Genomic DNA, 134,586 nt, shown 5'->3' on the forward strand with positions numbered 1-134,586 from the left:
TGAGCGTTAGTTTGTCACTTTTGACACCCGTCCAGTGGCCGAATATCTAGAGCTGATTCCCAAACCTCTCCTTGGGTACCACCAGTCATATCCAGGTATTTGATGTGTTCCACCTCAGGCTCACTGTGGTGGGGTGGTATGGTTCCGGGCCAGATAAACTGCTCCATCTCCGCCTGCAGATGGTGCCCTAACCACACCACCCCTCCACACTCGCCTGATGCACCTAATGGGGGGCTTGGTTAGTTGCATGTGATGGAGCACATCAGATACCTGGATCTGGCTGGGAGTGCCTAAGGGTAGGTTTGTGAGCCACTGATCTTAATCCACCACTCATAATCCAAAGATCCTGCGTTTGAATCCAACCGTGGCTCCCTGTGAAAAGTCTCTTTAAGGTGTGAAATATCTCTTTTAATGACCTTTTAAGGTGTGAGACCATAAATATGTAATTGGAATGTTCTTAACTGAACATTCCAATGATGATGTAACAATCACTACTGGTAACTGAACGTAATGGAGTTCTAAAACACCGACTTACAACTTTTCAAAAAACGCTCCAAAATATATATATATATATATATATATATATATATATATATAAAAAACCTACTCTTCAAACGGATAACGGCTGTGTGATGTTTCGTGGTTAAGCGGGAGCTAGGATTGTGAGGTTGCAGGTTCAAATCCCACTGTGGTCATGCCCTGGAGAGCAGTGCTTTTACCCCTGAAGCTCAGGTCATACATTTGCGCCCCCATAGAGCCGCCTCGGTGGGGTGCCCCCACAGCCCTGGCCCTCTCTTCCTGCGGCGAGCTGCTCATGTGCGGCTTCACCTCCGGCCGAGTCCAGGTGTGGAACCGCGACTCTGTGCTGTGCTCCAAAAAGGTATCCTGCGCGTGTTCTCTATCATTTCACCTTTGCGTTCTACATCTAATCTATGGTCTCAGCAAATAACTATTGCTTATAATTAATACTACCCATAGTGCAGTACTACAGAAAAACAGTAATAAACCTTATGTGTAAAGTGATTACAGCCCCGCTCTAGCTGTTGAATGAGGTGCGCTTTGTTAGGGTTGGAGTGAAAACCTACAGGACAGTAGATCTCCAGGAACAGGGTTGGGCAGCCCTGCTCTAGCTGTTGAATGAGGTGCGCTTTGTTAGGTTTGGAATGAAAGCCTACAGGACGGTAGATCTCCAGGACGGGCAGCCCTGTTTTAAGCTGATGGCTGCAGTGATTACAGCGAGTCTTTTCCCTGACGGCTGTGGTTTCAGGTTTCTGACTCTGAGGTCACTGCACTGGCCTGCATGCCGGACAACCAGTTTGCTGTGGCCTGTGCAGACTGCTCTGTGTCGGTGTGGAGACTGGATTGGAACCCGCAGCACCCCACTGCACAGTGAGTTCACGGCTTTTTACCATTTAACTTCTCACCGTGCCCCCCTTCCCACATGGTGTCTTCACAACCTCTAGCCTCTCGTCCCACCATGCAGCTCAGTCTTTAACCTCTGATCGTTGAAACTCCCCGTGTTCTGGCTGCTCAAAGTTTTGAGCTACATGGTGGAGTGTCTGCTTTAACCTTTAACCTGTGACCTTTAACCTCCCTGTGTTCAGCTGCGCAAAGTTTTGAACTACATGGTGGAGTACCCATTTTAACCTTTAACCTGTGACCTTTAACCTCCCTGTGTTCAGCTGCGCAAGGTGTCGAGCTACACGGTGGAGTCTCCGCATTAACCTTTAACCTGTGACCTTCAACCTCCCTGTGTTCAGGCTGCGCAAGGTGTCGCGCCACACGCTGAAGTGTCCGGTGAAGTTCCTGTGCTTCTGCACCATCCTGCTGGGCGTGTGTGAGAACGGGCTGATCCTAAACGTCACCAAGCCGGGGAATAAGTCCTCTGACAAGATACGCTGGTAATCTGCTGCCACACACACACATCCTTCCTCTCCTCCGCCACCTGGCTACAGAGCCCAGGAAGTGGGTGTGGCCAGGCAGACGGGCGTGTGCGTGAGTCCATACAGACGCAGCGGTGTGTTGTTTCCATGGCAGCTGGACCCACGAGGTGCGCGTCCTCGGCCTGAAGCCCAATGATGACATCAGCACCTGGCTGCTGGGGGAGAAAGACGGGAAGATCCAGCTGTCCTTCGCCGTGAGCCTCTCGTCTTCCTCACAGTCTTCCTCCTCGCCTCCTTTTGCTTGTGCTCTCTGTGAACGCATGCCTGCGCTCTCTAATTGTGTGTCTCTGCTCTCTGTGATTGGCAGGTCCTACCTGTTTTCTCTGATTGGCTGGTCCAACCTGTTTTCTCTGATTGGCTGGTCCAACCTGTGCTCTGATCTCTTGATCTTACATGTACTCTCTGTAATTGGCTGATCCTACCAGTGATCTCTGCAATTGATCCTATCTGTGCTGTCTGATTGGCTGATCTTACCTGGGCTCTCTGCAATTGGCTGATCCTACTTGCGCTCTATGTGATTGGCTGGTCCTGCCTGTACTCTCTGTGTTTGACTTACCTGTACTCTGTGTGATTGGCTGATTCTACCTATGCTCTCGGATTGGGTGATCACACATGTGCTCTCTGCAATTGACTGATCCTCCCTGTGCTCTCTCTGATTGGCTGGTCTTACCTGTGCTCTCTGTGATCTTGTCTTTTGCCCCAGTTTTCGATGGGTTCCAGCACCTCGTTAAGAACCTCATTTGGCAACAGTGAGCTGAGTGCAGAAGAGAACGGAAGCCCATCTGGGACACACAAGAAAAATGTGATCTCAGCCATCACTATCGACAGAGGTACCGCCAGCATTACACCACCATCACTACAGAGATACCGCAAACATTACACCACCATCACTACAGAGATACCGCCAACATTACACCACCATTACTACAGAGATACCGCCAACATTACACCACCATTACTACAGAGACACCGCCAACATTACACCACCATCACTACAGAGACACCGCCAACATTACACCATCATCACTACAGAGATACCGCCAACATTACACCACCATCACTACAGAGACACCGCCAGCATTACACCACCATCACTACAGAGATACCGTCATAAAACAGACAACACTTCTTCTTTAGCCGTGACGATATCCATTGCAATAGTATGACCACAAAATTCTCTCTGTGACTTATTCTGAAACCTCCCATCTTCGTCCCCGTCTTCCGCTTCCTCTGTTTCGCTGTAGACTTTGTGGTGTGCGGGGACAACAAAGGGAACATTTGGTTCAACCAGCCGCCGAACCCATGTTCCTGGAGCAATAAGAGACCGGTGAGGAATTCTACGTTTTTCAACCATTCTGCTATTTAAATCAATCGGACCAATCGGTGAATCGGTCTACTGGTGACGGTTAACGAACCAATCGGTCAGTCAGCCAGTTACACAACTGCCCAATCGTTTGGCTCCTCAGTCAGAGGATCAAGTGCATTCTCTGAATGACGGCTGCAGATGATTTCGATGTTCACTCTCAGAAATAAAGGTACGGTGAAGGTCCATTTTTGTTTTATGGGTAACAAATTTCCCAAGTATGGTGATATTCTATTTGGGTACTAATAAGTACCTTTTACAAGCAAAAAAAAAAATGGGTGCAAATGAATTGTTTTGCTGCTTAGTGGTACTTTTTATGTTCCTACAAGGGTACCACCCCAGTCACGAGCGTTTGTATCTTTCCAACCGCTCTTTCGTACATTTTTTTTCCTGAGAATGTTGATGATGCTGATGTGGTTCCGTAGGCGCACAGCGAGCGGGTCACCGTCTTGAGGTTGACGGAAAGCACCATCATCTCGGCCTCCAACGACCGCACTGTCAAACTGTGGGACCGTCAGAGCAAGAGACAGGTGCGCTGGTCTGACTTTATGCTTCCTCTGCATTCTTTACCTTTCCATATTTTATTGCGTCTCAACAGAGAACCTACCCCGTATGTAAATGGTAAATGGACTGCATTTATATAGCGCTTTTATCCAAAGCGCTTTGCAATTGATGCCTCGCATTCACCAGAGCAATTAGGGGTCAGGTGTCTTGCTCAGGGAAACTTCGACATGCCCAGGGCGGGGGATCGAACCGGCAACCCTCCGACTGCCAGACAACCGCTCTTACCTCCTGAGCTACGTCGCCCCTATGTGTTACTACCTTGTGCGGCAGTGTAGTGTAACGGCTAAGAAGTTGGTCTCGTATTGTAGCCTAAAGGTCGCAGATTCGATTCCCCAGTAGGAGAAACTGCCGTTGTACCCTTGAGAAAGGTACTTAGCCTGCATTGCTTCAGTATATATCCAGTTGTGTAAATGGATGCAATGTAATGTAGTGTAATTCTTCGGTACCATTCAGTGTTTGCTGTGACCTGTGCACTGGCTTCAACTGAAGCTGAGGAGTTTTTTTTTTTGTTTTTGTTGTTTTTTTTTTTACCTCAGTTTTTAAAATTTGGTTTTAGTTTATTTCGTACATGCGGAGGACAGCGGCAGGTGCAGTGTGATGTTCCATCGTTCCGTCTTTTCCCGCTTCCTTCATTCACTTCCTGCTCTAAACCTCTCTCCTCTCTCCCCGTCTTTCCCTGCCCCCCCCTCTACAGGTGGGGGTGTTTGTGTGCGGGGGTCCTGTTGTCACTCTGGAGGTGAACCCCCTGCACCCCACTCAGCTGGTGTGTGGAGACAGGCTGGGAGGCCTCTACTTCCTGTCCTGGATGGACTGAGTGACCGCATAGTGCGAGGACTCACTCATACGCACACACACACTCACACACACATGCACACGCACGCACACACGCACACACACACTCACACACACATGCACACGCACGCACACACGCACACACACACTCACACACACATGCACACGCACGCACACACACACACGCACACACACACTCACACACACATGCACACGCACACACACACACACGCACACACACACTCACACACACATGCACACGCACGCACACACGCACACACACACTCACACACACATGCACACGCACGCACACACGCACACACACACTCACACACACATGCACACGCACGCACACACGCACACACACACTCACACACACATGCACACGCACGCACACACACACACGCACACACACACTCACACACACATGCACACGCACACACACACACACACGCACACACACACTCACACACACATGCACACGCACGCACACACACACACACACTCACACTCACATGCACATGCACGCACACACACACACACACTCACACTCACATGCACATGCACGCACACACACACACACACTCACACTCACATGCACATGCACGCACACACACACGCACACACACACTCACACGCACACACACACTCACACACACATGCACACGCACGCACACACACACACACACTCACACTCACATGCACATGCACGCACACACACACGCACACACACACACACACGCACGCACACACACACACACACATGCACACGCACGCACACACACACACGCACACACACACTCACACACACATGCACACGCACACACACACACACACGCACACACACACTCACACACACATGCACACGCACGCACACACAGACGCACATACACACACGCTCACACGTGTACTCACTCACACACTCTCTCACACACACACACACACACACCTGTACACGTACTCACTCACTCACTCAATCACACACACTCACTCAAACACTCAGTCACACACTCAGTCATGCACTCACACACACACTTACTCACACACACACACACACACACACACACCATTTGCACTCTCTCTATTAATCAATTAATATCCATTTATGAAGACACTAAATTACGCACTTATATACCAAAGAATCATGGATATACTAAAATATGTCAAGGTTTGTTTTCATGCATAATTCGATTTTTCTATTCTATATCTCCTAGTTTAAAGTGTAGTTTAACAAACAGAGAATTATGGGTTTTTATTTTTCCTAAGAATTAAGTAATCAAAATGTGGTGTTTACATAATGTAGTCCTGAATATAGAGAAAGTGGTGTTCCAGTGGGCATAAAATAAGAAATGAAGATAACTATGATATATTGAAAGGCAAAGAGAGGGAATGTGCAGTGATTCTGCTCTGTATGGATTAAGTAAACGACGGAAAATAAAGTGTTTGTAACGGGAGTCGACTGTGGGTGTCATACTAAATGAATGCAGTGAGCTTGTCAGTGGCTGTAAAGACCATGAATGAAACCCCCGAAAGAGAAGTGCTCTCCTTCAAAACGAATCACTCGTCCTTTTTCCCCGCTGCGCCCTACAGATCTCCACCAGCACAGTCTGGGTTCGATTCCCGACTTGGGGAGCCAACCCCCCCCCCCCCCCCCCCCCCGCGCTGGGACAGTGCCTCAACAGAGGCGCTACAGTCGGATAAGCCGAAACGAGAATAGGAAAGCGCTACGGGAAGTGAATAAACTGACGTCGTCGTTAATGTCTGGCGACAATGGCTGGCCACGAAATCGACATATTTCCGCCTGCGACCGCCATTTTACGTTCAGCCGTTCCTTTGCAGGCTGGGTTTGGTTTTGTCACGCGCAGGGTCAACCACACGGACACATCAGCCATGTAAACTTCATTTTTTTTTTTGCGTTGCGATTTTACAGTTAGGAGTAATGGACTGCATTTATATAGCGCTTTTATCCAAAGCGCTTTACAATTGATGCCTCTCATTCACCAGAGCAGTTAGGGGTTAGGTGTCTTGCTCAAGGACACTTCGACACGCCCAGGGTGGGGTTTGAACCGGCAACCCTCCGACTGCCAGACAATCAGTTTTACCTCCTGAGCTATGTCGCCCCCGAATGACTCTGGGCTCCTGTCTTCCGGTCAGAGCTGCTGGTTGGCTCCGCTGCCACTGGCTTTCACCGACGGCACCCGATGAGGTCATGCACCTGTTCGAATTTCAGCCAGTAGAACACACGTGTTGTTCAACTCACACAGCGCACAGTTCATTGAGCTCGATGAGCAGTGCATGTCAACTTTTAAGCCGTTGTGTGTGCGCGCGCGTGTGTGTGTGTGCGTGGGGGGGGAAGTATGCGTGTTTGTATGTGGATACGTGTGTGTGTAGGAGAGGAAGCGTGAGACCGTTTCATTTTTAAAAAAATATAAATATTTAGGCGTTGTCTGAAAAAGTGGGGTTTTAGGTGTTTGCAGAAAAGAGCTTGTGAAACTGCTTTCCTGGTAACTGCTTTGGAGATGAATTGCGGTAATTTTGAATATATCATGTAAATACGAGAATGTCTTTTCCTTTGAAGTGGCCACAGCACCAATTTTCTAGCAAATCTCTGGTTCTGGTTCTCATCTGAAATGTTCCAAGCGCCACCTTGTGGATATATATCTCCTCTACAGTTGAAATGTATATGAGAAATGCTCCCTGCACCCTGAAAAAATCTTCTGGGGGTGGGGGTGGGGGTGGGGGTGGTGGGGGGGGGAAGCACAAAAAATCTTGACTGAATCAGACACCTATTACAGTTATAAAAGTAAATCAATGTGGTTCCAAAATAGGGAGCGATGTAAAGCTACGAGGAAAATCCTGCCAAAGAATTTTTAAGAAAAATTACCTGATTTATCTACCTGGTAGAAAAACATGGAAGTGATGTCAAGTCACTATAAATAAATTGAATATTAACTGCAGTGTTTAGTGAGATTACATGGAGCGCTCATGTCATGATCATGCAGGGGAAGAAGAAGAAACAAGCCAATAAAATAACTGAACAACACTTAATCAGCCAAAATATTGCATTAAAGACTAATTTAAGATGGGTACTCCAATAATAAATTAGTCACTGAAAGCCCATTCAGTACCAACGGAAGCTTATGGTGGTGTATCACCACTTCCTGTCAATAAGTGGAGGGGGCTGTTCTGCAATGTGCATGGCAATCAAAGAAACGCTTAGAATAGAATATGGAAAATAGATTTTAAAAATCTTTATTTATTTGCTCCATTTCTGTTCTATCCATCTTGTTCTCTCTTCCCCTCTCTGTCCTCCTCCTCTCCCCCTCCCCCTTCATTCATGTTTTCTCTCCCACTCCCTCTTCTTCTCAACCTTTCTATATATCCCTCTTTTTCCATCCTTCCCCCCCCTCTCTCCTGTCTCTCCCTTCTTCCCCCTCTCTCTCAAACCAGGCTTTCTCTCTACATCCTCCTGCTCTCTCTCTCTCTCTCTCTCCCCCCTCGCGCTCTCTCCTTCTCTCCTTCTCCCCCTCTCTCTTTGTGTTACGTTCTGATCTCTCTCTGAGTGTTCCCTCTGTAGGATTATAAATAGAACCCCCTCCCCCCCCACTCCCTCCCCACTGCACTCTCCTCCTTTACTCCCCCACACTGTAGCACTTAGCACTCTGTCTCTCTGTCTCTCTCTCTCTCTCTCTCTCTCTCACACACACACACACACACACACACACACACACATGCAGACACGCACACACATGCCATTAAGAGAATCATGCATGCACGCATACCCTTATTGCAGTCACGGACCTGGATTTATACGCGTATCACGGCTCATAGTCATCTTGGCTCCTCGGTTGCTTTGCTGTAATGGACATTTTAGAATTGAAAGTCAAATTATGTTTAGTTACCTCACAGGCTTGGCTATGCTGTCAAAGCCTCGCAGTTATGAGCATTTCCTCGTTAAGCACTGAGTGGGCGGAGTCTCACTGGTATTTCCTCATTAAGCACTGAGTGGGCGGAGTCTCACTGGTATTTCCTCGTTAAGCACTGAGTGGGCGGAGTCTCACTGGCATTTCCTCATTAAGCACTGAGTGGGCGGAGTCTTATTGGCATTGTCTCATTAAACACTGGCATTGGCTCAGTAACCACTCAGTGGGCGGAACCTCACTGGAGTAGCCTCATTAAGCACTGAGTGGGAGGAGTCTCACTGGCATTGCCTCATTAAACACTGAGTGGGAGGAGTCTCACTGGCATTGCCTCATTAAACACTGAGTGGGCGGAGTCTCACTGGCATTTCCTCATTAAGCACTGAGTGGGCGGAGTTTCACTGGCATTGCCTCATTAAACACTGAGTGGGCGGAGTCTCACTGGCATTATCTCATTAAACACTGAGTGGGCGGAGTCTCACTGGCATTGCCTCATTAAACACTGAGTGGGCGGAGTCTCACTGGCATTGCCTCATTAAACACTGAGTGGGCGGAGTCTTATTGGCATTGCCTCATTAAACACTGAGTGGGCGGAGTCTTATTGGCATTGCCTCATTAAGCACTGAGTGGGCGGAGTCTCACTGGCATTGCCTCATTAAACACTGAGTGGGCGGAGTCTTATTGGCATTGTCTCATTAAACACTGAGTGGGTGGAGTCTTATTGGCATTGCCTCATTAAACACTGAGTGGGCGGAGTCTTATTGGCATTGTCTCATTAAGCACTGAGTGGGTGGAGTCTTATTGGAATAGCCTCATCCTTCACTGCAGTGACCACCAGCTGCTTCCCTCTGTTCCTCACAGTCATACAGCAGGCCTCCAGATACAGGTTCCTCTCTGGCCTGCCCGCAGCTGTGAATGTTTAATGGGAGAGGCTTTGCCAATATCCATACCCACCAGGCCTTCACCTGCACACCCCCCCACCTCCAGAACCCCCACCAGCTTCACTTTGAAGGAGAGGATGACTTATGCCCCCCCCCCCCCCCCCAAATAATCTATCTACTCTAATAATGGTAGGTAAGGAATGTACTTGTTTCCATACACCAATGAAATTAACTTTCCTGCTCCAATAAAGGTAAGTAAGAAATGCATCTGCTCCAGTAAAGGTTTGGCAATAATTTACCTTCTCTATTAATGGTAAGGAATTTACCTGCTCCGATAAAGGTAAGTACAAATTACAGCAGAACAGAAAGGTGAGAAGTGAGCCTGGGCAGGTGCACGTCCCGGCCTGCCTGACCACCCGGACAAGAACAATAGGCTCTGACCTTTGACCTCTGACCCACGATGCCTGAGAGCATTGCCGCTATTTTCTGCCGGATCCTGCTGATGCTCTGCTCCAGTGATGGTGGAAATTGTGCTCAGGCTGCTCTGGGTATGGTGGTGTTCAGGTGAAGGGTAGTGCTTAGGCTCATGTGTATGTCGCACAGGTTCCAGCTAGGGTTCAAAGTGTGTGTGTGTGTGTGTGTGTGTGTGTGTGTGTGTGTGTGTGTGTGTGTGTGTGTGTGTGTGTGTGTGTGTGTGTGTGTGTGTGTGTGTGTGTGTGTGTGTGTGTGTGTGTGTGTGTGTGTGTGTGTGTGTGTGTGTGTGTGTGTGTGTGTGTGTGCGTGCGCGAGACCTAGTGTGTGGGGCGACATAGCTCAGGAGGTAAGAGCGATTGTCTGGCAGTCGGAGGGTTGCCGGTTCAAACCCCACCCTGGGCATGTCAAAGTGTCCTTGAGCAAGACACCTAACCCCTAACTGCTCTGGCGAATGAGAGGCATCAATTGTAAAGCGCTTTGGATAAAAGCGCTATATAAATGTAGTCCATTTACCATCTTCAGCTTATGGTTAGTTTCAGGCTTGTCTGTCTTTTGCTCTGTTTACGGACATTACATGAATGTTGCTTAGTATACTTAGAGTTTAGTAGAGTGTGTGTGGGGGACAGTGTTTTGTAGACTGTGTGGGGGACAGTGTTTAGTAGACTGTGTGTGGGGGACAGTGTTTAGTAGACTGTGTGTGGGCCAGTGTTTAGTAGAGTGTGTGTGGGGGACAGTGTTTAGTAGACTGTGTGTGGGGGACAGTGTTTAGTAGAGTGTGTGTGGGGGACAGTGTTTAGTAGACTGTGTGTGGGGGACAGTGTTTAGTAGAGTGTGTGTGGGGTAGTGCTCAGTAGTGCGTGTGTGTGGGGCAGTGTTTAGTAGACTGTGTGTGGGGGACAGTGTTTTGTAGACTGTGTGTGCGGCAGTGTTTAGTAGAGTGTGTGGGGGACAGTGTTTAGTAGAGTGTGTGTGGGGCAGTGTTTAGTAGAGTGTGTGTGGGGCAGTGTTTAGTAGAGTGTGTGTGGGGTAGTGTTTAGTAGTGTGTGTGTGGGGCAGTGTTTAGTAGAGTGTGTGTGTGGGGTAGTGCTCAGTAGTGCGTGTGTGGGGGACAGTGTTTTGTAGACTGTGTGTGGGGCAGCGTTTAGTAGACTGTGTGTGGGTCAGTGTTTAGTAGAGTGTGTGTGTGGGACAGTGTTTAGTAGAGTGTGTGTGTGGGACAGTGTTTAGTAGAGTGTGTGTGGGGGACAGTGTTTAGTAGAGTGTGTGTGGGGGACAGTGTTTTGTAGACTGTGTGTGGGGCAGTGTTTTGTAGACTGTGTGTGTGGGGCAGTGTTTAGTAGAGTGTGTGTGGGGGACAGTGTTTTGTAGACTGTGTGTGGGGCAGTGTTTAGTAGAGTGTGTGTGGGGCAGTGTTTAGTAGAGTGTGTGTGGGGTAGTGCTCAGTAGAGCGAATGTTTAAGAGAGTTACTGTATGTAGGCCATTCCCTAAACGGGCTGTTGGCTCCAGAGGTCTGGGGAAGCGCTTAATGGGACACGTCCTGCGAGAGCAGGACTGGAACAGAGATCCACAGGGAACAGATGCACGTCACGGGCAGCTCTGAGTGTGTGTGTGTGTGTGTGTGTGTGTGTGTGTGTGTGTGTGAGAGCATGTGAGTGTGTGTGTGTGTGTGAGCATATGTGTGTGTGTTTGTGTGAATGGGAGCGCATGTGTGTGAATATGTGTAATGTGTAATTTGCCCCTGGCCAGTGTAACACTTAAAGCTTCTTATGCATGGATGGGCAATGCTTTTAAAATGTTATTTGCCCACAGATACAGTATGCTACCCAGATATTTGCTCCTAGCTACAGAACACTACACTACACTACACACACAAACACACACATATATATGTATATACACCAAGTTTGAATCTGTCCCATTCAAAATGACAGTTGAAATTTAAAAATGTGTCTGGAGTAAAGTTAGACTGACTTCCACGGTCCTAAAATGGATGTGGAGTAGGAGGGGTGAATCATGGGTAAAAACTGCCTCAGCCCACTCCAGGACCGTGTGCCTGTGTGCTTCGCTTCGGCTCGGTTAAAGGAAAAGTAACATATTTTTGGGTTGGAGGTACGATGCTTGTTTGCCTTCGCCGTGAGGGTCGGTGTTACATTACAGGGTGACATAGCTCAGGAGGTAAGACCGATTGTCTGGCAGTCGGAGGGTTGCCGGTTCAAACCCCGCCCTGGGCATGTCGAAGTGTCCTTGAGCAAGACACCTAACCCCTAACTGCTCTGGCGAATGAGAGGCATCAATTGTAAAGCGCGTTGGATAAAAGCGCTATATAAATGCAGTCCATTTACCATTTAGCAGACGCTCTTATCCAGAGCGACTTACATAGCATTTACACTGCATCCGTTTATACAGCTGGATATATGCTGGAGCAATGCAGGTTAAGTACCTCGCTCGAGGATACAACGGCAGTGCCCAACCTGGGAATCAAACCTGTGACCTTCAAGTTACAAGGCCAGCTCCTTACCTGTTGTACCACACTGCCGCCCGGTGTGCTGCACGTGCTCCCTGTGGCTCTGAGTGACGAGCAGTACCCCTCTCAGTTCCTTCTGAGACACAGATTTCAGTTCAGTGTGGCGCAAAATAAAGTCACGTCCTTATGAAAACATGAAAACAAAAGTACACGCACACGCCAAAAAACAAAAAAGCCGTATACATTATGTAGGATATCTATATTGTGTTTTACTGTATTCGATTTCCGGCCTTCTTGTTCTTTTCCAAGAAGTGATGCGCTCCGGGTTGCAGAGTCTAGTTTTTGGAAAGGGCAGGCGTGTGATTGGCTATTGCTTGGACCAGGGTGGCTGTTCTCATTGTGTTATTGGCTATAGCTTTGCCCAGGAAGGGACAAGCTCAGTCCGTGGTGGGGGGCCAGGTGTATGTGTGTGAGGGGGGGGGCGGTTTAGGTGGTTGTTCTCATTGTGTGATTGGCTGAAGCATGGCTCGGGGAGGGGGCGGGGGGGGAAGGAATCCCAGGCTGATAGGCTGCAGAGTGAAAGGAGGGCAGCAACATTGACACTGGACTGGAGGCACACGTGACCTTGAGGTGGGAAAGTCCAGGTTCAGGGAGTAAAAGTCCTCTTCAGGATTTTGTTCCAGTCCAGTCGATTTGCCAATTAACGCAATTCTTCAGCCGGGAGGTAGAACTAATTAGTGAAACCAGCTGGGCTGAATTCATGTCTGGATGAAACACATGGCAGGGCTTTTACTTTCTGAACCCCTGGACTTTCCCACCTCTGGTTGCAAGTCACCAGTTTAACGGGGCATCTCCCAGTAATGTTACTGGGCAGCCACACTCCACACTGGGGGATGGGGGGGGGGGGGGGGGGTTATAAAATGCTTGGGGATAAAATGAGGTAGAAAAGTGAGGAAGGTGAGGAAGACCACCCTTTAGATATGCCGGTACTGAACACTTGTCGAGAGAAAGAAAGGGTGTTCACACACTGATCAACAAGATAGGCTTAATTAAAATTGTGCATATTCCTCATTTATTCTTGCAGGAAGGTTGAAAGACGTACCCCTGCATTCAAAAAGTATTTTTAAAATGCCGTTGCTTAGGCTACGACAACTTAAGTCTACACTTTTAAAAACAGGGCACGGCTTGCACAGGCAGCACTTGCAGGGGATGTGATGCGGAGATGTCCGCTCGACTGCCTTTAAATTACAGAGCACTGCGACACGTTTCACCTTCCACATCTCTATTTATGCAATCATGAACGAGGATATTCGCAGTTTGACTTCGGTCTGTTCTTTTGAGCAGTGCGCGGACGGTGGCGTTCTTTTCGCTTGACTAGTATAACGAAAACGAGAGGCTCCCCCCCCCCCCCCCCCCTTCGATTTGCTTACAAAAGTCGTTGAGGCTCTGAAGACACAGTTCTGGCACTTTCTGACAGAATAGCCCGGCATCTTCAGCAGGCCCAAAAGCCTATGTCAGAGTTTTTTTTTTTGACTTTAGTTTGCGTTTGACTCTGCGTTCAACACCATGAAGACACACATTCTCCGGGAGTGTTTGTTTGATTTAGAGGTGAACGGCGGTGTTATTCTTTGGATTAAAGAGTTCCTCTTTGGTCACCCCCCCCAAAGGGTTTCCATAAATGGAATTGTGTCAAATCGGTTTTAAATAACGGTGCACCTCAAGGTTGTATTATATCTCCTCTACTTTTTTCTATATATACAAATAATTTTAGCATCTTAGAGACTGATTTTTATTTGTTTAAATACACAAATGATATATGACTGTACTTGGTCTTCTTGTTGAACAGAACGCCCTCATAAAAACACAGTATTTTAATTATGTTGGTGTCCGCTAAGTGCTTTGGAAATTAATGTGGGTAAAACCAAAGAGATTGTTTTTATAAATAGAAGGCATGTTCTACACTGGCTGACATAACCAGTAATAAAAGGGGGAAACTGTTGATAGGGTAACAAGTCTCAAGTACCTTGGATCAATTTTCAACGATTATCTATGTTTTGACAAGAAACTGTGCTTTTATGTACAAGAAGTGTCTGCAGTGGTTTCACCTCATAAGGACACTGCGTGATTTTGAGGTTAACCAAAATATTGCAGAGATGGCATGTAAACAAGTCTTATTGGAAGTGTCTTGTACTGCAGTATGACTGTTTGGTTATATCAACGGTAAGAGTAAGGCTAAACTTATGAGAGTGGTGAATATAGGTGGCAAAGCTGGTGGGGAAAACTCAAGACACAGCTCACAGATTTGTATATGGCTCAGATCCACAGGAAAAGCACAAGGAATTGTGGATGACATACAGTATCTCATCCCCTTTTCACAGTTTGTGTAACTTCCCCTGAGGTCAGATGTCAAGAGCCACTAAGAATCTCTATAAGAGGTTGTTTGCACCAAATGTAGTGAGCAGTCTTAACTCCTAAACTTGTGATACAATGCACTGCTTGGTTACACCTTTGCAAATCTCATTGGACAGTCTTTAATGAGTACTTATGCATAAATGGCCTACGTGTTCTATGTTTGTAATGTGATTTAGTGTGTTTTATATGTCATGTGTAGCCAAAGCTAAATCTCCATGTGTGTGGGCAATAAAGTTTTTTCTAAATCTAAAACTAGACAGAAAATGAAAGGACAACAGATTTGGTTTAACTGTTTGGCAGCAGTTTAATTTATGCAGTAAAATTAGACAGAACACACTCTACCCAATGATATTAGCACCTCTACTGCCCCGAGACTGTGTATGGAAACCAAATGCTTTTCCCGTTAAACAAAGTGCATAAAATCACACTGACTGTCACAAGCACTAAACAAAATAGTAACCTAAACTAGAGACAGAGAAACGAAATAAATACACACATAATTCAATGATAAATAATACATAAATTATATACCAACACATAAAATAAAATGAAAAAAATAAAAGAGAGTTGGAGGGTGGGTAAAGTTTCCATACGCAGAGTGTAAGCGTTTCTCTGAGATGTGTTTAAGAAACCACGGGGCTTTCCTCATTCCTCATTCTGACAGTAAAACCTGGTGAGACCTGCATGTTGTACCGGTGTGGACTATCTTGTGAGACGTGTATGTTGTAGTGGTGTGGACATCCCGGTAGGAACTACATGTTGTATTGGTGTGGACACCCTGGTGAGACCTGTATCTTGTACTGGTGTGGGCCATCTTGTGAGACCTCCATGTTGTACTGGTGTGGGCTATCTTGTGAGACCTGTATGTTGTAGTGCTGTGGACATCCTGGTAAGAACTACATGTTGTATTGGTGTGGACACCCTGGTGAGACCTGCATCTTGTACTGCTGTGGACATCCCGGTAGGAACTACATGTTGTATTGGTGTGGACCATCTTGTGAGATCTGCATGTTGTACTGGTGTGGACCCTATGTGAGACGTGCAGGTTGAACTGGTGTGGATACCCTGGTGAGACCAGTATCTTGTACTGGTGATGACCATCTTGTGAGACCTGCATGTTGTATCGGTGTGGACTATCTTGTGAGACCTGCATGTTGTATTTGTGTGTACACCCTGATGAGACCTGTATGTTGTACTGTTGTAGAAAAATCTGGACAACCGTAGGCTGCTCCTCCAGGGGCAAACTGTACCTCACTGTATCTCAGCTTCACCTCTCAGTTCGGAAACATACTTTCTGATTTTCACTCATTGCTGCATTTTTCTTATATAGAATGGCTGTTGCATTACAATGATTTTCTAAAAGCGTAAAGTAGAAATTTCAGGGAGACGAGCATCGTCAGGCTAATCTCCCTCTGCCATAAAACAGTTTTGTTTCAGTCTCTTTCTCCCTTTCTGTACTTTAAATCCTCTGCTGAGAACTGTGTGTTTGAGGCCTGAGTAGAAAGGTGTGCGCATTCAATGTGAAAAGGCTTTGTTGCTCTCTATCTTTCTTTCTTTCTCTCTCTCTTTCTGTCTGCCTCCCTCTCTCCTTCTCTATAGTAAATCACTCCAGTTTGGGATTTTATGAGTTCAGGATTAAACCCTTTAAGGTGTTAGGGTAAGATCACACATACATGATTAGAATGTTCTTAACTGAACATTCTAATGCTGATGTAACAATCAGTACTGGTAACTGAAAGCACATAGAACACTGACTTGGAATTCTGAAAAAAAAGAAACATTCCAAAAAACCTACTCATTAATGGTTGCACAAACTCTGTGTTCCTGTACATAGTGCCTGGCCTGTGTGCTCTGTGATTGGCTGATTGGTTTGTCATTTATATCAGTGCCAGGACACTGATTGGTGGTTCTGGCCCAAATGGCTCTGCCATGAAACACCAGCACGCACCAGAACAACACCAAAAACCCCAACCCACAACCGCACACCTGCCACCCACCGAAACCCTCTATGGGAGATTCACCTGAGTCCAACAGAGAGAGAGAGAGAGTGAGAGAGAGAAAAGAGGCAGGGGGAGGGAGAGAAAGAGACCGGGAGAGGGAGAGGGAGAGAGACTGGGGAGGGAGGGAGAGAGAGAGAGACAGGAGAAGGGAGAGTGAGAGACAGGGGGAGGGAGAGAAAGAGACAGGGGGAGGGAGAGAGAGAGACAGGAGAGAGAGACAGCAGGGGAGATGGTGAGAGAGAGAGAGAGCGAGGGAGAGATGGTGAGGGAGAGTGAGAGACAGGGGGAGGGAGAGAGAGATGGGCGGGAGAGAGAGAGAGAGGGAGCAGGGGAGAGATGGAGAGAGAGAGAGAGAGAGAGAGAGAGAGAGCGTGCTACATGCGGAGCAGTGTGCTATCGTGGATAAGCCGTCTGAGTGGAGTGCTCATGTCTTCAGTGCTCGGGCCTGTGTGCTACCTGCTCCCTGCTAGGGCCCTGACTAACGAGTGTGGAAAAAAGGAGCGAGGGAGGAGGGAGGAGGGAGGAGGGAGGTGGTGACAGGGTACTTTTCATGCTTAGTTATTATAAACTCCTCATCCTTCTTTTTCCTATCATTCTCTCCTTCCCCTCTCTCCACCCCCCCCTCTGTCCTTCTCTTCCCTCCTCTCTCCTTCCCCTCTCTCTTCCCTCCCCTCTCTCTCTTTTCGTCTCTCCCTCCCCACCCACCCCCCCCTCCCTCTCTCTATCACAATTTTCTGAGGATGTTGTTTTTTGTGAGTGTGTGTGTGTGTATGTTCTCTTTTCGCGCTTCTTATTTCTTCTTCTTCTGGAAGCGTCTGAACTGGTTCTGTATAGCCAGAGCAGCCTTCTCCGTCTCGGGGGCCTCCAGGTCGATATCAACCTCCTCCTCCTGCTCCTCTGGCTTCCCCGTCCCGCCCGGAACCTTCTCTGTGTTTGGGGGGGGGGGGGGGGGGGCGAGACAGAGAAAGTGAGCTGTGATTTTTCAATGTTTTTTCCTGTTAAAACTAAAATAAAATCTAAATTAAAAATTTACACTGAATGCCGTGAGCATGTGTACCAGGATTAATAATTAAATAGTAGATTAATATTGATGGAGAGGGGGCGGAAGAGAGGAAGATTTTATCAGAGTTGATGGTGGAAGAGGGGTTCCTCTATACTGCACCATATTGGAGTAATTAAGCCCAGCACTACAATCTTAGAGCTGCTCCAAACTTGAATAACCAAACTCAGTACAACCATCTTATTGCTGCTCCAAACTAGAGTAACCAAACTCAGTATGACCATCTTATTGCTGCTCCAAACTAGAGTAACCAAACTCAGTACGACCATCTTAGAGCTGCTCCAAACTAGAGTAACCAAACTCAGTACGACCATCTAAAGAGTTTCCCCAAGCTAGAATAACCAAACTGAATACGACCATCTTAGAGCTGCTCCAAACTAGAGTAACCAAACTCAGTACGACCATCTAAAGAGTTACTCCAAACTAGAGTAACCAAACTCAGTATGACCATCTTATTGCTGCTCCAAACTAGAGTAACCAAACTCAGCACGACCATCTTAGAGCTGCTCCAAACTAGCGTAACCAAACTCAGCACGACCATCTTAGAGCTGCTCCAAACTAGCGTAACCAAACTCAGCACGACCATCTTATTGCTGCTCCAAACTAGAGAGACCAAGCTCAACATGACCATCTTATTGCTGCTCCAAACTAGAATAACCAAACTCAATACGACCATCTTAGAGTTACTCCAAACTAGAGTAACCAAACTCAGTACTACCATCTGAAGAGTTACTCCAAACTAGAGTAACCAAACTCAGCACGACCATCTTAGAGCTGCTCCAAACTAGCGTAACCAAACTCAGCACGACCATCTTATTGCTGCTCCAAACTAGAGAGACCAAGCTCAACATGACCATCTTATTGCTGCTCCAAACTAGAATAACCAAACTCAATACGACCATCTTAGAGTTACTCCAAACTAGAGTAACCAAACTCAGTACTACCATCTGAAGAGTTACTCCAAACTAGAGTAACCAAACTCAGTACTACCATCTTAGAGCTGCTCCAAACTAGCGTAACCAAACTCAGCACGACCATCTTATTGCTGCTCCAAACTAGAATAACCAAACTCATCACAACCATGACACTGTGTAGAGGTATGGGGAAACACATACAAAACCAGCACTAATCCAATTTTCATCCTACAGAAGAGCGCTATAAGAATTGTAAATCGAACGGATTATTACGAACCAACCAATGCACTATTTATTAACTTACATGCTTTAAAATTTTGTGATCTAATTGATCTTAAAACTGCACAGATAATGTACAAAGCACAAAATAATTTGCTTCCTATCTGTATTAAGAGGTTGTTTGAAATTAGAGAGAGCCAGTATGAAATTAGGGGAATAGGTATGTTTAAAAAAATCAAGGGTAAGGACAAATATAAAGATTAGATGTGTAACTGTCAAAGGGGTTAATTTGTGGAATAGTTGTGACAAGGAATTATTTTATTTATTTATTTTTTTATATAACCTTTATTTAACCAGGTTAGTCTCATTGAGATTAGAAATCTCTTTTTCAAGAGAGACCTGGCCAAGAAAGCAGCAGTCGATTACAGACACAACAAAATTTCAACATTTAACATACTATAAAAGCAGACAAACAGCAATGTTCAAAGTTTCACATTCTGGTTAACATGAGTAATCTTTAGTGCAACTAAGGGTCAAAACAATTACAAGTTTCACTTTCCTCCATAACCTTAAGCCTTTTTAAAAAATCATTCAATGATAAAAGCTCCTGTAAATTAAGTTCTTTCTGGAGCTCATTCCAGTTCACTTTGCAAATTTAAAAAAATGTTTAAAAATAATGTGGTAAACAAATATAAAACGGAGTTATGATCTTTATTGTGTATGAAACGTTCGGAACTTTTGTTTTTGTTTCTGTTCTGTTTTGTTTTTGTATAGCCTAAATCTAGTAGTGAAAGGGATGTATATTAGAATATGTTATGTAAAAAGGGGAGGTATAATAAGCTAAAGCTTCAGCCTACACCTTTTCTGTCAATATTTTTTGTTTTCCTTTTAATTTAATGCCTTATTGTTATTTATTTATTTCTATGTGCATTCTTTTTGGAAAATTGTTAATAAGGCCCGAAAAATAAATTACTACTACTTACTACTACTACTACTGCCATCTTATTGCTGCCCCAAACTAGAATAACCAAACTCAACATGACCATCATTTTGCTGCTCCAAACTAGAGTAACCAAACTCAGTACCACCATCTAAAGAGTTTCTCCAAACTAGAGTAACCAAGCTCACTACTACCATCTTAGAGCTGCTCCAAGCTAGAGTAACCAAACTCAGTACCACCATCTAAGAGCTGCTCCAAACTAGAGTAACCAAACTCAATACGACCATCTAAAGAGTTACTCCAAACTAGAGTAACCAAACTTTGCACTACCATCTTAGAGTTACTCCAAACTATAATAACCAAACTTAGTATTTCCATCTTAGAGCTGTTGTTTAGGACAGAGTCAGAAATGACCACACTCCCATTTGAACATAGAATAGGCACAGTGCAAACAGGTAAATATGTAAAGGACTGTCTCTCCTTGTGAGTTATGGTTATTCTGAAGAGAGAGGGAGGGGAGGGTGGGGGGGTGGGGGGGGGGGCAGGGAGGAAGGGAGGTAAGGAGGGAGATGTTCAGAGAGGCAGGAGAAAAAGAGAATTATTTATAGTCCTAATTATGGAGAGAGAGAAAGGGAGAGAGACAGTGAGTGCAAAAAAAGACAGTGAGAGAGAGAAAGAGGAAGAGAGAGATAGAAAGAGGAAGAGGGAGAGTGAGTGGGAGAGAAAGCAAAGAGGGAAAGAGGGAGTGAGAGAGAGAGGGAGAGGGGGAGAGAGTCAGAGCAAAAAAGAAAGGGTGAGTGGGAGAGCAAGAGGGAGAGCGAGAGAAAAAGAGGGAGAGAAAGAGAGAGAGTGAGATAAAGAGGGTGAGAGAGTGAGTGGGAGAGAAAGAGGGAGAGCGAGAGAAAAAGAGGGAGAGAAAGAGAGAGAGAGGAGAGAGAGCGAGTGAGAGGGAGAGGGAGAGGGAGAGGGGGGATCTGACCTTTGTTTTCAGCTACAGGCTCAGGGCTGCTGTTGGGGTTTCCTGTGGTTCTCTGTAAGGGCGAGACACAGAAGCTGCTATTATAACAGTTACCACACACACACATCACATAAACATAATCACCATCGTACATTACAGAAATAAAGTTATAAAATAGAAATAGTTAGTTAGAAACACAAACATATATCCGCAAAAAACAACACTTGTACACATACTGGAAAACTACACATTCTCATATATTACAGAAATATAAAAATACATAGTTTATTTCAGAAATATAACAGTTACAGAAACGACTTTCTGTTCCCATTGGGTTTGTCACAGCGATATCAGCTATGCTGACCTGGCACACCATCATCAGCTGCCGTAAGTATTCATGAATTTAAACGCATTAATTATGACAGGTGGAGGGAGAGACATTATTTACAGAAGACCCTACATGGGGAAAAACCGAAACATCTGCTGTAGGGTGAGCAAGGGTGTGTGTGTGCGTGTGTGTGTCCGTGCGTGCGTGTGTGTGTGTGTGTGTGTGTGTGCGTGCATGCGTGTGTGTGTCTGTGGGTGCCTGCGTGTGTGCGTGTGTGTGATATTATCGTTTTTAATTTGGGTTGCGGTAGAAATCAGATGTTTGCCAGCTGAAGCTGTAATCCCTGATCATTACTGCATGTCTAATCTGCTTTCTCCCTCGCTCTCCCTCTCTCAATCTGGCTAAAAATGCCTGACACGTGTGACCTGTGACCCACTTCTTTCTCTGCTTTATCGGTTAACGTCTCTCCCTTTCTCATTCTCTCTCTCTCTCTCTCTCTCTCTCTCCCCCCTTCCTCTTTCTGAATCCCTCACTCAATAGAGCTGATGCGATATGGCTTTGATACAGGAAGAGGTCTGGTCCATTCTGTCTCCGAGATGAAAGAACAGATGCTCTCTCCCATCTAATACAGTGGTGCCCTTCGGCTAAGAGCATAATACATATCCCAGTCCCTACACACACACACACACACACTCACAAACACCCCAATCCCTACACACAGACACACACACCCCAAACCCTACATACAAACACACATACTCACACAAACACCCCAATCCCTACACACACACAGAAACACACACACACGCATGCACACGCACACACACACACTCACAAACACCCTAATCCCTACACACACACTCACATACACACACCCACACACACACACACGCACCCCAATCCCTAAAGACACACAGGCACACACACACACATACACACTCACACACACCCCAATCACTTCACTAACACTATACAGACACTCAGTTTACACACTCTACACACACATGGTATGCTTCTGTATGCAGCCACTCTAACCTGTATACACAATACAAAAGCAGGATACGTGTACAGACTGTACGCTACAAACGCACACTGCTACACGCACGCGCAAGATCAGAAAGAGAGAGAGAGAGAGAGAGAGAGTGGCACGGGAGAAAAGAAAAAAGAGGGAACGGGAAGGAGGACAGAGAAAAGACAGAGAGGATGAAGCCCACGCACATCCACAGTAATTATAGGCTGCCACTATATCCGAACCCCCCCCCCCAAAGAATTACCCACCCCGTTCCCTTGCTCTCCTTTTCTGTGCTTTCCTCCTCTCCCTTTCTCTCTCTCTCTCTCTCTCTCTCTCACTCACTCACTCCCTCGCTCTCACTGCGCATCATTGCCTATAATTATACCATGTGTCCCAAAATGCTCAAGCTTCTCACGCCAGCAGAGTATTAAAAACTAATCCGGTGTAATGTACTACCCCAGTTACTGTGCCACATGACCCCAGTGTACCGCGCTGCATTCTCCAGTAACTGCACTGTAATGCACTGTACTGTCCAGCAATGCCACTGCATTCTTCAGTAACTGCACTATAACGCACTGTACTGCCCAGTAATGCCACTGTATTCTCCAGTAACTGCACTGTACTGCTCTGTCCAATAATGACACTGTTCTCCAGTAACTCCATGGTAATGCACTGTACTGCCCAGTAATGCCACTGTATTCTCCAGTAACTGCACTGTACTGCACTGTCCAATAATGACACTGTTCTCCAGTAACTGCACTATAACGCACTGTACTGCCCAGTAACGCCACTGTATTCTCCAGTAACTGCACTATAACGCACTGTACTGCCCAGTAATGCCACTGTATTCTCCAGTAACTGCACTGTACTGCTCTGTCCAATAATGACACTGTTCTCCAGTAACTCCATGGGAATGCACTGCACTGTCCAGCAATGCCACTGTATTCTCCAGTAACTGCACTGTACTGCACAGTCCAATAATGACACTGTTCTCCAGTAACTCCATGGGAATGCACTGCACTGTCCAGCAATGCCACTGTATTCTCCAGTAACTGCACTGTACTGCACAGTCCAATAATGACACTGTTCTCCAGTAACTGCACTATAACGCACTGTACTGCCCAGTAACGCCACTGTATTCTCCAGTAACTGCACTGTACTGCACTGTACCACACTGCACTGTATTGCCCCAGAAGCTGCACTCACTACACTGCCCATTAGCCACACTGTACTGCCATCCCTATTCTTTCCCACCCCTATGGGATGCCATGTTCATTGATTTCTCTCTTTCTCCGGCTGCGAGCGAGCCTTTCAAATGCAAATTGCTGCAGCTCCTTGTACTAATCCTGTTTATATCGAGAGAATGGCTTCACCTCCTCCCCCACCCCCCTCCCCCCTCCCTACCCCTCTCTCTCTTTCTCTCCCTCTCTCATCCCGTTTCACAGTGAGCTCCATGTCTCTCCTTCTCTTTCCTCCTCCGGTCCGCTCTCTTCTAACTGCTGTCTCTCTTTCTTCCATAATCCCTCTCTTTCCGCTGCTCCTGTACAGTACTGACACTTCATTTTCTTACCCTGTCACCAGAAGGACCATGGCGGAAATAGACAGTTTTACGGCAGTTTGGTGGTATTTTAATTATCAAATTAATCAAATACAAATTGCACAGCCAATGAAATGACACTGGTATAAACCAAACTTATGGATATTTTATGTTGGTATACATACACATACAAAGCATACATATTCATATACGCTACACAGGCGAGCACACATCTCATTTTTTAACCACTGTCTCTCAGACTAAGGCAGGATAAGAAATATGTTGAAATATGCCATATTTATCCAGTTTTAATTCTCTCCCAGTAGGATAATAATATGGGATTTGTTATGTTTGGAAGGAGGGTAAATCTTAAAATCAAGAGTGTATAGTCTATATATGTATCTCCGTGTTTTCAGTCTTAAATGTATTTACATAGCTGTATTTCGGTTGGAATGGTTGTAATATGGGGGTGGCGGAGTAGGTATATGTTGGAGTAGGTTAGGGACGGAGAGACTGCCTGACATGTTGGAGTCGATCAGTGACTATGAGACTTGCTTGCTGGAGTCAATCAGTGACTATGAGATTCACTTGTATAATGGAGTTGGTCAGTGACTATGAGACTCACTTGCGTATTGGAGTCGGTCAGTAACTCTGAGACTCACTTGAGTATTGGAGTCGATCAGTGACTATGAGAATCACTTGAGTATTGGAGTCAATCAGTGACTATGAGAATCACTTGAGTATTGGGAGTTAGTCAGTAACTCTGAGACTCACTTGCGTATTGGGAGTTAGTCAGTAACTCTGAGTCTCACTTGCGTATTGGGAGTTAGTCAGTAACTCTGAGACTCACTTGCATATTGGGAGTTAGTCAGTAACTCTGATAATCACTTACATGTTGGAGTTGGTCAGTAACTCTGAGACTCACTTGCGTATTGGGAGTTAGTCAGTAACTCTGAGACTCACTTGCATGTTGGAGTTGGTCAGTAACTCTGAGACTCACTTGCGTATTCGGAGTTGGTCAGTAACTCTGAGACTCACTTACGTATTGGGAGTTAGTCAGCAACTCTGAGACTCACTTGCATGTTGGAGTTGGTCAGTAACTCTGAGACTCACTTGAGTATTGGAGCCGGTCAGTGACTGAGACTCGCTCTCGTATTGGAGCCGGTCAGTTACTGAGACTCACTTGCTTATTGGAGCCGGTCAGTGACTGAGACTCGCTCTCGTATTGGAGCCGGTCAGTGACTGAGACTCACTTGCGTGTTGGAGCCAGTCAGTGACTGAGACTCACTTGAGTATTGGAGCCGGTCAGTGACTGAGACTCGCTCTCGTATTGGAGCCGGTCAGTTACTGAGACTCACTTGCTTATTGGAGCCGGTCAGTGACTGAGACTCGCTCTCGTATTGGAGCCGGTCAGTGACTGAGACTCACTTGCGTGTTGGAGCCAGTCAGTGACTGAGACTCACTTGCGTATTGGAGCCGGTCAGTGACTGAGACTAGCTCTCGTATTGGAGCCCTTCAGTGACTGAGACTCACTTGCGTGTTGGAGCCGGTCAGTGACTGAGACTGCCTTGTTTGCAGCTTGCTCACACGTGGCTCTCCTTGCGCTTGGCAGGAAGGCCGACCACATGGCATAATTAAGATCTGCTAATTAGCCCGGCTAAGACTGGGCCTGTTGTTTGGGGGCAAGACCCCTTTACTGCCTTATTAATTAAGGACACCGCCAATCTCAGACAGAAGGAAGGGAAGTATGTGCATATCATAGCTGCCAATGGTGAAAGCGTATGTGTGTGGTTATATATATATATATATATGTCTTTGAATGCGTGTGTTCTCTGTGTGTGTGTGTGTGGGTTCCTGTGTGTGTGTGTGTGTAAAATAGGGAACAGCTTGTTTTAAAGTGAGAGAATATGCCAAATGAATATCTGTGCACATCTACTCTACATCTCTGTCAAACTCAGTTTATGTAACGCAGGTTACTTCAGGTCCCCCACTCAGCCAACTATGAGAACACGGTGTCTGTGATCCACAAAAAAAAAAACACATTAAAAGACACTAAACAGTGGAAGACTAAAATAATATAAATGATTAATTCCTCTTACCAAAAATAAACATGGAAAACAAATGGAGCAATTGAAGAACAATACCTGTAAAACTGATGATAAATTAACCTATAGCCTATAAATAAGTTAACACTCTGTTAATGAATCTTTAAATACATTTTCATCTGTGATCATTTTTTCTGCAGCAAATCTCTCTCTCTCTCTCTCTCTCTCTCTCTGTCGAATTCCTCTTAATTAGATATATGCGAAAAGGCAGATTTGGCGTTCGCTCAGTCTACCACGCGCTGTGCAGATGTTTTGCTCGCGGATACGCGCACACTTGTATTAATACAGTGGACTTCACGTTCTCGCGCTGTTGCCAAGGAGAGAACGACCTTAGAATTTCTCAAAGTAACGAAAGATCGCTGGTATAATAGATAACTATGACTGCCCTTCATGCGTGTATAAGTTAATTGAATTAAATCATGGCTGCAGACGAGGATGCGAAATAAAAACAATCCCCTCCCCCCAAAAATGCATACACATACCAGCAAATACTTTATTAACATCAGGTAGCAGAAGTAGCAGCCGGAGTAAAAAGACCAAGAGCTGCAATGCGAAAGAGCGCGCATACAGTATGTTCTCAGACTCTTTCAATCCAAGCGCATTGTTGGCAGTGAGTCTGATAGGATTCTGGGAAATGTACCGGAGCGATTAGGTTTACCAGTGGTTTAAAAAGCACACGGTAGGCTATGATCTCCCCGTGCCAATATGATGATGGCAATACGTGCAGTGGTGTGTATCTAAAATATGACTAGCCTACATTTTCTACTGAAGTCACATTATATTGTATCACATAACGTCCCATAATAAATAAAAAAACACTTATTTTAAATTGCACATCAACAATTATAAACAAGTGATGCACTATTTACATCCGAATTTTAACATTGCGCTATGCGGTTCGCCTGAATAATAAAATTAACTATCCTAATTTGCAACGGAAAACTTTATTCGCGACAGAATCCTTAAGCGTATTCAAAACAACAAAATAATTTGCAGCTCCGCGAATCGCATTTTATATGCGGTTTATTAAGCAAAACCGGTAGCCTCGGCACCGTACTGTGCGCTTCTGCACCTTCCAATTATCCAGTGTTAGGGCCCCCACCTCCCTCCATGCGCGCGCGTCGGTGATAACTGCCCGAGATTGCCGCAAGTTGTATAACCTGTCAGTGCGCGAGAGTGGCAGAAACCGTCGCTGTGCAGTAGTGGTCGCGAGGTTTTGGGATGCAGCCAACGCTAGGCTGCAAGGCGACAGCGGGGAGTGCCAGATGTCAGGGAGAACTTGTCATTTATGTCTCAATTCCGCATCACCGACGAGGAAGCGATATAGACTCCTCGCTCGGGGACCCATTGAACCCAGGCGGATAAGGTAAAAGTGGTGTGGTTACCAGACGCGATTATGCATAGACCAATCAATAACACTTTGCCGCAAACAACCCCTTTGACACGACACTATGTGTAACTTGTAATGTCAGTATTGTAAGATCTGTATTTCCATCAAGCACTGCGTTGTAATATTCAGTAGGCTAACGCTTTTATGTGTTATCCCCTGGGCTCAAAATAGACTACATGCTATCTTGTATGTAATGTATCATTTGAACCCAAACACAAAACCGATCCAATGCGTATCCTGCATTTATGACAGGAGTGACACCTAGCAATCGCAGCATAACGGAGATTAATTGATTACCACTATGCTAGAAAGACGCCGTAGCCTACTAAGAACTAAAATCCAACCCGTGTCCCGTTCAACACGTGGAACAACTATGTAGAGTGGGACAGTTCATGTGCATTATCCATGTCTTTCAGTTAGCGTGAACACGGCTTACCTCACTCATTTTGTAACCGTAGTGCTGCAATCGAGTTTCGCTGCCGTCGCGCCTCGCGCTTCCAGTCTGCACCTATTGGAGAAGCACTTGCCGGGGAGGCGAGCAAGAGGTTTCTAAATGCTGATAAACCCGAAAAACCAAATCCGGACACCTTTTTTTAAAATCGCCGCTGAAAGAGCAAGTTCACGCTAATCTGTAACGTTTCGCTCTAGCTGGAACGCTTACCGACAGCTTCTGGCCACGGCTGAAGTGCGACACGGAATAGTGCGTGTGTGCGGGGGGGAAAAATGAAGTAGAAATCCTAAAGACAGCTCTCTCTCTTCTTCCAGCCCACCTCCCCCTCTCTCTCTCTAGTGTGCCTTGTCAAATGGTAATAAGCGCATACACTGCGCAGCCGCTTCTTCTGGCGTACACTGGCTGCCTGTTGGGACAGCTACGTTTAAGAGCGAGTCGCTAACTAACCCCATCATTATGAGCTATAAATTAGCCGTATAAATAAATTCCTTAACAAATATGCGAATAAATCAATTAACGAATTTTATGTACTAACCATAGACATGTACTAGCCCACTATTAGTTGTGGGGTGCTCAGTAATACTTATAATATGCGAACAAAAACAACAACAACAACAACAACAACAATACTCATAATAAGACTACTATTACTACTACTACTACTAATCATAATAATAATAATACTCATAATAATACTGCTACTACTGCTACTACTAATAATAATAATAATAACAATACTCAAAATAAGAATAGTACTACTAATACTACTACTAATATTATTATGAATAATAATAATAATAATAATAATAATAATAATAATGATAATAATTCCACATTTGAACGTGCAGATTACACTTCACTGTCCACGCAGTGACTGCTTAATTCACAGAGACAGCAATGGCAGTATGTCAGTAGGAGGCCAATATCACAGGCCGTCGGTGAAGCTGACGGCACTGCCCTCTGAGAGAAATAAAAAAACTTCCCCATGTTCCAGAGTGCGGAACCGGGGGGAGGGTATCATTTATCTAAAAGAACAAATAATAACAATGGATTTAACTTGCCATACATAAACATCATGCAGTACTGTGCGAACTGGACTTAATGTGTTCATGGCTATGAATAACTGTAACAACAAAATGAGTTTTGTACCTTATCGAACCTGTTTTTCGAAGTTGTTCCAATGACCTTCGGTGTGCACTTATTGTACCTCGCTTTGGATAAAAGCGTCTGCCAAATAAATGTAATGTAGCCTAATGCAATGGCTGCAATCAATGTTCGCAGGCCAACCAAGTTGTCACTTGGTTTTGTCACGTTTCAGGAATTGTGTAAAATTTGCATGAAACTAATATAATTGCATTATATTAATCTCTACCGTCAGCACTTGCATTTGCATTGCAGTTGTATTGGCAATGTCTCCAATGCTGTAAATGTACAGACATTGGTGACATTTTTGTTAAATATAAGCTGTTTAAGCAAGGACTCCTTAACAGTTGATGAAACACCCTGATATCAGATCATACATATTGCCAATACATATTTTATTAATATATTCATAATGTGGTATAAAAAGGCAAGCATTTAAAAACACATAGCCTAATTTATGTATAACCTACATGAATGAAAGGGTTAAGACTAAGTAACCTAATTAATGCTGTGCTGATGTCATTGCAGCTACATCCCACGCAGGTAGATAACCAATTAAATCTTTAAATTAAAGCCACTCCAGGTTCCACCTTCCGGATACGCTCAAAATCAAAGTGCAAAAACCCACGGTAACGGCAAAAACGGCGTCTCCGCAGAACCTGCGTCCACCAGGTTCCGGTTCAGGTGTCATTTGGACGTACCGAGCTCTTATTGGATACAACGCTATCACCTGATTGTGTACTTCGGCATGTAGTCTTGCACACGCGTGCAAATTAATTGGTACGCTAGTCAACTTCAGTTGTATTCGGCCTTAGTTTCTGATCCAGTGTTTGGTATAACCCCAGTGCATCGCTGCACTGTCATCTGGGCACGAGTGTTTGTGCGTGTGTGTGTGTTTGCCTGCTTGTGTGTGTGTGTGTGTTGCACTAGCGTTTCTGCACTTGTGTGTGTGTGTGCGCGTGCATGTGTCTGTGTGTGTGCGCGTGTGTCTGTGTGTGTGTGTGTGCGCGCGCGTGCATGTGTGTGTGCATGTGCATGTATATGTGTGTGTGCGCATGCATGTGTGTGTGTGTGTGTGTGTTGCACTAGCGTTTCTGCGCTTGTGTGTGTTGTCTGCGCGTGCATGTGTCTGTGTGTGTGCGTGTGTGTGCGCGTGCATGTGTGTGTGTGTGCGCGTGTGCATGTGTGTGTTTATGTGTGAGAGAGCACAGGCACAGTTAATTCACTTTCAGATTCATACAGTGTCTGCACTTTACACCATATTCACTCCTGTATCGGGCTCGGTCCAGTTCAGCCAGGGTGCTTGTCCTGGCCTGGTCGCCCAGTTCTGTGGGATAGGCTGATCGAGGCGCTAAGGTGCTCCAGGTGCGACGGTACACCTGTCTGCCTTCTGATGATTCACTGTGCCCAAATTTTCAGCATGACGGTCATTTTCAGTGATTGAATATTTTTCTGGATTTCTTCCGATCTGTGCTTTGCTACAGTGACCGCTCATTTAGAAAGTGACTTGGTCTTGAATCTATTTAAAATTTGATACTATTTTTTTCCCTCACTAATTTAGGTTGGAAGGAATTTAAAACTTTTTCAATTAATTAATCCCTGTATTTTATTTTCAGTATTCTCTCACCCAATCTTTACTGCTTTCCCTTTATCTCTTCCTTCATCTCTCTCCCTTCTTCCACCTCTTCTCTCTCTCATCTTCCCTCTCTCTTTCCTTCCCTCCCTCCCCCCTCCCCCTTTCTCTCACTCCTACCCTCCCCCCTCTCCTACATTTTTTCTCTCTCTCCTATCCTCCTTCCCCCTCCCTTCATCTCTCTCACCAATACTCCCCCTCCCTATCTCTCTTACCCTCCATTCCTCTCTATTTTTCTCTCTCTTTTATTCTTTAATTGCCATTTTTGGTTTTGTTATGTGTTTTGTGTATTGTGTTTCATATGAAAAAAATTTTATTTTTATTTTTTTAAAGCTGATTGATGCCCTGGGCGGCTAAAATAAAGGAGTACCAAAGGTCTCTCGCCCTCTCTCTCCCTCTCTTTCCCTCTCTTTCTCGCTCCCTTTCTCTGTCTCTCAGCTCTGGCCCTGGAGTCTGACTCCCTCTGCTCCATCCTTACTGCTGGGGATGACGCCGTGGTCTTGGGCATCGACCTGCATCTGGACCGGCCCGCCACCTGAGTCCACAGCTCTCTGCTGCGCCCTGCTGGTCAGACCGAAGCAGCACACCCCCCCAGCCCTGTCCCCAAGACTAGCATTACTTTCATTCAGCAGATGCTAATTATCCGCTTTGCAAGAGAACGCAAGCGCATTCATCCGATCTATATGGGCAACTATAACTATGCTAATCAAGAACCAAAACACTAAACACTGAATGCAGAAATATTACATCCATAACAAGTCCCATGAAGAAAAACATGGGGTCATAAAGATGTTGCACCCAACCAGAGCCAGTCTCCCCCAATAGTGCAGATCAGAGAAGTCTCTCTCTCTGTTTCTCTCTATCTCTCTCTCTCTCTCTCTCTCTCTCTCTCAGTAAGCTGGTGGTGATGAAGAAGAGGCAGAAGAAATGAGGCAGGGAGATCAGTACGGCACCCAGGTACTCTGGTAGGACACTCGGGGCACAGAAGAACACAGAGGGTAAGATCAGTGCCGGTGTCAATATGTCTCTCAGTCAAAGGCTGGCTACCTCCCTGTTAGCCTTCTGTGTTTGGCTGTGAATGCTACAGTTAGCCAGAGTGCCCTCCCCGCAACAAGTTAACCCACAACAGCACTGCAGAGTATAAATTCGCCTTAAAGGACCATGACAGACTTTTACTGTACTACAAGTTTCCTGCTAGCAATCACGTTGGGATTGAGAAATCATGGATGTTTGAATTTTGTACGTAAAACTTCTTTTCTCCATGGACTAATTTTCTGGCGGAGAAACATTCTGTTGTTGTGGTGTCTTCAGGAGATGTATTATGACTGACAGTTACACAGTCCTGTATTTACATTTTCATGTTCTTAACCTGCTCAACCAATCAAGGATTACTTCCAAGTGAGGATTGATGCTGTTCCCTAGCAACACAATTCCAGATTGAGGGGAAAACAATGGTTTCCCTATCAATCCACACTTTAAAATGCATTGTTACACAACATTAACTAACTTTGACAAAACGTTGACAATGATGGATTACCTATCTCAAACAACTGTCAAGTCTCTGCAAGTTGATTTTCATACAGTAGGGAAATGAATGTAAACCAATGGCTGCCTGGAAGGTAGGAAAAACTTGAATTCAAAAATCTAAAAAGCTGTTGGTTTGGTTGGTTGGTTTTTGCAGCAATGTAAAGTACACACAATTTGTAGTGAATGGGCTTTAACATCCCAAAATACCGGTATGGTGCTTTAAACCTGCTTTTTCACAGCATGGTACCGGCTCAACTCGACTCGACTCTACTCGCTTTTGGTACCAGGTACTTCGTTTTCCACTGCAGATAGTACCCCTGTCAATGTAGCTTGTCTTCAATAGTGACGCCGCTTGAAACTGCCGTTTCTGACCAATCAATGATCTGCAGTGTTTTCACGTCACCTTTTGGTATCGCCTCAGCTCGCTTGGAACCTCGCCGGAGGTGATACCAAAAAAAGTACCAGGTACTGTCCACAACTTTTACCCGATGGAAAACCAAAAAAGTCGAGTAGAGTCGAGTTGAGTCGAGCCGGTACCCTGTGGTGGAAAAGCAACTTAAGTGTCCTGAGGCTGCTGTACACTTTGGGGACACAGGGACCTGGAGGAGGAGTTCCAGTGGCAGACAGGCTTGGGCTCAACCTCCATGGTCTTGAGCTCTGGGTCTTGTTAAAGTTTCTCTGCCTGTACGTTCAGAGCAAGCGGCCAAACCTGGGCTCCATTTTTGAAGCTCACTTCCTGGTCTTGTTGAGAGACGGTGCTCACTAGTGCCAATGCGCTTGGCTCCAGTATAGGCGTATTTGCCACCCGTTTCAATAGTAAAAATATGGTCAAAATACGAAGTCAAATTTCTTTTCCCCCACTAGAAAATGTAGTCACAATTGGTGTGTTTTATCTTTGTCTAATGTCTCCCCATGTGCTGAAGTTATTGTGTTATTCTGACAAGATTGTAATATTTTGTGGACAAATCAGGGACAGTTTGTGTCACTGACGAGTCACCGTATCTCACGCACTGTATCTCATGGACGAACAGACTTCACGCCCATATAAGGTTCCCCCTTTTCCCTAATGGCTCCAATTTTGGTCCAACATGGCGGCGCCCACAATCTTCCCTTCTCAGGCTTCAAAACGATTTTCACCAAGCCCATGGAGAGTCAGCGGGCGTTGACACAGTGACTTGGTCCATATTTTTTTCTACTATCTATGTTTCGGAGCCAGCAAGCTGAGCTCAGGCTGCTGTACACTGCTCCCTGAGCCCTAACCATGACTGTGCCACCGTATATATATGTATACCGTACATACTACAGTATATATATAGTTTGATTTTGCAGCACTACTGCTAAGTCCTGACGTACAGAGATCTGCCCGCTTTTTGCTGATGCAGTGTTTCTTTAATGTAGGGCATTTGTCTGTGACACAGGACTGCTGGCCAGGCACTGCTCTGCTGCGTGTAACAAAACACTACATTGCACGGTGACCCACTTCTTTTCTCGAACAGGATAGATTCTCTGGGACACTCCTCAGGACTTCCCCTTTTGTGCTCTATTCTGGCTTTGGTGGAAGTGGTGAAGGTGCTAAAGGGACAGTTAATTTCAAACCCCTCCTCTGGCTGGACCGTGGGCTCTGATTGGCCAGCTGAAGAGGAGATTGATACTTTTGTGTCGCCTTGGTTGGCAGCTGCTGCTGCAGCCGTTGCCGGTCCATGGCCAACTGTCGTTTCAATTTTGCTGTCATCATCGTTTTAAAGCATGAATAAGGATTGTCAGATTAATAATAATAAATAAAAAAAGGAGTAAATCGATGAAAGTAAGAAATGTTTGCTATCCAGAAGCTTACTGGCCTCATCTCCCAGCCCCATTTCCAGCTTTTCTGTCTAACTGTCTGGGGACCTGAAAACATTAGAACACAGAATGCCAATAACAGACTCCAAAGGCAATCAAAAGGCTAGAATCAAAGCTAGATACTGAAAGCTCTCTGATACCTGCACTAAGGAAGCAATTGAACACACCCAACGAATCAGAAACACCTGTGAAGTAATTTGAATGAAAATTTGAATGAATGAAATAATGAAATCTGAGACTGTGCACTTAAACCACGTGTGAATTGTTTGATTACAAATCTAAAATTGCGGAGTACAGAGCCAGACCAATAAAAAACGATGTTAGAAGGACTCCAAGGATCCTGACTGACAGGGGCCCTCAAAAAGCATTAGATAGTTATGTTGCATGTATAGGTGTGTATAGGTATGGGGGATGCCGCCCCACCAAGCAGTGACTTGACGGGTCCATAAATAGCAATCGCGACAGAACCGGAAATAGAGGGTCGCCCGATGGTGCAGCGGGACGCAGACCAATGAACTACATAAGAACATATACAGTTCGATGACGCAGACGGGGCACTTACACCAGTCTCGGAAATGCTAACGAACCTGAAGGGAATGACGACACGACTTGTGGAGGCCCGCTTCAGCGCCTCGTTGGATCGATTGTAGACGTGTTATCAAACAGTACTTTGTGTTAAAAAAAACTAAACTTGGTGTTAGGGGAAGAATATTTTTTGATCATACTGTGCAGTAACGGGTTAACTCCGCAGTGCATTACAACATTTTCCCTCTCTGTGAAGAGACTAAGGTCGGAATAACAGTAACCGATAGGTTTTGGAGAAAGGGGACGAGCAGGGTGCGCGCGTTTGAGGGTATTGAAAATACAAAACACATCGACAGCTACCTTGTTCCGAAATAAAAGAAAACATAAATGGAGTTGAACACATCAAAATAAATTATTGCGTTTTTGTACAGGTTATGGTTTAAAACACCAACTGTTTCTAAGTTAAACATCAACTCCGTCATTTTGACGGTGATCTCAGATTCCTCTTCTATTACTTTAACCAATCACTGCCGCAGGACGAGCAATCGTTGTGATTTTAACCAATAGTGTTTCGACTATCAATATTTGGGCGGTTCTTCGTCTGACCGTCTGTTCTATCGACCCGTTAGCTGCAAGGTCTTTTTGAAACGATTGTGTCACAAAAGTAGATGGACACATGTTTTAGCCACTCAGTGGCCAGAATGGCTCACGCAGTTGTAAAGGCAACCAGTTATATACCGGAATGAAGTACAAAGGCGGAACAAGGCGGAGTACCCTGTATTTGATGTGTTCACATCGTGCGCCATTTCGAGTGAGCAGATGAACGTCTCGCGAGCGGGAGGTTGTATGTGAAACAGAAGAAATAAAACACAACAAAATAATTGATAGAACCCGCCGAATTTTAATCATTTTAAACTTTAAACTCTTGGTGAGTATTTTGATTCGGAACAATTTTTCATTTTTTTTATTTTTCTGACTTTGCAGTGTCTGGGATTTTTATTTTTAATGTATTTTTTCTGACAAACTGGTAGACTTGGTTTATTGTGTCGTACATTTTGTGCAGCAGTACCAGCTAGCTTGTGTTAGCTAGCCAGCTAACTAGACTTTTTTGTTTTGTTTTTCAAAATGCATTTTTTTCATAAATCAGGATTTTTCCAGCTGTATTAGCTAGTGCTGTCCACAGTGGTTTGTGTCAGAACATATTTTTAAAACGGAAAATGCTGAAGATTGTTTATGATCTAAATGGACCGACGCTCCTTTTGCGGTGGTGGAGTCTTTTTCTCTGTTGGGATTCATAATTTGTTTGAGCTGATTTCGACCTGGTTTGCATTCGGTCAGTTGTCCAGATTTTTCAAAAGAGTTGCTTTTATTTTATTTTTTTGGTTGACCTTTTCATTTTTGCCTTTGGGTTGTTTGTGCACTACGCAGTCATGCAGTAGGACTGGTAACGATTTTTCTTTTTTTTTCTTTCTTTTTTTGAGGGAAGACATTTTTCGTCAAGAACGGTCGGGCAGTTTTTAAAGAGACATTTAAAATTGTTTTCCGTCATGATGGACAGGGTTTGCGGTTTTAGATTTGCATTTTTAAACTTTGAAGTTCTTTATGTAAATACCAGCAATATCTAAACATTTTACGCATTGTATTTTTTTATTAAAGTACTTCTAAATAATGGTTGCGGGAATGTTTGTCTATTCACTCCCCACAGATCCTCTTGTCCCAGTTTTAAAGCACGTGAACGTTATAGTGGCGGGAGTACCCCTCCGCAATGCATCAAGTGACGCTGCGACCTGCGGGTTAAATTTAGCCAGCAACGTTGATAAAGTATTTGTCTTAACTACATCGTTATCAGGGGGGCAGCAGTAAAATGCTCTAATCCGTGCTCATCTTTCAGAAGGGAATGGCAATGCTAGTCAGGCTGTAGACTGGCGCTTCCTCCATCTTGAATCAGAAAGCACACACTCGGATCGGTAGGGCTTTGGCTGTCCCCGTGTGCTTGGAGGCCGCCGATCTTGGAGCTCCGGGTCGTCGTGCTTTGTGTGTGCGCGCGCGCGCGCGCTCGCACAGACTAGGACCTCTACAACGCGGTGTCGTATTTAGCATTTCTTTTTATTGATGTACAGTGCTATTGCTGGTGGCAGTGGAGGGAATCAGTTTGCTGTTCAGATGGAATTAAAAAAAAAAAATTAAAAAAAAAAACACTCAATGGGAAATGGGGCCAAATTTTTATCATTATATTTATTTTTTTGGTGTGTGGGGGGCTGGGTAGTACATGCTTCAATAACCGTCTTTAGAACTTGATCCGAACAGCCACACTGCTTCACACTTCCTGTTTAGTGGTTGAATATGGACTGCTGTGTTGTGCTTTTAGGGTGTTTGCAGGAAGGAGGGGTTGGTACCTTGTGGCTCTACACAGGTTTGCCCTGAGGCCCACAACCCTGCCTGTGCATCATCAAGATTCATCAAACACCGAATAAAGTGAATTGGCTATGTGTACAGAATCCAATATATTGGTCCAAATTCCCAGTAAAGGGTTCTAGCTTTTATTTATTCTTTATATTATTTTTTTGTTCCTGCCCCACGTTGGGTCTCACTGTGAACACTTTACAATCCCTTTTCTAATTAAACCTGTTTTGTTGTCCTTTTTTATTTTTATATTTCAGTTTTTGCGGAGGCTTTTTTGATCAGCGGCGACCCGTAAGTGTTTTTTTTTTTTTAAAGTTTATTTTTAGACATTTTTACCTCCACTGTCATACCAAACTACACTTTTATCCTTTTTAAATCTTCTGAGCTTGACCATATTTTTGAAAGTAGTGTTGACTCCTCCCTACCACACCCCCCACTCAGTAATTTCCTAAGCTGAAGGTCTCTCTTCCTGTTATGAAATAAACACCTTTATAGCATAACATTCACAGTGTCTACTCTACAGGCTTGATTGACACTTCCCCCCTCTCTTTGGAAATGATCATTAAAATAAATTTGGAGCATGCTGTAGATTTTAGATCTAGTGTTTTAGTACGAACGATTCCCTAGATTTGTTGAACCACGGATATACGTGTCTATTTTGAATAGTTTTTTTTTTTTTGCTTTTTTTGAGCAGTGTCACTGAATATTTGCATTTATACAATAAGTTTGTCTATTGGCTCATACATACATAGACCCAAACGTGCATACACTTGCACGCACAAACTACCATGGAAAGCATGCTTCCAATGGGATGCATGGTCACTCTCGCTCTAAAACGTTCTCAGGAGTGCACTGGACTGGAGGACCTGCTGTGGCTGGATATGTCCCCCAGTGCACTGCTGGGGAGTGACCTGACCCCTCTCTTTCTCGCCTAAAATTTTCACCTGCTCTAGTCTTAACTGTCCTGGAGCAAAGTCATGCAGCAGAGTAGGAATGAGCTGTGGGGTGTGGTACCGGTTTGGACTGTGCAGAGTCCCTGGATCACTTGCACAGTGTGCTCAAAGTGAGTGCAGAGGGGAGGGTTTATAAGGGTGCACCAGGAGTTAGGAGGGGAGGGTTTTTAAGGGCACACCAGGAGTCAGGAGGGGAGCGTTTTTAAGGGCGCACCAGGAGTCAGAAGGGGAGCGTTTTTAAGGGCGCACCAGGAGTCAGAAGGGGAGCGTTTGTAAGGGTGCACCAGGAGTTAGGAGGGGAGGGTTTTTAAGGGCGCACCAGGAGTCAGGAGGGGTGGGTTTTTAAGGGCGCACCAGGAGTCAGGAGGGGTGGGTTTGTAAGGAGACACCGTGTCCGGAACGGCTTACTTGCCTGCTATTGAGTATACAAGTCCTATTCAACTGGTATGCCGAGTAGTAGGCAAGTAAGCTGTTTTGGGCGTGGCCCTAGAGTGGAGATAGAGGGGTATTTAAGGGTGCATGAAAAGTGACAAGAGGAGGGTCATAAAGGACACAATTATTGCTGTTAAGTGCAGATGTTATCCATACTGATTCACCATGCACATTAATTTGTGACAGTGGTCTTTTTGGTGGAAATTGGGGTGTGCAAATTGGTTGGGACCTTGCGCACACTGGTTAAAGGGGGGTAGTTCATTTTCTGGAGTTTTTCTTATTTCTGTTTTTGTGCGTTTTTTATTTTTTTATTTAATAACTGGCCAAGACCGTGTTTGTGTGTGATGGTTATTTTGGATGCTGACGAAAGTTTTTTTTTTTTGACCGACTTTGGCTTTACAATGGTGGGTAACGGGGGCATTCAAACAAGAAAATACCTTTCCAGGTACCTTTCAACTCCAAAGCAACTTGCATAGAGGAGTTACGGTTACTGACGCTGTGCATGTGAACAGAGTGATTTCGTTCATTCAGTCATAAACATAAAAATCCGTTTTTGTTCTCTGGCAGTACGTTCTGCTGCAGTTCTCGAGCAGTGCAGTTTTTCATTCCCTGGGTCCTGTGTGGTGATGTTGATTCTGGACGCCACTCCAAAGTCTCCTTGACTGGAGGGAGGTTGTGTGCCCACAGTAAATGGAGCCCAACCAAATAGGCCTATATGGTTAAACATAATTTTTGTTGGTGCCCAATGCGTGGCACAATCCATTTAGAGGCATTTAGCAGACGCTCTTATCCAGAGCGACTTACACAACTTTTTACATAGCATTTTACATTGTATCCATTTATACAGCTGGATATATACTGAAGCAATGCAGGTTAAGTACCTTGCTCAAGGGTACAACGGCAGTGTCCTTACCCGGGAATCGAACCTGCGGCCTTTCGGTTACAAGCCCAGTTCCTTACCCACTGTGCTACACTCTGTCCTGAGGGGTCCTGCTACAATCCATAGGGGGTGGCTGACTTCAGAGTATCATCCCCATCTCCCAGGGGTTCGATCTCTGCTGTAGCGCTGTCTGAGATCTCATCCCTTCTCGATTACCCTCTTTCCCCCAGTCTGAATAAAGCAAAGCAATAGATGTATGTAATGTGTGTTAGCAGTTTCCATTCATGGTTCTAAGCCCAAAGTACTTCACAACAGAGCGTTTGCATTCGCCATATAGAAATGGAGTAAGAATAGAATTAGATATAGGATGGAATAAAGAGAAGGATAAAATAAAAATAAAGAAACCTGGTGATAAACGGCAATGAACATCATAGAAAACCTGTGTGTGTGAGCGAGTTTGTTTGTGTGTGCACAAGAGTGGGGGGGGGGGGGGGGGGGGCACTCTGCTCTTTAAAAAAAAAAAAAAAAAAAAAAGGTTCATATAAATATATATTTATCATGATGTAATACACAACTTTCTGCTTTGGACTGTTTGGAGTTGCAAAATATCTGATCCCCACCATTGTAAAGCAAGCAGGTTAAGTTTTGCAAGCATCTAAAGCATCCCTTATTGCACACAAACTGTATGGTACAATCTAATCTAACTTAATACTTAAATAAAAATTCAAATGATGAACCTGAAGTTTTTAGGGAGTGGTATAATGAACACGGTGTTCTGCTGCCTCCTCGTGTGTGATAAAATAAGTGTTCTAATGAGTTTCTCAGCCCATTTACAGATGTGCGTATTAAAGTGTTGAGGTCTGAGATTAAAAACGTGATCGGAATGTTCTTAACTAACTGAACATTCCAATGCTGATGTAATGAGTCACTGCTGGTCATTAAAAGCAACGGAGTTCTAGAACACTGACTTAGAATTTTATAAATAAAATAGAATTTTAGAAAGAAATTAAATAAAAAAAAAAAAAAAAAAAAACCTACTCTTCCAAGGATTAACTGAGAGGGCTATGAGCAGTTTTAAGTTGATCAGTGAAGTCGGTACCAGCTTGCACACCCATAAACCAGTTTTTTTTAAATTTTTTTATTTTTATTCCTTGTTCTCTCGCCCGACCAGTGCCTTATTACTGAAAGATCTGCTTGATCTGAAATCGGGTTCTTGGTCAGCAGCTTTCATTTTCTCCGATTACCTTCTTCCTGTCTGCCCCTTGGTCAGAATCTCCTTCCTGTTCTCCTTCCCTGGGAATGTGCTTCCCACTGTGGTCAGGACAGCAGGACCCCCCCCCCCCACCCATCTTCTATTGCAGACTTAATACTTTCCACTTCAGTCCTGTTTACTTGACCAACTTTACACTTACAGATTATAAATGGGCCTTCTGGGCCATCTTTTTGTATTTCTGAGACTGCCACTTTCGTTTCGTAAGTTACACTTAGTGTTGTCTAATTGACCGTGATGTGACCAACACACGCGTGCTTCTTTCTTGCTGGTAATTATCAGCTATAAGCTGGGAATTATGCTTCAGTTAATGTGTCTTGGAAAGCTGATGTAGAAAATAATTATGTTCTGATGAGATGGCCACTTATTTTTAAAAATTTGTTTATACTTTAAAAGCTCATGAAGTGATTTACACGTGAAATTGGCGTATTTGGACATCACTTTAATAGTTAGGAACATTTTCGTTTCTAAATGACCCCCCACCCATTCCAGTAGGGCACATCTGATAGCCTTGATATGTAAAAATAAATAAGGGTGACAGTCCGGTGTTCTTTTAGTGAATGCATTGCACCACTGTGAGGATATCATTTATATACACACACACACACGCACACACACACACACACACACATTCTGATGTCCTGGTAAGGCAGCGTCCTTGGTACACCTTACTGGAGACTTGCCGTGCATTTGGGGTTTGGTTCTAGCTTTCATCTCAAACCCACCAGTGGCTGCAGGAATAGTTCACTAGCTAGCTTTAGGCACACACAATATTGATGCGATTGCATGCTAGAAGAGTCAATATTTGTCAAAGATTTCCATGACGAGCTCTCGTATGTTTTTATATGCATGTTTTTATTGGAAGGGTGCATTGTAGGAATCCAGTAGGACGACATGTGCAAAGGAATTCTCTTGCATGACACAAACTGGGTAGATGGCCTTTTTTTGAACTGGCTCTCATGATCGTTACACTTTATTCCAGCGTTCAAAAATACTAATGCATTCACGTTGTTTGGCCTGAACGCGTGTCCATTCAGTTCCCAGATGGACTACAATCTGACTACAATTCGTGGACACTTTCTTCCCCCATACATTTAAACGTTCATTATTGTGTGTGTATCTCTTTAAATTTCCTCCACCATCTGTCCAAAATTAAGATTCCATTGAATGTTAACTTTTTTACAGGAGGTCAACATCCAGATCCAAAAACATGCAGATTAGGGTAAATTTGATGGGTGTTAACAGGGTGTTTCTGTAAACAAGCTCAGTCAGCCTACCCTGTATAAATAAAGGTTAATGCATAAGATGTCTGCTATAAATTCAGATATTCAGTAAACATGCTTGTGCGGTCGTGCCAATAGAAATGGTGTGTCGTGCATTATGAGGTCCTTAATGCTAAAGTGTGGTCACCTGGCCATTGAGACTAAACCGTATGTGGGAAATGAAGAATACAAGGACAGAGCAATGATAATCAGCCAAACAAATTAAATTTATTAAATTATGGACCTTTCCGTATACTTTAATTGCTATGAGATTGGGGGGAGGGGGGGGGGGTTGTGTGTAGCTAAGCAGGGTTACTCCGGGACCAGGGTTGAGATCCACTGCTGTAGAGCTGCCCCTTCAGACTGACCAATCAAAATCTGCCCGATACATCATCTCTCAGGTTTACTCTGCTGTTATTGGCTGGCTGACCAGGAAACCCTGCCTCTTGACCTGTACTCTGTGTCTAATAGGACAGCTGACCGGACAGTTGAAGGCTATTCCTGGCCCCCATTGCTTTTTTCTTTTCTCTTTTGCACACCCACTTTCGTCCAAAATGCACACTTCGCTGATTCAGCCCTCCTGCAATTGGTCAGAGTCTGACACTATCGGGATTTAGTCAGAGCCTTATTGGAGGACTTATGGATGACTCTGAGACTGGGGTAAAGGCTTATCTTTTCCAAATTCTAAAATTATTATCCCCTCCCCCCCCCCCCCCAAAAAAAAAAAAAAGTTCATTTTGTTCTACCTAAGGGCGAGGGGTAAGCACCTTTTCTGGAATGGTGCCTATTATTCATTGAAATTTTCAGGTATCTGGAGAGAGTTGTTACCTTCACCTGCGCTGTTCCCAGGTTTACACTAGTCTCAGACTGACCAATTGTGTTAGTGTTTTGGGCAAAAGTGGGTGGCCAAAAAAAAAAACAAAAAAAAACACCTGGTGCTCACTTTCCTAAATGCATGCTTGCACACCCCATGTAATAGCATACACAGTAGTGCACACATGCTTTTAGTGTTTAATCTGAAGCATTACTGAACATTGTCGGTGTGCATGTTGGCAGAAGTGCCTTCCGATCTGCTTGCACACCCCATGTAATAGCACACACGGTAGTGCGCGCACACACACATACTTTTAGTATTTAATCAGAAGCGTTACCGAGTATCAGCGCTGAATGTTTTCGGTGTGCATCTGCTTGCACCCCCACAGTTGTGTCTCCAGCGTTCCTGCCCGGCTGCAGCCGCTGCAGAGAGCGCGCCTGGAGCACGTCTTCCAGGTCGTGGTTTCTGCAAAAAAAAAAAAAAAAAAAAAAAAAGGTTTGGCCCGATTGACACTGCGGCTGTTTCCACGGCACCAGTGAGAAGAGGGAGGAGCCTTGGCTCCAGTGCAGTGCAAGGGCTGTGGTCGCGTTTCTCGCGCCCTTGTCAAATGCCCTTGCTGGGGGGCTGCTGGGTGGGATTTGGTAAATGAGCCCCCGCAGTCTCGGGTTGAATTCGTACCGTGCCAGCTCCGTAGCTATGGGGGGGTTCTGTCACTTGGGGGGGGTTCCCGTTTCATTGCTTATAGCGACCCCTTCCCTGTTGATTGGGAACCCGTGGACTGCGTATTAAAATAGCACGTGAAAGGTCTTCCTCCGACTCCACTCTGTGAGCTCAGCCGAAGTGTGATGTGTTAAGAAGTGGATTGCGATCTCTGTTTTTGGGGAGAACCGCGGATGTCCCCACACCCCTAAAATTAGCAGTGGAACACTGGCTGGGGTAATACAGACATTTGGACGGTCCAAATTTGGGTGGGAATTGGACATGCTCAGCCCCAAGTTGGGTGACAAATTTAGGTTAAATACAGAAGTAAAATGCTTTGCTGGGAACATTTAAGCTGCTGGCTGAGTACTGTTTTGGATCAAAATAAAAAGAGAATCTATAAAACTACGTGTAGTATATCATTTCTAAGCACAAACTGGAGGTATGACAGTTTATTTTTGGATATTCCTTTCACTTGTATAAAAACCCATTTAACATACTGCACATTTACTTTATGTTAAGTACATAATAAACATGGTCTTTAACTGGCCAAAACCACATGCACCATTTAATAATTATAATCTTGCTCATTAAAATGGGCTTAATGTTTATTTTTCTTTGTATTTTGTGTGTAGTACAGCTATTAAATGCAGATTTAGACTGTATGGGGTTTTTATGTTTATAAGTTTAAAAAAAGCGGGGTGGCATTGGCATTGATTTTGGACCCCCTACAGCGCCTGTGGACCCATGGTTGGGAAACCTGAAAAATAGAATTTGGTAGGAAATCCTGAAACTGCTCAGCCAACACTGTGGAACCCTGGTTCAGATTCACTTGGGTGCTGGAGCTGTTCCACCAAGCTGGGTCAGCATAGGAGAGCTTTGAGCGTGGAGAGGAGATTCTCCATAGCTGAAACAAATGGGGCAAACCGTAGTTCTAGGACTTGGCTCTCAGGAAATGGACTGGAATTCGGTTAATTATTTAGGGGGAAATGCCCATAATGCTTTGTGGGTGATAAAAAAAAAAAAAAGTAATACATTTGTTTATTGTAAAGTGATTGAATTTAAATAGAGTTGACCAGCACTGTATCTTACTGTCACCTTCTTGGCCTCCCCCTTTCATGGATCGGTGCGGCAATGTGGTCTTAAGCCTAGGAATGAGCCACAGTAAACAGAACTTACCTATGAACTGCATGTGCCATCATCCAGTTTGCAGGAAGCCGCTAGAATCCTCCTCTTTCAGAGGAAGTGAGACTAAAAAAACTCTGCGAATGCTGTTGTAGGTGCATTGTGGGAGATGGAGTCCTTACGCAAAAGGTTTAAAGAGACAGACGCAGTATGGCCCATTAATAATGTTGCCTGATATCTGAGTAGCAATTAGATTATGGCTGGGGTGCTGAGGGTGGGTGTGGGGCTAGTTAGGGGGTGATGCATCTTGTCTAAATTATTATCTGTGTTGTTTTCTGCATTTCCTGTTTTTTAACATTCTAATTTCAGATTTTTTTCTTCAGTGTCTCTTCTTACATTTTTTCTTTTTTCTTTTTCACATTTTAAAGTTCAACATGAACCTTTTTTGAGTGCAGACACACCCCCTCCCCCCTCCCCTGCCCCACCCCTCCCGAATGAAAAGAGTAGCTATAGCCACTACCGCCAGCCCTGTGTGTGATCTTTGGGGTGCAAAGAGAGAGCAGCCAGTTATCACACACACTTAATTTTATCAGTAGAGGAGTCCTGTCCTGTCCTTTAATCTCTATCCACATTTTTGGGGACCCCCTGCTCCTCTGACCCCATCTGCTACTGGCCAATGAAACGGCCCTCATTTTTTTTTGGATTTTAAAAATGTTTATTTTCTATCCTCCCTCCGCCCCCGGAAGTTGTTTGTTGAGAGGAAGAGGGATGCTGGGCTTTGGAGTCTTTTTTTTTTTTTTTTTTTTCTTTTTTTTCTTTCCAGCTTGGGAATGGTTTAAATTTTTTCATGTGGTGGGGGCAGGGGGGGGGGGGGGGGGTGGTGTAAGGGAAAGGGAAGACTTGCAAGGTCACATGTTTAGCTGACAGGCTACTCTGTTTAAAAAAATTGTTCTTATTTCCCTTTCTCAGGAGAACAGCAGAAAAGAGGGGGGAAAAAGTGATCTAACTCCCTGAAGAGACCGTAAAGAGAGAGGGAGGGAGGGAGGGAAGGAAGGAGGGAGGGAGGGGCGTTCTGAGCCTAATGTAGCAGCGCACAGTGATGACTGGCAGAAATTCACAGCTGGAAACCGGCAGTTGGCCATTTGGTTGAGGCTGAGCCAACAAGTTCCACTTTGATCCGATAATGGCAGCTACCGTAACACGTAGGGTGTGAGCGTGAGAGACAGATTGGAGAGAGAGAGAGAGAGAGAGACAGATTGGAGACAGAGACAGATGGAGGGAGCGAGTGAGCGATATCTGACTATGTTCGGCCAATAACTGTGTTCGCTCGCTATATTTGGCTCAGAACGTGGGGGGGGGTGGGGGGGGGGGTTTAGCGGGGTGAACTCCTACAAGAATGTGCTCCCCGTGTGGTTTTTTCTGAGGTGTGTTCTCTGTCGCCTCAGTTTAACTCGGTGGGCAAAGAGCTGCGTTGGGAGAAGTTAAGAGAAAACGGACTGGGGGCTGCTGGGAGTTGTAGTGTCACTGTGAGGGACGCCTGCTCGCACACACTCGGCCCGCCCACAGTGAAAGAGCAGACACACAGACAGACGACCGCCCAGACACTATGGAGTGAGTGATGATTGAATAACCCCACCGCTGTTGATGTATGCAGGCTGTACTGTGCCATTGTGTCCCCCTCAGCTGTTTGGTGTGTCCGGCAGAGTATCCGTTGCCCACGCTGCGATGCCCCGCGGTGCCCCGACCCGCCCCGACCCGCTCTGCCCTGTCCCGCCCTTCCTGTGTCTGCTGTATGTTTCCTACACTGTGGCCCCCAAAACTGGACATGTTCCCCCAAGACCGGGCCTACTCCCCAAAACCAGGCCTGATCCCCAAAGCCTGGCTTACTCTCCAAAACCGGCCTACTCCCCAAAAACCGGGCCTGCTCCCCAAAACCGGGCCTACTCTCCAAAACCGGACGTACTCCCCAAAACCAGGCCTACTTCCCAAACTGATCCCCAAAGCCGGGCTTACTCTCCAAAACCAGCCTACTTCCCAAAACCAGACCTGCTCCCCCAAAACTGGATTTGCTTCCCCAAAACTGGATCTGCTCCCCAAAACCGTGCCTACTCTCCAAAACCAGACCTACTCCCCAAAACCAGGCCTACTTCCCAAACTGATCCCCAAAGCCGGGCTTACTCTCCAAAACCAGCCTACTTCCCAAAACCAGTCCTGCTCCCCAAAAAACAGGCCTGCTCCTCCAAAACCGGGCCTGCTCCCCCAACACCAGGCCTGCTCCCCCAAAACCAGGCCTGCTCCCCCAAAACCAGGCCTGCTCCCCCAAAACCAGGCCTGCTCCCCAAAAACCGGACCTGCTCCCCCAAAACCAGGCCTGCTCCCCCAAAACCAGCCCTACTCCCCCTAAACCAGGCCTAATCCCCAATCCCGGGCTTACTCTCCAAAACTGGCCTACTGTGGAGTATAACTGGAGTTATTTTTTAATTTTATTTTTACATTGTATTTATTTATTTGTTTATTTTCATTTTGTTCTTTTAGTTCTGGTCTATTATTTTGAATGATGTTTTATATTTTTGGAGATGTTTCTCACAGCCTGCCTACTTTACAATGGCTGGTATATGCACCCACACACACACCCACCCACACACACACACACAGAAAGTGACCAATCTGTTTAATCTTAAACTGTGCAATGACCTTAATATCAGAGTTCTGACTGTGCAGTGATTGTAACTGTGCAGTTGCCCTAATGGCGTTTAATCTCCCTTATGCCTGTTAGCAGCCATCGTAAAGATGCCGTCTAGGTCAGCTGGGCACGTAGACACGCTTACACCCCTGGGCACACCTGTGCACACTCGCACGCGTACGCACGCCCAAACTCAGGTCAACGCTCATGCGTGCACCCTCGTGTGCACGTGTACTCCTTCACATGAAGGTTGCAGTGTGTCTGCGCACACGCACACGGGCAATTGTATCTAATGCGCAGGTGAGGCCAGGTGAGGATGCTACAGAAGGATGGTCATGTGACCATACCCATATTGTCTGATCCTCTTTAAAAAGCCAGGTGCTGAAACACATCTGGCTCTATGTAGAACGGCTGCTTTTAGAGATGACCGCTCCCTGTACCTGTTATTTCTACTGTGTATCTTTTATAAATGTATCTTCTGTGTGGATCACTTATTCGCTGTCTCTCTCTCTGTCTCTCTCTCTCTCTCTCTGTCTGTCTCTTTTTCTCTCTCTTTGGCTCTCTGTCTCTCCCTCTCTCTTTGTCTATCTCTGTCTCTCTCTCCCCATCTCCCCTGTTCTCCCCTCCACCCCCCATCTCCCCTGTTCTCCCCCCCCACCCCCCATCTCCCTACTCTCTCTTCCCCACCCCCACCCCTCATTGCCCCTAGTCGTTCCCCCACCACCAGCAGCCTGATGGCGAGCAACGTGACCAACAAGACCGACCCGCGCTCGCTGAACTCGCGGGTCTTCATCGGGAACCTCAACACGCTGCTGGTGACCAAGGCCGACGTGGAGGCCATCTTCAGCAAGTACGGCAAGATCGTGGGCTGCTCCGTGCACAAGGGCTTCGCCTTCGTGCAGTACGCCAACGAGAGGAACGCCCGCTCCGCCGTGGCGGGGGAGGACGGGCGCATGATCGTGGGACAGGTGTTGGGTAAGCGTTCAGAGACTGGATAGAGCAGGTGTTGGGTAAATGCTACTGTAAGACTGGTTAGAGCAGGTGTTGGGTAAGTGTTAAGACTGGATAGAGCAGGTGTTGAGTAAATGCTACTGTAAGACTGGTTAGAGAAGGTGTTGGGTAAGTGTTAAGACTGGATAGAGCAGGTGTTGGGTAAGTGGTAGAGATGGAAAGCAGTGTTGGGTAAGTGTCGAGACTAGATAGAGCAGGTGTTGGGTAAGTGTTAAGACTGGATAGAGCAGGTGTTGGGTAAGTGTTGAGACTGGATAGAGCAGGTGTTGGGTAAGTGGTAGAGATGGAAACAGTGTTGGGTAAGTGCCAAGACTAGATAGAGCAGGTGTTGGGTAAGTGTTAAGACTGGATAGAACAGGTGTTGGGTAAGTGCCGAGACTAGATAGAGCAGGTGTTCGGTAAGTGTTAAGACTGGATAGAGCAGGTGTTGGGTAAGTGCTACTGTAAGACTGGATAGAACAGGTGTTGGGTAAGTGCTACTGTAAGACTGATAGAGCAGGTGTTGGGTATAAATGCTAAGACTGGATAGAGCAGGTGTTGGGTAGGTGCTACTGTAAGACTGGATAGAGCAGGTGTTGGGTAAGTGGTAGAAATGGAGAACAGTGTTGGGTAAGTAGTAGAGATGGGGAACAGTGTTGGATAAGTGTTAGAGATGGGGGAACAGCATTGGGTAAGCAGTAGAGATGGAGAACAGTGTTGGATAAGTGTTAGAGATGGGGAACAGTGTTGGGTAAGTGGTAGAGATGTGAAACAGGACTGGGTAAGTATTAGAGATGTGAAACAGGGTTGGGTAAGTGTTAGAGATGGGGGAACAGTTGGGTAAGTGTTAGGGATTGGGGAACAGCATTGGGTAAGCAGTAGAGATGGGGAACAGTGTTGGATAAGTGTTAGAGATGGGGGAACAGTGTTGGGTAAGTGTTAGGGATTGGGGAACAGCATTGGGTAAGCAGTAGAAATGGGGAACAGTGTTGGGCAAGTGGTTGTGATGGGGATACAGTGTAAGTGGTAGAGATGGGGAACAGTGTTGGATAAGTGTTAGAGATGGGGGAACAGTGTTGGGTAAGTGTTAGGGATTGGGGAACAGTGTAAGCAGTAGAGTTGAGGGAACAGTGTTGGGTAAGTGGTAGAGATGTGAAACAGGGCTGGGTAAGTGTTAGAGATGGGGTAACTGTTGGGTAAGTGTTAGGGATTGGGGAACAGCATTGGGTAAGCAGTAGAGATGGGGGAACAGTGTTGGGTAAGCAGTAGAGATGGGGAACAGTGTAAACAGTAGAGATGGGGGAACAGTGTTGGGTAAGCAGTAGAGATGGGGAACAATGTAAGCAGTAGAGATGGGGGAACAGTGTTGGGTAAGCAGTAGAGATGGGGGAACAGTGTTGGGTAAGCAGTAGAGATGGGGAACAGTGTAAGCAGTAGAGATGGGGGAACAGTGTTGGGTAAGCAGTAGAGATGGGGAACAGTGTAAGCAGTAGAGTTGAGGGAACAGTGTTGGGTAAGTGGTAGAGATGTGAAACAGGGCTGGGTAAGTGTTAGAGATGGGGTAACTGTTGGGTAAGTGTTAGGGATTGGGGAACAGCATTGGGTAAGCAGTAGAGATGGGGGAACAGTGTTGGGTAAGCAGTAGAGATGGGGAACAGTGTAAGCAGTAGAGATGGGGGAACAGTGTTGGGTAAGCAGTAGAGATGGGGGAACAGTGTTGGTGGTAGAGCTTGGTGCTCAGTCTCTTGTTTCTTTCTCAGATATTAACCTGGCTGGTGAACCGAAGCCTCACAGGTCAAAGACCACCAAGCGCTCTGCGGGGGACATGTACAGGTAGGTGAAACGCACCTGTCCGTGTGTTCACCTGCTCCACAGGCGTTTTGCTCTCCCGAGATTTCGGGCTGAGTCCTGGTGGCCTGTCGGGCAAATCTGGAGCAGGATGCCCTGACTCTTTGAGTCCCTCATCTCCCCCATACTCCATACCGGGTGTCTTGCCGAGATGGCTGATTGCTAGACTCTTTGCAAAATGAGGATGGGGTTAATCCTTTTCAGCAATCAAAGGGGTACAAGGAACTTTTATTTTCCAGGCCGTTTACACTGCAGGGAACTGCAGTTTGACACGAGAAGTTATCAGTTTAACTAAAGCAAAAAATGCATTTCTCTGGCCATTTCTCACCTGGCTGTTACTGTGTGTGTCCCTCTTTTTTTTTTTTTTTTTGTTAAAACTCAAAACTTTCTCTCTCTCCCCCCTCTGCAGTAGCTCCTCGTTCGATCTGGACTATGACTTCCAGCGGGATTACTATGACCGGTAGGTTTGCTGCTAGCATTTTTTCCCCTCTTTATTTTTCTTTTTGATCTTCTGTGTTGGTGGGAATGTGTTTGAATATGAGGTGGAGCCAGGAAGTGACATTACATTACATTACAGTCATTTTGCAGATGCTTTTATCCAGAGCAACTTACACAACTTTTACACAGCATTTACACTGCAATGCAGGTTAAGTACCTTGCTCTAGGGTACAATGGCAGTGTCCTAACTGTGACCTTTAGGTTACGAGACCAGCTCCTCACCCGTTGTGCTACACTGCTGCCCTATCAATACATCAGTACCAGGTATACAAAGAATTGAATTGAGGCAAGAAGAACTGAATTATAAGTGTGATTATGGTAATACCATGTCCAAAGAAAAATCCCCAGGAAACCCCAGGACTGACCCCTTGAGGATTTAGGACTGTGCTGGGTGTAGCTCCCTGTGCTGATTCTTGGGTTAAATTTTGTGTTTTTTTTTTTTTGTGCAGGATGTACTCGTACCCGTCGCGCGTGCCCCCGCCCCCCCCTCCCCTCTCTCGGGCAGTCATCCCCTCCAAGCGTCCGCGCGTCAGTGTGAGCGGGGGCGGCAGCCGCCGCACCAAGACCAGCTTCTCCTCCTCCAAGAGCAGCCAGAGAACCTCCTCCTCGCGCACAAGTCAGTGGCTACTCCCATCTTACTCCCATTTACTCGCCCTAACCCTAACCTCCTCCTTGCGCACAAATCAGTTTCTACTCCCAGCTTACTCTGATTACTCAGTTTACTCAGATTACTCTGTCTGCATACAGTTTACTCACAGATTACTCCGTTTACTGTCTGTGTGCAGCTTACTCACAACTTACTCACAGTTTACTCCCTCTCTATATAGAGCTCACTCTAGACTGCTCTCTGTCTCTACACCCCGCTCCTGCAGTGAAGGCTGATGACCTGCAGACCATTAAGAAGGAGCTGACGCAGATCAAGCACAAGGTGGACTACCTGCTGGAGAGCCTGGACCGCATGGAGAAGGACCACAGCAAGAAGTCAGGTAGGGTTCAGACCGTGCGTCTGCATACCAAGGCCGCACACACTCGCCGCTGTATAACCAGAAGCACAAGCGCTACTGTGAGCTAAACTGACGCTGAGTTCAGTGTTAATGGCCATGTTAAGGACTATGTTAACTTTGTGTGTGTGTGTGTGTGTGTGTGTCCCTCTCTAGGAGGGGAAGCCTGTGTTAAGATAAAGCCTGGTTATGATAATGTCTGTGTTGTGTTGTGATAAAGCCTGTGTTGTGTTGTGATATAGCCCGTGATAAGGGTGGTATGTGTGCGTCCCTCTCTTGGAGGGTAAGCCTGTCTTGCGATACAACCTGCGCTATTATAAAAGCTGTGTTGTTTTACTGTGATAAAGCCTGTGTTAATGGCAGTATGTGTGTGTCCCTGTGTCCCTCTGTTAGAGGGGAAGAGCGTGAAGCCCGAGCCAGGGGAGGTCTCCTCTCTCCAACACTCCAGCAGCAAGAAGGAGGAGAGCGTTAAGAGGGAGAGAGAGAGGGAGAGCCAGGAGCTGAACGACTCCGAGGAGGAGGGGGACCTGCTGGAGGAAGAAGAAGAGGAGGTGAGAGAGACCGAGGAGGAGGTGAGAGGAGGAGTAGGGGGACGATAGTTAAAACTCACAGAATTGTTCTCTTGGGGAAATGCAGTCATCGAGGGTATGTGTGTGTGTGAGAGAGAGAGAGAGAGAGAGAGAGAGAGATGGATCTCATCTGGCTGCCTCCTCTTCCTCAGGTGAAGAGTCGAGGGCGGGAGGATGACAACGAGGATGAGGAGGAGGAGGGAGAGCAAGAGGAAGGAGAGGATGATGGTGACAGCGTCAATGGAGATGAGGACTCGTAGATAAACACACGTACATGCCCACACACACACACACACACACACACACACACGCACGTATGCACAAACACTGAAAGGCCATTACTGCTCTTTCCCTTATCCGACCAGTCACCACTGTACCCCCTCCCAGCTTTTATTCTCAATGTTTAACAACCCCCTCCACCCAACACAGACTCACAGACACACACACACACACACACACACACACACAAATACACACACACACTCGTTTGCAAAGGAGTGTTTTGTTGTTTTATTTTTTATAGCTTGTTCTATTTAGTGTAATGCATTGAGACTGGATCTTACACAGGAGTAGTTATTACTGTAGGTGACAGGGTGTGAGGTGTGGTAGTGCTGTTTCTGGACCAGCAGGTGGCAGTGTGCTGATGTATATAGAGCAGTCAGACGGGAAACGCATCTGAAAGTGCAGACCTTTTGTTTTGGGGAAACGAATTAAACTGAACTTTAACAAAATGTCCCTTGATACTTTAATATGGCAAATTACCTGTTATGTCTCTTGTTTTGTTTTTGTTTTTTTTTTTGTCCATTTGTCGTTTCAACTGTTTAAAAGAAACAATTTCAATAAAATATTAAAATGAAAGAAAGTTGATGTCTTATTTCTGGACTTGAATGGGGGGGGGGGGGGGGGTGTGTAAGCTGTTTTACTGGATTGCACCTGTTTGCGGTGCGTAACCCTCAACAGCCCAAAAGTGCAGATGCAGTTTAGGTTGCTATGCTGGCGTGGCAAAAAGCCCTCTGAAGATTATATTTACTGTGAGTGTGAGTGTGTGTGTGTGTCTGTGCCAAAAGTATTTGGACAGTGACACGATTTTTGTTCTGTGTTGCCTGCCTGTCAGGACGGCATGAGACGTAACCATCTCCCGTTGTCTTGCGTTCGTTTAGAACGATGGAATAATTCAGACTCCGAGAAGCTAGGCTGGTTTGGCATTGCATCTCTCCCATGTTAAGTTCAGGGACAGGGCGCCCACGAAAGTGTCAGAATTTGGGCGATTGTCGTCCACCTACGCCAGGGCATTGAGATTGGTTTTTTTGAAACGGCGAGGTTCAAAAATCACTGTTATTGGGGAGCTGAGCCGACGCAATAAAAGGGTAACGATCATTTTTTGAAGGTCAGGAATGACAACAGACTTGAGTTAAATGTCATACAAAAATGAGGCATCGTTTATTGTGAGAACAAGGGTGATGATGAGCGTTTAATTAAAACAGTGTGCACGGCCATTATGTGGGATACTGTCATACAAAGACCACTGCGTTAGGGCTTGCCACAGTTCGGCCAAATGGCTTCATTTGTAACAAAAATACACATCAGACCTGGGTCAAACACGACATTCGTTTTGGATTCAAATACTTTTCTGTGCTCTGTTGATCTTGCCTGGTGTCACTGAGCCTGCCAGCATGACCAGAAGGTGGGGTTTTCATTGGTACCAATACACCAGACAAGATCGGTAATGCGTAGAAAAGTATTTGAATCCAAAACAAAAACGTATTTGACCTGCATACACACACACACACACAGATGCGATACGTGCACATTCAAAAATAAACACACAGTAAAAGAGGTAAATTAAAAGCTATAAATATTAGGAATTGGAGTTTCATTTGGCTTAGTACTGACAGACTTCTTTCCCCAAATTAGCATAATAGTACAGGCGGGGATGGTGGGGGTTGTTTCATTCAGCTTCTCAAACCAGACGGGAGATCAGTGCGCTGAGCAGGACCATCAAAACTGAGGAGTGAGAGAAAACAGAGAAAGATTATTAAACCATCTGTATTGGTTTATCATTTACTATCTTAAGCCAGGAATTGTGTGTTTTTACTGATATTAAAGAATCCTGAATTTGAATCCAAAAGAGAGAAAAAAAATGGGGGGGAGGGGTTCCTATTCGCTAACTAATATCATCAGGATTCTGACAAATACCATGATCTGACACTCAATGGCACTCCGCAGCTTAAGTGCAGTGCAACAGATGCTTCATTTCCAGTGAGTAAGGAACTGGGCTTGTAACCGAAAGGTCATAGGTTTGATTCCTGGGTAGGACACCGCCGTTGTACCCTTGAGCAAGGTACTTAACCTGCATTGCTTCAGTATATATCGAGCTGTATCCATTTATATCCAGCTGGGGATATAAATGGATACAATGTAAAATGCTACGTAAAAATTGTGTCAGTCGCTCTGGATTAGAGCGTCTGCTAAATGCCTGTAATGTGATGTCATTTCCTGAAGGGGTCGGGGCAAATACTCTGATGGTGATAAATGGCTAGGGCTATGGGGTTAGGGGTTAAGTTTAGGTGCTTTAACTTAAACACACTTAATTTCCTTATTTCTTTTTTTTTTTTTTTTTATCGCTGGTGCGGTCAGGTGGCAGTTAACGGGCGATTTCGTACCCAGGGAAACGGGGTGCAGGGAGGTTCCCCCGTTGCCTCCCGCTGCGGTCTGGTTGCTGTTGGTGTTGGTCAGGTCCAGGCTGGTGTTGCTCCTCAGGCTAAAGGTGGGTTCCCCCAGGACTCCTGCAGCGAAAGAAAAAATAAATAACCCTTTTAGAGTCCTGAGGAAATGCAACACAGAGCAAGAGTAACAGGCAACGAGGGACTGTCCCACACAGTTATGTCTACCTGTGCTGTGTGTGGGTGTACTGCTGGACTAGGATTTGGTCAGTAGTTTGGTTGAGTTAGAGAGCAGGTCGATGTTTTGGCTGGTCAGGAGAGCGGGTCAGTGGTTTGGCTGATCAGGAGAGCGGGTCAGTGGTTTAGCCGGTCAGGAGAGTGGGTCAGTGGTTTGGCTGGTCAGGAGAGTGGATCAGTGGTTTGGCTGGTCAGGAGAGCGGGTCAGTGGTTTGGCTGGTCAGGAGAGCGGGTCAGTGGTTTGGCTGGTCAGGAGAGTGGGTCAGTGGTTTGGCTGGTCAGGAGAGTGGATCAGTGGTTTGGGTGGTCAGGAGAGCGGGTCAGTGGTTTGGCTGGTCAGGAGAATGGGTCAGTGATTTGGCTGGTCAGGAGAGTGGGTCAGTGGTTTGGCTGGTCAGGAGAGCGGGTCAGTGGTTTAGCCGGTCAGGAGAGCGGGTCAGTGGTTTGGCTGGTCAGGAGAACGGGTCAGTGGTTTGGCTGGTCTGGAGAGTGGGTCGGTGGTTTGGGTAAAGAGACTGGGTAAGTTATGAGGTTTTGGTGCTCACCGTTAATGAAGGTCCCACTGCCAGCGGAGATGAAGTAGGCGGTGTCGGCGCCTCTAGTGGCTGTGGCGTTCAGTCCCAGAGCGGTGAAGGTGCATTGGATCACACTGCCATTGAGTGAGGCCAGGACATCGCTGACTGCTCCGGTCTGAAACACGCAAAGGAAATGCCCAGGACGTCAACAATATGCAGGCACAAAGGCTAACCCTGCGTTCACACAGCGAACAACTTGGTCGATGGGTCGCTCAAGCATACTAGGCTGAGGGAGGGGCGGGAGCTTCCCGTTGTGTCCTCTCAGTGGTCTCGTGCAGCTTCGTGTTTATTGAAGAGAAATAATGGCGTCATCAAAGTTGTATATTTGCTATATAACCACATATCATCTCCGTTAATTCCTAGTTATGTCAGGACAATGATAAATATTATTTGTTACAGCTATGTTGTTGGCCATATATCTCTCTATCCTACTCACTATCTCACTAGCTAGCAAGCTAGCGATCTCTCCATATTTCTCTCTCACTAGCTAGCTAGCAAGCAAGTCGAATATCCCGTCCAAGCGTCATTTTTTAGATGCTTGTCCAGGTACTCTTTTTTAAAAAAAAAAAAACGTTGTATAACACCGGGTATGATTGTAAGTTTTCGTTCCTTAATTTTTCCTCCCTGAGCGGAACAATAATTCACAAAATGGCATCATATTGGTTGGAGAAATCTGAACCCCAAAGCTCTGATTGGCTGTTGATGGGCATTGCCCTCGAAAAGTTAAACCATGGCCAACGTTTTTCGGGCAACTTTGGTTGCTCAGGTGCCCAGTTGCTTGGGTTGCTGGACGTCGCTCAGCTACATGGAGAAGGAGTGGACTTCCGGCAACTGGTCACCCGAGTTGCTCGCCGTGTGGAAAGCGGGGGAAGTCTCACTTACAAACATCACGATGTGGATCACATCATTTAGTTGATCAGACTTAATGCTGAGGCTGATGTGTTTGGTCTGGCTGGCTGTGTGCTGATACTCACCCTGTTGTTTGTGATCAATTTTTTGTTGTTGAGGTTTGCGGTGAAGAAGCGGGGGGTGCTGTTTTGCTGAGCGCAGACGAAGGCCTGGTTGTTCCCTGCCTGCAAAAGCAAAAAAAAGGGATTTTCACACATTTTTACAAACACAAGAGTCCTAACAGCTACAACCTGTGTGTACATGTGTGTGTGAGAGTTTAACACACTACACTCTTCAGCCTGTATTTTACTTTCTGCATTTTGTGTGTGTGTGTGTTTGTGCTTGTGGGGGGGGGGGGGAGGGAGGGAGGGAGGGGCAGTTTGGGGGGGAGCTCTGTTTATTGGGAGTGATTGAGTGAGTGTGAGAACTGTGTCTGTTTATCGGAGGGGGATGGGGGGGGGGGGTACAGTGCGAGCCCCGTAGTGCGTACCTCATTCTTTTGGCTGGACAGGATGAGGACGATGTAGCCGGTGGAGAGCCCTCGCAGCTCGAAGGCCACGTTGGTGCCGGCGTTGGCGCTCCTGTTGAGGGCGGTGGCGGAGACGAACAGGCAGTTTCCGTTCCCGCTGGGGTCGCACTGCGTCGGAACCTCCTGACAAAGCTTCGTCCGGCCACAGGACGCACGACGGATGGCGTTCTGAGGGAGGGAGGGGAGTAGTACAATGGGTAAGGAACTGGTCTTGTAACCAAAAGGTCACAGGTTCGATTCCCGGGTCGAACGCTGCCGTTGTACCCTCGAGAAAGGTACTCAACCTGCGTTGCTTCAGTCAATATCCTGCTGCATAAACGGATGTCATGTAAACGCTATGTAATTAAAGTTGTGTAAGTCGCTCTGGATAAGAACGTCTGATAAATGTCTGTCAGTGACAGTCGTCCCTTTAAACTTCACCGCCATCACGTTGGCTTATTTTAATTTTATTCTTTTTTTTTTTTTACAAAGAAAATGAAACGACGTTGAGAAGGCCGTGCAGAGGCGTTTTTTCCCCCCCCGGCTGGCTGACAGAGACAGCGGAAAAAGGTGCATGGAGGCGAGGCTTACTTTAAGAGAGCCCACGGGGATGGTGGCGGAGGTTGTGTTGGCGACGGAGGTTGTGTTGGCGACGGAGGTTGCGTTGGCGACGGAGGTTGCGTTGGTGACGGAGGTTGCGTTGGCGACGGAGGTTGCGTTGGCGACGGAGGTTGCGTTGCCCGCGGCCGGAGTTCGAGGTGGGAGGCTGGTCAGATCCACACTGCCGTTGCTCGTAAAGGTAATTGTGGGATTCCCCAGGGCTCCTGCGATGAAAGAACAAGTAGCCGTTTAAAACCCCCTGAGGAAATACAACATAGAACCGGAGCAACGTGGATACAACATGGAAACCGGGACATTCCCAGAGTTATCTGTGCTGTGTGTGGGTGTGTTGCTGGACTAGGATTTGGTCGGTGTTTGCTTGGTAAGGAGAATGGGTCTTTGGCTGCTCAGGAGAGTGGGTCAGTGGTTTGGCTGCTCAGGATAACGAGTCGGTGGTTTGGGTGGTCAGGAAAAAGTGGGTCAGTTCTGAGGTTTTGGTGCTCACCATTGACGAAGCTCCCTCTGCCAGCGAAGACGTAGAAGGTGGTGTCACTGCTGGCCCTGCTGGCCGTGGCGTTCAGTCCCAGAGCGGTGAAGGTGCATTGGATCACGTTGGCATTGAGTGAGGCCAGAACATCGCTGACCACTCCAGTCTGAAACACGCAAAGGAAATGCCCAGGACGTCAACAATATGCAGGCACAAAGGCTAAGTCTCTCTTACAAACATCATATGTGCATCAAATCATAAGTTAATTCTAAGACTGATGTGTTTGGTCAGGCTCTGTGTTGATGCTGACCATGTTGGTCAGGCGCTGTGTTGATACTAACTGTCTTGGTCAGGCTCTGTGCTGATACTGACTGTTGGTCAGGCTCTGAACTGATACTGATTGTGTTGGTCAGGCTCTGAACTGATACTGATTGTGTTGGTCAGGCTCTGAACTGATACTGATTGTGTTGGTCAGGCTCTGTGCTGATACTGACTGTTGGTCAGGCTCTGAACTGATACTGATTGTGTTGGTCAGGCTCTGAACTGATACTGATTGTGTTGGTCAGGCGCTGTGTTGATACTAACTGTCTTGGTCAGGCTCTGTGCTGATACCGACTGTTGGTCAGGCTCTGAACTGATACTGATTGTGTTGGTCAGGCTCTGTGCTGATACCCACCTTGTTGGTCACGGTTAGCGTTGCATTGTTGAAGGTCGCGGTGAAGAAGCGGAGGGTGTTGTTGTCCTGAGCGCAGACAAAGGCCTCATCATTCCCCCCCTGTACAGGCAAAAAGGGATTTTCACATATTTTACAAACCCAAGTGTGTGTTTGTGTGTATGTGAGTGGATGTATATTTATATACTTGTGTGTGTTTGTGTGTGTGTGAGTGGATGTATATTTATTCACTTGTGTGTGTTTGTGTGTGTGTGATGGATGTATATTTATACACTTGTGTGTGTTTGTGTGTGTGATGGATGTATATTTATACACTTGTGTGTGTTTGTGTGTGTGTGATGGATGTATATTTATACACTTGTGTGTGTTTGTGTGTGTGTGAGTGGATGTATATTTATACACTTGTGTGTGTTTGTGTGTGTGTGATGGATGTATATTTATACACTTGTGTGTGTTTGTGTGTGTGTGATGGATGTATATTTATACACTTGTGTGTGTGTGTGTGTCCGAGAGAGAGCTTGGGGGTTAGGGTTGAAGCTCTGTTTATTGGGAGTGATTGAGTATGTGTGAGAACTGTGTCTGGTTATTGGGCGTGGGGGGGGGGGGGGGGGGGGGTACAGTGTGAGCCCCGTAGCGCGTACCAGATCTTTATTGGGGGACAGGACGAGGACGATGTAGCCTTCGGAGTCGCCGCGCAGCTCGAAGGCCACGTTGGGGCGGCTGCCCATCACGGGGGTGGCGGCGGTGGCGGAGGTGAACAGACAGGTGCTGTTGCCATGGGGATCGCAGCCTGCTGGAGCATCCCCGCAAAACTTCATGCGGCCACAGGGCTCGCGACGAATGGGTGTCTGTCAGCGAGACATCATCTATTTTACAAACTTCATCGCTAAATCACGCCAACTTATTTAAAAAAAAACCAAAAAAAAAAAAACTAAACGACATTAAGAAGGCCGCGCAGAGCCGGGAGGAAGGCGCACGGAGCGCGAGGCTTACTTTAAGATCGCCCACGGGGACGGTCGAGGTGATGCCTTCGGCCGCCAGGACGCAACATCCTATCACCAGAGCGACGGCACAAACCAGCCTGTTGTCCATTTCCTGCCGCAAAAGAGGAGATCCGTGAGCAGAGGAGAATCATGAGAAAGGTGGCAGAGTGTGATTCCTACTGGTCGGAGATGAACGGGTCCTGTAAGGTGAGTGGAGCCCCACCCCCCCCCCCCCTCCCCCCCTCCCCCCCTCCCCCCCAGCCAGGTACTGACATCATTTCCTGAACACACCTGTCGAGCTGACGTCTCATTTTTGAATTCAGTCACAAATCTGGGAGCGTGAAAGTATGTGTAAAAATAAGGGCGTGTACATTTTTATGGTGTCATTGCTTAGACCTCAGGGTGGTGTTTAATAGCTGCTTCCGTGCTTGTGACCCGAAAAAAAAAAAAAAACCCTGATAGGCACGTCAGAGAGAGGAAGGACAATGAGTGCCTCTCCTTTGGGTGAGGATCCTGGCCACCTACTCTTCCAAGGCGTTGACCGCGAAGAACAGGTTGGTCTTGATCAGCCGACACGGGACAACGTGACGCACCAGCTCACTCTCGAGCTGATGACTCACAGCAGACACTCGATTGGTTGGAATCCACAAACGCATCGGAATAATAATGGCTACACAGCTCAGGAGGTAAGACCCGATTGTCTGGCAGTCGGAGGGTTGCTGGTTCAAACCCCGCCCTGGGTGTGTCGAAGTGTCCTTGAGCAAGACGCCTAACCCCTAACTGCTCTGGCGAATGAGAGGCATCAATTGTAAAGCGCTTTGGATAAAAGCGCTATATAAATGCAGTCCATTTACCGTTCACCAATACCTTATTAACCAGAAGGGCCCCGTTTGCAAAAATGTTCTCGGATCTAAACTTAAATGTAATCTTAAGATCATCTCCAAAGATCTAGATCTCATTTTAACTTCGTAGGGACTGCAAGCAGTACCAACTAGCGGTATCACCCAACATGATTATTTTATATTTTTGAGGAGTTTTTTTTCGCTAAATTTGATTATCATTTAAAAGTTATTCCTAAACCGTGAACACACCCCACTGCAGGGATTCGCACGCAGTGGTCAAACATGCCGTACCTTCACGTAACCAGCAGGTAATTCACTCGCGGCTTGCGTAAATACAATCATGTCCAAGTGGGATTTTATAAGTACTTCATCGTGGTTTTCTGTGTAAGCTACTGTTTAAGATACAGTTTGTCCATAAGACCTCTTTATGAATGAGGCCCCGGGAGTCTAAGGAATATGTTTCTTCTATTTTCACAGCAATGTCTTTGTAAGTAATTATCCTGTACCTTCTGCGGCTTATCAAAACTGAATCCACACACGCACACACACACACACACGTACAGACACACACACACACACACACACACACGCACACACACTCATTCACACAACACCTATACATACACATGTATAATGCCACCCAACTGCACTGTGACACAAACACACTCTAGGAAACCTCTTTCTTAAAGTTTCCCCTTTAACCTCCCCTATTAACTGTACATTTAAAAATAACGGCACTACTCTATCTACTACTGATACATACTGTATGACTGAATGCAAAAATTAATTATTTTATTAAAATTTTAAATTTAAAATTTTTAAATTTTAAATTTTAAATTTTTTATTCCCCCCTCTTTTCTCCCAAATTTGCTATTTTGGAAAGCCCAGTCATGTGTGTATGTGTGTGTGTGTGTGTGTATTTGTGTGTCAGCGCATTTATTTGCTGTCAATTGGGGACAAGCCACTGGTTCACAGTGAGACGCTGTGACCTCGGCTGATTGAAGCCCTACCATCCCTGGGTGAAGCTGGAGTGAACGGCCTGTTGCTCCGTGAGGCTGTTAGCCACTGTTAGCGCCAGTACAGTTTGGATCCAACACAACATCGCCATTCACCAGTACAGTTTGGATCCAACACAACATCGCCATTCACCAGGACAGTGCCTCACCTCTGTGATCGGTTTGGGTCAAATTGACCCGCTTTGAACTTTCAGTAAAAGAGGAATTTCCTAACCACCAGTGTGTAAATTTGGTTCTTGTTTTGTGTTTTTGTTCGCTCTTTATTATATATATATATATATATATATATATTTGCTTTATGTCTTTTTTGCCGACGTGGTTTCTTTTAATATAATAAAATAAAGGAAGAGGAAAAATAATTGAGATTTTCCGTTTGAAATGATAAATATCAATCTACGTCACGAAAACCTTGTTTCACTTAAAATTTTCTCAGGTAAACACGATTTATTTCCCGCGTGCCTTCCTTTGAGTGGATTTATGTAAACCATTAACCTGTCCTGGGTATATTTAACCCAAGCTTACTGTTTCACACGTGCCAATAAGTAATCAAAATATAAGCATTAACAGATAGAGCCAGCCAACGTAATGCCGCTAGATGAAATCACCAAATCAAGAGAAGGGTTAGCCTACCTGGGTGGAATTTTTCTTGCTTGTGAGATTGTGGTAAATCCCTGTGTCGTGAAGATGCCGTTCTCTGTGCTGATGCTCCTCTGTCTCTGGCTTATAACAGTCATTCTCAGGAGGGAGGGACTGGACTACCTGCATGGGGGTGTGGGCTAGCTCTCAGGTTTTTTTTTTTTTTTTGGGCAGGATACAGTACATACGACCTCATGAAACTACAAGGAAATAATAGAACAGGGTGTCAGAACGCATCAAACTGGAATAACTGGACCTTCATTAGTCATTTCTGTTTATCAAAAATTAATGGTGGTAGTAAAACAGCTTTCACTTATGACAGAAACTGCTTTATCCACTGAACCTCACCTGTTCAACATACCTATCCACTGAACCTCACCTGTTTGGCACACCTGTCCACTGGAGAATGTGCGTCATCTGTTACGCAAGTCACCTGATAGTTCAGACATAGCTTGTGACCCCTGTCAGAAAGCAAGAAGGAACACACTAGAAATATGAGAGTTACGTTAATATGGTAAATGGACTGCATTTATTTAGCGCTTTTATCCAAAGTGCTTTACAATTGATGCCTCTCATTCGCCAGAGCAGTTAGGGGTTAGGGGTTAGATGTCTTGCTCAAAGACACTTCCACATGCCCAGGGCGGGGTTTGAACCAGCAACCCTCCGACTGCCAGACAATCAGTCTTACCTCCTGAGCTATGTCGCCCCTAAATAATAATATAAATATTATTATTATTGTTATGAATAATAATAATAATAATAATAATAATAATAATAATAATAATAATAATAGTGACAACATTATTATTCTATGAAAGGTAAATAATTGTCTGTTTAATCATATATTTATAAATTGCATAGCCATGTACATACTGTTCATACTGTACATGCTTAAATATTTAGGACAAGGACAAGTCACGTTGTTAGATTAAATATTTAAATGAATATGTGAGCACATTTTTTTGGTTTGGCGCTGAAAGGATCTGCTTCAGGTATTTAGTGCACGCACCAGACTGCTCTACCCCAATTAGCAGGGAGTGCTATATATCTTCCCTACTAAACAGGAACCCCAGCCCCCCCAGTAATTAGAACCAGATCCAAACAACAGGTGGTAGCTGGGATGGTGGAGGGTGAGTGTAGGTCTGTATAGTAGCACGTGAAGTTTAGTTTAGTTTACAGGCATTGAGCAGACGCTCTTATCCAGAGCAACTTATATTGTATTCAATTAAGGGGGTTTGGTGTCAATTATACATTACATTATACAGCTGAATGTACTGGACCAATGCCGGTTAAGTACCTTGCTCAAGCATACAACGACAGTGTCCTACCCGGGAATTGAACCTGCGATCTTCAGGTTACAAGACCAGCTCCTTAGCCATTATGCTACACTGCCGCCTACCTGCAAAGGTAATAAGCAGCTCCGGAGAGATCTGACTGTTGGTTTAAAAATGGTAAATGGACTGCATTTATACAGCGCTTTTATCCAAAGCGCTTTACAATTGATGCCTCTCATTCCCCAGAGCAGTTAGGGGTTAGGTGTCTTGCTCAAGGACACTTTGACACGCCCAGGGCGGGGTTTGAACCGGCAACCCTCCGACTGCCGGACAATTGGTCTTACCTCCTGAGCTATGTCGCCCCTAAAAAGGCACTCAATTGATCTGATGTGTGCATGTGATTAGACGGGCATGAGAAAAAGGTGTCGTGTGTAATGTGATTGGTTGATTATGGAGTATTTGATTGCTGAGGCCAACCAAGGTGTTTTCCTGACCCAACTTGCTTTGCGCATTCCATTCGGTTTTTTATTTATTAAAAATTTATTTATAAAGGATGGGCATATAACACCATGTGAATGCCTCACACCTCAAGTAACCTAACCTGAATGTCAGCATATATACCATACAATAAAGTGTATGTAATAATATGCACCTACTGGAGCTCCATTCAGAGTATTCTGCAGATAATTATGTTATGTAGCTTAATGGATTGATAATGTGGTAATGTGTACTTGATGAGTTCAGTGAGTGTGTGTTTATTAGGCAAGTTTGCATATCTCTCTTTTCTGCTTTCAACAGACAAGCTATAAATAATTTCTATTGAAACGGCCAGTTCAGAAAGAACAGTGCACACTCAAGTTAGCTCTTTGTGACCACAGGTCAGGATATTGAAAATACAGTAATTTTCTAATGGACTGCATTTATATAGCGCTTTTATCCAAAGCGCTTTACAATTGATGCCTCTCATTCGCCAGAGCAGTTAGGGGTTAGAGGTTAGGTGTCTTGCTCAAGGACACTTCGACATGCCCAGGGCAGGGTTTGAACCGGCAACCCTCCAACTGCCAGACAATCGGTCTTACCTCCTGAGCTATGTTGCCCCTTTCTGAGAAGTCGGTGTGCATAATTATTAAGCAGATTTTACGTTGTCAGGTTTTAGAGGCCCCCTTCTTCAAACAGTGGCTTAAGAACCCAGCGGCCGCCCCCCCCCTCCCCCACTTGTTACATGTTGCCCCATCCCAGCACTTCTTGGAAATTTGTATTTGTCCTAATACTGTAGCTTATTCTTCTGCCTACTTGGCTTTGCAGAGGTTAGGACCGAATAGCGTTCACTGTGTGAACTAAACTGTGTGTTCTTGGCTAGAAATAGCTGTACAAAATAAGTATTATACCTTACTGAACCTGTGTTTAGCAGTCGTCTATGACCATGAAATGCACTTTTTGTACGTCGCTTTGGATAAAAGCGTCTGCCAAATAAACGCACCAGACTGCTCTACCCCAATTAGCAGGGAGTGCTATATATCTTCCCTACTAAACAGGAACCCCAGCCCCCCCCCAGTACTTAGAACCAGATCCAAACAACAGGTGGTAGCTGGGATGGTGGAGGGTGAGTGTAGTTCTGTATAGTAGCACGTGAAGTTTAGTTTAGTTTACAGGCATTGAGCAGACGCTCTTATCCAGAGCAACTTACATTGTATTCAATTAAGGGGGTTAGGTGTCAATTATACATTACATTATACAGCTGAATGTACTGGACCAATGCCGGTTAAGTACCTTGCTCAAGCATACAACGGCAGTGTCCTACCCGGGAATTGAACCTGCGATCTTCAGGTTACAAGACCAGCTCCTTAGCCATTATGCTACACTGCCGCCTACCTGCAAAGGTAATAAGCAGCTCCGGAGAGATCTGACTGTTGGTTTAAAAATGGTAAATGGACTGCATTTATACAGCGCTTTTATCCAAAGCGCTTTACAATTGATGCCTCTCATTCCCCAGAGCAGTTAGGGGTTAGGTGTCTTGCTCAAGGACACTTTGACACGCCCAGGGCGGGGTTTGAACCGGCAACCCTCCGACTGCCGGACAATTGGTCTTACCTCCTGAGCTATGTCGCCCCTAAAAAGGCACTCAATTGATCTGATGTGTGCATGTGATTAGACGGGCATGAGAAAAAGGTGTCGTGTGCAATGTGATTGGTTGATTATGGAGTATTTGATTGCTGAGGCCAACCAAGGTGTTTTCCTGACCCAACTTGCTTTGCGCATTCCATTCGGTTTTTTATTTATTAAAAATTTATTTATAAAGGATGGGCATATAACACCATGTGAATGCCTCACACCTCAAGTAACCTAACCTGAATGTCAGCATATATACCATACAATAAAGTGTATGTAATAATATGCACCTACTGGAGCTCCATTCAGAGTATTCTGCAGATAATTATGTTATGTAGCTTAATGGATTGATAATGTGGTAATGTGTACTTGATGAGTTCAGTGAGTGTGTGTTTATTAGGCAAGTTTGCATATCTCTCTTTTCTGCTTTCAACAGACAAGCTATAAATAATTTCTATTGAAACGGCCAGTTCAGAAAGAACAGTGCACACTCAAGTTAGCTCTTTGTGACCACAGGTCAGGATATTGAAAATACAGTAATTTTCTAATGGACTGCATTTATATAGCGCTTTTATCCAAAGCGCTTTACAATTGATGCCTCTCAGTCACCAGAGCAGTTAGGGGTTAGGGGTTAGGTGTCTTGCTCAAGGACACTTCGACATGCCCAGGGCGGGGTTTGAACTGGCAACCCTCCGACTGCCAGACAATCGGTCTTACCTCCTGAGCTATGTCGCCCCTTTCTGAGAAGTCGGTGTGCATAATTATTAAGCAAATTTTACGTTGTCAGGTTTTAGAGGCCCCCTTCTTCAAACAGTGGCTTAAGAACCCAGTGGCCGCCCCTCCCCCCCCCCCTCCCCCACTTGTTACATGTTGCCCCATCCCAGCACTTCTTGGAAATTTGTATTTGTCCTAATACTGTAGCTTATTCTTCTGCCTACTTGGCTTTGCAGAGGTTAGGTCCGAATAGCATTCACTGTGTGAACTAAACTGTGTGTTCTTGGCTAGAAATAGCTGTACAAAATAAGTATTATACCTTACTGAACCTGTGTTTAGCAGTCGTCTATGACCATGAAATGCACTTTTTGTACGTCGCTTTGGATAAAAGCATCTGCCAAATAAATGTAATGTAATGTAATGACAATGCTGCATCACATGCATCCAAGAGTTCCATGGATTGGCTTGCCAAGAAAGGTTTCTTCTCATCGTCCTCCTGAGGTCTCTTCCCATCTGCCACAGGGAGTTTTTCCTTGCCGCTGTTGCTTTAGGCTTTACTACTGTGGGGGTTTAGGCCAGGGCTGTCTTTGAAGTGTATTATGACAATTACTGTGAAATATACTATATAAATACAATTTGATTAATTAATTGATTGATTGATTGACAGGTGACAAAATCATGACCTGGCCCCCTTTGCTCTCCTGACTTAAACCCCATTGAGAACTACTGGGCTCTACTGAAGTGTGTATTTAATGTGTGTATAATGTATATGGATGAATCATATATGCAATAACTTATGGATAATTGTGTCTGTATTTGTGTATCGTACCCAGGGGTGTAGCACAAAATTCTGGGCCCTATACATAAGCAGTCTCTGTGGGCCCCCTTCCTCTCTTGATCCATGTCTCTCATGCATCATTCCAGGCTTTTCGATGGCCCTCCCCCCATTCGGGCCCTGGGTAGTGATCGTACCCTTTGGAGGGTAGTTTTTTTTTGGAATGGTACCTTTTAAACCACTTTTCTAGAACTCCACTACTTTCAATTACCAGCAGTGTTTTAAAAAAAAAAATTTTTTTTACATCAGATTTGATTTAATCATGGCATTCCTGCCGTTTGATTGGCCACAGATGTGATCTGTCCCGTCCTATCAAAGGTGGAAAAATTCAGCCTTGTTCCTGAACGGGGAGCTCTGTAGGTTTTCTGCATGTGTGAATTCCTGCCTGTTGGAGTCACAAGTAAAAGACCAAATTCCGTAAGTTGATCTCCATACCTGTTCTGGTGCGATTATTTCGTTTCGGCATCAAGCATCCAAGTTCCTGAAAATGTCACCTGATTTCACACAAACACACAGCACTTCCTGCATTTTCTGCTTCTTCCTCTATTTGTTTCTGTTGTTATTTTTGTAAAAAAATAAAATAAAATATTTTAAAAAACCCTGGGGGGCCTCGTGAAGAATCACGCATCTCACACAACCATGTGAGCAGAAAAACGTGGGTTTATTTATTTATTTATTTATTTATTTATTTATTTATTTATTTATCCTTTATTTATCCAGGGGTCCCCATTGAGACAAAATGTGTTTTTTCTACACAACCTTGACCTATTATATCTTTCTGAAATATGGCTTAAGGTGGATAAGAATTTTTGCTGTAAATGAGTTTTCATGTTTGGTCACATAGTCACTCTTTGGGGAGGTCATGTTTCCATAATCTATAATTACACTTTTTACTCCACCCAAACACCTAAATATAAATCGAACTTTAATAAAAAAGAAGTATTAGTCATGAGTGTTGACTGCTCTTTTTCCACTTCTTGGCCTATTGAACTTGTATAGGGCCAAAATACTTTTGATTTAGACGCTTCAACAAGCTCCATGTCAACAGATATGGCAGATAGACAGGTACTGCTATGTGCAAAATGCTTGCCATTGTGCTCTAAAAAAAAAAACATTTCTGAGAAGAGGCTTGGCATTTGGACTATTGCCCTGAGCATACACAAGCTCTTAAACAAAAGTCTCATCAGTATCAGTTGGAATGGGAATGTAGACAATCTGACTTTTCCTTTTCCTTATAGGCTGCAGTATAGTATAATGGGAAAGGAGCTGGTCGTGTAACCTAAAAGTCATAGGTTCGGTTCCCAGGTCAGACACTGCCATTGTAACCTTGAGCAAGGTCCTTAACCTGCACGGTATGTAAAAAAAACAAATTGTGGAAGTCACTCTGGATAAGAGCATCTGCTGAATGCCTGTAATGTAATGCATTGAAGAAAATAAGAGTAATTATAGATTTCTTACTTTAGTAATAAATTATTTGTTTTTGTTCTCTCCTCAGACTTGTTGTACTTTCATAATCTTCCTGATTGACTTAAGTGCTTTGATACAATAGACCAATAGTAAATAATGAATTGTCTGGGTGCTCAAGGGTAAGCTGTCGAGTACCACAAGGATCTGTATTGGGCCCCTTTCTCTTTTCTCTGTATGTGCTACTTTTGGGGGACATTGTTAGCAGATGTGATGTTACTGCCATGCAGATGACAAACTTCTTTATATATCAGTTAAACATCTTTATATAGCTCAGGAGGAGAGCGGTTGTCTGGCAGTCGGAGGGTTGCCAGTTCGATTCCCCGCCCTGGGCCTGTCAAAGTGTCCCTGAGCAAGACACCTAACCCCTAATTGCTCCCAACGAGCTGATTGGTACCTTGCATGGCAGTCTTTCACCTTTGGTGTGTGAGTGTGTGTGTGAATGGGTGAATGAGAGGCATCAATTGTAAAGCGCTTTGGATAAAAGTGCTATATAAATGCAGTCCATTTACCATTTATATATCAGTTAAGCACAGTGAAGTAGCCCAGCTTGTCAAACAACATGTCTTTCTTAAAGATAATGGTCTGGATGACCCAAATGTCCTTTTACTGATTACTGGAATATATCAGGAAGTTAGTAGCATGCCCTTTTAAAAATAAATTCTTCCTTTTTTTTTGTTTTCATTTAGATGACTTGATTGTCACAGCTAATGTGATTGGCATGGATATTGACTCCATTCTCATCTTTCGGAGTCCCCAATAATAGTAGCACAAAAGTGGCACATTTTTACCTTTTCAATATAAATTGAGGAAGACATCGTCCTTTGTGTGCTGCAAAAAAAGAAGTTGTTTCATGCTTTATTAAAAGCATGAAACAAGCTTGACAACTGAAATGTTTTACTATCTGGTTTCACCAATTTGACCTTGAAAAGTCTTCAACTGGTTCAAAACTCAGCTGCTATAGTGTTTACAAGAGCCAATATATTAGGTTAGTATTATATTAGTCTGGTGGTTGTGCCTGGTTGCCTGTTAAATTCAGAATTGGTTACAAGGTCCTTCTCCTAACATGTAAGGCATTTAACTGGTGTTGCTCCACAGTATCTTAGTGAATGGTTTATCCTTCATTCTCCACCGTGATTATTTTGTTCACAAGCTGCTGGCTATTTGAACGTTTCCAAGAACAGCTAAAATTAGTTTTAGCTCCCTTTGCACATTCAGTCTTCAGACATGCTCCAACTGTGGGCTCAAAACCGATCTTTTCTGTTATACACAGTTACATTTTTGGTAAAGTGATAAAGGGTGGAACTGGAGTATTGAGCTATCGGGTGAGTTGACCTGATGGTGCTGTTGCCTTTCACTGAATATGATCTGCTCTGGATTGCTGCTCAGTGCCATGTCAGAGTGTTGCCTGTTCAGGATCACCCATGGTTATGTGCATCCCCCTTTCTGCAAATATTTTAGATATACTGACATTGTGTAGTATCCTGGGGCTTTTCCATATCACACTCAGGCCTCTAGACGTGCAACATTAATCCAAGTAGGTTTTTCTTTTCTCTAAAATTTTAAGTCTGTGTTCTAGAACTCCACTGCTCTTTCCGTTACCGGTAGCGATTGTTACAAAAGTGTTAGAATGTTCAGGTTAAGAACATTCTAATGATATGTGTGATTTTGCACCCTTTAACAACACTGTAATCATCTGGCTCCCTGGCGGTTTCTGCCCCCTTTCTCAAACCCTGAATTCACAGACTAATCCAACTCCATCCCTCTCCTGGCTCAAGCCCAAATACATCACCCCAACCCATCCTGATCTGTATATTAATACATTTCTTTAGTTTGGAGTTTCCATCTTTCCAGCTAGTTTAATACCTCAAGTTATTCGTCCATACACTCGTTGGCTCCGATAAATTTACTATTACGTATCTATTAGTAATTAGCTTATCTTTAACTATGACATCGGCTCGGCCAGTGAAGGATGGGCTCCCCCTCTATATCTCTATATCTGGGGTCCCCCTGAGAGCTCTTCCCACTGTGGAAGATGTGTTGGCAGAGGGAACACAGGTGGCATTCCCCTCACTTGTGACAAGCACTTCCTGATCGTCGACACCACGACTAGCATTGAGTTATGCTAAAGCAGCACTTATCGTTGAGGACAATCAGTTCCTGTCTGTCTCCTACAATGACGACAATCATAATAACCTTAATGCACAAACAAGATATTGACTGTCTGCTCTTCCTGTTGGAAATGCTTTTGATTCCAAACATGTTTAGCAAGCACTTCCTTGTTGCCAGAGGAATTGTTCTTCTGAGACTCCCTTCACAAGGGTCTCTACAGCAGGTCTGTCAAAAAGCAGGGGTTCTACAGCAGGTCTGTCAACAACAGAGGTTCTACATTTGGCGGTCTCCCATTTTAAGCCATGAAGATCCACTAGTTTATTTGCTTGTCAACCTAAAATACATTTGTAAGGATTTCCCCCACCCAAGTCTGATATCTGCCTCCTTATCCCACACCCATGAGACCACCTCATATCTCTCCAAACCAGAGGGAGCCTAGGTTTCAGGTGTCTCTTAGACTCTACAGACGTTTTTTACTGGCTTCTGTGGTTTCCTTTCAATCAGCAGCCATTTTAGGCCTTGGAAACAAGGTGTGAAGACTTTTTAGCCAAACAATCACATGAATTATGCACTTAATTGCAGGAAAACATAAAAAATCAATCAGCAGATATATCAGCCCTCAGCGATTTATGTTTGAAATACCTGCTCTACATTATTCTTTCATTTTTACAGGCTAAGACTTGTCTCCTCCTAGTGGTGGAAACAGTAATTATGCATCATAACTGCTCACACTCACTAGATCTGCAAACCCTCATGTTTAGACCATGACCCCTGGTAATCACCTAATCATGGTCTTTAGTAAAGAGCTTGAGCAGTTGCATCAGATGGTTTTGTGCAGGAAAGACAACAAAGACCTGAAATTATTTTTTAAAAGATATCTTTATTGCTAATTACAAACCAGCTACAATGACAAACAGTAAATACAACCAAAAAGTCTATGATAACCACAAAGGCTAGGATCAGACAAGCTACCAAGCTAGCTAGTTTGTCTGATCTTCATTGATTTGACTTAAAGTTTTAGTTGGTTATCCTAAAAAAATATATAATAAAAGTGTCATTAAAAAATGAAATACAGTGTTTTGGAAATTAGTATTAAGAAAATATTTCACAAAAGAATTAAATACATTTATAAAATAATTTGGTCCTCTATACACAAGTTTGGTTCTGTAGTGTTCTTCAGGGGAGAATATTGATTAAAAGTTGAACGCATGAGTACAGCTGTGGCCAACAAAGAACAACGATGGCCCAAACAACCACAAAATGGCTGCGAGCCAGAGAAAAATCAGCACTCTATGAACATGGAATAATATACAGTTGGCCCACAAACAATCAGAATACAAGACTGGATTAACATGCAGATGTCCCATGAACATGAACATGACCCTGATGCCTGTAAGGTCGGCAATACCAGCAGACACGCCTGCATTCTGCATTAGTTACGGGGGTCAGATTGAGAGAGGGTCCCTCTGGGAAACACACCTCTTGTGTCGGGCAGGGGGCGGAGCTTTGGGGTCAGCGTCCGGCCCCTCCCACCTCGTCTCTTTTGTGCTGTGGGATATGGCTTTCGATCGAGGCCGAGCTGGCGGAGGAATGGAGTCCTTCTTTGCATACTTCCACTGTTCTCCCCCATCTTTTGGTTCTTTTTTCCTTTGTTCATCGCTCTCTATCTTTGCTTTCTTTCTCCATTCATCCTGCTCTCTCCTTTCCTTTTTACCCTGTTCATCCCCCTCTTTTTTTCCACTTTTCCACTGTTCATCCCCCTCTCTCTTTTTTTCCGCTTTTATATCCCCCTCTCTCTTCTTTTCCCCTTTTATATCCCCCTCTCTCTTCTTTTCCCCTTTTATATCCCCCTCTCTCTTCTTTTCCCTTTTTATATCCCCCTCTCTCTTCTCTTTTTTTCTGTCTTCATTCCCATTTTCTTGGTGTCCCCCCTTTGACATTTCATTTATTCCAAATTTTCCACCTTCACTTTCTGCCTTCCCTTCTTTTTCTACTCTTCCCCCCTTCTCTCCCTTCGCACTTTCTTTTTCACCCTTTTCTATCTTTCCACCTTGGGGCTTTACATGGTCTTGCTTACTATCATTTCTTCTGGACTCCTTTCTTCCCTCTCCTTCCCCCTCTTTTTTCTTCTCCAGAACTTCCTGGTCCAGTTTCTGTTCTATCTGGTTTATCTCCTCCTCCAGTTGGGCCATTTTTGCTGGGTCAGACTTAAGGGCCAAATCCTCTTCATCCTCCTCCTCCTCCTCCTCTTCAACCTCTTCCACTTCAATGCCATCCATGGTCTTCTGCAAGGCAGTTTTGACTTTGTTCAATTCTAGAAGTCCATCCTGTAGTTCCTTGCACACTTCACGAAGCTTTTTTGCGAATTTGGTCTTGGCACCCTTGCGTAGATCATGAGAGTCCTTGGCGAGGAAGAAGATGTCGAGAGCGAGGAAGAGTGCTGACATGACACCAGTGGTGACACTGATTGCCTGGGCGGCTTTGGCAGCACCACCTGCTACACTCAGTACTTGCACGGTGCTGACCAGTCTGTCTGTGTTGATCATTAGAGCCTTGCCTGCTCGAGCGCCTTCCTTCACAACGTGTTTAATGTTCCGATTCAGGGCGCGTTTTGCCACGCTGTCTGTGTACTTCTCAAAGTTCCACCCTTGCAGTGTATGCATCCCTTGCTGCAGAGAGAAGAGGCAAGAAGAGTGTATGTCTGGTGTGGGTGTGGAAATATAGACAGGTGAACACTTGAAATCTGGTTCTGCTGGAAAACTACTGTAAGAAATGGTCCCTGGCAAAACAAACCATTTTTATCTTAGAAACTCACTTCACCATGCATCAGCAGCCATTAGAACATAGCACATCTTATACATCACCAATCTTTTTTCCATCAAGAAAAAATATATTCAACCACCTATGAAACACGGTTTAATTCTTAAAACCAACAAAATCATCTTTTCTTCTAAACGGAACTAACAGAAAACCTAATGGAAAGCCTAAACCAGGGCTCAAATGTGAGACCGTTCTGGTTGCATAGCAACTTAAACTTAAACCGTGCGACCTGGAAGGTAAATTGAGAGCACCGGTGTGACCGTAAACAAAGGTCCTGGTGAAACTGTCAGTTATGTTTGTTTGTTCATTTATTTTAATGTGAGTCACCCACTGCAATCATAAAAACGACATGCAGTTCGATATTCAAACTCACTATTCAAATTTAGCCATGGATAACTTTTTTGTCAGACCAAATATTTTGAAATTAATTGAGTTCTGCAAAGCATGATTTGTAAATAGTTCTCTTTTTTTTAATCACTCCAGGGGCTTCAGATCATCTCATTAACTTCACATTAATCTGAGTCCATCAAAGTATACAACATCAATCAACCCCTGAGATACAAAGCCCAGTTCTCTTTGTTATCATACACTGAACTGCACCGCACAACATCTGCACAGAAATCAAGATGACCAATAACTTTTCATTTTACTGGTGAAACAAAAGGGGTTTATACTACTTCTTTTTTGGAACTTACATTGTATATGACCAACTTCTGTTCTATTATTCTGTAAATAAGACAAAACTGAAATTCGGTTTTTTGAACTGAGCGGTAGAGAGAGAGGACCCACCTGTACGAACTCCATGCATTCCCGGATGTCCTTTACCTCCTCTTGGTAGCCCTCGATCATCTTCTCCACCTTCTTGCGGTCCAGGGTGAAGTGGACGGAGTCCGTGATGTGGGCCGAGGCGGAGGTGATGGTGCCCGCGGTCGCCACGCCGATGCCCACGGCCGTGACGATGATGGAGCTGCCGAAGGTGAAGGGGGCGAGGATGAGGCCCGTGATGGTGGTCACGCTCCCGATCACGCTGGCCACCCGGCCACCCATGCTGGCTTTCAAGGCGCGCTTGTGGAAGCTGTCCGCCGCGTCGGCCAGCGCGAGCAGCTCCAGGATGCGCTTCTGCAAGGACGCCCCCCGCTGGTTGAAGAGGCGCACGAAGAGCTGGGCTCCCAGGTACACGCGGTCAGCGGCCTGCTCGATCGCCCTGAGGGAGAGACAAAGGGAGAGAGATCAGACAGGATCCTGTCCGTCATTCTAGAAGCAATATCTTCTGAGGACACAAAAAGAAAGAAAGGAGAATGGAAATGGGGAGAAGAAATAAATTAGGATGGGAGGAGATTGAAGGAAGGATGCAGTCTATACTGAGAGACACCGGCGGGGGGGGGGGGGGGCTAAACAGTGCTATGAACTGGATGAGATAAACAAAAACATGGCAGAGGGAGGACAAGAGGAGAGGTTCAGAGTTTATTGCTCAAGGGGCTCCTGTTGGCTGTCCAGATGCCCTTGGCTTGCTCTCTGCACACACACATAAATAATGGGGTCTCCTCTGCCCCTACTGCCTGCTTTCACACTTGTGGCAGTGGTGTGAAAAGAAGCAGCTGGCTGGCACTGTGGAGGAGGAGAACCACAGATTGCCTTCACTCTCCCGAATCCGGCAACAGGGGCTGTACAGTATATGAGCTTACTTGTACATAGTTTGCAAATTGGGACATTCCAAATTCGGGTTGGGATTGGAGATGCTAATTTTTTAAAAATGTATATATATATATTTAAAAAAAGAGTTACTGCAGAATTAAAGTTGTACTGAGACAAAGCAAGAAGAGTAAGAAAGGAAGGAAGGGAGCGAGGGAAACAGAGAACTTAATAAAAGAGGTGAACTCACAGCTCTTCCTCATCCTCTTTAAAGTTTGAAGATTCATTCCACTCGTTCCAACCTGGCAAACACACAGGACAGTAATCAAAGCTCACGGTAGCTCAGATGATCCGCATGCTCTACACCTTTCTGTCCACCACTTGGTTCAGCATGTAAAGGACCCTTAAAATGGTTCTGACCCAAGATTGTACACATAAAAGCACAAGAAACTGCTAAGTACTACAATGGTAGAATTGGGAGGAAGAAACTACTCCACCCTCCGTCCATGCAGCATGAGGAAAAACTGCTTTGTGCTACACAACCAACTGGACAGACACACCAGGCCTATCTTCAAGGTCAACCATCTTGGCGGTAATAGGATAAACACGTGAGGTCTACAACAGTTGTTTGTAAATACACGTGACAGGTCAATGGGTACATCTCAATGTCTAAGTCATACACATAACAGCTGAGACTAGTTTGACAGAAAAACAAATGAAGAGGGATGACATACGTACCTTCCACTGTTCTCCACCAATCCAGTAAGCCGTCATCGTCGTCCTGGGGAAGAGAAATTAATCATAAATATTCGCAATTAATTCACAAGGTGTGCGAGCCATTATCATCTAGGTGAAATAACTAGATTGCCAACCTACTAACAATGCAATTAATTAGTTCTGGCACAAAAATAGAGTACATAGTGTACATACCTCTGTAGTGTCAAGGGGATTTGTTTCACTTGGCAAAGGTGCCATCTCCACCATCTGAACTTCCACTGAGCTCTCCTGTAACACACAGTGTTAAACTCCACAGTGTAGTGCACACACAGTGCTAAACCCCACAGTGTAGCACACACACACAGTGTTAAACCCCACAGTGTAGCACACACACAGGGCTATACTCCACAGCGTAAAACACGTACACTACGTGGCCAAAAGTATGGGTGTTCGGCTACTAACTAGTTGGTTCGGCTACTTCAGCCACACCGATTTGGATTCTGGAGCGGTGAAAACGCGTCCTCTGGACTGGTGAATCACGCTTCACTATCTGGCGGTCTGACAGAGGAATCTGGGTTTGGTGGCAATGCACTGTACCAACTGTACTGGCCCAAATAGTACAAACTGTACAGTTTAGAGGAGGAGGAATAATGGCCTGGGGCTGTTTTTCGTGTTTTTAGCAAGGCCCCTCAGTTCCAGTGAAGGGAACCCGTAAGGCTACAGCATGCAACAACATTCTATAAATGTGTTTTGCTTCCAACTTTGTCGCAACAGTTTGGGTACACAATTAACTTTAGAAATATTATAACGGTTCTCGAGTTTTTACTAATGAGACGTGTTAACATTTAAAGTTGACAGTGCCTATCTATTCCATCCACGGATCACTGACACCTGTCCAAAACCCGACTTCACCAGAGATGGAGTGGTACAACAAATGTTGCATTCCTGCGATGCACAAGATGCATCTTAAATACCGGCAGTTCATTTAAATGGACTCGCTGCGGCTGTACTCATTTACATAACCAGTCTTAGTAAATACCCAAAAATGTTTGGCACTAACAGTAATCTGCAGCATGCTTAATAAATATGGCCCAAAAAATAAAATCATACATCATTTAAAACAGATGTAAAAAGTTAGTATGGTTCTCGGAGTATATTCTAGAGGGGAACTGGATGTTACGTAACCAAAAAAATGCAGATACCCCCATCTGTATAAATGTAACAGCAGTTACATTTATGCTGCCTCTGAGTTGCTACAACAAACAGCACGCTTTTTTGCTGTTGCACTTTTACAGAATGCCATCTAAAGAAAAAACGAGACGGTTGGTACCCAAGGAGGTCACGGAGAGGGCTTCAGATTTGGAGATTAGGGACACCAGATGGTGTAGATACTAACCATGTCTCCACATAAGAGTGGACGTGCTTATCTTGTGCCGAAAAGAAGTTAACACCCGCTTTTCCCAGGACTTAAAATACAGATGCAATTACCGTTTGCTGCAATGGCCACCGGCCATGATAAATCAGCTGTAGCAGGTCATATGCATACATTTCTATTCCCTCCTCCTATAGTGTTACACTCCACAGTGTAGCTCACATGGTGTTATACTCCACAATGTAGCACACACATAGTGTTACACTTCACAATGTAACACACATATTTACCCAAATAGGTATAAACAGACCTGCACTGAGGGCAGTTCCACCATCTCAAAAGACTTCTCCAAGAGTTCCTCTTCCTCAGAATCCTACAGATGGGAGAGGAATATAGTAATGACATGTGGGCATGTATCCCACAATCCCTCTAACCTCTCAAGCTCATGTAGACAGGAAATGAGATTACATGTGAGCAAGCAGAGAAGGAAGTGGGTGGCTAATAAATTAAGGTAGGTGGCTTTGTCTCACTTACCTGAATTGGGGGTAGTAAGGTAATTTTTGGAGTTCTAGGAAGAGTTCTCGTCACTCTGAATGATACCTAGTGGCCACAAATCACAAAAAACAAACCGTAAACAACCCTGTACAGTGCACTACAGTCACATACAGGGCAGCGTGGCGTAGTTAGACACAGGGTGGAGTATAGTTATTACACACAGTACTATGGAGTCGTAAAACTCAAAGGGTACTGAGAGCAGTTACACAAACAAGGCGCTGTAGAGTAATTAAAGACACATGGTACTACAGCAGTTAGTTACACAGGGTAGTATACACCAATGACAGCTAAGGCGCAAATCACACCCACCTTCCTCTTCGGCCTACGTGACTCCTCCCTCTTTTCATCTCCTCCTGCAAGGGTTCCACTCTCAGTGTCCATGGAAACCTGTAAAGCGCACATGCACAGATGCAAGAAGACATAAGCTTCTGCTGTCACTGAGATAATCCATCAAACAGTTCAGGACTGGGTGTCAGGACTGAATACAAAATAGAGATTGAGTACGAAGAGGAATTGCACAGTCACCACACACTAACGAGTACAGGTTGAATACTGTGGTGATGTAGTTACCTGTACATTGGCAAAGACCTGCTTGTACATCAACCAAAACACAAGAACAGACACTTACCTGTGCAGGTGTAGGATCCTTAGAACCTTTGGGAAATTTGGATCTGAACATTCCACTGAAGATTCCTCCTTTCTCCTAGAGAGGCATGAGAGGGTTAATAGAGTTTATTTAACTGGGGAGGGTACAAGCAGGACAGACAGACACTCACCTTTGTGTTGATGTCTAAAAGATTTGTGTTGCTGGCTGAGAGTTCACTCTCTATAGATTCATCTTCCTGTGAAAGAGAGGTCATTTACCACAGGATTTCCACACAGGTAGTCTGTACAAGTACAGTGCAGTGCTGTGTTAATACAGTTACCTGTGCTAGTAGAGTGCTCTCAGCAGGTTTAGGGGATTTTCGAAAAAGTCCAGCGAGCTTCCCTCCTTTTTTCTGAGTGAGGATGAGGAGTGGGTAAGATATTGGGTAGATACATTGATCCCCATTGTAGTTTATGCACTTGGACAGAAACAATGTCTGATCTTTTGAGTAAGGACTGAGCATATTAACTGTCCTTGCTGGCTGAAAGCTCACGTTGTATAAATTCATCTTCCTGAGAAGAGCAGTTTCATTATCATAGCATTTTCACTTGACTTGTAAAACTTGCACAAGTTGCGTACAGTGCAATACTATAGTTGACTGTGCAGGTAAAGTGCAATACAGTATTAATATTGCTACCTGTACAGGTAGAATGTGGTACAATGTTAATACAATTACTTGTACGGGTGTAGTCACCGACCCCACCCACACCCCACCTCTGTCTAACCTGTGTGTCATCAGGGCCCTCGAGCTCTGTCTCTGTGGTGCTGTGTGTTTGTGGGGGGCCCACATCATTGGCATCAAAGCTGATCTGGAAAGACAGACCAGTGTGAGATAACATAGACCACCATCATCTTCTTCATCATTAAGCTCTGCTAGTATGAGATAACACACAGCACCATCATCATGATTATTGCTGTCAAGGGGTGCCACCAAACATACACTATATGACTAAAAGTGTTAGGACACCCCTTGGTCTGGGGCTGTTTTTCATGGTTTGGGCTTGGCCCCTTAGTTCCAATGAAAGAAACTCTTAATGCCACAGCATACAATAACACTCTATATGATTCTGCACTTCCCCAACAGTTTGAGGAAGGCCCTTTTGTATTTCAGCATGACAATGCCCCCAGCCATACAGTGATGTCCATATAGAGACATATAGGTCCACACACGCACACACACACACACACACACACAAACCAAAGATCCAAAAACACCTGCTTCTGCTTCTGCTGAACAGAAATGTTGATTTATAGATTAATGACTGAACAGACAGACTCACCTGTATGTCGTCAGAAAGACTGTCTTTGCTGCCAGAGAGCTCACTGTGTGCAGACAGATTGTCCTGAGGGAGACAGAGGCGAACAGAAAAGAGAAATCTATCTGTATAGGCTTTGTACTCTTGGTGTTGTTGACAAAGACCTGCTAGTACATCGACATAAAAACACAGGAAGAGACTTACCTGTGCAAGTGTGGGATCTCGAGAACGTTTGGGAGATTTGGATCTGAACATTCCACCGAAGATTCCTCCTTTCTCCTAGAGAGACATGAGAGGGTTAATAGAGTCTGTTTAACTGGGGAGAGTACAGGCAGGACAGACAGACAGACAGACACTCACCTTTGTGTTGATGTCTGAGAGACTGTCATTGCTGGCTGAGAGTTCTCTCTGTATAGATTCATCTTCCTGTGAAAGAAAGGTCATTTACCACAGGATTTCCACACAGGTAGTCTGTACAGGTACAGTGCAGCGCTGTGTTAATACGGTTACCTGTGCTAGTAGGGTGCTCTCAGCAGGTTTAGGGGATTTTCGAAAAAGTCCAGCGAGCTTCCCTCCTTTTTTCTGAGTGAGGATGAGTAGGGGGTAAGATATTGGGTAGATACAATGATCCCCATTGTAGTTCATGCACTTGGACAGAAACAATGTCTGATCTTTGGAGTAAGGACTAAGCATATTAACTAGGCTGAAAGCTCATGGTGTACTGATTCATTTTCCTGATAAGAGCAGTTTCGTTAGCATAGCATTTTCACTGACTTGTGAAACTTGTGCAAGTAGCATGCAGGGCAGTATTACAATAGTTAACTGCACAGGTAAATTGCAGTACAGTATTAATATTGTTACCTGTATAGGTAGAGAGCAGATCAATTTTAATATAGTTACACAACAACGCAATACAGTATTAATATAGCTACCTGTACAGGTAGAGCATGGTAAAATGTTAATATAATTATCTGTACAGCTGGAGTCCCTGACCCCACCCACACCCCACCTCTGTCTAACCTGTGTGTTATCGGGGGCCTCCAGCTCCGTCTCTGTGGTGCTGTGTGTCTGTTGGGGGTCCACACTGAGAGCATCAAAGCTGATCTGGAAAGATAGACCAGTGTGAGATAACATAGACCACCATCATTATCTTCTGTATCATACAGCTCTACTAGCATGAGATAACATGCAGCATCGTCATCATGATTCTTGCAGTCATCTCTATCATACTTATGTAGCACCAGCAGCCACAGATATAACAGAGCAGCACCTTCATCTTGACCATCCTCACTATCACCATCAGGATCACCATATATCATACAGTTCTACCAGAATGTGATAAAGGCTAGTTTACACTCAGTTGAGTGACTGTAGCCCAGCTGAAATCACAGAATGTCTGCTAATGTTCTGTTGACCCTCTGCAACAATTGAGGGGAAAAAAGCAACATTCTTATTTTGTCTATTGCTTTACTTTTTAGTAGGAGAAAGCCAACATAGCACACAAGTGAATACCAATGGGTGCAACCAAATAGTTTTGATGAGTTTTGTCGCATAGTCCAATGCACCACCTGCCATTTAAGCACTTGCAGGGTATCTGAGTCAAGTGATGAGTTATACTGGATTCAGAGAAAAAGTATTGCTTTTATTAAAAAAAAATTTTTTAATAAAAAATAAAAAATAAATAAATTGTACAATCGTAAATTGTGTTTTTGTTTGTCTGGCTGTGAAATTACCACCTCCAACAACGCTCCTGAGCAAGTAGCACGGCTATTTTTTTCTAGTTAGTTACTGTAAACTCGCCTTTACAGTGACAAGATGGCTGACTATGTTAGTAACGCACGGTTACACGAGAGAGCCAGCTCACACCAACTAGCAGTAGTCCAAAGCAATCCCCCACTTCATCGCAAAAACGCCATGATAAAGCTCATGGGAGCACGAGAGTGAAGATCAGTCCGGCTTTTGGCCAGTGGAGAAAGCATAGGCTGAAATGGCTAAAAAGGGACGCAGAGTTGGCTAACCTATTTTGCCACAGGTAAGCTAACCATTAGCAGGACCGAAAAGAACATTGTGATGGATGGCATTTTGCTTTTTTTGTAGCCCAGCGTTATCTACGTCTCATTAGTCATCTACTGTAGAACGCTGACAGGTTAACCTCTGAACATTTTCTATATTTTGCTAAATTATGACATTCAAGCTCCATACTAGGCCTAGGCCTTTATAAAGCGGGTTGCTAACGCTCTTGCGGTGAAAACATCACATGTAGCCTCGGGTCTTGAAATGGCAGTTGTGTTGAACAGAATGCAGCCAATTTGCTGGCTAGATAGATTAGTACTACTACTGGTAGTGGATGTTGAATTTTCCAACCCATTTGCGTGACCTTAATGAGCCTGTCTGTACCGGTGCCTTGGTACCGATAGCTAGCCTAGCAGCTGTTGTGCAGTATAAAAATATATATTGCAAAGATAAGTTGTTATATAAATTATCCATTAGGCTACTTGTCAGACGTATGACTCATCGTTTGACTGGATACTACAATAGCCAGTTTCCCGTCACACTACGGTCAGCGCTGTACCAGCACGTCTATGGCCCAAACACACAGGTAGTCAGACAGCCGGGCAGCCTTTCAGTGGTGGATCACTGACAGAACGAGTCTGGTCTTTGAGACGGCTCCGTTAGGTGAACGCTGGGAGCAGACTGGCGTTTTTTTGTAAGCGATAAACGATCCCATGACGTCTGGCTTCGGTAATAACAATAGCCGAATAAACTATACGTTAACGTAGTAAAATAATAACATTTTGGACTAGAGCCAGATATAGCAAGAATCGTTCGACTGTCTCCTGTGTAGGCAGCGTGAGCGCAAGGTCTGACTGCATTGCTGCTTGTTATGACGATGTGCTTGGGGAGTCTTTAATTAATTTTCTAACAGATTAATAAATTAATGAATAATTCAATCAGTCAGTCTGCACATATTAATCGGAGTGAGTGAGACGCATGACATGCGGAACAAGGAAGGTTTCTGAACAGAGCAACACTATTTGTTTGATAGCCTATTACCGTATATCGTATAAACTAATTCGCAATATATTTAGCTGTATGATGTTGCGGAATTATTTAATAACCGTATTATTTAACGAGTTCCTTCTGTAATCGAAGGGACATTCACAAGTTGTTCAAGGGGTGCATAAAGGTGAACAGGCCAAACATACATAAAGGCCGACGAGAAGATAACATAGTAAGAATAATAATTAAAAAGGGAGAAAAAAGTGGCCAGTTTAGTTCTGTGTTGAATGCTGCAGTTTTGCACGTTGTTATTTATCTTTCATTGTTATGTTGCATCCTGGGCCCCCCTCACATCAGGACCTGGGGCAAACTTTGGGCTGGGATTGCCAATTCTTCCTTGTGGACACTAGATGGGGCTTTTGGGTTATTTCTTATTGCTGTTCGCTCACTGGCTAGGTAAACAAGTTAACTTGGTAGCCATAAAGTGTATAACCAACTAGCCAGTTTGATAATGTTAGCAAAGCAAGGTGTACCAATTCCAGCTACTTTCAAAGTCTTTATATGACCAACAGTCCAACTGTTGACCACACGTTCTATTTTTTTTTAAAAACAGTATCTTTATATTCAGACTGACCCTAGACATATATGCATTAATATATGTACACACACGCACACACACACCTATAATGTGAAACACACCTGTTTATTGTCAGGCCTGCCCTTCTCTTCAACCAGGTTACTGTCCGTTACATAACTCTGCAACAGAAAAAGAAACAAACAGGAAATAACAATTAAAGAAAAAACAAGCGTATGATGTTGGCACTGGTAATACTACGCCAAGTCACAAAGTCTTACTTACAGTGAAGGTGGCGGTCCTGTCTTTAGGAATCTTCCAGAGAAGCCCACCAAACACTTTGTCCTGTGAGACAGGGAGGAAGAAAGGGAAGGAGAAGGAGAAATGGGAGGTAAAGGAATGAGTGAATGAATACTTGGAGTGAAGCATCAGTCCCCAAAGACATGGAGCCATTTTTTTGCTTATTTTACACACTTGATTTGATGCATTCGTCACTGCAGAAATTATTATGGGGTTTTAAGGCTCCATACCATGCTGTTTGCTCACACACACACACATGCACACACACTCACACACACACACATTACAGACCTGTTGGTTGTCTGTCTCCTCCTTGTGATTCTCAGTGCTGTCTAATTGGCTTGATTCTCTTGCTGTCTAAGTGTGCGATTGATACACCCTGTTAGTACAGCATCACAGGTATAACAATGACCCCTTAACATTAGTACGGCACTGAAGGAAAAATAACCAAGACTCCCAACATCAGTTTTTAGTTTTTTAGACACAAATAATGGCGTGTAGAATAATGACTGAACGGAGAGACTCACCTTTGAGTTGTTGTCGGAGAGACTGTCGTTGCTGACTGAGAGTTCACTGTGTATAGAGAGACTGTCCTGAGAGAGGGAGAGAGACAGAGAGAGAGAGAGCGAGAGAGAGCAGTCAAACAGTGTTCCCAGTGTGGACTGGACACTTTCTACTGCCCGAGCATAAACAACAGAAACACACAGGAAGAGACACTTACCTGTGCAGGTGTACGATCTCTAGACGTTTTGGGAGATTTCCTGAACATTCCACCGAAGATTCCTCCTTTCTCCTAGAGAGACATGAGAGGGTTAATAGAGTCTGTTTAACTGGGGAGAGTACAGGCAGGACAGACAGACAGACAGACAGACACTCACCTTTGTGTTGATGTCTGAGAGACTGTCATTGCTGGCTGAGAGTTCTCTCTGTATAGATTCATCATCCTGTGAAAGAAAGGTCATTTACCACAGGGTTTTCACACAGTTACTATTCTGTACAGGTACAGTGCAGTGCGGTGTTAACACAGTTACCTCTGCCGACGGAGTGCTCTCTGCAGGTTTGGGAGATTTGGTTCTGAACATCCCGCTGAACATTCCTCCTTTCTCCTAGAGAAGCGTGAGAGAGTTAGAGCCTGCTTTAAATGAGAGGGGGTACGAACAGGCAGGCTTGACAGAGACAAGCTCGCTCACCTTCGTGTTCACATCCAAGACGCTCTCACTGTCGGCTGAGAGCTCACTGCGTGTGGATTCATTTTCCTGTGAAGCACAAGTCAGTCAGCACACAACATTTTCACGTAAAATCGTACAGGTGTAGGAGTGCAGGGCAGCGTTCATACGGTTACCTGAGCAGGCCTCGTGCGTTCAGCGGGTTTAGGGGCTCTTCTGAACCAGTCTGTGAGCTTGTCGCCTTTTTCCTGAAAGAGCGGGAAAAGCGTGAGGAGCGTTTTGATTTGAAAAAAAAAATCCCACTGATCTATGAGAGAAATGGCGGAACAGAGACTCACCTTAGTACTCACTTCTGAGAGACTGTCGTTGCTGGCTGAGAGCTCAGTGGGTGTAGATTCATTTTCCTGGCAAAGGCGAAGCAGTTAGTCCAGTGCACTCATTTGTTTGTGAATGTGTACAGAGAAGAGTACGGCGCTACGATGTTAAAGTAAATACCTGCGACGGTAGACTGCGCTCTGCGAGTTTGGGGGATTTTCGGAAAATCCCAGCAAGTTTCCCCCCTTTTTTCTGAGGGAGAGGTAGGTGGGGTAATTTGAGCTGATACAGACTGATAGAAATACTGATTTTCAAATTCAAGGCTGAACTGGCTGTTCCCAGAGAGACTACTCCCTGACAGTTCACTGTGTACAACACCACTGAGAATGACAGATAGCATTTAGCAAAGGATTCACAATCATTTACCCGCACAGGTAGAATAATGCTCTATAGTGTTCGTATAGTTACCTTTACTGGGCAAGTGCAGTACAATGTTAATATATTTACCTGTACAGGTGGACTCCCGTACCCCACCCAAACCCCACCTCTGTCTAACCTGTGTGTTGTCGGGGGCCTCCAGCTCTGTCTCTGTGTTGCTGTGTGTCTGTGGGGGGTCCACGCTGTCGGTATCAGAGCTGATCTGGAAAGACAGACCAGTGTGAGATAACATAAACCACCATCATCATCTTCTGCATCATCTTAAACATCTTCATCATCATTGCATAGTTCTAGCATTAGACAACACACCATCTTCACTGTCACATTCATAATTAGCTGTGAGGACCTAAATGGACTGAGTTACATATGAGAAACCTGACATACACACATGCACACACTTTTCTCTCACACAGACCTGTCGGGTTTCAGTCTTCTCCCCATAATCCTCAGTACCCTCTGATTGGTTCACTTCCCTGCCACCCTTAGTGTGAGAGGGATACACCCTGTTAGTACAGCATTATAGAGATAACATCACCCCCTAACATTACTACAGCACTGCAGGGATAACACCTACCCCAAACATTACTACAGCTCTACAGGGATAACTATAACCCCTAACATTACTACAGCACTACTGGGATAACAATGACCCCAAACATGAATGCAGGGCTACAGGGATAACAATGACTAATTGTAATTTAGGTGCAGTACCTGTGCTGTAGATCTGACAGGTCTTAAATTTTTCTTCATTTTCATCAAAATTCCTGGACCCTGAAACACAAACAGTATATGAAACACACATTTATGATAAATATTACCAACACCACAAACTGAACTCAAGAATGATCACATTAATCCCCACACACTGACACTCAAGAGACCATCAATCTAAAATATAGACAGCAAAACTGATTAGCAAAACCTGCACAGACGCACTCACCTCTGAGTTGCTAATATCGGAGAGACTATCTTTGCTGGCTGAGAGTTCACTGTGTGCAGTAAGACTGTCCTGAGAAAGAAATAAAGAGAGAGAGAGTTACAGACGTGAATGGACTGACTGGCACATAGACACGCAGAGCATATGCATACACAGACGGACATGCACACATGCATGCACAAATGTACACATACTTCTCTCATGCAGAACTTTTGGGTGTTGGTCTCCTCCCCATGGTCCTCAGTGCTCTCTGATTGGCTCACTTCTCTGTCACTCTGCGGGTGAAAATGATACACCCTGTTAGTACAGCACTACAGGGATAACAATGACTGTTAATATTAGTACAGCACTACAGAGATAACAATGACCCCTAACATTACTACAGCACTACAGAGATTACAATGGCCCCTAACATAAGTACTTCAAATGAGTGAAGACTGTTTCAGTGGGGCTACGGGTACAGTACCTGTGCTGTAGATCTGATGGGTCGTAACTTTTTCTTAATTTCCTTCAAAATTCCGGACCTCTGAACAAACAGTATGTGAAACACACAATATTATAGAAGACAGAAAAGGCAAAGACTTTGGCAAGTACCACATGATCCCCTCCCCACCCACACGCACTACTGAGAAGAGACCAGTTTACAAGTTGTACAGAAATACTGATCTTTAGAGTAGACGTCTGGACAGTGACTCACCTTTGTGTTGTCAGAAAGACTGTCGTTGCTGGCTGAGAGTTCCCTGTGAGTAGAAAGACTGTCCTGAGAGAGTGAGAAAAAGAGAAAAAGAGAGATGTGAGTACCCCAGCTGCATACCTGAAATGGACTGACTCACACACATGAGAAATCTAACAACACGCGCACGCATACACACACACACACACACACACACACACACACAGACACACTGTTCTCTCGCACAGACCTGTCGGGTTTCAGTCTTCTCCCCATAATCCTCAGCACCCTCTGATTGGTTCACTTCCCTGCCAACCTTAGTGTGAAAAAGTGTGAGGGATAACAATTGCCCCTAACATTACTACAGCTCTACATGGATAACAATGACCCCTATCAGTAGTATGGAATTGTAGGTTAACAGTGACTAATTGTATAATTCAGCAGCATTACGGGTGCACTTCATGTGCTGTAATTAGTGGACAGTGTTCTAGGTGCAGTACCTGTGCTGTAGATCGGAGGGGTCTTAAATTTTTCTTCATTTTTTTCAAAATTTCTGAGCCCTGAAACGCAAACAGTGTGTGAAACATACATGTAATAGATATTACCTGCACCACATCACCCTCAACACACACACACAGAAGCGACCATCAATAGCTGAACAGCAACACTGCTTTGTAATGACTGAAGGGATGGACACACCCACCTCTGCGTTGCTGTTGTCAGAGAGACTGTCATTGCTGGCTGAGAGTTCACGGTCTGCAGTGAGACTGTCCTGAGAGAGAAAGAGAGAGAGAGAGAGAGAGAGAGAGAGAGAAAGAGAGAGCACTGTGGACACCTGAGGTACAGGCCTGAAAAGACTAGATGCACACAATGCACACAAACACGCACATACACACGCACGCATGTACAAACACACACTCACATCCCCTCATACAGACCTTTTGCGTGTTGGTCTCCTCCCCATGGTCTTCATTGGTTTCTGATTGGGTCACGTCTCTGTCACTCTAAGTGTGAATGTGATACACCCTGTTAGTACAGCAATATGGGATAACAGTAACCTCTCACTTTAGTACAGCACTACGGAGATAACAATGACCCCTAACATTACTACAGTACTACAGAGATAATAATGACCCTTAACATTACTAGAGCACTACAGTAATAACAATGACCCCTAATATTACTAGAGCACTACAGTGATAACAATGACCCCTAACATTAGTACAGCACTACAGGGATAACAATGTCCCCCACCATTAGTACAGCAGCTAGCAGTGTTTTCAGTGTAGTACCTGTGCCGTGGATCTGTTGGGTCTTAAATTTTTCTTCATTTTCTTCAAAATTTTTGTGCTCTGGAACACGAACAGTACATGTAATAGATATAAAAGACACATATTGGGCTCGGATTTAGTCAAAATTTGTCCTTAACTAACCATTAAGCAATATTCTTCTCTTCACAGTTTGGTGACATCAGTGATCAAAGAACCTAACTTACTAAAGTTAAGAGCTAGTGAGAAAAAAAAAGTGTAGCTTTGTGAAGCGGGAGTTATAAGGCCATTTTAGTACTTGCCTGTTTGGATTTCGTCCCTTTCATGTCTGCTGGTACCTGACACTGCTCCATCTTATAACTACAAAACAAAGACCCAGTGCACAATGTGTGACCTCTTAAATACACCCAAAGGGCTCAATTCAAGTCACTGCATCTCAGCTACTAAACCATTTACCATTACCATTACATTACCGTACTTTTTCCTTTCACCATTTTACCATTCAGTGAGAACCACAGAAATCACAATTCTTATTGTGTCACATATTCTTATCATGTATCAGGTGTATTGTGTTCGTATTGTTCATTCATTTTCAATTCAACTTTATTTAAATGTAAGAAGCTCATTAGGGGTAGCCCTCATTTACAGTGATGCTCAGCTAACAGGGAGGGAAAAAAACATTCAACGTCATAAAACAAAACAAAAAAGTGAAACAGTACAATCTGACAGGATTGTACAGGATTTAATTTCTAAAAAAAAAAGTATAAGATTTTAGTTTTTAAAATGTGTTGAAACTTGTTATATTGAGTAGCCTTTCATAACATATCAATGAAAACTGAGAGAGACCAGCACACGCAACAACACGGCTCTTGTTGTTCATAGTCATGTTAAATGTTCTAAGGCTAACATCGGTTGTGGCGTACATACCCATCGCCAGACTTCAACATGTGCAAACATGACCACACCTGTTCGCTCAGCGTCTACGGCAATCTACTCTCAACTGCCGGAGGCGCACAGACAGATTTAGCAAGCATCTGGACAAGGCGTTACTCAGACGTACCAAAAACAGCTCTGATTAATTCGTCAAATAGATTCCTCCTTTAGGTTCCGACTCAAATCAATTCGCTTCCTCTGCGTGGTGCATACGTTTTGTTATTTTAGCATGAACCTTACACGGGTAATATGAAACTCACAAAAAAACAGTCTGTCCCTCTTGACTATGTTGTGCGATTCTAAACGTAGGTCGCTGAACCTTTAATCTTCAGGCTCACCTGGGAATGAGGTGTGGTCACCCGGGGCTTGTTCATGGCCCAGGTACAGAATTACATCTCACAAGATCCTTTTCGGACAAGAAGAACCCATTCAGGCGTCACAAGACCCATTTTAGTAAATAGGGACATTTTGATAATCTGCCTTAAAGGCATCTTCAGTCTTTAAGCTTTTGTCTCTCTCAGCTAATATTAGTTTAACATTAGTTTCCAGAATGGGTTTAGTCTCATTAGTTTGAAATGTATGCGCTCACATTTCTATATGAAATAACATGATTTGCATTGAATTCTATCGCTGAAATGACAGTAGGCTATATACTGTTTTTTAAAACAGACAATTTTAAGACGTCCTTTAAGGCTACGAACACAAAGTACTATACTGTAATTCAGTTTAAGACATAATGACATAAAAACAAGGTAGGAGTTAACATCCAAAGAACGTAAAGTAACAGAAGCTTTAAATAATGTCTACGTTTGCGTTATAGCCTACTTTAAAATGCGAATGCATTTTACATATGATGTTGGCAGGGTAGGTCTATTTTTATTTAACCATATTAGTCAAGTCAAATCAATTTGGTTTGTATAGCTCTTTTTTTAACACAGTGAACGGTCACAAAGACGCGTTACCTGGCTACGTCGCAGAAAAATATCAATAGTAGAGAAACACAAACTCAACTTTTAAGGAAATAGCCTGTCTGTACACTGAAAGTAGTTTTTAAAAGAGAACGGCCAATTTGGTAACCAAGTGGAAACTGAAAGAAGAATCTCAAAAAATAAATAATCTAATAAAAAGTGGGAGGGGGAGAACACGACTTAAAATACGTGATTTTGCTCGCGAATAGTTTGCAAATGTTTCTCTTTATACTACAGACATGCAGACAATGCCAATATTGTACAGTAATGCCTACTCGCTATTTATATTATACGGTTGTAGCCAACGGTATTCGCTATATTAAACCAAGACATTCAGTTTACTTCTAATTTTACTTTGGCTACTTACCGCTGACAGTGCTATAGGTTCACAGATCCGCTGTGAGTGTTGGCTTCTTCCTGCTTTTTTTTGGCGATCTTCTCAGTTACAAAGTTTTATTTCAGTATCGGTTTTAATGGTCCAAGTTTACACGTTTTCCTGATCAGCATTGTATTTATTTATTGATTACCCACACCTTTCCAAAAAGATCGCCCTGACATGTACGACTCGTTTCGTTCGCGGATTCCTGGTATGAGGTCAGAGCAACGCATCTTGTTCTAATTTTTGTGACCCATACACATTTTTTTTGCGCTTCCTGCCAATTGCTGGAATTCCCTCTGAGCCGACGCTTCTGTACCCTATAATGCCCTATAAGCTACTTTATGGAGTACAATATTTCGTGTTATAGTTTCACTGTTTTCAATCGTAGTTGGGTTAACTAGACGATATTGGCAATTAGCCTACAATTTTATGAAACAGTAATACGATTTTTATTGTAGTAGCCTATTTCTATAAGATATGACTATCTTCCCAGTGATGGAATACCTACCTCGTTAAGAAATGGCTGTCAGCAAGGTGTTTAGGGCAAAGTGCTTAGAGCGAACGTATATGTGAACATTTTTTAGAATGACTGGGTCACACTTTCCCAGTTAAAACTAAATATTGTGAAAGAATAGCGAACCACGGGTGGAACCAAATAGTGTTGTCAGTCACTGACTTCTGCCGCGGCATTCAGTTTGGAGGAAGTTGAAATCTCGAAACGAATTTAGTAACTTCAGATCAAACGAGATTTTCGACGGACGGACTGACACGTGGTTTGTGCGATTAAACCTGGATGAAATTTACAGAATTCCATCGCTCCTCTAGCAAATGCTGTGGTCCAATCAGAAGCCGTGATGGCTTTAAGCTCCTGGCAATTTCTTATAATGAAAGCATTTAAACATTAGATTAGATTCGACTGATAAACCATTCAAATATGCAAATCTTTAAAGAGCGTTTTGCCCCATCTACATGCTAAATTAAAATTTCCTTACATTTCACAAATTAAAATGAAAACATTAGTTGAGATTTGCTGTAATTCAGTGAGAAATGAATATCCATCCATCCATTATCTATACCCACTTATCCTGAGCAGGGTCACAGGGGGTGCCTGAGCCCATTGTGCATTGAGCGAGAGGCAGGAATACACCCTGGACAGGGTCACCAGTCTATTGCCAGGCACACACACCATTCACTCACACACGTATACCTATGGGCAATTTAGAGTCTCCAGTTTAGGCTACTGCATGTCTTTGGACTGTGGGAGGAAACTGGAGTACCCAGAGGAAGCCAACGCAGACATGCTCCACACAGAGAAGTCCAAGCCGGGATTTGAACCCAGGACCGACAGTGCTACCCACTGCACCACTGTGCCACCGATCTGGAATATCAGTAAACAGAAGAGATAACAAAGCTATTTTAGATTTAAAGTGTAAAAACAAACTGCTGATAAAATGATAATATTCATAAGTGTTCACAGCAAACTACCATGGACGCAGTCAGCCTGAATTCAGCAGACTTGTAGAAATTTGGTTTTCAATATCTACAAAGGAATAGCTGTTAATAGCTGCATCTGGAGGAGGGTACTACGAAATGGGGTTAGCGAGCTAATGAGTTTTAACCCTGGATTTTCCGCATCACAAAGCTCACTCACTTTAAATTGGGGTACACCCCTCAGAAATCACACTTACAGCTAGAATAGCAAGCACGGAACCGCCCAGACCCACGGTGCAACTTCCGTAGACACATTTTAGCTGGCACCACCTGCGCATGCGTCCTCCAAACGAAGCACCACCTGTGCATGCGTCCCACAAAACGTCCTTCAAAGGTTGTCCGTGAGTGAGTGAGTGGGTGACCACAATTTGCCATGCATAGCCCACGGCGCCAGTTCCTGCACACTGTGGGAAAAACATGTAGCAATATATTGATCCACCCACAGGATGGTTGCTGCATGATTATGGGAAAGCGAGTTCAGATACGAATAATGAGAAAGCATAATATTGGCAGAGAAGCAAGTTGTATTAAATATTAGTAACATGCTGCAAATTGCAGTTCTCAACAGATAACCAGAAATTGCAGATTGAATTTGAAAGTACAGGAATGTGTCTCTGGATGTGACAGTGCATAGGAATTTTGCAGTGGACGTGACAGTGTTGTTTATGGATGTGACTGTGTAGGATTGTTTTGGCAGATTTGACATTATGTTGTGGTGTTATCGTGGATATGATACTGTGTATGAATGTTTCTGTGGATGTGTGTAGGGGAATGTTTCCGTTAATATAGGCGTGCATAAGAATGTTTCTGTGGATGTGACAGTGTGTGGGAGTGTTTCTGTGGATGTGACTGTGTAGGAATGTTTCTGTGGACGTGAGAGTGTAGGAATTGTTCTGTGAATCTCCTCTTCCTCTACAATCATCTCTGGGTCCATTCCACTGGCACAATGGTCCTCCAACTGAAAATACAAGGGCTTCAAACTCTCATTGTCCTGGCTATACAGGGAGAAAGACGTCCTCCTCCAGCTTCAAACACTAGCAGCAGCTGCTTGCGAGCAGCAGGTCGTTGGAAAGGTAAACTATCGTTTGAGGAGAGGGAAACTTACACAACAGGTTTGGACACATAACTCTTAATTTGCTCAGTGAAGTTGCCCCACTTTTTTTTTTTTTTTTTGCAAAGTTCAACAATGGAGAGAAGATGAGACTTCCTAAAAGCCCTTAATTTCACAGGTTTAAAAAAATGGTTTCCAAACCAACAAAAGCCTTCTACAGAAACCTCAGCCTTTACAGAGAAATACATTTCCGTATATTTTACTGCTTTACATTCTAACCACAGCCACACTCCATATTAATCCCAGTTCCCCATATAAAAGCAAAATGTTTAAGATCATTAGAAACCAAATTAACAGGATTCTAAGCATAAATTATTCTTGATAAATTGATCACCAGCTCAAATCACATGAAAATCTTATGAATCAATGAAAAAAAAAAAACATTAGCATCATATTCACACCTATTCCATTGTTACAGTATGTTAGAAGACCAGGACCTACAGTCAATATGCAGGCAATGCTAGAACCTTACAAAGATAGCCACTCAACGTCAAACAGATGCTGTCTATACACCGATCAGCCACAACATTAAAACCACCTGCCTAATATTGTGTAGGTCCCCCTCGTGCCGCCAAAACAGCTCTGACCCGTCGAGGCATGGACTCCACCTCTGAATATATATGGAGCAAACAAATAATTCTATAGGTGTTGGCAAACTGTTTTGAAGTTACGGGAAGTTTTTTCACAGAAACCAGTGGTTCTCAAATTCAGTCCTGTGGGACCAATGTGTATGCTGGTTTTTATTCCAAACTCAACTGCAATCCCAGAATTTTAACTGTTCGTTTTCTTAATTAGGTACTTTTCATGTTTTAGAGCTGGGGTCTTCAGTCTTATCCAGGAAGGGCCAGTGTGGGCGCACACACCTGATTCTACTAATCAACCACTAGAGTCTTCGCTAAGCACCACGATTAGTCATTTTAACGTTAAGAAAAATTAACAGCTTGTTAAAATTCTGGGATTGCAGTTGTGGTTGCAATGAAAACCAGCATACACAGTGGTCCTCCAGGACCGAGTTTGAGAACCCCTGCCTTAAACCAGGGCTGCCCAAGCCTGTTCCTGGAGCTCTCCTCTCCTGTAGAATTTAATTTCAACCGTAATCTAATTTGGCACACTTTATTCTACCAATTAAAAGCTCAATGAGATCTCTAGCTTTTGAATGAGGGGTGCTTTGTTAGGGATGGATTGAAAGCCTATAGGAAGGTGAATCTCCAGGAACAGGGCTGGGCAGCCCTACTTTCAGTGATCCCTCTACCAGTCTTTGCCAAGCCAGCTGGTTGCCAGAAGGTTCTGTGAAATCTATATTAGTCATCATCATTCCTGGTCCTGGTGGGCTGCTGGATTTCATTTTTGCCATAATGTCAGCAACCAGTTCAGACCCAAGAAAGCAGGTGAGGAGAGTAAACCATTTTATTGACTGCTCTAAATTGATCGATGAAGTTAATTAACTCTGGAACCCAAAACAAGCTACAACCATCCTAAATCACTGTATCCAAAATTATGTAAGCAAACAAACATTGAGACCCCACACCCATGAGCCCCCCCATCCATATTACACACAGGCTTAAGACTCACCTCCTAAGTTTAATACTGCTCACACCCCATCTGTAAAACTTCTCCATGTTTCCCACTCCAGCTAATCAACTTACCGCAGTCTTCAATAAAGACCTTGATTAGTTACATCAACACAAGCTAACACTCACAGATAACACAGATTGTATAACATCGGGTTTCTCTGTGTGGCAGGACTGATCAAAGAGCCATGGGACAGAGCCTTCAACCTAAGCACCTGACCAAACAAAAGTTGGTGTGAACACATTACCGGAAATAAGACCACATAGATCTAACACGATTAAAAAGATCTTTATTGTCACTTACAAACCGACCACCTATAAATAGAGCAAGATAATCCTAAAAATCTGAAAAATTATACAAAACAGAAATATGAAACCAAATAATTTACCATTAAAAATAAGGGCACAATAAAACGGTAAGGGCCCTTAAGAATTCATTGCTAGCAGCCATAATCTATATCTTGAGTCCATACCTTATACAACATACTGAAAACCGATTCCAACACTCAGTGAACTAGACATACACACTGACATGGGCAATTTGGCAAGTAGCACTACCCTAAGTGTGATTCCCCTCACCAAACGTTGGTTTTAAATTAAACAAAAAGGGTGATCAAACATACATTCAGAAATTTTTGTAGTGTTCTTCATTTGAAACCTTTCAGGTGGGGAAACTATTAATTAAATACAAAGTGAAGTGGTAGCAACATGAGAACAGTGAGGACCCAAACAGTCAAGACAGAATAAAGTGCCTAGAAACCAGTGTTTCTATTCAGCCCAGGCTTGAACTCATCTTCCATATTTGCCAAAAAAATAAATAAATATAGAAAAGCACAAAAAAGATGTCTTCTGCAGGAACCCATTCCCCTTCCCAAAAAATGAATAGCTTATTTTTCCTAAAATTAAAATCTATGAATACTGTAAATAGAGAATTAGTATACAAGTGGCCCAACAAAATAAATCAAAATTAACTAAATAGACTGGATGAATATTAACATTTGGTTCGGGAGCTTGTGTAATCTCCAGGATCTGCTGAACTAGCAGACACACTTGCATTCTTCATTTGTTATGGGGTCAGATTGACAGAGGCTCTCTGTGGGAAGAGCGCTTCTTGTGTGGGACAGGGGGCGGGGCCTTTAGGTCTGTGACTGGTTCCTCCCACCTAGTCTCTTCTGCACTGTGGGATATGGCTTTGGATCGCGGCCGAGCTGGTGGAGGAATGGAGTTCAACACATCCTGTTCTGTCTTCCCACTCTTCCACTCTTTCTTTCCACTTGTCCCTCGTTCATCCCGATCTCTCTTCGCATCCTTCCATTGTTCATCCCCCTCTCTTCTTCCACTTTTCCCTCGTTCATCCTGATCTCTCTTCGCATCCTTCCATTGTTCATCCCCCTCTCTTCCACTTTTCCCTCGTTCATCCCGATCTCTCTTCGGATCCTTCCATTGTTCATCCCCCTCTCTTCTTCCACTTTTCCCTCGTTCATCCCGATCTCTCTTCGCATCCTTCCATCGTTCATCCCCCTCTCTCCTTCCACTTTTCCCTCGTTCATCCCGATCTCTTTTTGCATCTTTCCATCGTTCATCCCCCTCTCCCTTTCCACTTTTCCCTTGCCTGTCCACCTCTCTCCTTGCATCCTTCCATCGTTCATCCCCCTCTCCCTTTCCACTTTTCCCCTGCCTGTCCCCCTCTCTCCTTGCATCCTTCCATTGTTCATCCCCCTCTCTCTTTGTATCCTTCCGTCGTTCATCCCCCTCACCCTTTCCACTCTTCCCTCGTTCATTCTCCACTGTCTTTATATCCTTCCATTGTCCATTATCCTCTTTTGGTTCTTTCTTTTCTGCATCCCTCTCCAGTTTTGCATTCTTCCTCCATTCATCTCCCTCTCTGCTTTCTTTATCCTGTTCATCTCCCCCTCTCTTTGCATCCTTCCTCCATTCATCCCTCTGGCTCTTCTTGTTCTGTTGCTCACTCCCCCATCTGGTTTCCTTTTCAGCAGATTCATCCTTCCCTCTCTCCAAGTTTTTGCTCCATTCCATTCGTCCGCCATGTTCCTTTTTCCTTTGTGCATTCCCCTCTCTTTTTCCGTTATTTCCATGGTCATCCACTGATGTCTTTGCCCTATCCCCCTGTTCATCCTCTTCTCTCTTTTTATTTTTTCCTTCTTGCTCCCCTCCTCCTTCTGCACTCTTCTCTTGTTCATTCAGTTTTCTTTTTTCATTTTGTTGGTTCCCATCTTTTGCCAGCTCATCTATTCTACATTTTCCACTTTCACCTTCTACCTTCCCTTCTTTTTCTACTCTTTCATCATTCTCTCCCTTCCCACTTTCTTTTTCATCCATTTCTATCTTTTCGCCTTGGGGCTTTACATGGTCTTCCTTACTATCATTTCTTCTGGACTCCTTTCTTCCCTCTCCCTCCCCCTCTTTTTTCTTTTCCAGAACTTCCTGGTCCAGTTTCTGTTCTATCTGGTTTATCTCCTCCTCCAGTTGGGCCAGTTTTACTGGGTCAGACTCAAGGTCCAAATCCTCTTCATCCTCCTCCTCTTCCACATCCTCTTCAACCTCTTCTACCTCAATGCCATCCATGGTCTTCTGCAGCTCTGTTTTGACTCTGTTCAATTCTAGCAGTCCACCCTGTAGTTCCTTGCACACCTCACGGAGCTTGGTAGCGAACTGCGTCTTGGCACCCTTGCGCAGCTCATGAGAGTCCTTGGCGAGGAAGAAGATGTCGAGAGCGAGGAAGAGTGCTGACATGACACCAGTGGTGACACTGATTGCCTGGGCAGCTTTGGCAGCACCACCTGCTACACTCAGTACTTGCACGGTGCTGATCAGTTGGTCTGTGTTGATCATTAGAGCCTTGCCTGCTCGAGCGCCTTCCTTCACGACGTGTTTGACATTCTGATTCAGGGCGCGTTTTGATACGCTCTCTGTGTACTTCTCAAAGTTCCTCTCTTCTAGTGCATCCATCCCGTCCTGCAGAGAAAATGAGAAAGAAATGGAGATGACCCATCAGTTCTGTCTATTTGTGCAAAAAAGATCTGGTTTCTTCCATCACCCAAACAATGGTTTGTGGCTCTTCTAGAGCAGTTCTGACTAGCATGGATCCTGGCAGCAAGCCCTGCAGGAGTGCAAGTGCCAAGGGCAGGAAAATCTCTTTCTCCATCCATCAGCTGGACCTACGGCTCACAGCAGTTACATCTTCAAACCCTATACAGCCCCAGAATGGCTCAAAGAATTCACCAAAAACAGAACGCCACCTATTTGGACAAGAAACCAAATGCACAACATTCTGTAAATGATATAAATATGGAAAATGTCTCTGGGGAGGATAGGTGCAGGGTGTCAGAGGAGACCCACCTGTACAAATTCCATGCATTCCCGGATGTCCTTTATCTCCTCTTGGTAGCCCTGGATCATTTTCTCCACCTTCTTGCGGTCCATGTTGGAATGGACAGTGTCCGTGATGTTGGCAGAGGCGGAGGCGATGCTGCCCGCGGTTGCCACGCCGATGCCCACGGCCGTGACGATGATGGAGGTTCCGAAGGTGAAGGGGGCGAGGATGAGGCCCGTGATGGTGGTCACGCTCCCGAGCACGCTGGCCACTCCACCGCCCATGCTGGCCGCCACGGTGCGCTTGTGAAAGTTATCGGCTTCGTCAGCCAGAGTGAGGAGCTCCAAGATGCGCTTTTGCAAGGACCCTCCCCGCTGGTTAAAGAGGCGCACGAACAGCTGAGCCGCCAGGTACACACGGTCAGCGGCCTGCTCGACAGCCCTGAAAATCAATCCAGAGAGAGTAGACAGGAATATATATCCATCACCGTGAAGTAATACTGAGAGAACACAGGAGAAGAAATGAGCCAGAAAGTGAAGGAAAGAATGGATTAAAAAACAAACAACTGAGACATTAACTCACAGCTCTTCCTCATCGTCTTGAAAGTTTGAGGATTCATTCCATTCATCCCAACCTGGCAAGACACAAGAACAGTTGCAATACAAAGATTACCATACCTGCATATGCATACTATTATATATAACATTATATAGTATGGACGCATACACGCACATGAACTCTGGATTATCTAGCCACCTGAGATGGGAACCAATCAAGAACGATGACCTACCTTCTACTGTTCTCCACCATTCCAGCAAGCCATCATCATCCTGGGAAAGAGAGAGGGAGTCTTAATCCATTCACCCGTTCAGTCAGACAACTCATGACTTAAGTTAAGCAATATTTATTGAGGTTTAATGCAAATGCAAATGTTTGTATAAGCCGGCCAAAATGATGACAGGGAGTGATAACTGTAAACCCCCCAAGGGGATCATACAAGAAGCAGAGCTTATAGGCGGAGGCTGAGTTGGTGGTGGGAGCACACATTTCTTTTTGTGAAAGGCATAAATACGAGATTTAGCTGGGCAAGCTAAGCAGGGGCAGAAGCAGCGTCACGCAGGATGAGCAATGGGATGAACAGGTAAGTTTGGAAATTTAAACAGCCCTCCAATTAAGGCTTGCACCATGTGAGTTGATATTGATTGGCGCTACTCAAGTTGTCAGCCTGAACCAGCTCTGCAAGCTTTGCATTATTAAATCACCAGGAATGTAAACAATTATCCATGCCGTGGGAAACGCTAAGCTTCCAACCTCCAATGATTTAATTAAAGGTCACATTATTTCTCCTGAGTCACCACACCTCATCGGAGTCAAGGGGGTTTCCTTCTTTTGGCAAAGGGGCCATCTCCACCATCTCGATCTCCACTGAGCTCTCCTGTAACAGACACAGACGGTTACACTCCCAGCGTGACACACAGATTTACATGTATAGTAAGTTACATGCGTGTAGTCAGTTACATGTAGTCACTCACAAACCTGCACTGAGCTCAAATCCTCCATTTCAAAAGACTCTTCCAACAGGTCCTCTTCCTCTGAGTCCTACAGATGAGAGTGAGTTATAGAGCGAGCTAGCTAGAATGGACATATTTGCATCCTCAAAATAAGAATAATCAACCCAAAATTCCAAGTTCTGCAAGACACAGAACTAGCCTCTCTTGTACATATTCCTCAAAAACCTAAAATTACATGCGTATTTATTGTTCATTCAGCTGTGCTAGGGCGAGATGAAGCAGACTTTTTAGAACAGATATGCATCGGATGTAGTATTTGGCACTGATACCTGGAAATCACTGAAGGTGGCCATAATCGACCGCATCTTTTTTTATTTAGTACTTTCCAACAATGCCTCAGCAATAAATATGCACACAGTGTTCTATACATTTCGGTATGACCTCTTTTTTTTAGGAAGTTCCCTCGTGTTAGGAGGTGTGCAATTCCCTTTATAGGATGAATTCCGCATTGCACACACACAAAACCACTTTGTGACTTGTTTAAAAAAAGCACGGTTTCCATTATTCATTTCTGTGGTGCAATATTGTCCTTTATGCTTCATATATATGCTTTGACAACACAAGGGTTTGTCACGGCAATAAAGCAAAAAGAAATGATTATGATTAAATTGTGTGGCTTAACCACAGCAGTACTGTCAGACCGGGGTCCTGGCAGTAAGTAGTAACTATATGAGCGAGCGAGAGATGGCATGGTGCCTTTAAACTATCAGATTTACTTCATGAAGACAGGAAATGAGACTACAAGTGAGCTAGCTGAGAAAGAAGAGGGTGAATTATAGATTAAGGTATAGGTGACCCGTCTCACTCACCTTTGCTGGGGACCGAATTTTTGGAGTTCTAGGAAGCGTTCTCCTCACTCTGAATGATACCTAGTGGCCAGAAATCACAAAAAATAGACAGTTAACAACTGGTAACACTACGGTCACATCCAGGGTAGTGTGGTGTAGTCAGACACAGGGTGGACTACAGTAGTTACACACAGTACTGTGGGGAAGTTAACCACAAAGGGTACGTATTTACACTGTCATGGTGCTGTGAAGCAGACAAGGACAAATAGTACTGTTGAGCAGTGGTTCTCAAACTTAGCCCTGGTGGATCCCTGTGTTTTTGTTACAGCCATTGACGGGATCAATTAAGGTTGTTGAACACACACGTTAAAATTCTTTGTGTGTGATTTGCTTAATCTCTGAATTTTTCATTATTTAGCAAATGGTTTAGTTTGAGAGACCAGGTATCCATACTTTATGACCCCATTTATTCATCTGTCAGTCTGATTTAATCCATTTAAAAATGTTCAAATAAATTAGCCATACAGCACAGCTCAATATGAGTATGGGCCATTTTTTCTTCATGACATGCATAGCTATTTCAGGAATAATGTGACTTATACAGGTAAATAAACCCTCAAGCCTTTAAAAGTACCTTATTAAAAACATTTAACAGCTTGTTACAATTTAGAGACAGCTGAAGTGCAAACCACACCCACCCTCCTCTTCATCCTCAATGACTGCTCCCTCTTCTCATCTCCACCTTCAGTGTCCATGGAAACCTGTAAAAGGCACATGCACAGGCGTGAGACACCTTTCACTTGTGGCCGCTCAGCTATCCAATTAAATAACTATGGATTTGAACGCAAAATCTGAGCACAAAACAGGGATTTCACTCTGAAAGAATTATCCAAATCACCACAGGTAGCAACATTCCCCAGTACAGGTGGAATACCGTACAGACTTAGTTACCTGTACAGGTACAGCACCCTCGGCAGGTTTAGGAGTTCTCCGGAAAATTCCCGCAAACTTCCCTCCTTTTTCCTAAAAGAAAAGGGACAGAGACAAGGTGGAGTGTAGCAGATTGAGAATTCTGTTTGACAGAAACACTGATCTACACAGCAATGACTGAACTGAGACAATCACCTTTGAGTTGTTCTCAGACAAACTGTCATTGCTGGCTGAGAGTTCACTGTTTGGGAATCCCATGTCCTGAGGAAGGAGAGAGAGAGAAAGAAATCATTAATGTTGCAAGTATAGACTTGTCGCTGTCATCGACTCAACAATCTGCTTGTACATCAGCAGAAACACAGGAAGAGGCACTTACCTGTGCAGGTGTAGGGTCTCCAGCAGGTTTGGGAGATTTTCTGAACATTCCACTGAACATCCCTCCTTTTTCCTAGAGACATGAAAGGGTTAATAGAGTCTGTTTTTTTGCCATTTTCTCCCAAATTTAGTCATTATACCAATTCCCAATGTGTATCACAGTCCTGCTCAATGCGCTATCCTTTGTTGGTCTGGGGAGGGTGTAGACTGCCACATGCCTCCTCCGATACATGTGGAGTCACCAGCCACTTCTTTTCACCTGACAGCGAGGAGTTTCACTGGGAGAGTGTAATGCGTGCGGAGGCCCCAGATCCCCTCCCTGCTGAACAGGCGCCCCGACCAACCAGTAGGAGTCGTTAATGCAGCGATCAGGACTCATACCCTCGCCGACTCCCACCCGCGAACACTGCCAATTGTGTTCACAGGAACGTCTGACCAAGCTGGAAGTACCACTGGGGATTGAACCCGGGTAGGCGAGTGCTTATACCTCTACACTACCCAGGCGGCCTAATAGAGTCTGTTTAACTGGGGAGGGTACAGGCAGGACAGAGAGGTACTGACTTTTGGGTTGATATCCAAGAGATTTTCGTTGCTGGCTGAGAGTTCATTGCTTGCCGATTCATTTTTCTGTGAAAATAAAAGCAGTGAGTTCAGTATATTCCAAGGGTCATTAAAGTGTACAGGTATACTGCACGCTGTAAACACAGATACCTGTACAGGTAGAGAACGGTATTACCTGAGCAGGTTTAGCAGCTCTTTTGAACATTCCAGTGAACATCCCTCCTTTTTCCTAAGAGAGAGGAGGGGGGTGGGTGAGAGCAAGAAGGACAGAATGGAGACAGACAGAAAGAAATGGAGAAAGAAACCACTAAAAATAGCATGTATAATAAACAGATCAATATACCCAAACTTGACCGGACTATCAGTATTCAAAAGGCAAACTCATAGAAAGCAGACCCCTGTCATAACCCGCATGCCTCTACCAGGGGTAAAGCAGCCAGGACACCTACATCATTCCCAGCATGCTTGGACTGTGCTGGTCATTAGTCCTTAGGTAAAATGGACACACCCAGTCCTTTTTGATAAGTTTTTTTAATTATTCTTGTGGAAGGTGGAATAGAAATAGTTGGGACAGAACCACTGCCATGTAGAGTCATGAGAAGAATGACTGAGCAGGGACTCACACCTTTGCGTTGTCAGAGAGACTGTCGTTGCTGGCCGACAGTTCACTGTGTGTAGAAACATTGTCCTGAGGGAGAGAGACAGAGAGACAGATCTATCAGAGTTCCTAGCAAACTTGCCACTGCTGCCCACTCAGAAGGTAAATAGCTACCTGTGCGAACACAGGAAGAGACATTTACCTGTGCAGGTACGGGATCTTCAGACGTTTTGTCGGACTTGGATTTGAACATTCCACCGAACAGTCCTCCTTTCTCCTAGAAAGGCATGCAGAAGTTAACGTTTTCAAATTGGAAGCGAAGATGCAGGACAGACAGACAAACGGATGGACGGATGGAAATTCACCTTTGTGTTGATATCCGAGAGACTCTCATTGCTGGCGGAGAGTTCATCTTGCGATTCGCCTTCCTGGAAAGGACAGAGTGTTAAGTGCAGTATATTCAGATAGACATTAATGTGTACACATACAGTGCAGTGGTTAAGATTTGTACCGGTACTGCTCAGCAGGGTTAGAAGCCACTTTGAACACCCCACTGAACAAGGCTTTTCATTTTGGGACAGATTTATTCTATACGCTTCTTGAAATCCGCAAAAAACATTTTTACAAGTACAAGGCTAGTCTTGTTAAGTTAAAAAAAAAAAATATATTTATGTATTTTACTGCTCTACCACATTTCCTATATATCCAAGAAACTAGTTCCACAAGTTCTCAATTTTCACCAACATTGCATAAATGTCAAGTTAACTGGGTACTGGCTGGGGCCTTTGGAGCTGCAGTCTCTCATATTTTTCCTTTTTACAATTAAGCCAAAAATTATACTTCAAAAACAATATTCAGTTCCAATTTAAAAACACCAGAGAACATATCATGCTGTTGAATGTAATACTGAAATGAATCCAGTATGCTACAAAATATTTATAAAGAAGTCACCTGTGAGATGACAAATACTCCACACTGTAGGCTGGTCACTGTTACTTAGGTAAATAGCGACTTCTAAATTAAAAACAAATGCAAGACAAGGCACTTACCTGTGCAGGTGTAAGATCTTTAGAACGTTTGGGAGATTTGGATCTGAACATTCCACTGAACATTCCTCCTTTCTCCTAGAGAGGCATGAGAGGGTTAATAGAGCCTGTTTAACTGGGTTGGACACAGAAATGGCAGACAGACAGACAGACACTCACCTTTGTGTTGATATCTGAGAGATTGTCATTGCTGACTGAGAGTTCACTCTCAACAGATTCATCTTCCTGTGAAAGAAAGGTCATTTACCACAGGATTATCACAGTTATTATTCTGTACAGGTAGGATACAGTGCCAACATGGTTACTCCCACGAATAGACTGCAGTATAGCATTAATATGGTTACCTGTGCAGGTACTGTGAGCTCAGCAGGTTTAAAGGCTTTTAACATTCCAGTGAACATCCCTCCTTTTTTTTCCTGAGAGAGAGACAAAGAGAGAGACAGTGATGGAGTGGGAGAAGAATGGTAGGTTTTACAGATATACTTGAACAGAAGCACTGGTGTGTAGAGTAAAAACCAAACAGAGACTCACTTTAGCATTGTTCTCAGGGAGACATTCGTTGCTGCCTGAGAGTTCACTGTGAGTTGAAAGACTGTCCTGAGAGAGAGAAGAGGAAATAAAGAAATGTGTTTCAAGCAGACTTCTCACCGTTGGCCTCTCAGACAGAGCTACCGGGTGTATGAACAGAAACACGGGGACAGACACTTACCTGTGTAGGTGTAGGATCCCTAGAATGTTTGGAAGCTTTGGATCTGAACATTCCACTGAACATTCCTCCTTTCTCCTAGCGAGGCATGCAGGAGTTAGCGTTTTTAAATGAGAAGCTCAGATGCAGGACGGACGGACAGACAGACACTCACCTTTGTGTTGTTATCGGAGAGACTGTCATCACTGTCCAATTCATTTTCCTGGAAAGGGCAAAGTGGTTAATGCAGTACATTCATACAGATGTTAATGTGTACAGACAAGAGTGCAAGGTGTAATATTTTTACCTGTACAGGTTGTGTGTGCTCAGCAGGTTTAGAGGTCATTTTGAAAATTCTAGTGATCACCCCTCCCTTTTCCTGAGAACAAGAGGGATGGAGAGATGGAGGAGTGTAGCAGGAGGAACAGATACACTCAGACAGAAAGTCATATCTGGAGTACTAACAGAACAGAAAGACTCACCTTTGTGTTATTGTCAGCAAGATTCTCATTGCTGCCTGAGAGTTTGTTATCGGTAGAAAGGTTGTCCTGAGAAAGAGAGACGGACAACCTATAATTATTCAAAAAGCTACAGCTAAACTCAAGGACCATCTAACATTTCTATTTACAAACTGGTCACTATGTTGGACAGTTCTCCATTTGCAGGTTTCCTCCTATGGGATAAATTCAGATGAATAGCTTAACCAGAGTTAGAGCAAAGCCAAGAACCTCTAGAAAAGTACAGCCAGACCTGGGCACTGGCAGTAAATGTGAAACTAAGCAATATTTAAAAAAATAATAAAATAATGAAAACAGGTTTGGGGAGATTTATTCTAAATAAGAAGCAGATCATATAGGACAGAGGGAGAAATGTGGCAGGTAGAATATAAACAGCTAGAGAGTAACACCGATTTGTAATGACTGGACAGAGAGAATCACCTTTGTATTGCTGTCAGACATGCTGTCATCACTGGCTGAGAGTTCACCATGTAAAGATCCAGTTTCCTGAGAAAGGAACAGCCGTTAGTACAGTATATTCAGATGAGTATCAATGTAAACAGGTAGAGAATTTACCTGTACAGGGAGAGTACGGTAAAGCACTAAGAGAGACACCTGTACAGGTGTGTTGCGGTTACCTGTGCAGGTACTGTGTGCTCAGCATGTTTAGAGGCCTTTTTGAACATTCTAGTGAACATCCCTCCCTTTTCCTGAGAGAGAGGTAGAGGGATAGAGAGATTGAAAGAGAGGAGTTTGTGAGTGAATCTTACAGCTGGACAGAAACATTGGCCTGTTGAGAAATTACTGAATAGAAAGGCTCACCTTCGTGTTATTGTCAGAGAGACTGTCATTGCTGGCTGATAGCTTGGCGTTTGTAGAGAGATTTTCCTGAGAAAGAGATGGTATTTCACAAAAGAAGGGACACCTGTACCGTTGGAGACTCTTAGATTAGAACAGTGCACAATTATGATCCATTTGAATTGACGGAACAGACTCACGTTTGTGTTGTTGTTGTCAGAGAGGTTGCTGTTGTTGCTGCCTGAGAGTTCGCCTTGTGTGGAAAGATCACCCTGAAAGTGAGAGACAGTCAGTCTAATTTATCCCGTGTTCCAAACTGGTTATTGTTGTTCTTGGCTCTGGTACAAAGCTCCCTGTACACCAATGATTGAAACAAAGAAAATTACCTGTGCAGGTGTAGCACCTCCAGCAGGTTTGTGAGGTTTTTTGAACATGCCGCTGAACATTCCCCCTAAATTCTCCTAAAGAGACATGGGAGGGTTTATAGAATCTGTTTAACTGGGGAGGGTACAGGCAGAACAGACAGATAGACACTCACCTTTATGTTGGTGTCAGAGAGATTATCATTGCTGGTGGAGAGTTCACTCCGTATAGATTCATCTTCCTGTGAAAGAGAGGTCATTTACTACCAGGGTTTCACACAGGTAAATGTATAGGAACAGGTATCGTGTTGATATAGTTACCTGTACAGGTAGGGTACGCTCAGAAGGTTTTGGAGATTTGGATCTGAACATTCCGCTCAACATTCCTCCTTTCTCCTAGATAGACATGAGACGGTTAATAGAGTTGTTTTAAATGGGGAGGATATGAGAAGGACAGACAGCAAGGCTTGGATTAATGGAGGATGGGGACAGGTCTTTGGGTGTGAGTGAAACTTTGGCCACTGTGGAAAAAGTTCTCAATAGAACCGTAATCTCGCAATAGTACTGTTTGTTCAGTCTGTCTGCAATAACGTGCACTTACATACACCAACATACACCCACGCCCGCTACTGTTATCTGGTCACACGGACATACTGTCTGCTACATTTCCAACTGAGACCCACCCACAGGTAAGTCATCATCATACAGCTCCCTTCCTCAGAGCCAACAGACTATCGTCACAATAGTTCACAATTTCAGCTCATTGCCAATTCAATAGTCACCAACAGCATAGCACAGACCAGGGCCACCCAATCCTGTTCCTGCATATCTGTACGTTTTCATTTCAACCCTAATTTGGCACACCTGATTCTACTAATTAGCAGCCAAACAAGATTTCTAGCTGTTGAATGAGGTGTGCTTTGTTAGGGCTGGAGGACAGTCGATCTCCAGGACCAGGGCCGGGCAGCCCAGGCATAGACCCTTATCGGCAACATAATCACGATCTGTGAATGCCTGAGCTGTAGACCAGTGAGTGAATACATTCACCCACATGTATTTACCTACTCCTGTCCTGAAAACACACCTGTATGCCAAGTTTGTTCTTGTTTTTCTCTGGATAAACATCCGTTAAGTAGCTCTGGAACAGACAGAAGGGTCAACAAGATCAAATGGAAAAGAACAAAGGATGGAAAAAAAAAGAAAAAAGAGTATGATGGAAAACCAGGTAATACTACACCAAGGAAAACAAAGCATTTCTCACAGTGAAGGTGGGGGTTCTGTCTTTTGAAGGTTTCTGGAAAATTCCACCAGACACTCCTTTTTCCTGAGAGGGAAGAGCGAAATAGAAGATAAAGTAGTTGGTGAGGACCTGAGTGAAGATTGAAGCCACTAATGCACTAAAGTCACATTTGTTTATTTTACACATTTGATTTGCTCCATTAATTGTGGTGAAGATCATTATGGATTTTTAAAGCTCCATATTGCAGTTCTTTATACAGTACCCAAAACAGTCTCGCTCTCTCTCTCACACACACACACACATACAGAGACACACAGACACAGACACACGCCTACTTGTCGGTTGTCAGTCTCCTCTCTCGGATTTGTAGTGCTCTCCGATTGGCTTGCTTCTCTGTCAATCTAAGTGTAAACGTGGTACGCAACATTGGTACAGCACTACAGGGATAACAATGACCCCTAACATTAATTCAGCACTACAGAGGCAGCAATGACCTCTAACATTAGTACCGCACTACAAGGATCATGACTGATAAGCTAGCCAGTGCCTGTGTTGTAGATCTGGTGTTTTTGTTCTTTCTTCACTTCCTTCAAAATTGAAATATTCTAGAAAATAACTGACTTTTTCTTCCAACTTTTCCCCACCTGATAACAGTACTGATACAGCTCTGCTTCTCCAACGAGACACTACTGAGCCAACTTCACACAGTGCTGATACAGCCAGGTTTTTTCCCCCAGAAAGACTCACCTCATTCTGTGACAGCCTCTCTGTTCTGGAGTCATTGTTGTTCTCCTGCAAAAAATTTACATCAACATTGAGCAGACCATTTACAGTAAACACAGGGAATATGCGCGTCAATTGTCTATGTTTAAGAAATATAAGAATAGTTGACGAGAACAGGCCATTCGGCCCATCTAGGTTTGCCATTTAGGCCTACTGATGAGAAAGCATTCAGCACTGTATCAAGACTGAACTCTGGAAATCCTGAAAGTCCCTGCCTCTACTGCTTGACTTGGCAAGCCAGCCAACGCTAAATATATTTCCTGATAAGAGAACAGTATCTTACACGCAACTTATTTCCACCTGGTTTTGCCGACAGAACCAAAAATAACCCCTCTTGTTCTATGTGCTTTCTCCTCCCCTCCTCCTAATTCTGGAATGTCCTTGTGTGCTTTTTTTGTGAGTTTACCTGCAGGTTCAGCTCTTGGGTCTCATTGCTCTTCTTCAGGTGCTGCTGTAAACACAAATGCAATGACAAACTTAAACACTCACCTGCATTCAATCAGGATTTATCCGTGTGCATTGGTTAAATGACTGGTGCAAGCGTACTATTGGCTGAGGTGACTATGGTGTGGGCGTGCGATTGGCTGAGGTGACTATGGTGCGGGCGTGCGATTGGCTGAGGTGACTGCGATGCGGGCATGCGATTGGCTGAGGTGACTGCGATGCGGGCATGCGATTGGCTGAGGTGACTGCGATGCGGGCATGCGATTGGCTGAGGTGACTGCGGTGCGGACATGCGATTGGCGGAGGTGACTGTGGTGTGGACGTGCGATTGGCTGAGGTGACTGCGACATGGGTGTGCGATTGGCTGAGGTGACTAGGATGTGGGTGTGCGATTGGCTGAGGTCACTGCGGTGCAGGCAGTGAGGTGACTACGATGTGGGCATGCGATTGGCTGAGGTGGCTGCAGTGCGGGCGTGCGATTGGCTGAGGTGACTGCAGTGCAGGCATGTGATTGGCTGAGGTTACTGCAGTGCGAGTGTAGATTTGCCTACCTCATGCCTGGACTTATGCTGAGGCGACAGAATTTGAGTGGTTCTGTCCGTCCTCTCAATCTGCATCAAATTCCCATTGACCTAATAAAGACAAACAGAATGCTCATATACTCACACATGCACGCACATACAGTACACCTCAAAGGCACATATGCAAACTATTGTCATCCAGTCAAATCAGTCTTCCATTTTAAACAGGTTAGGTGTGGAGATAAATGTTTCTCAGATCATAACGGTGATCTGAGAGGGCAAGTGGACCTTGACTGACACACAGATATCAGTTGCAGCTCCAGGAGGGTGGAAACAGACAGACTGATGGACAGGCACAGGCAGAGCCATGGGGCGGACAGACAGCCTTACCTCAGAGGTCGGTTTGAGCACAGCCTGGGGTGGTTTGGGCGGAGGGTGAGGTGGTTTGGGTGGAGGGTGAGGCGGTTTGAGCTACAGGAGGAACACAGAAAGGAGAACCTCAATCTTTCTCCCAACTCTTATTGAATACGACGAATATGCAGTTTTTCTCTGTGACTCCACAACCACGCAATGCACATGGGCAGCAAATATCCTCAGCGACACTGAACCCCTTTGAAGAGTAGGTTTTTTGGAATGTTTTTGTCAACGAACTACATCAGTGTTCTAGAACTCCATTGCTTTCTGTTATCAGCAGTAACTGAAATGTGATCATAATGCTGAGTTAAGAACATTCTAATCACATTTTTGATCTCAAACCTTAAAGGCTTTTAATGCTGAATCTACTGAGGTCAAACCACACGTTACCGTTTTTTAAATTTCATTTGTTTATTTAAACTGCTGGCCCATCTGATCAGCCGTCAACTGGGGAGCACGCACCCTGACCCAGGAGTTCACACGCTGACTCAGGAGAGCGCATGTCTATCCCCATACCATCCAAGTCTATTTGGAGAGGAAAACAAATTATTTCTTCTGAGCATTTGCTTGTTTGCAAACCTGCGGTCACATGGGATGTGGTAGGAATTTAGATCAGGGCTGCCCAACCAGTTGATTGTGATCTATCAGTCTACCATGGAGCGGTTACTGGTTGACGTTCCAGTTTTATTTTAACGTAAAATTAATATTCTCTTAATTTCTTGCTTGTGGTGTGAGATGATGTGTGGCATGTTAGCCTTTTTAACTGTTATACACTACCACTTCAACACGAGCTCGCCCTTTAAACAAATCATCCCCTTCAGAATTTTCTTAAATTTAAGGAAAGAAAGAAACATACTAGCAACACACATGAAAGAATTTAACTAACTAAGCAGCATACATGATTTTACTTATTGTACGTTGCTTTGGATAAAAGCGTCTGCCAAGTAAATGTAATGTAATTTTAGCATAGCCTACAAAAATTAGTGCTGGAAGAAGAAACTGAAAACCTTCCACTTTGACTAGACATGGGGGGTCAAATTTGTCAAATACACACGTGTGGATGTATTATTGTATGGCAGCCAATGCTTTGCCAATATAAAAAAAACATTAACATTATTACAGATCTCTGCACAAGAACAAGAGGGATTATCCAGCTAAGTGAGATTTGGAAGGGGAAGGTCCTGGAAATATACTTTCTATTTTCAGAGAGCCAGGCCATTTGAAGCCTGCCACATAAGCCAAGGCAGCTACAACTGCTTAATATCAGATCAGTGCTTCTGGTCAGGTGCAAAACCTCTTCAAAGAAATGATCAGAAAGTCATATCTAGAGGCAGTACACTCATGTTTTTGGGGACTTTGAGAAAACAAAAGTGACATGCCGTCATCCAGCAATCGTCCCACAGATTTGAGCGACGAGGAACTGATTTGTTTTAAAAACTGAGAAAAGGAAGTTGATGCCTGCGAGTGTTTCTCGGTTCAATTCAATGAAGATGTGATCGACGTGGCACCGATGTGCATTTTTAATCAGAGGAAGAGCTCACACTCTTGCCACTGAAAGGACAGCCTCTCTGGCAGGATACTTTCCAAGCATTCATCAAGTTTTTTTTGGACAAAAGTGGATCTTCTGCACACTTCACCAACAATCTTTCTGTGGGAAGATTTTGAATACGAGGACAGTAACGGACGTTGCACCGACTGTTCTATTCGTACCAGGTGTCTAGAAACAAAGATGGCCCTTTCGACCTCACCAGGAGGTGATCAAGGCTGAGCATGCAGACCTCTTGATTCACACAGGTGGCTGAGCAGAGGGAAATCCTTGCAGCAATTTTGGGGAACTGTTGCCTGAAATCAGAGATTCTTCCCCTTTCTAAACAGTCAGAACACAAGCATCTCGAAGATAAGCAGCAGCACTGGGATTTAGTTCAACAGAATTGATCAGCATGCAGAAGGAGCTTAATCTAGAAATGCAAGGGAAAGGGCTAAAACGTAATGGATGTGAACAGCTCCTTCCAAGCTTTCAAGGGGAAAAATTACACCTCCTATATTCTGAGCTGCAGAGCAGCGATCTGCCCAACTGTAAACAAGCGCTCAGAACTTCAGTGTCAAGGGAATGAATGAGTTTAGGTTTTCCTCTTCCATTTGACACAGAGACAAAGGTAGATGACACTGCCTCCAGAACTGGATCACCTTTTCTTTCCCACCTGGAGGCAATGGTCAGGAATGATATTGTGGGACCTTGCAGGATAACATTCCTTTGAAATCCAGTGCAGGCAAAAAAAAAAAAAAAAAAAAAACCCTTTGGGGAATTTTGGAGCTTACTTGCTGAGAAAAAATACCACACATAGTTGTCCCACTAACATGTAAAGCCTTCTCTGGGTCAACCTCCCTATACGAGACTATAATCTCAGCATTCTCACGCAAAGTCAAAACTCAATGCAGCAGTGACCAAAAGAACACTTGGGAGGCCCACTTGAGGTGGGCAACCAGTAGCTATACTCCTAACCACGAAAAACCATCAAAGAGCTTCCAGGGCCCCCAAAGCACATTATAAGCGGGACTTATTGTACCAAATAAGTTCCACCAATCAGGTCAGATCATATCAGGTGGGCTGTGGGAAAAAGATCTCCAAAAAATAAAAAAATATAAAAAGAAAGGTTTGGGAACCCCTGGTTTTAGCCTATCGAGTGCCTGTACTCACCGGTTTCGGCTTCAGCCGTTTAACATCTGTTGGAGGCAGACACTGCTCCATTTTCCTACTGCAAGAGAGAGAGAAAGAGCCCAAATGCACAACGTCTCACCACGGCAACAGGAACTGCCAACTCAGCGTTATCTCCGCTTAACTAACAAACAGTCACAGAACATTGTACCCCGGGGTAACACACGGTATCAGAGCAAACATGCGCACACCAAAAAAAAACTTTACACAAGGAGCTGGGTCATCAGAACACGTAAAGAACAGAAAGGAAGAAAAGACCAGCTCAAAGCTCCAAAAAGCAAGCAATGGTGTTTATTCCATCATGCAAAACGGTTGACCTCACAGGCCTCTGTGAGAAGATGGTGGTCGAAGCATCAACCAGTATTGTATGGTGAATTAAACTGTTTATTTATTTATTTATTTATGCATGCAAGTGTGCCAATCATTTCTTCCTTTCTACTCCTGCAATACAACCACACAAACTTAGTTCTTATCACCACATGACCACACATCTCACAATCTTAACACCGGAGAGACCATGCAAGTTACAGTAATCACTACCACAACCACACATGTATGTCACAATCTTTCTTCAACTAAACCATACAACTCAACCTTCTCAGTGTAAAAATACTCCCCCAAACCATATCAAGTCTGATATTATGAAAACAACAAACTGAATTATAACAAAGAATAACAACACCTGAAGAACAAACTACATTAAATAAACAACGGCAAAGGTGAAAAAGTGAAAAAAATAGTTACACCTCAGGTGTCCAGTCTAGGTAAAAGTGTTAGAGAAGATCACGATGGAAATGCAGAAGTATGGTCTTAAGTTTTTTTTTTTTTTTTTCCTGTCTCTTGCGTAGTCTACCCCCGTGCCCCGTAATCAGATTGAGTAAGAGTAAGACTAATATCGAGACGTCAATTTTGCTACACTCCACAATAGCACATACACCATAAAAATAAGATTAAAATCTATAAGCAACTGTCGATTTCGTTAAACCAACGCCGTAACAAAACCATTTCATTCGCTCTCTTCCACACTAACGCACCGCCGCGTATCGTGATATTTTCAAATAAATTTCATACGGCGTGTCGAATGGAGATGGTTTTTTTATTTTTAAGTAAACACGTGGATCAGTTTAGCGGTGTCTAACCTGGTTTGAAGTCACTGATCATTCGGAGTCGAACATCGCAGTAAACGCGTTTACAAGTTTATTCCTCGAGCAGGAAGGTGGAAAAGAATACTGAGCAAGTATATTAATAACACAGCAACAGTTTTTTCTGCCTCTGTTTTAATGTGTTCTTAGATTGTCGCATCTAAAAACAGTATACAATGAGTCAGCGTAGGTGTTTGGTGTTTTGATTGTTGCGGTCACTAAAATTCCTTCCAAAACTATTTCGACACCACTGATCAGAACCGAGAGAACGCGATGTCCTACGCAGTTATGTAACAGAGTGCACACAGAACAGCTGTGAATAAAAGTGACATTAAATTTAATGCTTACCCCGTGTCGTTTGCAGCCTACGTAAAGGCGTCGACTTTCAAAAGACTTTATCGCGTAAACGTATGACCACACCCACCCGCTCCATGTCAGTAGCACTCTTACAAAGTCATATCGGCAACATGTCAATAAGGTGTTACTACAACACAGCAAAACCACCCCCCTGTGTTTGACAGATTTCCTGCTTTTTGTTTTAGACTCCGCACAACACTTCGGTTCTCCTGCATGACTCACAGTCTTTTTTCTTTCAGCAGGAACAATGCACAGGTAGGCTAATGCGAAACTCATCCAAAAAAAAAAAAAAACTGTCCTTCCCACTTGGCTCTCGGTGGAGGGTGATTCTAATCATAGTCTGTATCTCTCCTTTTACGCCCTACAGCGTCAAACTCACCTGGGAAAGGGGCGTGGTAAGCGGAGGCTGAGTGGAAGGCATCCCCAACCTCTGTGCTCTCGGCTAGGATGTGCTTTTTCGGTTCGCTTTATCAGAGCGTTTGGAGAGCGAGTATGACGTTCACATTACGTTCACCTCCTTACTGTCTATTACACTATAGGCTATAACAGGCTGTTACAAAAATACGGTTATTTCAGTATTGAAATCTTACGATTTGCGATGTACCCACAACATTACAGCGGCTTGCAATTCCCTGCCAGCACCTGAAAGCGTCCACACCCAGTGACACGAATACACGCTGTCTCTCGGCCTGGGGGTGAAACTTTCGCGTCGAACTCTCGCTATTTTTGCTTCCCGTGCACATTCCTATGGCTCGTGACCCTCGCTGTATTTATCACTGAAACCCCGACACCGCAAACACGGCAGTGTCAGAGAACGACCCATTTTCTATAATTAGGCTACAATGCGGTTTTACTGCGTCATGCAGGTTCTGCTGATTCGAAAGTCCCTGAAGCAGAGCGTGTGGCGATATGTGGAAAAATAACGAGTCATATTCTTCCATTATTTCTTTATTAAGAAACATTCAGTGGATTATAATTAATGTAGTTACCCAATGAATATTACTCAGGTTCTCGTAAAGAATACGAATACTTTATTGCAGTCATTTAAACACTATGTATACTTTAATCTCTAATAACTTTCTATATCTTGTTTAAAACTGACTACAGAAGTCTCATCTATACAAAATATATAATTTAATACTAAAACACAGAGTTAAAAATAAATATAGGATTCAAACCAGTGTGCAGAAAGGATAGTTTGACACCTCTTGGGAAGACAAAATGGCCGCATCCAATGAAGACGGTAGCCACGGTCTCCAGTTACATACAACAGTACTGCATTGACCATTTTGAGTGTAATCAAACCACAGAGTTGAGGAATGTAGTGTTTTCATCCAGGGCTGTTAATGCTGGCCCAGGAGAGGCCAACATGAAGGATTTAAATGCCTGTGTCCTGTAGGTGGGGAATTTGAAACCCTCAGAGAAACAGGCTATCGTCCACAAGTTTCACAGAAGGCAAGCTGTGCTAAATGTCAATACCATATTTTGACAATTTCAGGAACACAGCAGAATTTTCCAAGCAAAACAGAAAACATTACACCGTGAAAGGTTTGTGAACTATCTGTTCGGAACCACCTAAATTCCAGTACTCTCAACAAAAAAGAAAAAACAAAACATTTTGATCCAATCACCGAACATGGTGGTATGAGGGTCCAAGCATTTTCTCTAAACAAAAAAAAAAATGTAAGTATTAAAAAATGTGCAAAATTTGTCAAAAATATCATTTGTAGTTCAGGAATTTTCAAACTGCACATCCTGAAAATGTGACAAAAATACACAACAGCAAATTGAAAACTAATCAATCCCAAATATTAGTGAAACTAGGTCATATCCAAGTCTATTTACATATTGTAAAGGAAAACACATTAAAGAAATAGCATTAAAAATTACAACATTCAGTTGTTACTCCCTACTGCAGGAACAAGCAGTGGTGTGGTTTAAGTTCACTAGTGTTGCTCAAATGCTTCTCTGCATTGTTCGAAGTGGGGAAAAACGGCCTTTGTCCAGGTCAAAACTGCGTTCAACAGGTAGATCATCATGAATCCTTTAACACAAAGCATTATGGGAGGTGAGGTTCAGAGCTTGACAAAGTCGATGACCTCTGGACCCCACTTCCTACAGCTCCCCCCCCAACCCCCTTTCAGATGTTCTATGACACTTTACACCCCAACAAAGCAGCAAAGGGTGTTGTATTCACAGGATAATTAGGAAGAATATTATGGGAAAGGGAATTCAGATAGCAGCAGAGTATTGTAAAACAAAGGAGTTTAGATGAGCGTAGAGTTTACATAGATGAGGATGGTGTGAAAGAGGCTTAAGATGAGAGCAGAAGAGGATCATGGGAAAGTGCATTTAGATGAAGGCAGAGCTAAACTGGAGTAAGTAAGAAAACTTCAGAGAAGTGGTGGAAAATTGAGATTAAATGACAACAGGAGAAGATCATGGGGAAAGTGAAATCAGCTGAGGAAGAGTTTCGATGATAGAAGAGGGTTGTGGGGGAAATAAGTCCAGATCACTGCAGAAGAGGCTTGTGGGAAACGTAGTTCAAGTGAAGCTGTTCCTGCTGGCGTCCTGCATCTCCTCCCGGATGGCGTTGAGCTCCACCAGGCCCTCGTGCAGCTGCTCCGCCACCTCCCGGATCTTGGCGGCGAACTCCGTCTTGGCGCCCTTCTTCAGCTCGCGCGAGTCCTTGGCCACGAAGTAGATGTCCATGCCGACGAAGAGGCCGGTGAGCACGCCGGTGGCCAGGCTGGCGATCTGCACGGCGCGCGCGGCCGTGCTCCCCGCCACGTTGGCGATCTGCACCACCCGCATGATCTCGCCCGTGTTGATGAGGAGGGCCTTGCTGGCCATGGCGCCGTCCTCGTAGATGTTGGTGAGCGCGGGGAAGTCCTGGTTGTAGGCGTGGTTCTTCATCTTCACCACGTCGTACTTGCGCAGGTTCTCGATCCCTTGCTTGATGAAGTTCATGCACTTGCTGATGTCGGCCATCTTGGACTGGTAGTCCTCCACGATCTTCTCCACCTTCTTGCGGTCCAGGGAGTTGTTGACAGTGTTGGAGATGCTGGCGGAGGCCGAGGTCAGGCCGCCGGCCGTGGCCACGCCCAGCCCCACCGCCGTGACGATCAGCGAGGTTCCCATGGTGACGGGGGCCAGGGCCAGCCCGGCGATGGTGGCGATGCCTCCCAGGGCGCTGGTGGAGCCGCCGGTGATGGCGGCGATCTTGGTCTTCTTGTTGAAGCGGTCGATGCCGTCGGCGATGGTGCGCAGGTCGATCACGTGCTGCCACAGGCCCTCCGCGCGCTCGGTGAACAGCTTGTTAAAAACACGGATCGCCTTCTGCACCTTGTCCGCCGTCAGCGCGAAGGCCCTGGAGGAGAGACATTAACACTGCACTGAGAGAGAGAGAGACATTAACACTGCGCTGAGAGAGAGAGACACTAACACTGCACTGAGAGAGAGAGGCACTAACACTGCGCTGAGAGAGAGACATCAACACTGCACTGAGAGAGAGAGACATTAACACTGCACTGAGAGAGAGAGAGATATTAACAATGCACTGAGAGAGAGAAACATCAACACTGCACTGAGAGAGAGAGAGAGAGAGAGAGAGAGTGCTATTAACACTGCACTGTGAGAGAGAGAGAGAGAGAGTGTGTGTTTGTGTGTGTGAGACAGAGAGTATGTGTGAGAGAGACAGTGTGTGTGTGAGTGAGAGAGAGAGTGTGTGTGTGTGTGAGAGAGTGAGTATGTGCGTGAGTAACAGAGCGAATGATTGACACAGAGCTGTCACAGACACAGTGAAGAGAAGTGACTCGTACTTCGCCTCTTCTTTCTCAGTTAAATCCTCGTCGTCCTGAGTCACGTCATCCCACTCTGCAGAGAGAGAGAGACATCAACACTGCACTGAGAGAGAGAGGCACTAACACCTTCACTGAGAGATAGATATTAACACTGCACTGAGAGAGAGAGATTAACACTGCACTGAGAGAGAGAGGCACTAACACTGCACTGAGAGATAGATATTAACACTGCACTGAGAGAGAGAGAGGCACTAACACTGCACTGAGAGAGAGAGAGGCACTAACACTGCACTGAGAGAGAGAGATTAACACTGCACTGAGAGAGAGAGGCACTAACACTGCACTGAGAGAGAGATATTAACACTGCACTGAGAGAGAGAGAGACACTGCACTGAGAGAGAGAGGCACTAACACCTTCACTGAGAGATAGATATTAACACTGCACTGAGAGAGAGAGACACTAACACTGCACTGAGAGAGAGAGACACTGCACATTACATCAACATTTATGACCATGATGACCGTTATTATTATTTATTAGCGTTGCTGTCACATTCATTTTCGGCACGTCTTCACATTTAACATTGGTAGTCTGGTGTTATATGGCATTTACTTTTTTAAATTATTTAATTGAATGTAATTAAATTGAGAGACAGACAAACAGACAAACATTGATTCTGTGGGTGTGTGTATATGTGTGTGTGTGTGGGTGTGTGTGGATGTGTGTGTGTGTGGGTGTGTGTGTATGTGTGTGTGTGTGGGTGTGTGTGGATGTGTGTGTGTGTGGGTGTGTGTGTATGTGTGTGTGTGTGGGTGTGTGTGTATGTGTGTGTGTGTGGGTGAGAGAGAGTGTGTGAGCTTATTTGTGCTTATGCTCTCATGACTCACGTTCCACATTGTTCCACCACTCCATGAGACCATCACCGTCCTGCAGGGGAGAAACTGTACATCACTGGCTGTTCATAAAACTGATCTCTGGCCAGTCGCTGATCCCTACAGGCTCATTAATATTGATCTCTGATGATTGGCTGCTCCCTACAGGCTCATTCATGCTGACCTCTGATGATTGGCTGCTCCCTACAGGCTTATTCATGCTGATCTCTCATGATTTGGCGGCTCCCTATAGGCTCATTAATGCTGATCTCTGATGATTGGCTGCTTCCTACAGGCTATGGGGAATGCCATTTGAATGAATGAATTAATCATTGCATTTATATAGCACTTTTTCAAACGCTCAAAGTCCTTTACACTGATGAGTGGGAACTTCCCTCATCCACTACCAATGTGGAGCACCCACAATTTACTGTAATAATGAAACTGTGGTTGAGTGTCAGGCTTGAACAGGTTTAGAAACCACTGATTCAATAAGAAAAAAAATCATGATATTATGATAACATGCTTATTAGTCCTGGATCAGACCTAGGTCAAATACATATTTTTTTTTGGATTCAAATACTTTTCTACGCTTTACTGATCTTGTATGGTGTATTGGAACCAATGAAATACTCTCAAAAAGTGCAAACCCCACCTTCTGGTCATATTGGCAGGCTCAGTTACACCAGGCAAGATCAATAGAGCACAGAAAAGTATTTGAATCCAAAACGAATACGTATTTGACCCAGGTCTGGCCTGTATAATCTGATAACGTGTACTGGCACATTTCCTCCCTGTGCAGAAACATTACACAGCACTTTCTGGTGTGGGGGAGGGGAAGGGCGGGGGGGGGGGGGAGTCTAACTGTATGGCCAGGAAGTCATGATTGACTCTGAATATTCAGAAACGTCCCTACTGATACCAGTCTGTGGGAATGGGGGCGGCCGCGACGGCGTGTGGGAACGTTTCTGCAAACCTGTTCCTCTTCCTCCCCGGTCTCCTCCGGCTCCGTCCCGCCGGCACGGTATTCGTCCAGCCAATTCGGGGGCTTCCCCTTCCCCTCACCGTCCTGTGTTCCGCCCTGGAGACACAGAAAAGCGCTCCCTGTCACACACGCACACACACACACGCGGGAACCCGGAACAGTTCCCGGGTTCAAATGAACCCGGGTCAGGGAAGCAGGTTTTTCTCGCCCCCCCCCCCCCCCCCCGTATGGAAAAAAGATTCCGCCATCCGCTGAATACTCATGCTGCTGTGCTGGGTGTGTCCGCCCAGGTTTACAGATCGCCAAACAAAGGCTTATTTCCTCCACAGATGTTGAGGCACGCAAACAAAAGGGTAGGGGAATCCCACACGACAGGTTTGGACACATTGCTGTTTGTTTGCTCTGTGGCGCCTGACCCACTTAGGCTTCGATCAACAACGTACAGAGAACAGGCCGCCTTTTATTTCGCAGATAACAGCCGCTGCCGGGCAGAAGCCGTACTCCATATCAGCGACACTCTGTATTACTCACAGTTCCCCCTTTTTAAAAAAAAAAAAAAAAAAATCACACTGTGCACCACAAACAATAAAAAAAGAAGAAAAAGAAGTAGGGTGTGTGGGGCCAGAGGGCGTCCTAAAACTTTCAGCACCTGATACCTGCACCAGGTGACTTCATACAAAACCCAGGGGACAGAACTGGAAATTCCTGCCCCAAACAAAACTCTGTCAGCCCCTCTCATCTACCACAGCTTTCTGAGTTAACATTACCTGGTGAGAAACAGAGTGTGTGTGTGTTTGTGTACAGGTGAGACAGTGTGTGTGCAGGTGAGAATGTGTGTGTAGGTGAGACAGTAAGTGTACAGGTGAGAGTGTGTGTGTGTGTAGGTGAGACAGTAAGTGTACAGGTGAGAGAGTGTGTGTAGGTGAGACAGTAAGTGTACAGGTGAGAGAGTGTGTGCAGGTAAGACAGTAAGTGAACAGGTGAGTGTGTGTGTACAGGTGAGGGTGTGTGTAGGTGCGAGAGTAAGTGTGCAGGTATGAGTGTGTGTGCAGGTAAGACAGTAGGTGTGCAGGTACCTGTGTAAATTTTGATTTTGAGTCACTGCTTGTGTCCCCAGAGGCATCTTCACTCCTGGGCTCCCTTCGTGTTCTACCCTGGAGCACAAAAACAGTGAGAGAGATTACCTCACACATACACTTACACATGCACACACACACACCCTCCCCTATGCACGCAAACATGTACGCATGCACACACACACACACCCTCCCATATGCACACATGCATGTACGCATGCACATTCACACACACACTCACACACACACACGTACATGTACACATGCACGTTCACACACACACCCTCCCCTGTGCACACACTCTCACACACACACCCTCCCCTATGCACACACACACACACCCTGCCCTATGCACACATGCACACACACACACACACACACACACACACACACATGCATGCACACACTACCTTGGCTCCCTTTGCTGGAAGGAAGGGGTTCTTGGGTTTCTTCCCTTTCTTTGGCTGTTGTGGTGAGAGAAGATGGTCAGGAAGAGAGGAAGACGCCGGAGAGGAAGTGCACGCATGAGGTCACATGACCAGCAGAGAAACGACACTAGGTTTGTAGCATAATTGCACTATTACAATACATAATAGAACACAATGGGGAAGAGGAGCCATTCAGAGAGAGAAGAAGGAAGTGAGAAGAAGGGAGAGAGATGGAGGGAATGTACTGTACCACTCTGTCCCGGGGGGCTTCCTCCCTCTTTTTCTTCACCTCTCCTTCTGATGGTCCACCCTCCCCCCTTTCCTGAAAAACACACAAACACACTCAAAACAAAAAGCATTTACCACACACACACGCACGCACACACACACACACACACACACACATGCACAAGTATACAAAGGCACACACAGATGCACGCACACACACACCTGGCTTGTGGGGATCACCTCCTCATAGAGGGGGGGATTTTCCTCAAGGTTGTGATCACTCTCCTGGAACACAGATGAGCAAAAATGGACAGCAAAAGTTACCTGCTTTTGTGTGTGTGTGTGTGTGTGTGTGTGTGTGTGTGTACACACGCCCTCATACAAACACTCATATACACACACATACAGATACATGTACACACACACACACACTCATATGCATACACATACACACATGTACCAACCTGGCTTGTGGGGATCACCTCCTCATAGAGGGGGAGATTTTCCTCAAGGTTGTGATCACTCTCCTGGAACACAGATGAGCAAAAATGGACAGCAAGAGTTACCTCTGTGTATTGTGTGTGTGTGTGTGTGTGTGTGTGTGTGTGTGTGTGTGTACACACGCCCTCATACAAACACTCATATACACACACATACAAATACACGTACACACACACACACACTCATATGCATACACATACACACGTCTACCTACCTGGCTTGTGTGGACCACAGTCTCATAGCTGGGGGGGTATTCATCGGGTTTTTGATCACGGTCCTAAAACAAATGATAAAAAATAGACAGCATGAGTTACCTCTGTGTATTGTGTGTGTGTGTGTGTGAGTGTGTCTGCGTGTGTGTGTGTGTCTATGTGCATATGCGGACATGCATGGATGCACACACTCACCTGGCTTGTGGGGACCACATTCTCATAGATGGGGAGATTTGCCTCAGGTTTGTGATGTCTCTCCTGAAACACAGATGAGCAAAAATGGGCAGCATGAGTGTGTATGTGTGTGTGTGTGTGTGTTATGGGTGGAGGAAGAAGCCACTATTTGTATTAGTATCTGTATTTTTTGAACCAACAAAATTATTTGTATTTGTATTCAGATAAATCCGAAAGTACACTGAGAAGTAGTTTTTGGAAGACACACTCCCTGGGGGTCAGGTCAGATATTTTAGGGTCACATGAGCCAGCGCTGGGTGTGTCATTAGCCAACAACCTGTTTCTGTAATGTTTTAACTAAAAAGGCCACTTTTTTACTACCTACTACCGTCATACTGATGTCCAGCAGCATCAGACATTTCCAGCGTTACAACATCGATGATTTTTGCACCAGCAGCAATCTAGTGTCTAATGATTACAAAACCACGTATTGCAAAACTATTTTCTTGAAATAAAGTACACAACTGAATAAATTTCAGTGTTTGTATTTCTAAATTATAGCGGTTTCATTGTAAGGGGCTAAGGGAAAATGTATCGAGGCCATGTTACAGGAACACAGAGAAAAGTGCTAAAATGTGCATGTCAAAACACAAAAAGTGGTTAAAGAAATACAAAGCACAATAGAGCAAATAGCACAAGTAGACAATTACATGTTTGCGCGTGGGTAAAAGCACCTGTTGTCTATTGTCTGGTGAATTTTAAAAACGCAGTTATTTTTAGACCAAATATTTAGCGAAGTTTTGGAAGGAGGAGGATATAGCATTCTCTCTGCAGGTGTGTGTGTGTGTGTAGGTGTGTGTGTGTGTGTGTAATTCAGAAACTTGGTACTGACTTCTTGAGCAAATTGCATCAAAGAGGTGGGAAGTAATGACCCGAATTTGAATGATATTGGCCAAATTCGGGAGGAGAAAACATTTAGAGAGAACGCGTTATCAGAGTGTTGCTGAACATGGTATTTATATTCAGCACCATCCCTAGTGTGGGTGTGTATGCGTGTGGGTGCAGGACCTGACAGACCTGTTTCAGCTGTTTTTCCTACATAACATTCTGCATAACTTCAGTTGCTGCAGCTGTATCTGCCTCTGCATTGATCTTCTCACGCACACACACAAACACACCACAGATACACACAGACACGCACACACCACAGACACACACACACACACACACACCACAGACGCATACACACACACACAGACACGCACACACCACAGACACACACACAGACACACACACACACACACACACCACAGACACACACAGACACGCACACACCACACACACACCACAGACACACACAGACACGCACACACCACAGACACACACAGACACGCACACACCACACACACACACACACACACAGACACACACACACCCAAACACACACACACACACCACAGACACACACACAGACACACACAGACACTCGCACACCACAGACACACACACACACACACAGACACGCACACACCACAGACACACACACACACACACAGACACCACAGACACACACACACCCAAACACACACACAGACACCACAGACACACACAGACACGCACACACCACAGACACACACACACACATACACACACACACACACACACACACAGACACGCACACACCACAGACACACACACACCCAAACACACACACCACAGACACACACAGACACGCACACACCACAGACACACACACACACATACACACACACACACACACACACACACACACACACACACACACACACCATTCGGTTGCTCTTCTTTAACACTTGAAGGCACAATGGAATCCTGTAATAGACTTTTCCAAAACCACCGCCAGTCTCCTTCCTCTTCCAATTCTCCACCACAGAAAGAGTGCACAAGGTGTCAGGTGACACAAGACATGTTTTCGAAAAGTTTGGCATGGCGTACTTACACACAGTGAAACTTTCCCCCTGTGCACAGAGCACACCAGCACCGAAACCATGAGGAGGTCTCACCCTGGGCCCTGGGGTCCACCGTGTATACCGGTCTTTATTTTAAATGCAGTCCTTTTTATCAATTAACATATTTCATATCATGCGTTTATTTCCAGCATTTTTGTCCCTTAAACGTTTTTCAACAAAACAAAACCTACCAAAATACACAAAATAAACTTTTTTGTTTTGCAGGCCCGGCGCTGTGAACTTTTTATTTCCCCACAATGGACTGTAATTCCTTTAATTAAATCAGTTAGAAAATACAAGATTTTTTAAAGGAATAGTTTATGTTTATTATCGTGACTGAAAGTACTTGTTAATCTGACTTATTATTAAAAAAGTGTTTGGATGTGAATATGGGAAATTCCTCATGGCACGCATAGCCATTTCTAACATAATGTGACCTCAAGAGGGAAATTCATCCTTAAACTGAAATTAACCATCAACTTAAAGACCACTACGAGCTCATTACAATTGAGGGGTTGCAATAGTGGTGGGGAATCAAACCAGCACACACGGAAGGGGGGCAGGACTTGGTGTGGAAACCCCAAAAACGGGCTGAAACACAATGAAAAGCCGGCTTACTTTGGAAGCAGAGTGGAACGGATTCAGCTTGGAAATGGCTCCAACCACAGCGTTCTGGGGGGATGGAAACAAGAAGGGTCAAGAGTCAAAGATTTCTCACACAACACAGCCGCCCCCCCAACCAATCACAACCTGACATGCCAACACACTGACACACACAAGCACACTCACACAGCAGCAAGCACCCATAGCTACAACATACAGACAACCTGACAGACTAACACAGACATACTGCAAGACTAATATATCAATATATACTGACGCAGTAGACCGTTAACCACTGGATGCTTCTCATCCCTTATAGAGATGGATATCACAGCCTCATATCATGTTGATCAATTCTACCAGGGGATCAGACCCACCCTGGTAGAATTGGTCGACATGGTGTCCCACAGGGCTCAGAGCTTGGTCCCCTCCTGTTTTCTCTTTATACAATATCACTTGGTCCGGTTCTCTCTGCTCATAGCTTATTTATTTTATTGTAAACATGGCCATCTCTAGCTCTTATGATGTTCGCTTACAGTGTTAAAAGCACCTGCCAAATGACCAAATTATACGCTGTATACAGCAACAGACTAACACACAGGCACACAGTCTAACACTGGCAGAAAGATATAATGACAGACAGGCAGATGGACAGGGACAGAGAGACGTACCTGCTTGTGTTTTGGCTGATGTTCAGTGCTGGTGGGCTTCTCTTCAGAGTCAGAGTCCTGCTCCTTCTCCTGAAACAGAGTCCCCTATTAACACAATCATTTCCCTAACACTCTATTCAAACTACAGCAACAATTATCCCCTAACACTCAAATCTCAAATCAAACTACAGCAACAATCATCCCACTAACACTCAAATCTCAAATCAAACTTCAGTAACAATCATCCCACTAACACTCTAATCAAACTACAGTAACACAATCATCCCCCTAACGTTCTAATAAAACTACAGTAACAATCATCCCCCTAACATTCTAATAAAACTACAGTAACAGTCATCCCCCTAAAGTTCTAATAAAACTACAGTAGCACAATGATTTCCCAAACACTCTAATAAAAGAACAGTAACATAACACACTTATCCCCACTACAGTAACACTCATCCCCGAGTGCAGTAACAGACAGAAACAGGGCTTTCCCAGGATTACCTGGGTCCCTGAACGAAAGGGATTCTTCAGGATACCGTTCATAACTCCATTCTGAGAGAGGGAGGGGAAGAGGAGGAGTCAGTTAATTACCCCTAGCAGCAAGCTCACACAGCGACAAGGGGTGTGGTCAGAGTGAGATGCACAGGTATGGTCAGAGTGTTGGACAGGTGTGGTCAGTGTGAGATGCACAGGTGTGCTCAGTGGTGTGAGATGCACAGGTGTGGTCAGTGTGAGATGCACAGGTGTGCTCAGGGTGAGATGCACAGGTGTGCTCAGTGTGAGATGCACAGGTGTGCTCAGTGGTGTGAGATGCACAGGTGTGCTCAGTGTGAGATGCACAGGTGTGCTCAGTGGTGTGCGATGCACAGGTGTGCTCAGTGGTGTGAGATGCACAGGTGTGCTCAGTGTGAGATGCACAGGTGTGCTCAGGGTGAGATGCACAGGTGTGCTCAGTGTGAGATGCACAGGTGTGCTCAGTGGTGTGAGATGCACAGGTGTGCTCAGGATGAGATGCACAGGTGTGCTCAGGGTGAGATGCACATGGTGTGCTCAGGATGAGATGCACAGGTGTGCTCAGGGTGAGATGCACATGGTGTGCTCAGGGTGAGATGCACATGGTGTGCTCAGGGTGAGATGCACATGGTAAGGAAGGTGTGACCTGTTTTGCTCCAGAACGTCGTGCTGTGGGTGGAGAGCCTTCACCAGCATCTTGCTCAGGCTCAGATTTATTCCTGTCCTGAAAAACAAGGCCACACAAAAATACTAAATGAATAAATGTCCCGCCGTGGGGCGTCCTGCACCTCCACACCACCCTAGTTTCACCGGGGGGGGGGGGGGGGGGGTTACTGGAGAGGGCGGGGGTTACCTGGGAAGCGGCACGGAACGGGTTTCTCAGGATCTTCCCCATGATACCAGACTGAGGAGAGAGAGGAAGAGTCAGAGACTCACACATTTCTCTCTCTCTCTCACACACACACTCACACACACACACACACTATTCCTCACACACACGCACACACACACACACACACTATTCCTCACACACACACATACTCTTCCTCACACACACGCACACACTCACACACACACACACACACACACACTCTTCCTCACACACACGCACACACTCACACACACACACGCCTATCTCACCTTTGAGCTGCTCTCAGACAGATCCTCACAGCTGAGGGAGAGATCACTGTGTAAAGACAGGCTGTCCTAAGAAAGAAAGCACAGCTCACAGTTAGTTACCTACACCTGTACAGCTCACAGTTAGTTACCTACACCTGTACAGCTCACAGTTAGTTACCTACACCTGTACAGCTCACAGTTAGTTACCTACACCTGTACAGCTCACAGTTAGTTACCTACACCTGTACTGTACAGCTCAGTTAGTTACCTACACCTTTACAGCTCGGTAAATAAATACTTACTCCTGTGGTGTATAACACGCACTTACCTGGATTGACCTGGAGTAAAGTACATTGTTCATATAATTACCTGTATAGGTCTTGTACGCTGAGATGGTTTAGGGGCTCTTCGAACTCCAGTGAGATCATCTCCTCTTTCCTGAGAGAGAGAGAGAGAGCAAGAAAGAGAACGTGAGAGAGACAGAGAGTTAAACTGAACTAACAACAATCTGTTGGGAGGAATATGCATAGAATAATGCCTGAACCGAGAGCCTCACCTTCGTGTAGCTGATGTCAGAGAGACTGTCATAGCTAGCGGAGAGCTCACTGTGTGTTGAGACATTATCCTGAGAGAGAGAGAGAGAGAGAGAGAGAGAGAGGTCTATTAGTCTTCCAAAGCACAGAAAGAGAAAGAATAAAATGGATGGATGGATGGCTGGATGGACAACAGAAACACACAGGAAGAGACACTTACCTGGGCGGCTGTAGGATCTTTAGAACGTTTTGGAGATTTGAACATGCCACTGAACATTCCTCCTTTCTCCTAGAAAGGCATGAGAGGGTTAATCTATAATCTTTTTTTAGGGCCCAACGCCATTCAAATTTGTGCCGTTTTGGTTTCTGCATCCCAGTGTTCCAGACAGAGGCACACACGCACCTTTGAGTTGTTGTTGTCAGAGAGACTGTCGTTGCTGACAGAGAGCTTGCTGTGTGTGGATACATTGTCCTGAAAGAGATGGGAAAAAGAGAGAGAGAGAGAGTGTGAAAGAGAAAGAAAAAAGCAAGAAATAGAGCGACAGATGGATGGATGTAGATAAGAAAAGAAAGAAAGAGAGGGATAGATGGAGAGAGAGAAAAATCTTTCAGTGTTCCAAATAGAGACAGGTGAATGTTACTTACTAATGTTATTACACACCAGAAACACACAGGACAAAACACTTACCTGTGCAGGTGTAAGCTCTTTAGAACGTTTGGGAGATTTGTTTCTGAACATTCCACTGAACATTCCTCCTTTCTCCTAGAGAGGCATGAGAGGGTTAATAGAGTCTGTTCACCTGGGAAGGGTACAGGCAGGACAGACATACTGACACACAGACAGACAGACAGACACTCACCTTTGTGTTGACGTCAAAGAGATTGTCGTTGCTGCCCGAGAGTTCACTGTGTGTAGAAAGACTGTCCTGAAAAAGAGAAAGAGACAGAGCAGAGAGACAGGGAGAGAGAGAGAGAGACAGAGATTAGAGTTCCAAGTACATACTGGTGATATTTTCTGACTCGGGCAAAAAAAATAAAACATAAAAGAAAAGAGGAACCACAAAATATAGAGTAAAATTAGCATCAAATGTATTGGTTTACACACAGTGTATTGGGCAAATGAATATGGTTACTTGCACAGGTAGAATGATTTACAGTGTTAATATACATTCCTTGTACGGGTAGAGGGCAGTGCAATATTAATATAATTAGTTGTGCTCGTAGAGTGCACCACAGTGTTAATATAGTTACCTGTTCAGGTAGAGAGCGATTAGTGGGTTTAGGGGATCTTCGGAACATTCCGGCGATCTTCCCTCCTTTTTCCTGAGAGAGACGGAGAGTTAAATCACTGCTTCACGTTGCTTTCTACCACTCTCTCCACTCCCCCCTTTGGAAAGGTAGCTCTGTCTGACCATCTGTCAGGTGCCTCCCCAGGACACCGAGCCAAAAATATCTCACCCCCACTTCCTTTGCCTGCTGTCTTAAGTTTCACCCATTTCAGCCCACACAAGCAACAGCCAATCACCAGTCTCATTCAGGCTACAGCCAATCACCCATCTCACACAGGCTACAGCCAATCACCCGTCTCAAACACCTGTCTCATTCAGGCTACAGCCAATCACCCGTCTCAAACACCTGTCTCATTCAGGCTACAGCCAATCACCCGTCTCATTCAGGCTACAGCCAATCACTGTCTCATACAAGCTACAGCCAATCAATCGTCTCATTCAAGCTACCAGCCAATCACCCGTCTCATACAAGCTACAGGCAATCGCCTGTCTCATACAAGCTACAGCCAATCACCTGTCTCATACAAGCTACAGCCAATCACCTGTCTCATACAAGCTACAGCCAAACACCTGTTTCATACAAGCTACAGCCAATCACCTGTCTCATACAAGCTACCAGCCAATCACCTGTTTCATACAAGCTACAGCCAATTACCCATTTCATACAAGCTACAGCCAATCACCTGTCTCATACAAGCTACCAGCCAATCACCTGTTTCATACAAGCTACAGCCAATTACCCATTTCATACAAGCTACAGCCAATTACCTGTTTCATACAAGCTACAGCCAATCACCTGTCTCATACAAGCTACCAGCCAATCACCTGTTTCATACAAGCTATAGCCAATCACCTGTCTCATACAAGCTACAGCTAATCACCTTTTTCATACAAGCTACAGCTAATCACCCATCTTATACAAGCTATAGCCAATCCCTGGTTTCAAACAAGGTACAGCCAATCATCCGTCACATACAAGATATAGCCAATCAGCTGTTGTCCCTTTGGAAGGTCCAGCGCAGGGGAGGGTGATGTTTCCTTTCTCACAAGTGCACATTGCAGCAGTGTAGTGTAATGGTTAGAGAACTGGGCTCGTAAATCAGAGGCTACAAGGTTTGCTAGGTCCTACCAGACCACCTGGATGGGGTCTGCTTCTGTACCTCTGTACCTCATCCCCTTGTTACAGGAGTCCCACAGGGACCTGCACTGGGGCCTCTGCTGTTCTCCATTTACGCCAAATCTCTTGGCTCAGTCATTATTTCACACTGCTTCTCTTACCACTGTTATGCTGATGAGACACAACTCTTTCCCTCTCGCTGCCATACAGGTTAATGAGAGAATAACTGCCTGCTTGGCTGATATCTTGACATGGATGGCCAGGGCATCACCTGAAGCTCAACCTCAACAAGACTGAGCTGCTGTTCATCCCTCACAAGACCTCCCTACTAGGGGAGGCCTCCACCACTGTCGATGGCACCACATCGACTGCCTCTCACTCTGCAAAGGGCCTGGGGGTGGTCCTGGATGACCAGCTGGACATCACGGCAACATCGCCATCCTGCAGATTCCTCCTGTACAACATCACTACGGTACTACTATCGCTACTCTGCAGGGCACTCCCCATCCAGGATCACTCTTATCACTTGTAATCTTTCATCTTGTTTCTCTAGCACTTTCATGCTTCATTTGAATCTCCATCCATCGTTATCTAAATGTTGTGGCTCATCATCATGCTTCCTAGTTTGACTCGTCAGAAAATTGTGGTAAGTCAAACTAGGAAGTATGAGCCATTTAAACTTTCCCAATTTAGACCCCTTGTAAATGTCCTTGCCCCGTCTCTCGCTTCTTCTTCCTGTCACCACCCTCCCCCCCCACCCCCCACCCGCCACCCGCCTCCCATTCCTTGACCAGCCCATGGTCGGTGTGTGTGTGTGTGTGTGTGTGCTTTCTGCCACCTTTAGCTGCAGGCTATCTAGCATTTCCATGCTCTTTCTAAACCTGCTGTTTTACCGACAGATTGCCATTGACCTCCCGGCTGAGGTAAAAAAGAGACTACTTTGGCGTGTTTGGGTAGGTGGGTAAACTCGCATTGCTCACAGGTTGGAAACGTGCTGGTGTAAACTATGTCCCGGTGTGAAATCCTCCAACACGCTTTGGCTTCACTTTCAAGGTATCTGTGGACCGGTGCATGGGCTGCATTGTGGCAATGCCGTTATAACCTTCCTGTTAACAGTGTGGTGCATCGTTTGGGACTAACTGGTTAATTGGCCACATTTTGGCTATTGACGATCTTTGTACACTGGAAGACCTTGGTAAGTTATTTGCAGATTGGCTGTGACCATCTGTTTGTAGTGTTCACCTTTTGCATTTTAAAATAGTTGAGCTTAGTATGCAATGATTGGAATCAAATAATACATTTGTAAATGAATTCATAAAAAATATAATTTGTATTGATCATACCGGTTGTTCTCTGCACATTGCTGTCCTTCCTTACAGCCACTTCCAGAATATGCCAAAATATTTGCAATAAAACTTTTTTTTAAATTTTGGAATCACGTCTCTTGCTTGATCATTCAGAGAAACACAGGGAACCCATGCAGTGTAACCCCGATACTAGGAAAGTAGAACCTTTCCCAGGGTGCAGTCGGTCTACAAAGCTGTCCTACACCGCGCAGATCACTTAAGCAGCGCAATAATACTAATGCTAGCTCAGATTCTTTCACTGCCAGAAGGGAGAGCAGTTCCAAGGCAAAAGCCAGAGTTTCAGGGGTAAAACACAGCTGACAGCCATTTGGGTCACGTGGTCTCCAGAGAGCAAAGAGAGGGGTGTGAACTTGGGCAGGGATTCACATCAGCTGGGGAAGCAAACTCCTGAGCCAGGACAGAATTCTATTCTTCTCTGTACTTTCTAGTCCTAGCTCGGTAGAACATTGTGTTATACTGCTTCACGTGCTGTGACGCATACTGACATAATCAAATTCTCGCGCAGATAATCACACAAATGTAGCTCACACACACACCCACAAAAACACACGTGCGCACACACACACACACACACACACACACACACTATCCTTTAATGCTTCTGCCCAAGGTTATCCTCCACGCAGTCTCCTTCCCGGATCCCCCCTTACGCTCACCTGCTTCCGGTGTTCCTCTGGCTCCTGCTCCTCCAGATCCAGGTAGCGTCCCTTCTTCTCCTGTTCAACACAAAACGAATCACGGTCAAAACTCGGCAAAGCTCCAGCGATCGCCCGACTTCAAAACCACCATTTCACGCATGTGACAACTCGGGGCACCAGTCCCGAAAGATTTTGCCAAGTGTCTTGACATAGAATCGCAGATGATTTTCCAGAACAGGGGGGAAAAAAACAAGTTCTACCCCTAGGCAATGCTTGCGTGTTAACCCGGCGCTCTGAAATTACAAAACTGCTATACATAGTCCTAGCCGCAAAAACGAGCTGTGGTAAACTCTTTGTAACAACACTTCAGACATTCGCTTCACAGTAGCCTACACTGTCAAACAGAAACTTCATATGAAAAACACTTGATTTACCATATGTTAACAGTCGTTTCCTTTCCCCCTTTTTCTCGGAAAGGCGTACAGTGGCGGTCTGTTTTGTTTCTCTTCTCTTTTTTAGGTGTTCTTCCCTTTTTGTCGCTCTTGCTGAGAAAAGTTCGTCCTTTTTTACCTCCTTGTCTTTGTTTTCTCTGCCTCCTTCTTCACGCGCACGCGTCAGACTGGCCAGGTGGGCTTTTTTTTTCTTTTTCTTTTTTCTCTAGAGGTGTCTCGCGCGGGGCGTGGTCCCTCTCTCTCTCTCTCTCAGTCCCCAGCCACCGCCGGCGCTGATCAGCAGTGTTTTCGCCCAACGTGTTTTCGCCTGTGCCAGGAGTCAAATGCACCCTGAAAAGCTATTTGAAGCTAATTCTACAGAAAATTAGTGGTATATTTCACTTGCATGCATGGCAATATGACCTGAAAATGTTTCAAACTGACAAAAATAGTGGATGGGCCCCAAGGGATTGTAACTGAATCCTGACTATGTCACTGCTCACTGTGGCAGCCCCCAAGGGTTGGGTGTGATCAGGGGTGTAGCACAAAATTCTGGGCCCTATACATAAGCAGTCTCTGTGGGCCTCCTTCCTCTCTTGATCCATGTCTCTCATGCATCATTCCAGGCTTTTCGAGGGCCCTCCCCCCATTTGGGCCATGGGTAGTCAGTCCCACTTTTCCCCCCACTACGACGCCCCTTGGTGTGATTGGCTGTGTTCACTGTGTGAGCCAGACAAGGTGGCATGTGATTGGCTGTGCTCACTGGGGGAGCCCTTCAGGGTGGTGCATGATTGGTTGCATTGTCATCCGGGGAAAGGGGTTTTGTGGTGAGTTTGTGCTCATTTAATTATGAAACAGCGCCCTCCTCTGGTTGCCCAGGCTCTGCAGTCTGCCTGCATCAGAATTACATATCTCTGGTGCAGAGACTGTGCAGTTCAGCTGGGAGACTGCAGAGTGACTGCACAGCTCAGTGGGGGGACTGCAGGGTGACTGCGCAGCTCAGCTGGTGGACCGCAGATTGACTGCGCAGCTCAGCTGGGGGACTGCAGAGTGACTGCACAGCTCAGCTGGGGGACTGCAGAGTGACTGCGCAGCTCAGCCAGTGGATTACAGTGTGACTGCGCAGCTCAGTTGGGGGACTGCAGAGTGACTGCACAGCTCAGTTGGGGGACTGCAGGGTGACTGCGCAGCTCAGTTGGGGGACTGCAGAGTGATTGCGCAGCTCAGTTGGGGGACTGCAGAGTGACTGCGCTGTTCAGCTGTAGTGATGGGAAGTGCTTACAAGAGCAAACGTAAAACCAGAATGGCCTGAAAAATGTTAATAATTAAGTGAAGCAGTAGTTTAAGTACACTCATTACTGAGCTACTACAGCTGTAAAACCATTCAGGAGATAAGATAACAGACATGGGTAATTCAGTCAGGGACAGAGACTCCATAAAACTCGCATTCATAATCGGCTCAGATGACTTGATAAGTATCAATATTATTTCAAATGGAATAAGCATTATGTATGCTTTATATGCAGTGTAATATTTATACAATATTCTCATGAGGATCTCCGCAGACACGATGGGAGATTATTTTACATCATAAATGCATACATAACTACTGTAAACGTGGTTCTAATGTAATTCAGACAACAGGAACATTACAACTCATTTTAGGGCATAATTTACATCTGCACTAAATTAATGTCTTCATTCCTTAATTTTCACCTGAAATTTTCAAGCAGTACTTTCCTGCCCAAAAGCCTCCATATTGCCAATGAAAAAATGTAAACAATAAAAAATTAAAGTTATTGATTTTTTTGTCTATTGCATAGAACACGTTTTAAAAAGTTTTAAATACAATTTTCATATTGTGAGTCAAGTATAGTTTTTTTTTCTCCAAACTCTTAACAGGGTTCCATTACTTTAAATAAATTTAAACATGAAGCTCAGAAAATAACCACACAAAACGCAAGAGTTGATAAGCAAATATATTTTAATATTTATGTTCACTGTAGCACATTTTCGTTTCATGGTAAAAGCCACACCTTATTTTTTCTTTAAATATACTATGTGTTATTATAGTTTTTTTTTTCTTTAATGTCTTTGCAAAATATATATATATATGTATTTTAAATCTCTACAGAAAAACAGCATAAAATCTCCATGGCAACCAGCAGGGACAGAATTGATAAACAGTGTTTTAGTCAGGCTTTTTTCTTTTTTTTTTTTTAAAACAGTCACAGCGTTAGAACAGAGTTGAAATATTCACTCGCCAACTCTGGAGAAAAACTCTCATCTATTTCTCTCAGCGGCATCATTCCCACCATAAATCATGTTTC

At 44.7% G+C, this 134,586-nt stretch overlaps 6 protein-coding genes across 25 annotated transcripts in view; 2 read left to right on the forward strand and 4 right to left on the reverse strand.

Annotated features, from left to right (window-relative positions):
* The window catches only part of tep1 (telomerase-associated protein 1), a 38,889-nt gene extending 34,102 nt beyond the window's left edge, over positions 1–4,787 (forward strand). The window contains exons 48-55 of the mRNA XM_035429311.1: positions 756–880; positions 1,268–1,389; positions 1,761–1,901; positions 2,038–2,137; positions 2,647–2,773; positions 3,188–3,270; positions 3,732–3,836; positions 4,565–4,787. Of these exons, the coding sequence (XP_035285202.1) occupies positions 756–880; positions 1,268–1,389; positions 1,761–1,901; positions 2,038–2,137; positions 2,647–2,773; positions 3,188–3,270; positions 3,732–3,836; positions 4,565–4,684 (923 nt within the window). The 3' untranslated portion in view covers positions 4,685–4,787. The remainder of the gene's footprint in view (positions 1–755; positions 881–1,267; positions 1,390–1,760; positions 1,902–2,037; positions 2,138–2,646; positions 2,774–3,187; positions 3,271–3,731; positions 3,837–4,564) is intronic.
* A 30,379-nt stretch (positions 4,788–35,166) lies between these two features.
* On the forward strand, positions 35,167–52,675 carry hnrnpc (heterogeneous nuclear ribonucleoprotein C). Of its 8 annotated transcripts, XM_035428933.1 has the most exons (10): positions 35,178–35,323; positions 37,056–37,089; positions 45,679–45,844; positions 47,626–47,891; positions 49,667–49,739; positions 50,164–50,214; positions 50,702–50,868; positions 51,080–51,238; positions 51,647–51,825; positions 51,975–52,675. In XM_035428933.1, exons 3-10 carry the CDS (start codon positions 45,840–45,842, stop codon positions 52,080–52,082), a joined length of 1,008 nt encoding a protein of 335 aa, XP_035284824.1. In that variant the 5' UTR covers positions 35,178–35,323; positions 37,056–37,089; positions 45,679–45,839; the 3' UTR covers positions 52,083–52,675. The 8 variants fall into 8 exon arrangements, with proteins under 8 accessions (XP_035284823.1, XP_035284826.1, XP_035284825.1 ...); XM_035428932.1 differs by lacking the exon at positions 37,056–37,089 and having other exon boundaries at positions 35,167–35,323; XM_035428935.1 differs by lacking the exon at positions 37,056–37,089 and having other exon boundaries at positions 35,167–35,323; positions 51,647–51,804.
* A 1,062-nt stretch (positions 52,676–53,737) lies between these two features.
* LOC118233079 lies at positions 53,738–62,074 on the reverse strand. Of its 2 annotated transcripts, none has more exons than XM_035428425.1 (11): positions 61,925–62,074; positions 59,447–59,548; positions 59,095–59,301; positions 58,457–58,555; positions 57,799–57,946; positions 57,285–57,517; positions 56,676–56,882; positions 56,272–56,370; positions 55,268–55,412; positions 54,486–54,608; positions 53,738–53,826 (listed from the first exon to the last, which is right to left on the reverse strand). In XM_035428425.1, the coding sequence occupies exons 1-11, from the start codon at positions 62,057–62,059 to the stop codon at positions 53,783–53,785; spliced, it is 1,542 nt and encodes a 513-aa protein (XP_035284316.1). In that variant the 5' UTR covers positions 62,060–62,074; the 3' UTR covers positions 53,738–53,782. The 2 variants fall into 2 exon arrangements, with proteins under 2 accessions (XP_035284316.1, XP_035284317.1); XM_035428426.1 differs by having other exon boundaries at positions 59,447–59,567; positions 61,925–62,043.
* Positions 62,075–70,267: 8,193 nt separating this feature from the next.
* Positions 70,268–89,125, reverse strand: LOC118233554. The gene is made up of 43 exons (XM_035429312.1): positions 89,035–89,125; positions 88,410–88,467; positions 88,132–88,191; positions 87,778–87,843; positions 87,543–87,611; positions 87,340–87,399; positions 87,090–87,155; positions 86,864–86,926; positions 86,633–86,692; positions 86,361–86,441; positions 86,170–86,238; positions 85,941–86,000; positions 85,645–85,710; positions 85,348–85,431; positions 84,972–85,043; positions 84,815–84,880; positions 84,653–84,724; positions 84,501–84,566; positions 84,342–84,416; positions 84,189–84,254; positions 84,032–84,103; positions 83,838–83,903; positions 83,602–83,667; positions 83,296–83,355; positions 83,136–83,192; positions 80,457–80,540; positions 79,947–80,018; positions 79,797–79,862; positions 79,641–79,715; positions 79,461–79,523; positions 78,906–78,989; positions 78,461–78,532; positions 78,311–78,376; positions 78,163–78,237; positions 77,844–77,921; positions 77,514–77,579; positions 77,290–77,352; positions 75,821–75,895; positions 75,629–75,671; positions 75,141–75,192; positions 74,048–74,462; positions 72,290–73,107; positions 70,268–70,352 (listed from the first exon to the last, which is right to left on the reverse strand). The coding sequence occupies exons 1-43, from the start codon at positions 89,052–89,054 to the stop codon at positions 70,268–70,270; spliced, it is 3,972 nt and encodes a 1,323-aa protein (XP_035285203.1). The 5' UTR covers positions 89,055–89,125.
* Positions 89,126–94,830: 5,705 nt separating this feature from the next.
* LOC118233345 lies at positions 94,831–114,225 on the reverse strand. Of its 9 annotated transcripts, none has more exons than XM_035428958.1 (40): positions 114,102–114,225; positions 112,206–112,263; positions 109,484–109,564; positions 109,124–109,204; positions 108,535–108,579; positions 108,093–108,137; positions 107,681–107,746; positions 107,367–107,429; positions 107,190–107,243; positions 106,427–106,501; positions 106,282–106,347; positions 106,130–106,204; positions 105,944–106,015; positions 105,768–105,833; positions 105,584–105,655; positions 105,387–105,452; positions 104,931–104,996; positions 104,756–104,827; positions 104,624–104,671; positions 104,473–104,547; positions 104,295–104,360; positions 104,108–104,179; positions 103,923–103,988; positions 103,767–103,841; positions 103,083–103,145; positions 102,920–102,994; positions 102,745–102,807; positions 102,295–102,348; positions 102,120–102,185; positions 101,560–101,631; positions 101,379–101,444; positions 101,205–101,276; positions 100,952–101,014; positions 100,275–100,334; positions 99,431–99,493; positions 99,255–99,329; positions 98,685–98,724; positions 98,477–98,528; positions 97,921–98,335; positions 94,831–97,536 (listed from the first exon to the last, which is right to left on the reverse strand). In XM_035428958.1, the coding sequence occupies exons 2-40, from the start codon at positions 112,254–112,256 to the stop codon at positions 95,635–95,637; spliced, it is 4,719 nt and encodes a 1,572-aa protein (XP_035284849.1). In that variant the 5' UTR covers positions 112,257–112,263; positions 114,102–114,225; the 3' UTR covers positions 94,831–95,634. The 9 variants fall into 9 exon arrangements, with proteins under 9 accessions (XP_035284849.1, XP_035284848.1, XP_035284853.1 ...); XM_035428957.1 differs by lacking the exon at positions 114,102–114,225 and adding an exon at positions 113,945–114,029; XM_035428962.1 differs by lacking the exon at positions 114,102–114,225 and adding an exon at positions 113,714–113,912 and having other exon boundaries at positions 107,735–107,746.
* Positions 114,226–114,730: 505 nt separating this feature from the next.
* Positions 114,731–132,592, reverse strand: apol1 (apolipoprotein L, 1). Of its 4 annotated transcripts, XM_035428966.1 has the most exons (26): positions 132,260–132,592; positions 131,844–131,903; positions 128,666–128,737; positions 128,275–128,340; positions 128,103–128,177; positions 127,818–127,886; positions 127,635–127,703; positions 127,438–127,506; positions 127,251–127,319; positions 126,903–126,968; positions 126,616–126,666; positions 126,409–126,486; positions 125,751–125,801; positions 125,265–125,333; positions 124,609–124,662; positions 122,024–122,086; positions 121,831–121,893; positions 121,580–121,642; positions 121,338–121,400; positions 121,138–121,209; positions 120,870–120,923; positions 120,460–120,537; positions 119,375–119,479; positions 118,414–118,453; positions 117,544–117,598; positions 114,731–117,092 (listed from the first exon to the last, which is right to left on the reverse strand). In XM_035428966.1, exons 1-26 carry the CDS (start codon positions 132,260–132,262, stop codon positions 116,267–116,269), a joined length of 2,403 nt encoding a protein of 800 aa, XP_035284857.1. In that variant the 5' UTR covers positions 132,263–132,592; the 3' UTR covers positions 114,731–116,266. The 4 variants fall into 4 exon arrangements, with proteins under 4 accessions (XP_035284857.1, XP_035284859.1, XP_035284858.1 ...); XM_035428968.1 differs by lacking the exon at positions 121,831–121,893; XM_035428967.1 differs by lacking the exon at positions 121,338–121,400.
* Between the last annotated feature and the right edge of the window lie 1,994 nt (positions 132,593–134,586).

Source organism: Anguilla anguilla, chromosome 8, assembly GCF_013347855.1.
Source record: "Anguilla anguilla isolate fAngAng1 chromosome 8, fAngAng1.pri, whole genome shotgun sequence".
Classification (NCBI taxonomy): Eukaryota; Metazoa; Chordata; class Actinopteri; order Anguilliformes; family Anguillidae; genus Anguilla; species Anguilla anguilla.

Excerpts from the sequence above, each read along its gene's own strand:
- LOC118233079 (XM_035428425.1), bottom strand. The coding sequence starts at position 62,059 with ATGCAGGTAGTCCAGTCCCTCCCTCCTGAGAATGACTGTTATAAGCCA. Across the intron at positions 58,556-59,094 it reads TGTCCCCCAATAAAGATCTG|GGGGGGAATGATGAGGCCTT; the intron begins GTACGCGCTACG and ends TTGCCTGTACAG. Across the intron at positions 53,827-54,485 it reads CCTGCACCCCGTTTCCCTGG|TTTTGATGGTCCTGCTCAGC; the intron begins GTACGAAATCGC and ends CTCACTCCTCAG.
- LOC118233554 (XM_035429312.1), bottom strand. The coding sequence starts at position 89,054 with ATGTTGAAGTCTGGCGATGG. Across the intron at positions 87,612-87,777 it reads AGGAGACCAACACGCAAAAG|GACAGTCTCACTGCAGACCG; the intron begins GTCTGTATGAGG and ends TTTCTCTCTCAG. Across the intron at positions 84,104-84,188 it reads TCTCAGACATCAACACAAAG|GAGAAAGGAGGAATCTTCGG; the intron begins GTGAGTGTCTGT and ends ATGTCTCTCTAG.
- LOC118233345 (XM_035428958.1), bottom strand. The coding sequence starts at position 112,256 with ATGGAGCAGTGTCTGCCTCCAACAGATGTTAAACGGCTGAAGCCGAAA. Across the intron at positions 107,747-108,092 it reads AGAGGCTGTCACAGAATGAG|ATTGACAGAGAAGCAAGCCA; the intron begins GTGAGTCTTTCT and ends GTTTACACTTAG. Across the intron at positions 101,277-101,378 it reads TGTCTGAGAACAACTCAAAG|GAAAAAGGAGGGAAGTTTGC; the intron begins GTGATTGTCTCA and ends CTTTTCTTTTAG.
- apol1 (XM_035428966.1), bottom strand. Across the intron at positions 121,210-121,337 it reads AGGTGATCCCCACAAGCCAG|GAAAGGGGGGAGGGTGGACC; the intron begins GTGTGTGTGTGC and ends TGTGTTTTTCAG. Across the intron at positions 118,454-119,374 it reads CCGGGGAGGAAGAGGAACAG|GACGGTGATGGTCTCATGGA; the intron begins GTTTGCAGAAAC and ends TCTCCCCTGCAG.
- hnrnpc (XM_035428932.1), top strand. Across the intron at positions 49,740-50,163 it reads TCTGCGGGGGACATGTACAG|TAGCTCCTCGTTCGATCTGG; the intron begins GTAGGTGAAACG and ends CCCCCTCTGCAG. Across the intron at positions 50,869-51,079 it reads AACCTCCTCCTCGCGCACAA|AGCTCACTCTAGACTGCTCT; the intron begins GTCAGTGGCTAC and ends CTCTCTATATAG.